Source organism: Camellia sinensis, chromosome 5, assembly GCF_055761805.1.
Source record: "Camellia sinensis isolate YWXY chromosome 5, ASM5576180v1, whole genome shotgun sequence".
NCBI classification, from domain to species: domain Eukaryota; kingdom Viridiplantae; phylum Streptophyta; class Magnoliopsida; order Ericales; family Theaceae; genus Camellia; species Camellia sinensis.
Window position 1 is genome coordinate 16155804 of NC_138965.1, and position 144179 is coordinate 16299982.

Consider the following 144179-nt stretch of genomic DNA (forward strand, 5'->3'; position numbering starts at 1 on the left):
TAGCTCACAAAAAACGAAATATCCACCTCGAGTCAAGAGGGTTTTTATCCTACTTTATATGCCTTTGTCAAAGGCTCTAGAGATCTTACTCCGGAAGGGATATCTGAAACCATCGGAACAACGACCTTTACCTGATCATATCCCTCCAAAGCATGACCACACTAAATACTGTGCCTACCATCAACAAACCAGTCATGACACTGACAGTTGCTTCCGTCTTCGCCATGATGTACAAGATCTGTTTGACAACAAGGTCATCGCCGCACCAGCTCAGCAAAGTCTATCGGCACTTGATCAATGAACTTGTGGGGGATAATGTGACATGATCAGGGGATGAACCACCTGCGGACGGTGCTTAGTTTACTCCAGATGTGGCGTATGGCACGCACTGTTTTGAGCATTTATGAATGCTAGTTTTTGTACTTTATGACTTGGGTATTGGGTCAGTTTTGTTGTTTTGTGCATAGTTAGTCTTTTTGTACTAAGTCAGTTGGGCCTCTCTTGTGGTATCGAGTCAGTCCTGTTGCGTTGGAGTCAAGTGATTCCGGGGGTGTTACCTCGGGCATCACTATTTTGTTTTGTGTTTGTCTTTTTACTTTATTTTGAGTCTATTTCTGCCTTGGAGCCAGTAATGCCAACAAATTTGAATGAACAGCAGTGATTTTCACACCCTTGTGTTTACTTCTGCCTTGTGCCAGTTGTGCCAAAAAGTTTGAATGAAACGGCAGTACTTTTTGCCTACTTTTCTGTGCCTCGAACTCATTGCATGGACCTAAGTTTTTCAAAACTTTTTGAACATTGTGATGAAAACAAAGAGGAAGGAATTCCTCGGGATTTGCAAAAAATTTGATCAATTGAGAGAAAAAGAGGCGTGCCAAGCCCTTAATGAATGAGATCATGCTTATTAGTGTGAGTACTGGGAAGGATCCTGGCTTGATCCAGATTGGTTCTACACTGTCTTCAGCGCGAGCGATTTGTCGCTTTCTTAAAAGATTTCAAAAAATGTTTTGCGCGGTCCTGCGAAGACCTGTGTGGAATTGCTCTTGAGATTGTGCAGCCTAGGATCGCTCTCAGCCTCGAGGCTCAACCCCTCACTTTCAAACCTTGAACTTGGATTCAGAATGTTCAGCGGTCAACCACCATGTAAAGCCTGTGTGGCTGGATCAGAAGCAGCCCTCGAACTAGGGGCAAGTCAGATCAAGAAGATCAGATGTCGTCAAAAGAAGCTTGCAAAGCTAGATCAGAAGCACCCCTCGAACTAGGGGCAATAGATGTCAGATTGTGCTCGAAGAGCCGAAGATGGATCATTCTGCAAACCAATGAAGATCGGCAAGAATGCCAAATCCCAAAAAGGGGGAAAGAAGAAAGTATTCTTGAAGGACAACCAAGTTCCTATCCACAACACTTGGGGCAAATTCACCCTCCATTGGATGGACTTCTACATCATCAGCGAATAGCAGCCATTCTCTTGGATTCAAATGGCTCCAAGATCTCAAACCATTCAACATGGACAAAGCTAAACTTTTACCCTTGAGAGGCTCGCAGGGCCGAAAACCTAGAAGGGCGACCCAAGCAAAAGTTAGAGCAAGAAAAAGAAGAAAAAGAACAAAAAAAAAAAGAAAAATGCAAAGAATAAAAAAAAAGAAGAAAAATGAAGAAATTGAAAAGAAAAAATGAAAAAGAGAAAAGAAGAAAAGAATTGAAAAGAAAAGAAGAACATAGCTCGCAAGGTTGAAAACCCGGAAGGGAGGCCTTAGCAAAAGTTAGAGCGTAAAATCTGAGGGTTAATACACGAGTGTACTTACTCCGAACTACGCAAGGCTTGATTCTCATCTTTGGGATACGTAGGCAACTTCATTCTGAAGTCCAGCCGTAAAACACTTCAAATTCGATTGTGTCCATGTGATGGTTCTGGTCATCTTTGTCTTCTCTGTATCTGAGGATTTGGTTGTGTTCGTTACTCTGAGGACTGACTACAATGCACTGCGGTGCCATTCAAATAAGGGGCAACTTTCCGTTGCCATTCAACGCGCTGCGGTGCTATTCAAATAGGGGGCAACTCTTCGTTACCATGCAGCTCTCTTCAAGCAAGGGCAATTTTCCTTCGGATCTGAGGTTGTGCATCTCGAGAGTAGGTTTCGTGCTCGTTGAGCAGTGGCCGTTTGCAAAAATAATTTTGAGAATTTTTACTAAGGTTGACTAATTCTCTCGAAAATTATTCCACTTTTCCAAAACTGGACCATTTCTTGGACCCAAAAAAGAAAATTTTCAGTGCTCATAACCTAACTTGCATGATTTTAAATCAGAAAATCGAACAAGCATGTTAATCTAACTCTCATGTTGGTCAAAATTGTTTTAGTAGAACGTCAAAAACAAAAAATGGTCAAAATAATGAACTAGGGGCACAGATGAGTCAGGCTTCCTATCTTTCCCCCGTTGTCAATGCATTTGCTAGAAAGGACACCATACTTGCCGGAAAGGGTACCCTATTCGCCAAGAAGGGAACAACTGAAGTTAACAACAAAGGGCTGAAAGCTCTCTCATCCTCCAAGCAGCGAGGTATCAAGCCGAGTGTGAAGCACGAATTGGAATGGATCAAGATACTCCACTCCTTCATCTGGGGCATCGACTAAATGTCACCGAAGGAAATAGCCGTGAGCTGATAACGTTGGGCATTAACCTACAACTTCTTGTTTATCCATCAACCACCTAGGGGAGGGATAAAAAATGAGAGATTGAAGAATAGAGAGATGTGCGCCGAGAGAAAAAGTGAGGAAAAAAGCTTTTTCAGAGAAAAAAAAAAAAAAAGAGCCTGAGGGCCGAGTGATGTGAGAATCACAAATGAGAAAGGATGGGAAACAATACCCAGAGAAACAGGCTCCCTGTGCACGTCTGAGCGTCGTGTCTTTTTTGTTTTTATCTCGATTCTTGTTTTGAGTCGTTTCGAGTGTTACTCGATGTGTTTAGGTTGTTTACCTTTTGTTTTCCGTTGTTGAGTCGTAGTGCGTTGTGTTCAGTCGTAGGCTTAATACCCCGGGCAAAAACCCATCTCTTAATTTCAAAAATAAAATCGTTTTGTGCTCCGAGTGCCGTGCCGTTCTCTACATCTGTGCAAAACAAGATTCGTTCTTTCAAAAAACCTCAGGGTTCAACCCAGGTCATGCGCAAACAGTAAAACCAGGACCTATCTGAAGCTATATAGGTTCCAGACTGCAAAGCAAGAGAAAAGAGGAAATGTCGAGCATCTGAGTTTGTTTTAACTTTAGTAAGTTCCGAGATTGCATTCCGTGTGTACCTCTTCAGGTCTTGTCGATGCTCCGAAGTATGAGTGTGCCTCTACCTCAAGCTCAAGATCAAGTCTGCTTCAAGCCAGAATGGTGATCAAAAGTGCTCTCCCTGAGTACCATTCCCTGCTAGAGGCATCTTGGATGTGTTCGCGATGAGTTCCTAGGAGACCAACTGCGATGGTGGAAACTAGAGTTCGAATGGTTGTTGCCTAGAACACAAAGGTTCGGGATTTCTGAGACTAAAGTCTGGTTTAAATACCCAGAGGCGTGTCCTCGGCTTGAAATCTTTATGGAAGCCCCATAGGTTGAGATAGCGTGTATGCACCTCAATTCTGGATACTGAACCAACCTAGTCTGTCACCCCGTTGGAGAATAGGGAAAGTTGTGAATATGATCAGGAAGAAAGGCAGCATCCAGAGTGTTCTACGTGAAGAACCCTTGTCAGTATTTCAGAGCCTTTGTACTGTGAGTTGAAGGTAAGTGTTCGAAGAGCACGAAGGGAGATTCTCGTCAGAGCAGAGCGGTTCATCGCCACTCACCCCATAAGGTGCTTTCTAAAGCGCCGCTAGGTTTGTTTATTGCATTCCTTAAACATCATGCATTGTATTGCATTGTACCTATCAAGTTTCTTTCTCATTCATGCACGATATTGTATGTACGGTTACATTTGAAACTGGTGCAACCAGGCGATATTGTATGTACAGTTCATTCAAAGAGGTTTCGTTTAAGATCATTCACTTAGTGTATCAATCACACTTCATTCAGTTAGTGTATCAATCGCACTTCATTTATTTAGTGTATCAATCACACCTCATTCACCCTTAGTGTGTCTATCACACTTTCTTCATTCGTTTAGTGTATCAATCACACTTCATTTATTTAGTGTATCAATCATACTTCTTTCATTTTCTGTATCTATCACACACATTCTCATTTTCTGTACCTATTACACATATTCTCATTTTCTGTATCTATCACACATATCCTCATTTTCTGTATCTATCATGCACATATTCACTTCATTTATTTAGTGTATCCATCACACTTCATTACCTTTTGTGTATCCATCACACCTGTTCACTTAGTGCATCTATCACACTTTGTGTTCACCTTTAGTGTATCCATCACACTTCATTTACTTTTGTGTATCCATCACACCTGTTCACATAGTGCATCTATCATACTTTGTGTTCATTTTTAGTGTATCTATCATACTCTGTTCACATAGTGCATCTATCACACTTTGTGTTCACCTTTGGTATATCTATCATACTCTGTTCACATAGTGAATCTATCACACTTTGTGTTCACTTTTAGTGTATCTATCATACTCTGCTCACATAGTGCATCTATCACACTTTGTGTTCACTTTTAGTGCATCCATCACACTTGTTCACGTAGTGCATCTATCACAATTCGTGTTCACCTTTGTGTATCCATCACACTTGTTCACTTAGTGCATCTATCACACTTCGTGTTCATCTTTTGTGTATCCATCACACTTGTTCACTTAGTGCATCTATCACACTTTGTGTTCACCTTTTGTGTATCCATCACACTTTGTTCACTAAGTGCATCTATCACACTTTGTGTTCACCCTTTGTGTATCTATCACACGCTCGCTTTGTGTATCCATCACACGTTTACTTTGTGTATCCATCACACGTTCGCTTTGTGTATCCATCACACACACGCTTTGTGTATCCATCACATGTTCACTTTAGTGTATCTATCGCTATACTCGCTTTGTATGTCTATCGCACATGCTTACTCACTCTGTGTGTCTATCACACCTCGTCCACTTTTGTGTATCTATCGCACATGCTCGCTAAGATTGCATAATCTTTTTATATCCTTTTTGCATGTAATGTAGTTTGGTTTTTATTCGCTTGCTTAAATTGTTACATTTATTGTGTATATGTGCTTCATTACAGCTTCCTTTGCATGATCATAAGTTATGTTCGGCTTTGTGCATGTCCCTTGCATTTTGCCCATGCCTGCTAGCGCATCTCTTTTATCTTGCCTGTTTGTCAAAGTCTTCGGCCTTGTCAAAAATGGGTCGTCTCTAGGCTTTGACATTCACTCCCGTCACTTATGACTTCCGAGTTTTGTCAAAGAGGGGCAACTGTAGACACCCCATTTTTGACTGACCTTAAGACTCAGACGTCACCGATTGAGCGCTCGATGATGATGCATATTGTGCTCGTTCTGAGGTTGCGGAGTCTCGACTAAAAGCCTTGCCTCCGGACTTCGGGACTCTTTTGTGCTTTGTCTCGGTTTACGAACCAAGTCCTATTTTCTCTATTTTCTCTTCCCGGAGGGAGGGATAGGTCTTGAAGACCATCTCTCAGTGGCCATAGGCTACGTTTTGTGGTCGTAGGCCACTATTCCCGTTTGGAGACCAGTTTTCGATTTTTTGAGCCGTCGGCCGTGCGCCTCGGTTCGGGACCGTTTAACTTTCTCCGTTTGCTTCGATTTTTTTTTGGCACACACCTTGTTCCCTCTCCCTAGAGGGACATTGTGGGCCGAGAGACCACCTTTGTGGTAGCACGCCACCTCCGGCGCTTAACAGTCAGTTTTCGGGGCCCCCAGCTGCGCATTTTGGCCCCCGAACACTCGTTTTGCATCGGTTAGGGTTCATTTTTGGCATGGACCCTAGTTTCATTGTTAGAAAGGTGGTAGTATGGTAAGCGACCACCTTTTCTTCTTGGAGACCATTTTTCTTTTCGCCGTCCGATTTTCTTGTTAGAGAGGTGGTCTCCCTCACTTTTGGGCCATAATTTCTGGTCTCCCACACCACCATTGTGTTGCATTCATCTGGGAGGCCACCTATTTGGTATGGCCGACCACCTTTGGTGCTTGACCCTTTTGACCCCTTGGTCTCCCTCACTTTTGAGCCATATTTTCTGGTCTCCCATACCACCACTGTGTTGCATTCACCTGGGAGGCCACCTTTTTGGCATGGCCGACCACCTTTTCTTGTTGACCCTTTTGACCCCTGGTCAGCTGACCAGGGGAAGTGGTCGGCCGACCACTTGAACTGGTCGGCCAGCCATCTCCTTTTTGGCCTTCTTGAGTTGCATACAGCTATGCCAGCTGGGAGGCATTTGCCCCATCCTTTAAGATTTAACCCTTTTGTTTGTCTTCTTAAGGAAGCTTTGGCCCTTTTTGCTTAGCTTCTAAGAGAAGCTTGACCTTTTGTCAAGCTTCTTGAGGAAGCTTGACCCCTTTGGTCTAGCTTCCTCAAGAAGCTTGACCCTTTTGGTTTAGCTTCTTTTAGAAGCTTGGTCCCTTTGCTTGAGGCTTCTCAAAGAAGCCTTGGACCTCTTCTTCTATAAGAGAGGCTCTCCTCTCCATTTGCAAGGGTTAAACATTTTTGGCTGAGGCATACATATACTCTCCCTCTATATCTCTACATCCAAGCTCCATAGCTTCATGGTTCTTGGCCATTTGCACTACACCTCCAAGCACAATACCTCCACTACCATCCTAAGTACCTTGGAGCTATTTTTCAGAGGTTGAGGGCTCACTTTCTTGGTCCAGAGCTTGCTGCATTGCTGTGCTACAAGGGTAAGTCACCATTTCCCTCTTTGTAGCTTTATTTTGCTTCATTCTTTAGCCTTATTTGCAAGCATTTCTGGGTTTTGTCATAAACTGAAAAAAAAAAAAAATTGAGCTTATAAACATGTTTGTTTAAGAAATTTTTTCTGTTTGGGGTCATCTTCCCCTTTGCATGCTTCATTTCCTCATGTTTAGGGCTATGCATTAGAGCATTTGTATTGGCCTTGGTTTGGCCTTTTAGCCACTGAAATCCAGCGGATTTTCAGTGGCTGACATGTGTTTTTGAGCCCTAAAATCAGAGAGGGGTGACCCTCTCACCCCTTGATTTGTTTACTAGCTTTGTTGGCTTTCCAAAGGGGCTCCTACTTGCATGTTTCAAAGCCATATTTCAGGCCCTATTTGGTGAGTTTTAAGGTCTGCATAGGCTCTTTTCAGAGCCCATTTTTCCATATAAAGTGTCTATTATGCATGTGTAGAACAATCCTATTCAAGGCCTTTCAAAGGGGCTTTCACTTGCATGCTTCCTAGACTAATTTCAGGACCTTTTTGGTGGGTTTTAGGACCCTCATAACCTCTTTCCAGAGGTGGCTTTGCCATTTTGTGTGTCTATCATACATGTGTAGAATAATCCCTTGCATGGCCTTCCAAAGGAGCCTATCATTCTTGCATGCATTGATTGAGTTTCAGTGGATTTTTGGGCCTATTTTGGCATGGCATACTTCTTTTTTTGGCTGGTTTGGTGAGCTCTCATATGCTTCATATAGTTGTAGTACAACTCATGGTTCACTAGCTTTCTTTGCATGCTTTGTGGGCCCTTGATTTTAGCATTTTTTGGCCATGCCTTAAACTGATTTTGTGCATATTTTGGACTGCCTTAGCTCTGTTTTTGGGTCTCATGGTCGAATGATGCTTGTTTTGCATGATTGTAGTTCAATGTCCATGCTTAGCTTTGAGTTTTTAGGTCCACTACATGCATATACTGAGATGTTTTCTTATTTTGGGGCCATTATACATCATATTTTAGAGCTTATGCGAATGTCATATTCCTACGTTTTGTACTCTTTAAATGCGTTTGAGAGTCGGGCTTGTATGCCTCATTTACTGACCATTGAATGAGCTCCATTTCTTTGCATTCCGAGCCATCATTTTAGGCTATTTCCCCACTGTTTCAGACCTGCCTAGGGTCTGTTTAGGGTTGGTTTTTCCATTGGTGCATTGCTTTGTGTACCTCTAGTGTAACCCGCTTCACTAGTTTCGGTACCCGGTCCATCTAGCATGCATTGTGTGACATATTCGCATGTTTCGGGATCATCTTTTATACCTTTTCAGAGCTGTGTCACGTGTGTTTGTATGCCATACTTCATCCCTTGCCATGCTTTGGTAGAGTGGCATTTGATGCCTTAGGATCGGTCATTTGCATTCGTGCACGTCTGCATGTATTTCGGTTGTCTCATTTTCATCGTATGGCCACTGATTTGAGTGTGACTGAGGTCCACTCATATTGGTGTAAGTCCATCGTGCATTGTGTATGCCATTTTAGTCCATTGCATTGCGTATGCTAGGTTGCATGTTAGTCGCATTGTGTATGCCATCTCATTGCATTGTGTTTGGCATAGGAGTTAGCCTAAACACGGGAAACGAGGGACGTTTCATACTCAAAGTGATGAAACGTGTCTCAATTCCCGGTCGCCGACACTCTGGATTACCCATGATGGAGTTTAGGTCTTGTTGTGTTTTCATGTGCATTCATTTCACATCGAGTCGTGCAATTCAACTCCTCGGCCATCATGCATCGAGATGCGTGATTGGTGACACAAGGATCGAGGTGTGCATACATATGTGAAAATACTTTGCCATGCCCCTTTCTTGCTCTCTGTTGCAGCAAACCAGAAATCAGCAGCCTTCTAGAGCTTTGCACAGCATTCCGGGATTAATTGCAAACAGAGGCAAATCGGGGCATCGCCAGGAATTTTCTGACGAGGCGACGCGAGCATGCATGCATCTTTCATCATTCGGAAAAGAGCTGAGGCGATCCATGGATTTGCATACTAGTTTATTTTGCTTTCCTAGTTAATTTGTTAATTAATTAGGATTTTGTAATATTTAATTAGCTAGAGTAGTTAATTATTTATTTGGACTGTATTATTTATTTGGATTGTATTATTTTTTCGGACCCTCCGAGCGAGGACACAATTGTAATAAGTGTGCGTGCGTGTGATGTATGTCTTCCAACCCCACGTCTTTCTCCCTTTTATTTACCAGCTTATGATGGTTAGATTAGGGCATGTTTCAATTAGCATATTTATGCTCGCATGATTGCATTTATTCATTTGTTTTGCATGCACAGGCTCGGTGCATCATACTAACTGCATTGTATTTCAATCCCGAGTTGAATACTTGTTAGTTGTAGCATTTCACATGCCATCTTTAGAATAGCCGAGCCTATTGTAGTTGCATTCTTGCATGTGTTGCATTAGGCATTTCAGCATAGTTAGGATCATGCATGGATTTCTAACATAGCTTCTGTTTTGGCTTGGAGTACTCGGTAAGTGTTTATGCTTTAGCATCCTTGTATGTGTGTGAGTGACTGCCATGATAGCATACTTACTATGAGGCTATGCGCTTATGTGATATACCTGCCTGAATGCTTGTGGGTGAAGGTTGGATTATTTGAATTGGAATAATGCATTGACTGTAAGTTTTAAGCCCACTTGAGAGTGACAAACTATCACGTTTTCTAAACCCACCCGAGGGTGGCAAATCCACGTCTTAGCCTACTTGCGGGTAGCACCATCAAACCATTTTCAAAATAAACAAACATGAGATGTGTTGTTCTAATTCAGGTGATCCAGTCTATACTTGTATGCTGTGCGCATCACGTAGTAAATCTAGGCTAATAACCGGAATAAGAATGCATAATGTTTTCAAAACTCGATATCATGGTTAGTAGAGGCCGATCTTTGATCGGGCGAGCGGGGGTGCTCACAAAGTGACCTTCCCCAATCGTACCCAAGTTCCCCAGCTGAGGTAACTTTGGTGATGACGGACACGTGACCTTTGGCACGAGTCAGGATTTCCTAAATTTCCCAAAACTAAAATATTTAGGTGGCGACTCTGTATCTGGCAAAGCAGTACATGTTTGGCACTTCTTTCTAAAAATCTGTTTTCCAAAATGATTTGCCAGATTTGGACTCTTTGATGATTCATCGGTCTTGCATTGCACTCTGCGAGATTAGATACAGGACCGTGACTTTTGAGTCCGAACTGTAGTGAGCCCAACGAACAAAACGGGGGGATTTCCCTCCCGGGACATTCGGGGACGTCTACAACTGCATAGAATATGCAAGTGGTTGTCAGGCATGCCAAAAGCATGGCACAATAAGGCACGTGCCCATAACTGACTTGCATGCAGTTGTGAAGCCTTGGCCATTTAGAAAATGGGCTATAGACATGATGGGAAAAATGCACCCACCCTCTTCGAAGCATCATTGTTTCATCTTAGTGGCCATTGATTACTTCACTAAGTGGGTCGAAGCTAAGCCATACAAGGCTGTAGACCAGATTAAAGTCATTGGATTCATTAAGGATTTAATCCATAGATTTGGCATCCCACAGACTATAACTGTTGATAATGGAACTGTATTTGATGGGAAAATGGTGAAGTCTTTTGTGGCAGAATTTGGAATTAGCCTTGTTAATTCCACCCCCTATTATGCACAAGCCAATGGTCAAACTGAATCATCCAATAAGTCTTTAAAAAAGAGAATACAAAAAGTTATGGAAGACAATCCAAGGGATTGGCATAACTTATTGTTGGATGTTTTGTGGGCTTATAAAACTTCTCCAAGGTCAAGCACAGGAGTCACTCCTTATGCCTTAGTATATGGGCATGATGCAGTGTTACTTGTGGAAATTAATGTTAAGTCCTTGAGGGTAAGATGCCAAGACCAGTTAAATCTTGAGCAATACCATCAGAGTATGTGCTTGGAGTTAGAAAGTATAGATGAAGCTAGAATTCTGGCATTAAATAGCATTCTTTTCCAAAAGAAGAAAGCAACCAAAAACTATAATAAGAAAGTCAAATACATTGGCTTTGATGAGGGTGATTTGGTATAGAAAATAATACTCTCGATAGGGATTAAGAGCCATAAGTTTGGTAAATGGTCACCTAATTGGAAAGGACCATATCAAGTTCATAGAGTCCTGCCTTTTGGAGCATACCATTTGAGAAATTTGAATGGATATGCACATCCCAAAAAGATTAATGGCAGATACTTGAAGCCTTATTTTCCAACCATATGGAAAACATAAGGAATCGAATAAGTGTTAAGTAAAAGAACATAAGAATATTCAAATGATGAATAAGAATTTGCTTTTCATAAAGAGTTGAATACATTCTTTTCATAAAGAGTTGAATACATTCTACCATAAATTGGCCCAAAAAGCAGTACAATGTCTCAGTTGTTCTTTTATAATGGATGTTCTATTCTTCAATGATGAGAACAATTGGATGGCTGTGGTCATTTCCTGCTTTCGGTCGGCCAGTCCTTGATTGGTAATCTGTAACTTGGTGTTAATTCGGATTAAGGCCTGGTTAACTGCGGATAGCTCCTCCTCAAGTTGAGCTTTCTTCTCCAGTAGTTGAGTTCGAAAGTGGGAGACAGAGGAATGTTGTTCCTTTAGCTCTGATATTTTAGTATGTACTTTGGAAACAAAGCTCTGATCTCTAACCAATTTCTCTTCTGCAGCCTTGGTAGCATAGCAAATGTTGATGTAAAAGTCAATAGTGGCTGCTGCCTGAAATAAATGACTTGAGATAGTCATGCCGGATTGCTCAACGATTTTGCAGCACTGAAGGAAGCCATTTCTTATTATAGGCCTCTGTAAGGCCTCATAAGGGATCTTTAAAAAGGATGTCAACAGCTCCAGACAACTGTCCAAGGTTATCAGAGGCAAAGAAGTCTTACTTCTGGGCAAAGAAGTCTTACTTCTGGTGAAAGAGCTTTCAAAAATTTCTAGCAAGGAATCAGCCAGAACTAGTGGCTCAGTCTCATCATTAGCTATTGGAGAGGTGGAAGATATGTCGAAGAGACTAGCTAGTCTAGCTTTGAAGATGTCTACCTCATCCGTGGACATGAAGGGTGCAGAAAGAGCTTTGGTGCAAGGCACAAAGGACTGCACAGGGATAAGAGAAATGGGTAGAGCATCTTCAGCAGCTTCTATAGTTCTAGCCACCAGTAGGTCAAGAGAAGAGGGGTTGGAACTAGGCAAAGATAATAGACTATGAGTTGGAGAGCTGCCAGCACCCTCTATAGGGGAATCAACTATCATTAGAGATGGAGCAGCAACTGGAAGTCCCTTAGGAAGAAGAAGAAAAACAAGGCTCGAAAGAGAATTAAATTGAGATAAATCAAAAGTCAAATGAAGAAGATATGTAATTAAGCCAGAAGGGAAAGGAGCAGGAATACTTGGCCTCAAGGAGGGTATAGAGAATGTAGGCCTAGGAAGTGAGACTATTATCTGAATAGACTTCACATGTTGCAATCGATCAACTTCAACCGAAACTGAGGGAGTCCTTATTAGAAGAATAGGCTCAGTAGTTGTTGCTGCAAAAGAAGAAGTACAAAGTAATGTCAAGTCTCAATACCAAGAATTTGACAAGTAAAGAATAGAGGCATGAAAGAAATTACTTGTTTCAGAAGTGATAGCAATGACGGGAGAGCTACGAAGGGAATAGTGCTCAGTAATGTGTTGCCTTTTTGCAGTTTCCCCTTGGATTGCATTAGCAGCAGCAGCTTCATCTCTTAATAGTTGCTGCTGCCACCTCATCTTAGCTCTTTGAAAAATAATTATTTCTCTGGAATGTTCCTCCTCTACTACTTTGGCAGCCGCCTCATAAGTAGGGTCTTCAACCAAATCAGAAGGAGAGACAGTCATCTTATTTCTCTTTCTTCTCGATAATGGTATGTCCTGTTCTTTCTCAGTGTCTCTCTCTCTTCAATCTGGAATTCAGGCTCTTCAGGAGTAAGTTCCTTTTCTACTACCTTGGCAGCTGTCTTATAAGTAAGGTCTTTGACCAAATTAGAAGAAAAGACAACCATCTTTTTTCTCTTTGTTCTCTGTAATGGTATTTCTTGTTCTTTCTCAATCTCTCTCTTCAGTCCGAGATTCAGATTCTTCAGGAGTGAGTATTAGCTTCCTTTTCTTTTTCTGTTGTTGCTTGTCTTTGAGAGCAGCTAGAGTTTCAGCTCTTTTAGGAGATCCTTCTTGTGGAGACCCTGCACCAAGAGGTATGAGTGTAAAGGAAACAAACAAAAGAGTCTAAAAGAAAAAGAACTTGAAAATACTTACCCTTTTTCAAAGCAACTCTGGTAACTCTAGCTGGAGAGAGTGAGGCTACAAGAACAGTTTGGGCAGCTGTGGAAAGGGAGGGAATGTTCTCAACTGTTGCTGGTTTAGGCTTAGAAGGTACTCTTAGCGCTATCAGCAAATCATTAGGGTGTACTAATAGGCGCACTTCCATATTGGCTGTCCACTAGTTTTGAAATCTTTTCAAAGCCAAGCCAGAGGGAAGAAAGGGGACAAATTTGAACTCACTTAATTCTTTCAACAGTTTAAATGTTGCCGCCTCTAGTTTTGATTTGGGTATTCTCAGGTCTCTGGCCGTAAGATGGACATTCGAGAGGCTGCAAAGTGGAATGGGAATCCCCTGAGTAAACCCAAATTGTCTGGCAAACTGAGAAGGGCAGTATACCTCAGATATACACTTATAAGCTCGAGGGTTTAGAGTACCAATGAACAGCTCCCTCGGTAACAAAATAGAAGCCCACATATCTTTGTGTGGTGGGGTGGAGCACTCTTTATCAGCCAAAAATGTTTGCAGCCAAGTAGGTCCATTGTTGGCATCAAAAGGGCAAAAGAAGGAGGCGAATGGAGAAATATGAAGCTGATGAAAAAAAGTGAGGTAGTAGGCAAAGGAGGCAGGATAAAGAACAATTGTAGCATATTTTTTCCCATAAGTGCCAAGATCCTGAATAAGGAATTTCAAGCATTTGGGATGCAAATCAGTGAAGTAAGCAAAGAGCCAGAGTTGGAGCACCCACAGGGGACCTCCTTGGTTGATGTCAAGAGGTTTCTCACAAAATTGGAAGCAAGCTCTATAAATATGGCCTAAGAGATATGGGGCCAAGGCTATGCGTTTCTTCCAGACAAGGGCCTTCGCAAGTGGGGCGAATTCAGGCATAATCCATTGAGATGATGTACAAAAGAGAAATTTACATAACCAGTATAAAATAAAGGAAAAAAGTTCTCTATCTCTCATAGGGCCTACCCTTTTGTTTTCAGCCTTTACAAAGTCGCTATAGGAGGAATTTAAGGGTGGAAGGGAAAACTTAACAGAAAGGTCCGGGTAGCTAGGTGTAAAAGGAGTACCAAGGGGTGAAAGCCCTAGGAGATGGTAGATATCAAGAACGGTGGGGGCCATCATGCCATACCGAAACTGAAAAAAATTAAAAGCCATGTTCCAAAAGCAAAGAGCAGTAGGAATCAAAAAAGGGTCTTCAGGAATGATAAACCTGGAAAGACGAAGGGCGTTGAGAATACAGAGCTCTTGCAGGTCATCTTCTCTTGCAGAAACAACTCTATCATACCATTCCTCCCACTCAGCTCTCAATGTCGGCCAGCAACGGTGAGGACGGGTCATTCTCTAATTCCCCCAGTCGAGCCCCCCTTTATAGAGAAGAAAGTGGTCCTCCAAGCGAGGGTATAAAGGTGGAAGTTGAGCAGGAGCTTCTCGAAAGATGGGACCTAGGACATATTCTTGTTTATCGCTATGGCGAGGAACAAAGAGGCGTCCGTCTGTGGAACTTGACCCATCAACTGTAAGCTTGGCAATCTCTTCCTCAATACATCTCTTCAAAGCCATTGTCGGGCTTGCACGATCGCTAGTTGGTACTTTCAGAGAAGAAGAATCCATTAATGGCAAGTAGCAAGGGAGAGAAGGTTAATAGAGGGGAAGGGTTTGTGTGTTGAGCAAACGAGTGATTTCAGAATACGAAATAAAAGGGTTCTAAAAACCGTTGTGTTTGGGAAATATATCGTGTAATTCGTAGAGAAGTACTAAAAATACAGATACGAAGAGTTTCCTTCAATATTGATACTTTTGGAGGGAAAAAACACACCCCAAATGTTACTGTCAACTTCGAAATAAAATATTTGGCTTCGAAGCCAGTTTTTAGTGCCAGAGTGAAATGACAAACGGCTTCGAATGTCGAAAGCCTGCTTCGAAGCACATTCCACACCTAAGGATGTAAAAATGTTCAAGTATATGTTTACTTCGAAGGGGTTTAAATACCTGTTTAGGTTTCTTAGTCAGAGTAGTATCTTTCGAAGCAAAACTTGAGATCCCTTAAGGATGGGAATTGTTGTTCGAAGTATCAAAACTAAGAGTTGGTTTGATAGTATGAAGAAAAGATTGTTTCTTAGATTAAAACAATGCAGCCTTTGAGAGGAGCTTCCATATTTTTGAAAGTATGAACTGTTGTTTGAAGCAAAAAAGGGTCAATTTAAAACTGATTGATCGTGCTAACCATATGACCATATATTGGACATGATTAAAACAAGCTTTAAAGGGCATGGTTGTTAAAATTCGAAGCACTGATCCTAAACAGAAATCAGCAAAAGTTGTCAACCGTATTCTATAAATTGGAAAATTCATGTTGGTTTTTTAGTGTTTTATTGAACCCAAATTCGAAGGATGAGATTGGTTAGTTTGAAGCCCTAAATTTGCTTATGAAGGCAAACAGAGATAAATTCAAACCATGCCAAACAAAGAGAAAAGACTTAGATGTATTAAAATAAAAGCAATCACATTAAAAGTTCCTCTTTGGGTACAAATTCCAGTTCATAAAAGTAAGGAATAGAATAAATAACAAGATCATGGAATTTAGTCCGGCTATGGTCAATAAATTTCTGTTCTTTTTTTATTCTATCCTCTATTTGTTCCAAGCTTGGTTGCTGGAGTTGATGTGCTCTCATTTGATAAAAGTGTTCTTCAGCTTTTATTTCAAACACTGTCTCTTTTAGCCCTTGTTCCAGCTCGTTCATATCCAAGTCATCCCAGTACGCAGAGTCTTTATTCTTGAAATCGTTGTATTCCTCAACGAGGTTCTCTACTTCGTACTGAGTATGAACTCGGAGGGATGAAAGCTGGTCCAAAGATTGGGTAGTGGTCAAAGAAGTCCGGTGCCAATGAAGAAGCAATGAGAGTTGGTCCAAAAACATGCGGAGTTTTGCTTGGGCGATGGGGTTGAGAATATGACCCCGAGTCAGAATATCACAAGCCCATCGAAGGTTCTTGAGAGGAACATCGTCCTTAAGAACATTAAAAGGCAAGTGAGAAAAGGCCGCAAGTAGAAGTTGGGCTTGCTTTTGTTGAGCTAGAGTAGGAGGAGGTGGAGGCTTGTAAGGAGATAAAACCTTCTCCGCAGAGAGGGTAAGATGCAATCTCTCTATCTATGAAGGTTTTTGCGGAGGAGGAGGTATAGAGACTTCCATTTCGAAGGAAGGAGGGAACCGAGGGACATTAACACAATCAAGCCAGTCAGAAGGATGAAGCTTCGTTTTCTTGGCTAAAAATGATGGGTTATACCCCTGTGCTTCTTCTAGGCGAAGGGTAGCTCGTAATATCTTTGTAGGCATGGATGATGTGTACCATGCTACAAGTAGCTTGTCCTCTAAACTACGGCGGCGATCGATGGGCACATAAGGATAGACCACCGAGCTTCGCGCATAGGAAGGGAACTCTAAAGGATCAGTGAACTCAACAAAGTGGTAATTAACTCGTTCCCTCAATTCACACACCTCAGGCTCCGACCAGCTTCTCCAACCAGAAACCCCAGAAGAAGAAGAAGCCACGGCCTCGTCCCATGCAAAAGATTGTGAATTAGAAGAAGAGCTTCCCATGTCCATATGTGCAAATTTCTGAATCAAGGGATTATGGACAGTATGTTCGTAATCTAAAGGTCGATAATTTGCGAAAGCTTCCATGACTTGAATATAGGAAGGTGGGTAAAAGTGGCTAATCAACGCATGAATATTCTTTAGAGGACGAACGGTTTTTTCAAACAACTCTTCATATGCTTGATCGAGATAAGAAAAGGTCTGTTCTCCATTGAATTGGACTTTTCGAATACTGAGATAGTGGGCATGTTTAAGGGATCAAAGAGGAGTTAATGCAAATGATCATCAATGAATGACGGTAGTGTTTCTAAAAATATAAAGCCCATGCACGTTCTAAAACGTGGATGAAAAACCTCGATCCACTAATATCACCAAGTATTGGGTATATTAGTGCGGAGGGTAATGTTGGCTACATATTTTGTATAAGCCAATTACAATTCAACGCGTGGCAGATTGAGAGTAAAACGGGAAGACAACTCAAATCTTCGATCGTGATCATATACGTGGCAGTTAATATTGGTTTGCATAAGATCTGCGTAGTACTGAATCAACAAAGAGATGCAAAGTGATGTGGCTTCAACGGTTACTCACATTTGAATTCAAAATTAGGAGGGAAGCCTAACTGCAAGTGATGGCATAGTGGAGCTAATTATAAGGCAACATGATCAGCAATCATGGAGGAGCAATTCAACGGTTGAAAGTGCAGTTCGATGGTCATCCTTGAGAAGTATAAACAGCAGAGAAGGCACCAGAAAAAATTCCAGACTCAGATCATGCTCTTTACATTTCTGTACTTTAATTCCTACATTGCACTTCGTTCATAGAAGCAGTTTCAAGTAGATTGTTACTGTAAACTTCTACGAGGTTGAATTGGATTATTGTAAGTTTTCATTTCAATGAAATGCTTTAATAGCTCTTCATTTGATTGTCATCTGCTTAATTCTCCTAAATCAAGCCACCAGTAAAAGTCCTCTTCGTTGAGGCTGAAAAAACTAAAACACAATCGTCTGATAATTGGTTGGCAATTAATTTTCTGTAAGGATTGATTGATCCTTACTGACACGCTCATAATTACAATAATCACCTTCGAAAGCCAAAAAGCCAACAACATAGTAACATTCACATTAATGGTGTGAACATTCACATCACGGAACAATCACACTATAAATGTGAATATTATTAGGGGTATTTTGGTAACTATGTCACCCATAAGACTTATTAGAACATAAAAAAATAATGTGGACTAAAAAAAACATAAGTAAGTGAAAAGGAATTCATGAAAAAATGCTCCTTAATTTTATCAAAATTAAAGATACAGTAATTATTTTACTTTTAACCCTTAAAACCTAACATTTTCACTTAAAAAATTACTCTAGAAAATCCTAACTCCTTTTACTTTGCCTTTCGACCCCTTCCCTCCCCACTTGCCAATCATGCCCTCCCTCACCCAACCCTACCATCTCTAGCCCCATTGTCCCACCCGATATTGTCCCCCTCCCATCCCATCTCACCACTGCAACACCCAATTACAACCATGACCAACTCTCCTCACTCAATCTCTCCAATTAAATTTACACAGTAAACATTACATAATTTTATTATAAAAACTTATCTCATCAAGTTTTTTTTTTTTTTTTTTTTCAAATAATATATTTAAGTTATGCCACATCATTTTATATTTAATTTTCCTAAATGTGTAATTTTTTATACCATTTCTAACCGTTATTCATTTTTTATGAAAATTTGGGTAAGAAGATTGCTTTGATATGGATCATTCTAATCTTCATTATTTTTATCAAAAATAAAAAAAATAATATAACAATCTCTAGCATAAGTAGGCCTAAGTTGTTTGATTCTTCACTAGATTCGTTTTTTTTTTCTCCCCCTCTTATAATAAATTCTTTTATCCGTAAGAAAATGGAGTGTAGAAGCTCCTTTAGAGATAGGCTTTTAGGCTCTCTTTTTTTTTTTTTTTTAAATTATTCTAATACAAGTTTTTGGGTAGACTTTATGGGCCAGGTTTTGCATAGCTCGTAGGGTCAGACTGCGGATCTTAACCCTCGGCCCAAGCCCAACTCATATATTTTCAAATCGGGTCAAATCCAGTCCACTCGAGACTACGCAGACCGGCATCTGGATGTGTTTCTGAGGAGACTTATGTGAAGACATGGTGGACAGTGGGATGAAATTATGGAAAAACTATGGGAGTTATGGCCTTTTATTAATATATTTTTTGTTCTTTTCTTATCTTATATTCTCTTTTATTTTTTTTATACAAAAAATTATTTATCCTATTAAAAATTATTTTTATATGTATATATATAATTTATATATCATATTGTATATATATGTATATTTTTGTGTGTATATATATATATGATGAACAAAATATTATTTGTCTTTTGACTCTCTCCTTCAATGAAATTTTAATTCCATCCCTAATATTGGCATTCATACAATCATAACAACTGGCTATCTGTGAAGGGAAATTCTGATTACCATGGGCTCCTTTTAGGGGTGAGCAGCGGATATACCGATCCGCCAAAACCGACCGAACCGAACCGATCCGCCGCAATGTGGACGGATGCGTGACGACGAGCGGACGGTTGCGGATTGATTTTCTCCAATCCGCCAATTTGGCGGACGGATAGCAGATTTGAGATTTTTTGGCCGCAACCGAACCGCCAAACCGCCAAATCGCGAGCACCCCTAGTACTTTATAAGACTTTGTATTTTCAATTTGTTTAAATATTATGTTTGTGTTTTCAATTAAAAAAGAATTTAAATATTCTATTGAAAAAAAGTTTTCAACTTGAATATATTTTTTGAATTGAAAAAAATAAACGCATTATTCATCTATATTTTTTAGTTTTTAAATCTAACTCTAAAAATAATAAATAGAAAATATGATATATGCTGGTTGGTTTTTGTTTTCAAAAACATATGTAGATGTAACAATACAGAGACATTCAATCTCTACTACTGCTCTGTTCATGGTTTTGGTGGTTTGAATTGTTATTATATTTTAAGAATCACGGATTGTAATACTTTATGGGGATGAATCATGTTGTGATTGTAATATGTGGATGAGGCATGCAGTGATCATGATATTCTAAAATTTCAAACTTTCTTTCTTTGGATAAGGCATACAGTGATTGTAATACTTTTTTAAGTCATTGACTGTAATACTTTCTTTTCTTTTTTTTGAGGAAGTACACAAGTTGAATTATGTTGAAAATTTATAAAATTTTAAACCGCCAAACCGATTCGCATCCATCCGCCAAACCGCCAATCCGCTCAATCCACATCCGCCGGATTGGCGGACGGATGCGGATTGATTTTCTTCAATCCGCCAATCTGGCGGGCGGATGGCGGATTGGAGGTTCCGTGGCCGCAACCGACCCGCGCCCACCCCTAGCTCCTTTGACAACTTGTCTATTTTATTAATTTAGTTTGGTTAAAAAAATTGTGTTTGGGATGATAGTTAATTTTTTATTTTTATTTTTATTTTTTTGTGTAATTGATTTGATGATTGTATGAGAAAAATTTGAATGTGACATTTTACTTTATTAACTTTTTTGTTTTTATTGGCTATTTTAGCTCCAAACTTGCATCCCAAATTATGTCTTTTGTAACATTTAATTATTATTTAGTTATGATTCATTATGATATTGGTTATGATTTCTTGTGGTTATGATCCATTATGGTATTGATTATGACTTAATTATGGCTGTTAGTTTAGTTAGGACCGAAAATATCTTTGGCTATGCCTTAAGTGGATTTAGTTATGACTTTTGATTATGATATATTGTAGGTAGCGCTGCAAACGAGCCGAGCCGAACTTTAGTGTGTTTGAGCTTGTTTATTAAGATTTTAACTCGAGCTCAATAAAAATTTAACGAATCGAGCTCGAGCCGAGTTGGCTTAGGCTCGACTCGAGCTCGAGCCTGTTCACGAACCTTAACGAGTCAAAAAATTTATAAATTCATACTTGCATGTGAGACTAAAGTTACAATTAAAACTTTGATTATACAATTATATATACAATATAGACTAAAAAAAAGTCCATATTTTACTAAAATAATAATATCTACTATCACTATTATATAAATATAGTATCTATAGTTAAGTATTATTTACATTTATATTTTTTAAATATATAAATAGCATATTTCTCTTATTTTTATACATAATTTTATATTATTTAATATATAAATAATAAATATTAAACGAGCCAGCTAACGAGCCGAGTTTACGAGCCGAGCTTTAGAGTGTTTGGGTTTGTTTATTAAAAATTTAACGAGCTCAAGCTCGAGCTCGAACGGCAAAAAGAATTAACAAACCGAGTTCGAACGAGTTCTTACCGAGCTGAGCTCGAGCTTGTTCATGAACGGTTCTGTTCATTTGCAGCCCTAACTGTAGGGTTGGTTATGATTCAATTATGACCTATTATTGTTAAAATTTTAATTATGATCAAATAAATTTTTAATTTATAATCCATTAAATTATAAATAAAAAAAAAATAGTTACCACATAAATTCCCATAACTTATATACGTTACACAAATTTTTTGAGAGGTGTATTGTAACATCAGCCATTTTTAAAAGGGTCATGCTTCGGAGCTCTAATTAGAGCTGCAAAAGGACAGCTCTAATGAGCTGTCAATCAATAAAAAAAAAAAAAAAACAGTGAAGTAAAAGACAAAAAAAAAAAGAAGAAAAAGACAAATTAATACTCTATTAAAGCTCTTCTTGTAGAGGTCTAAATCATTTTTGTTTTTAAAATAGGTACGGGGTAGACACTATAAAGGCTCACTTTGGGAACACATCAAAAAGTTGCGTTTTGGCTGCCATAAAGAATGCCTAGGCGTTTTTGGCCACAAATGATTTGGGCTTGTGGCTACAAGCTGAAGGGAAATTACGAAACTACCCTCCATGGGTGGAAAATGAGTTACATGGCTGAATGTGTATTTTCTAAATTGGGTGGGGGATATTTTGGTCAACTCACATTAAAGCATGATGATGTGATAACATAAATAAATTTTAAGCCAAAAAGTAATATTTTATCACCTTCTCAAATAATTTTATGAAAAAATCAAAAAAATTAGTCAAAAGCCAAAAATAATAATTTTTTACCATCTTTCTAAAACACTCCTAAAATATTATTTCAACTTGGACTAGCAGACATTTAAAACTAATCTATAAATATTTTTGAGAAACTGTTTTGCCCTGCTATTTTAGTGTTCAACAGCCTTGTAATTAAGGGATATAGGGTGGGTACTAATCCTATATGCAATTTATATTATTTGTGAGTTTAATCATTACAGATGACATAACTCAATATTATGAGAATCATAACTTAAAAAAATTAAATTATAACTAAATATCATATAAGATATAATTAAATAACTCTTGAATTATAATTAAAATTTATCATAAAATTAACATTATAATTTGTCATAACTAACAACACAATATGTCATAATTATTGATTCAAAAATCGTAACCGAAAGTGCATAGAATTTTCAATGTGTCTGGAATATTGCTTTAAGGCTTTGCATTCGGATTCTCTAGAATACTCTTTCCTAAATTATTCTTAAAGTAGTCTCAAAATGAAGTCATTTTGGTTAGTAGATATTAAAAAACAAAAAAGCACAAAGACAAAATGTACGCATGGTAAGAACATCAAGGAAAATGACCCCGCTACGTAGCTCGAAAGAGTTTGGCTCGACACCAAAACGACATCGTTTTGGTGTCTTTTTTTTTTTTCCTATGTTTTTGTTGAAAAGGAAGAAGAAGAAGAAGGGTGGAGAAGAAGAGAATGAAAAGAGAAGGAAGGAGGAGGAGGACTGGAGGGTGCATAATCACAGGGAGAGGAGGAGGCAGATGCGGGGCCGGAGGCGACGGCGGTGGTGCTGCGACGATCGGCAGTGGTACTGCGACGATCTCCTCTCCTCCTCTTTCTTTCTCCCTCTCTCCTCCTCTTTCTCTTCTCCTCTCTTCTTCCTCTCTTCTCTCCCTCTTTCTTCTCTGTCTCTGTTTTCGAATTCGAATTCGAGCCAAAATCAGGCCACTTTTTTCGAGCTACCAGTCATTTTCGCAAGGAAAATTAGAAAATGCACGGCAAAGAAAGAGAGAAAGAGAGTCAGAAAACATATTTTAAAATTGTTTAAATTTTTATATTAAATTAAAAAAATTTAATATTCAGTTCAACTCAGCTCATTTACTACTTTAAAGTTGGCTCCCTCCCATGAGTTTATCCATACTGTTTGTCTTGAATTTTTGATTTGATAAGGGACACAAATTTTGTGGGGTTGGAGTTAAAAGTACTAGTAACATGAAAGATCTTAGAAAGTTGCATATATAAGGACAAGAAGGCCATTGTTGTCTGAAACTTGTATGGTTGTACAAAAACTACAAAATACAACCTTTGCTATCCATACATTTATTAGCCTTATTTCTCTTGCAGTTTCGTTACAGGGCCCGAAAGACACAGGCTCGACTGCCCGAATTTTTTTTTTTTTTTTCCTTTTCTTCTCTTCTTCCTTCAGTCTCTTCTTCTTTCCCCTCTCTGTTGTGCTGTTCTGGAGCTCACTTAAAACTCAGCAAACAAACAAACTCAAAAAAAAAAAATCAAAAATCAAACCCACACAGCAACAGCAACAAACAGACCCAAATCAAAAATCAAAACTCAAAAAGTCTCACAAATCACCAAATCTACACAAATCAAAAAAATCAAATTCAAAATAAAAAAAAAATGAGGGGAAGAGAGAAGAACAGAGAAAGAAGGAGAGGAGGAAGAAGGAGGAAGGAGAGGAGGAAGAAGGAGGAGCTCTCCACACACATAGATCTCTCTCGCCATCACGCCGTTGCCATCGCTGCTCTCCGTCGCCCATCGCCATCACACCCGTCGCCTCTGTTTCTCTCTCTCACCTCTGTGTTCAAAATGAAGAAAAAGAAAAAAAAAAGAAAGAAAAGGAAGAAAAAGAAAGAAGAAAAAAAATGAAACCCAAAACGACGTCGTTTTGAGCGAAATTCGAGCCGTTGATTTTGGGCCCTCAAACAATTTTCTTTCTCTTGGTGTAAGACACTTGAGAGCTCTCTTTCAAAGCCCACCAAAGCAAAGTGTCAAGAGTGTGATATATGGAATCTATCTCCAACTCAAAAATTCTCTGATCTCTTTATATTCCACGGTATCCATCTGCTACATATATAATATTTCAAAAATTATTTTATATCACCTCAATATCCCAAATTTATCTTAACTATCGATTTGTATAGTGTATAGAACTCATACAGATCAATCACTACAAGAAAACATAGCAAAAAACACGGATTTTTAGCGACGCTGCGCCCCCCGTCGCAAAAAACGGTTTTTTGCGACGGTAACTGCACTTGTCGCAAATAATACCCCTTTAGCGACGGTACTGACCCGTCGGTAATGAAACCAAGCGGAGGGGTCGGAAATGCGGAAGTATTAGCGACGGTAAATAAAACCGTCGCAAAAAATCTTTTTTTGGAGACGGCATATATCATTTGCGACGGAAATTTGCCGTCGCAAAAAATGATTAATTCAAACGGCGCCGTTTTGCCTTCTATTTGCGACGGTCTACATCATACCGTCGCAAAAAGTCCAAAAAAAAAAACCCCTTCTTTTTCCTCTTGGCTGCCGCTCGATCCTCCTCCCAAATCCCTAACTTCACCCCCAAATTCCCCAAACGGCCTACGAGGAAGACATCGGTGGTGCGGCGGCGACGGCTCCGGCGACAAGAGTGGTGCTCCGGCGACGACTCTCTCTCCCTCTGCGTATGCTCTCTCTCTCTCTCTCTCTCTCTCTGTGTGTATATATATATAAATCTGTGTATATATATATATATATGCAATGTATATAAATCTATATATATATATATATAAATCTGAAATCTGTCTATATATATATATATATAAATCTGTTTATCCGAAATCTATATATATAAATCTGTCTATATATATATATATAAATCTGTCTATATATATATATATATAAATCTGTTTATTAATAACATACTTTAATTAAGAACATACTTTAATTAATAAATTTGTCTATATATATGTATATAAATCTGAAATCTGTCTATATATAACAGATTTGTCTCATGGTTATTAATAAATCTGTCTATATATATGTATATATATATATAAATCTGTTTATTTTTTAATTATTATCAACATTTATCAATTATTATCAATTAGTGTTTTTAATTTTTTTAATTATTTTTATGGTTGTTTTCATTTATATCTCTTCAACTATTATCATTTTTTTTTTCTATTTCATCCATAAATTATCAATTTTACCATTCAATCCTTCAAGTTTTTTATTTTTTTATTTTTTCCAAATCATATGCTCTAATTAGAAATAGTTTGTCAAAATCAATAACAGTAGCAACCTAACATAATGTGAAAAATTTTAATCTTATTATTTAGACAACCACATCATCCGGCCAAACAACTATTTTCTTATTCATATTATATTAGAGCATCTCTATCAAAATAGTTATTTTTATTTTTTTAATTAAAACAGTGATTAAATCACTAAATTTCAACTCCATTGAATTAATAACTATCAAGTTAGCTATTTTAGTTTTCGTAGTTTTGGCTCAGTAAATGCAGTTAGTAGTTTCAGCTAGTCAAACATTAAAAATATATTATTTTTGGTATTTTTTAGTTACTTGTGTTGAGTTTACGAACTTAAGAACGAAATAAATTAAACTAATACTTTAATTGTTTAAATCGTCTCAAATTATATTGGTGTGTAAGAAGATTCAATTACAAATAACCATGAGACAAACTCAATTATAAAGTTAATTTGAGACGATTAAAAAACCATGAGACAAACTCAATTACAAATAACCATGAGACAAACTCAATTATAAAGTTAATTTAAGAAGGTTTAATTAATTTAAACCTTAAATAGGAATTTTAGACATTTCGTTAATTTGCCAAATAGGATGTCGAGTGAATATTTATGTGTAGGTATTATATTTAGAGTTACTTTGGTGAGATATTCTTGTGGATGTGTACAGATGATGGATAAGAGTTGGATTGATTTACCAAATAGGATGTCGAGTGAATACATTAATGGGATTGATGAATTCCTTGTGTTTGCCTACACCAATAGGATTGAAGGTTCGATGATCAGTTGTCCGTGTAGGAAGTGTGAGAATCGATACTATTTTGTACGAGATGGTGTACGGGAGCATCTGATTTTGAATGGTTTTTTTAAAAAATACAAACATTGGATTAATCATGGGGAATCTTACATATCTCTGCATAGTAATCGAGAGAATGAAACATTAGCTAATTTAGACATTGGAGATGATATGATTGGAATGATACAAGGGGCTATGGGAAATCCACATGCCAGTACAAGTGTTGAGGGTGATGAACCACAGGGGCCTGATCCCCGTGCATCTGAACCCCAGCTCGGTCCAAATGCAGAGACTGCAAAGTATTTCAAACTTCTTCAAGATGCACAAAGTGAATTGTATCCGGGTTGTCAGAAGTTCACATCTTTGTCATTCATTGTTCGACTTCTACATTTGAAGGTGCTTAATCAGTGGACGGACAAGTCTGTTGACATGTTGCTTGAGTTATTGAATGAGGCGTTTCCGTTGGGTGTGAAACTCCCGGACTCATATTATAAAGCTCAAAAGGTCACAACAGATTTGGGCTTCACGTATGAGACGTGGGATGCATGTCCCAACAGTTGCATGTTGTTTCGAAACGAGGACGCCAATCTTGATAAATGTGTCATATGCAACAGTTCTAGATGGAAATCAAATGGTGATGGTGGTTCAAATGGTCCTAACACAGGTGGCAAACAAGTAGCTGCAAAACAGATGAGGTATTTTCCTTTAAAGTCAAGGTTGCAGAGGTTGTTTATGTCATCCAAGACGGCCAAGTTAATGAGATGGCATGCAGAGGAATGAACTGATGATGGTGTCTTCAGGCATCCTGCGGACTCCCTTGCATGGAAAGATTTTGACCGTCGGAATATTGACTTTAGTAATGATTGCCGAAGTGTAAGGCTTGGCTTAGCATCTGATGGTTTTAACCCATTCAGAACAATGAACATAGTTCATAGCACTTGGCCTGTTGTGCTCATTCCATACAACTTGCCGCCATGGATGTGCATGAAGCAACCATTTCTAATTTTATCGGTGCTTACTGACGGCCCGAAAGGACCTGGTGACAAGATTGATGTTTATATGCAACCGTTGATTGAGGAGTTGAAAGAACTATGGAATGAGGGTGTGTCAACATTTGATGCATCAACAAATCAAATGTTTCAAATGTTTCAAACAACTTCCTTAAGAAACTTGAATTTGAGGAGTTAACGCCCCAAAATCACCAAACGGCGTCGGTTTAGCACGAAACTTGGCACACACGACCGCCTAGGAACGAGAGACTTGTGGGAGAAGACGGGACTCGAATCGGGTTCCCGGTTTGGGAGTTAGAGTCGGATTTCACTTTAGGCAAACTACTTCTTTAAGAAACTTGAATTCGAGGCGTTAACGCCCCAAAATCACCAAACGGCGTCGGTTTAGCACGAAACTTGGCACACACGACCGCCTAGGCACGAGAGACTTGTGGGAGAAGACGGGGCTCGAATCGGGTTCCCGGTTTGGGAGTTAGAGTCGGATTTCACTTTAGGCAAACAACTTCCTTAAGAAACTTGAATTTGAGGAGTTAACGCCCCAAAATCACCAAACGGCGTCGGTTTAGCACGAAACTTGGCACACACGACCGCCTAGGCACGAGAGACTTGTGGGAGAAGACGGGGCTCGAATCAGGTTCCCGGTTTGGGAGTTAGAGTCGGATTTCACTTTAGGCAAACTACTTCTTTAAGAAACTTGAATTCGAGGCGTTAACGCCCCAAAATCACCAAACGGCGTCGGTTTAGCACGAAACTTGGCACACACGTCCGCCTAGGCACGAGAGACTTGTGGGAGAAGACGGGGCTCGAATCGGGTTCCCGGTTTGGGAGTTAGAGCCGGATTTCGGTCCAGTCAACATTATTTACTAAACTATCTTTCTAATTATATAGTAGTCAATTTTTTTTTTATATTTTTCTATAATTAAAATATTAACACATTATATGGTTTTTAATTATTTTTATCTTGTTTTTTTCAGATATTTCCTGAGTAGCAGTTGGCTTTTTCTGGAATGCGGGCGTATCAAGATTATGACTAATTTTTGTTTTTGTAACCCACGAACGAATGAAGACGAAAACTTTTGATTTTGATTTTGATTTTGATTTTGATTTATGTTATTTAAATTTGGGAGCAACATTATGTATGTATTATGCGACGTTATGTAGTGGCATAATTTTTATTGTTCTGAATTTTTATTTATGTATTGCTATGAATTGAACAATATTATTAATTTTCATTATTTGTCAATTTTAGTTTATGTACGTATTTATATTATTCTGTAATTTTTCAATTTTTTATACTTATTTTTTATCTAATACAGGTTATTTTAATTTTTTTAATAATTTATCGGCAGGGTTTTTTTTTATTTTTTTATTTTTTGAGACGGGAGAAGAACCCGTCGCAAAAACCATTAATAGGCTTTTGCGACGGTACCAACACAGTCGCAAAAGCTGGCTTATTGAATGTACAGGACACCTTTAGCGACGGTAAACCGTGCCGTCGCCAATACTTATAAGATGCCAGAGCCTTTAACGACGGTAATGTTCCCATCTCAAAAACTCACTTTTAGCGACGGAAATTACGTGCCGTCGCGAAAAGTGATTTTCCCACCATTATTTGCGACGGGAAAAATGCCGTCGCAAAAAACTTGGCTTACCGTCGCAGAAACTAATGGCGACGGTACTTACCGTCGCGAAAGGTCTTTTGCAACCCCGTCTGTCGCGACCCCCCCTTACCGTCGCAAAAAGCCACATTACCGTCGCAAAAGACATTAGCGACGGCTTTTGGGGCATTTGCGACGGCCGTGTACCGTCGCAAAAAACAAATTTTTTTGTAGTGAATAATTAAGATAATTTGCGATATAATCACATCATTGCCATGGATGACGGATAAGTTTGGATTAAAGATGTATGTACTTGGGGTGAGTTTTGGAATCAGAATGGAAAGGTCATATTTTTTTCTTTTCTTTTCTTCTTTTCTTTTATGTATTTTTTTTTTTCATATAAAATTTGTGTTAAATTTTTTTGTTTTTCATTCAATAGTCTTGGAAGCCTTAGGTGGTATTATTTATGTGAAGTTTCAAATCAATAAGTACCAAAAAAATCTCACAGGTGGGACTTTTTGTTAGGTAGTTGAAAGGTAAATAATAATTTGTTTAATCACATAAATAATGTTACACAATGCTCTAAAAGTAGAGTCCAGATTTGTTAAAGTTAAAGATCTCAACTTCATGGTAAGATTGACCTATTATCGAACAAATTTGAACTCAACTTTGTGATCTAAACTGTTCATCTTATACAACTAACTAAAAAAACTATCCATATAAAAAATCAAATTAATTCAACATCAATTATCATACTATTAGATAATTTTTATCTATAAGGCTTACTTGTTTTTAAGAATAGACTATTCATATATTATATAATATATATGTGATTTGATCATGTAATTACTTATGTTTGATCAACTTAATTTTTTACATGCATATTCTTCTTAACTTGTCATATGAGATGAACGATTTATATCATTAAAATGGATACAAATTAATCCCACAATACGCTAACTTCACCAGTAAGTTGAAATCATTAACTTTAACAAATCCAAACTCCTAAAAGTAAATAATTTCCTCTAATTGATAAGTGATGATGAGAGTTTAACTCTACCTGCATTTCTCCGTAAAATGGCAATGTTAAATTAAAGTTTAAAATGTTAAAATGTTTATGATGTAAATGTCATTTTTTTATGACAAAGTAGGTTTAGGGTTGTTTTAGAAATTGATATTTTCAGTGATTTTTTTACTTTTGTTTTTATAAAAAAAATTCAAAAAAAACAAAAAAACAAAAACAAAAAACAAAAAACAAAAACAAAGAGGATAGTTAGCTTTTTTATAATAATTTTTTGAATTTTTGACTAAAAAATTAACTTTCCAAAATAGCTTTCAGCAGTACTACATACCACTAAAAGTAATGCTCCAAGGCACCACTAATGAGTTGGCATCCATTTAAAAAAAAAAAAAAAAAAACAACAACAACAACACTATGTCAGTGGGTGGGACCCATTGCCACGTCATTAGTGATACTATTAATTAGTGGTCTCAAACATTTTTGAATAGCTTTAGATTGATAGGGTGTGTTTTATTATGATATTAGGCATGAGATGGTAAAATTGTGGAGGAGAATGAGAGGACAAAATTGACAATTGTTAAACTTTGTTTAATAATATTTTAATGAGTTTGGCTTCTTTTATGTTGGGGATCCAATTTGAGAGAATATTTTGGGCTTAGTGGGTCTATTGTAAATTCATTCTCAATGATTTAAATTGCTAACTTTTTAAAATTCATTGAAAAGAATATTTATGTAAAAAATTAAGATGATTAGATTTCAGTAACTATATGTTCAAATCATATTTATCTTTAAAAGATGGGCAATTATTCTTGAAATTATACTTGTCGTCCATTTTTTTAAAGATAAATATAATTCAAACATATAATTATCGAAATCCAATCATCTTAATTTTTTATATAAATATTTTTCTCAACGAACATTAAAAAGTGAACCATTTAGATAACTGAGATTGGACTAACAATGAGCCTACTAAATTCAAATTAGTCTTTCAAATTAGATGGTAAATATAAGAGAAGGCATGCCCATTTGTAATTTAAGTTAGAGAGTTTTTTGTTTTATTTAGGTGTGTTTTTGATTTGTTTTGTTTTTTTGACAAGTTATGTATTTGGGCAACGACATGTTACCGTGTCACTAGAATGAAGGCTTGGTTTAGCAATATAAATTATTTATTGATTTATTTAGATAATAATATTTTTTTTTATTTTTTTGAATGTCTTTTTGTAATAAATAAAAAAATTAATTTATAAAAGACCAAGTGCTTGTGTCTCATGATCTTCCCCTTAGACTTAATTTAATTCCTCCAAGAGAGAATTGAATGCATGACCTCCTTTTTAAATCTAAATTTTTAAGTGAATCATTATGATTAAATTAGACTTGGTTAACGAAATCTCTTTTATTAAGAGAGGGTTTTATAATTTTGAGAAATTTTATTATATTTCTTGTGATATATGCACACGTAATTTCTTGTTATTACAAACTATCCTTACACTGCTATGAACGATATCACACAAATAATTAAAAATAATATTAATATTAAATAGTAATTAAAAATACTTTATAATGTAGAGATAAAAGAGATTTAAAATCAAAATAAATTTTAATTATTTTCATAATATTTACAATGGTAAATTACACTAACAGTCCCTATAGTTTAAGGCGCGTGTCACTTTGGTCCTTGACTTTTCAATTGTGACACATTTGATCATAAATTTTGAATTTGTTCCAAATAAGGACAATTGAAGATATCATTACTCAATTTCAAGGGCAAAATCGTCAATTTGATAAAATATAAACTAATTTGACAAAAATAAATATCAAAAAAATATTTTTGAATTTTTAAAAATTATTTATATCCACCAAAAATAAAATTATATAAAATTGATAAATCTTTTACGCATCTATTTATTTATTTATTTTACCAAATTAATTTTTATTATATGTTTGGATAATGATCATGTAATGTGTGGTCGTTAGACTTTTAATGTGTAATCAATATATTTAATACATGAAATATTTTTAGTTTTGGATTTTTTTGATTTAATGGATTGATTTAATAATGATATAAAAGTTGTCGCCACATTTGAGTTTTGGAAAAATAGAAAACTAATTTAATGAAAAGAAAACCAACCATCTATTACATGATTATCATCCAAACACACAATAAAAATTAATTTGGTAAAAAAATAAATATGTAAAAGATTTATTAATTCTACATAATTTTATCTTTGATGGATAAAAACAATTTTAAAAAAATTAAAATATTTTTTTGACATTTATTTTGGGAAAATTAGTCTAGGGTCCCTCTCACACTTTTCGTAATGGAACAGATTCACAAAAATAATTTTTGATGTCTAAGGTCCCTAAACATATCACAGAGAAATTTGACCTTACCAAACCCTACCCAATAACAGTCACACCCCAGAAGTCGAAAAAATCCTCAATGAAGACCCACTTCTTGAAAAGAAGGAAAACCCAACTCCATAAGAGGTTGAAGAGAACAAGAAATGATGGGAAGAGTTTGAGAGCAGTCCGGTGATTCAGTTTGTCAGAAGGTCTGAAGAGATTGCTAGTAATGAAGACCCACTTCTTGAAAAGAAGGAAAACCCAACTCCATAAGAGGTTGAAGAGAACAAGAAATGATGGGAAGAGTTTGAGAGCAGTCTGGTGATTCAGTTTGTCAGAAGGTCTGAAGAGATTGCTGATAAGATCAATGAATTGGAGCTGAAAGAGAATGAGAGTCCGTATAGGAGTGAGGACGCTAAGCTGTGGAAAGCAAGCTTCGTGATCTTAGTCGTCTCGACCTCATTGCAACTCGAATCAACGTTGAGATCCAACATCTCGCCACAACCTCAGCAGCGTCTGGTTCGAAACTGAGCTTTTTAACACAAGCATCGTCAATCGATACTAATTTCGATGGATTAAGTGTTGATGTGAATCACGAAGTTGATGATATTGTAATTGAACCAAGAGATTCCAAGTTGATGATATTATAATTGAATCGAGAGATTCGAAGGTTTTTTTATAGCAATGGAGGTATTGGTGGATTTGAATTGAAAAAGTCCTTTGAGAAAATGCACAGAATAATATGCTTCTCTTTCTCTTACTCTCTTTAGAAGTTTTACCCTTGAAGTGAAGGTGAAGGAGAGTGGAGACTCACGTTGGTTAGATGTGAGATCAACTTCCGTGTCTTCCTCATCTCTCTACAAATATATATATATATATATATACATAGAAAATCAGAGAAATTCTCTGAAAATATTTGTTTGGAAATTTTCTCTGGGTTATGGAGTCCAGAGAAATTCTTTGGGTGAGAGAATATTTGGGAATGTTTGTCAGAGAATTTCTCTGTAGAGAGAGCTTTGTGACTTCACCAGCCAAATTCTTCAACTCAACGGCAGTAACAGAGGCCAGTTCCTTTGCATAAGAAGCTTCTTCGGACAATTTTTTATTATGTACATGTAAACCACTGTTCTCCTCTAAAATATGAACATGTTCTAACATTAGTTTCTCATTCTCAATTTCCTGCACAAAGAAACAAAACCATCTATGTAAGGTCCATTATGCAAAAAAAAAGTATAAAACCCACATCAGTTCTTGCTTTCAGTTACAAAAACAAAGTGGAAGATTTGAAAACACAGCTTCAAATTCAAGACTTTAATAATTGTACCAACAGTAAGAAGATGAAGATGGAAATGACAGAACCACTGACGCTAGGTATATATCTTTGGTTGTTCAAATTTCTCCTATGGACCAAACCAGAGAATTTCTCTGGACCAATCCAGAGAAAGTTCGACCAGATTGAATTTCTCTGAATTGAATTTTCTCTGATCGAATTTTCTCTGGATCGAATTTTCTCTGGATTGATGTTGAGGGACCTTAGACATTATAAAAATATTGAGTGTCCTTTATGCTATAAAATCATAATACCAGGGACCTTAAAAAAAATCCCATTTATTTTTGTCAAATTAATTTATATTTTATCAAATTGACGACTTTGCCATTAAAATTGAGAAACAGTATCTTTAATTATCCTTATTTGGAATAAACTTCAAAATTCAAGATAAAATTTATCAAAATTGAAAAATCAAGGACCAAAGTGACACAAGCCCCAAACTATATGGACCGTTAATATAATTTGCCTTATTTACAATTATTGTTATTTTAGTCTTGTCATCAATGGTATGTTCTACCTATTAAAAACAAAAATGTGTTATAATATAAATAGTAAAACATAAAGGTAAAAATAAATATAACAAATTATAAAAATTTGAACTTATGGTAAAACATAAATAAATTATGTCATGAAATTTTGTAATTGTAATTTATCTTATGTTCATTCAATAATATAGCACATCAAATGCGTCAATTAAGTTTTACCCTTTTGTCATCTTTATAAAACTCAATAAAAAGCGTTAGGATCCTCTAGAGTGAGATGGTAGAGTGATCTTCTAGAGTGAATTTATGAGGGCATGACACCTGTCCCACTAATGAAACAAAGGGTGGAGATCAATCCCTCACCAAAATGGCGTCGTTTTGGTGGGAAAAATTAAAAAAAAAAAAAAAAAACCGTGAAAAGAAAAACGAAAAGAGAGATAAAGGACGCTCTGCTCTACCATTTTACTCTCAGACCTCGTGTGACCCTCCAAGGATCTACCACAGGGAAACTCTTCTTACACAATTTGCACACATGTTTAAGCTCTTGATCTTCTTCCATTGATTAGAAATAGAGAAACAAATCAGAAGAAGTAAAAGAAAGTTCAAATCTGAAATCTAATTTTCTTTTTCTTTTTTTTTGAAATTTTTCTGAGATACCCATCTCAAATTTCACTGAAAATTTAAGATTTGAGGTAGAGATTGGAGAAGAAGCAAAGAGAGAGAGAGGAGTAGTGAAGATGCTGAGTGACTTTGTTTTGTATTTCTCTTTCTCACTCACTGCTAGTAGCTGTTGGGTTGTTGAAATTTGAAGAAACAAACTGTAGCATAGAAACAAAACAAAGCATGGTCCTTCAAATCTGTGAGGAAGATAACTCTTTGAAATCTGTTAGAAAAAGCTATTTGAAAAAACATTGGGTCAGGAAAAAAGAAAAGAAAAAAAACGGAGTGTTAGTTTGAAGAAAAAAAAAATAGAGCATGGTCCACGATATATATTATTCATTTGAGTGAAGAAGAAAAAAAACCCAAATCAGGTTTAGAACAGGAAATAAAAATAAGCCCCCCCAAAAAAAACCCAAATCAGGTTTAGAATAGGAAATAAAAACAGAGCATTGTATATTTGAAGCATTCATTTGGTTTTAAGGTTTAGAACATGAAATAAACAATAAACATTGATCATATCAGGAAATAAACATTGATTATAACAGGAAATAAACAATATACTATTCATTTGAGTGAAAAGAAAAAAAAAAAAAACCAAATCAAGTTTTGAACATGAAATAAAAACAGAGCATTGTATATCTGAAGCTTTCATTTCGTTTTAAGGTTTAGAACAGGAAACAAAAAATAAACATTGATCATATCAAAAACCCAAATAAGCTTGAATAAGAAATAAAAAAATGCACATAGAATAGGAAATAAAAATAAGCCCCAAATCAGCCTGAAGACCTTCTCAATTCAAAAACCCAATAAACATTGATCATATCAAAAACCTAACGAACGTTGATTATACCAGAGATAGAAAACCCCAATATCAAAGGACACATAGCCACCGGAGTTCTTCTCCATTTCCGACGTACTCTCCCTCCCTCCCGGCAACCCCACCCCAACCTACCCTTTCCCTTCTCATCTCTTCTTCTCCTTCTTATGTTGCCAAGCCAGAGAAGAAGACCTATCTCTTTAGGTTTTTTTTTTTTTAAATTTGCCCTACCAAAACGACGTCGTTTTGGTGAGGGATTGATCTCAACCCTTGATTCTATTAGTGGGACAGGTGTCGCACCCTTATAAATTCACTCTAGGAGATCACTCTACCATCTCACTCTAGAGGATCTTAACGCCAATGAAAATAGTTAACATTCAAACTAATTTATAGAATAAAATAGCAAAGAGAACAAAAGGAATAGTCCCTTTCTCAGTTACTCCTCAAATTAATTTCCACCTTGTTAAGTATAATCACAAATGATCCTAAAATCTCTAAAATTATGCCACACGGTACACTAGTGTGTATATTAATTAGTGCATATAACATTATTCATAATCATAAGGTCCCTCCTCAAATAGATCAATTAAATCAAACATTAAAAATAAAAATTAAAGTTCAAACTTCAGTTAGTTTAGGGGTTGTTTGGGGTGTCCTAAATAATTGCACTTTTTGTGTTTTTGGACTAAAAAATTGAGGAAAAAATATAGATGTTTGGGTTAGCTTTTTGACTTTTTATGGAAAAATATGTATTAAAAAATTGTATAAATTAGTGTGTAAGGAAAAACTAGAATTGAGAGTTGTACAGCCGTAATTTTTGACTTTTGGTGAATAGTGATAACTTTTTAACTTTTTGAAGTGTTGTTTGGCAAGTTGGTTTGTGGCTAAAATAGCCACAAAAGACAAAATAGGCTATTTTAGCCACAACAAACAAAACATCACATCTAACCCATAATTATTACACTCTTCTCTCACAAAAAAAGTCAAAAAAGTCAAAAAGCCAAAAAACCCTTCCCAAACCAAGCTTTTTAGCCAAGGCTAAAATAGTCAAAAAAGCTAAAAAATCAAAAAAGTCAAAAAACCAAAAAGCCAACCCACTTCGCAAACAGAGACTGAGTAATTTTTTAACTTTTTGACAACTTACCAAACTTAACCTTCGTCTAGCACTTAGCCCACCTCCAAAGTCCATTCTCTTGGTCTGACTCTACTATTAAGAACAATATTTTTTTAATTTTAAAATTAATATATATACATATATGTATGTATATTTAGTTTTCATGTTATAAAAAATTAATTATACTAATCCCATAAAATAATTTTTCTTAGTGAAAACAATTCTCATTATTTGAATTATATGCCACTTTTAAAATTAATCTATTAAATAAATAAATATAACATATTTACATACAAAATAATATAAATGAGTTAACCCACAAATTTAGGCTACGCTTGATTAATTAGTTTTGAAATTGTGATTCTCTTTTTAAAGTTGTGATTTGAGTGTGGAATTGTGAGTTGAGTTTTGAAAAGAAAAAATTTGTTTGATTATAAGTTTTGAAAAGAGTTTTTGAATTTTGAAAAGGTTTTGAGTTTTGAATTGTATTTTGAGTTTTGAATTTTTGAATTTTGAGTTATATTTTGAATTTTTTTGATTTATTTTTTTAAAATATTAGAAAATATTTTAGAAAATTTTATTTTTATTTTAAATATTTTATTTTATTTTTAAATATTTTTATTTTTAATTTTAATATTTTAAACTCAAAACACAACTCCACATTCAAATTGTAACCAAACACATAACTTAAAACTCAATTTAAAAATTAATTTCAAAACTCATAACTAAACATATAACTTGAAACTCCATACCATTTTTAAAACTCTACACTCAAATCATTACTAACGCATAACAAAAAAATTAAACTATTTAAAATATATTTATAAAATAAAATAAAAATATTTAAAATAAAAATTATATATTTAAAATAATTTTTTTAAAAAAAATTTTAATATTAAAAAAATACAGCATATAAATTTATGCAATATAGTGCACATTAAAATAAATATTTATCCTAACAAAAAAATAAATCCGAAAATTTTTAAAATACAATTCAAAACTCAAAATACAACTCAAAACTCTTTTCAAAACTCATAACTAAAAAAATTTTCTTTTTTCAAAACTCATAACTTAAAATACGACTCCACACTCAAGTCATGATTCTAAAAAACAAAATAAAAAAATATTTTTTTGAATGTTTTCTTTTAAAATGGAGTTTTGAAAACAAAATGGTGTTGAGTTTTGAATTAAGTTTCAAGTTGCGTGCTTAGTTTTGAGTTTGAAATTAATTTTTAAATTGAGTTTTGAGTAATTTTGAGTTGTGTGTTTAGTTATAAATTTTGCCTTCGTTTGGCATGTTAGGCTTTTTGGCATTTTTAGCCACAAAAAGACAAAATAGGTTTTTTAACCCAATAAAACAAAATATCATATCCAACCTACAATAATTCCATTTTTTCTCTCACAAAAGTAAAAAAAATAAAAAAACCTATCTCAAACGAAGTTTTTTAGCCATATACTAAAATAACCAAAAAGTCAACCAACATCCCAAAGGAACCCTTTGAAAAGTAATTTGAAAATTATACCTTTGGAATCATTATTCCAGGGGCAAACCAAACATAGTCTAATTGAACCATTTTAGGGTTCGTTTGAGAGGTGGGTTGATTTTTTGACTTTTTTAGTCTGGAGTTAAAAAGTCTCGTTTTGAAAGAGTTTTTTTGGTTTTTTTGACTTTTTGTGAAAAAAATAATGTAATGATTATAGATTGTATGTGATATTTTGTCTTATTAAGTTAAAAAACTCATTTTGTCATTTTGTGATTAAAATAGTCCCAAACCCAATCCAACCCTTTTTCCCAAATGAAGTCTTAGTGTGTAAAGCCTAACCTATTGATAAAAACTCTAGTCTAGTTTTTTTTTATTTTATTAGACCAAATTATTTAGACTACATAGGTTATTCAACCACAGATAACATTAGATGACGAAGTATATTATGATTTATCTTAAGGATAGTTTTCACATTTCGTCTATAAATTTTTAAAAGGAGTAATATTATGCGCTATATTTTGATATTAAATTTTGGTATTGTTTATTATAATACCTCACATCATTTAATGGCATCACATGACACATATAATTATTGTTTTTATGACATTACATAATACTACTAAATATGATCATCATAACATTATTAGAAATTGTTTGGAATGTGCTATATAAGTATACTTTTTAACTTTTTGGCTAAAAAAATTGAGGAAAAAAAATGTATGCTTGGAATAACTTTTTAATTTTTTATAGAAAAATATGTAATAAAATATTATAGTAAAATCAAAGTGACCATTCTATCATGTTTTCTTTTGAGTAGTTAAATTCAAAGGGCTTCCTTCACAAACTTTTCCCAAACAATATATATTTTTAGATTTTTTTAATAATTTTTTGACTTTTTAATTTTTTATACTTATTCCAAATCAAGCTTAAATTTTATATTTAAAATTTAAATATTCTGAACTTTCAAATTTCAAATGAGGCGTGACTTATAAAATTTGGTTCTGAACTTGCCATTTAAATGAGTATAATGTTAGGTGTATCAAATTTTTTTATCAAATATTTTAAAGTGTTTTGAGAAGTAAGTTAAAAATTAATTCTTAATTTTTAATTTATTTTTCTTTTTCACAAAAAAAAATTTAAAAATAACTGACTTCTATAAATACTTTTTTTATTAAATATCTGACATAAAATAGGTCAACATAAATATTTAAACATCTCACGTAAGATAGATCACACATAAATATGGGATTTACATCATATTTAAGGGTTATTTGAAATGACTTAGATAAGTATATTTTTTATCTTTTTATAAAAAGTTATACAAAAAAAATTAAAAAAATAACGTGATAAAAAAAATAAAAAAATAAAAAAAATGCACTTAATTAGAATAGTCAAACTCCACCTTAATAAAAACCTTTCTCGAAAAGATCTAAAATTTGATATATGGATTGACTTGCCAATAATTTTAGAGTCCGGATCCTCTAGAGTAACTCTCTAGAGTGATCTTCTAAAGTGGATGATCGGACGGTTCAGAATAGTCCTCACCAAAACGACGTCGTTTTGGTGAGGATTTTCCAAAAAAAAAAAAAAAAAAACAACACCATCTCATTGTTGCTCGCCAAAACCATCGAATTCAATCCACTCTCGCTTGTCCCAACATCCTCAGCTGTGAATTCTGCAAATTCATGAAACCCAGTGAACCCTTTCACATACTCAATCATCGGAGCTAGCTCCGGATCATTCCCAACCGCATGATCAAGCCTTCGGATACCAAAATCCACCGGAAAAACTGATCCTTCATCCATCGATTCAAACCCAGGCAAAAACCAAGAATCAGGATGATTAGTGTTTTCAGGAGGGTTAGGATTTTTGTAGCTGATGTAGCGCAGAACCACATCGCTGTAGAGCTGGACTTCGGCGATGACAGCACGATCATCGAGGTTGATCGGCGGAGACGAGGGTTTTGCGCCGTGAGCGACGCTGGTGGAGAAGGCGAGTTCGGCGTCTTCGACTTCGATGGCAATGGAGCGGACGGCGAGGCCGTGGGCGGCAGAGAAGGAGCGGCAGGCGGAGGAGTTGAAGGTGGGGATGGCGGCGGAGGTTAGGTTTTCGGCGAAATCCATTTTTGAAATTCCTCACCAAAACGACGTCGTTTTGGTGAGGAGTATTCTCAGCCGTCCGATCCGCTCACTTTAGGAGATCACTCTAGAGGGTTACTCTAGAGGATCCGCTACGATAATTTTATGTCGAGTATATTTCTTATTGGCTATTCATCATAGTCCACACCCAATCTCTCTCTCTCTCTCTCACTCTCTCTCTCTGCTTCTGCTTCTGCTTCTGCTTCAGAGCTCAGCCATGGCTGCCACCAACACAACCAATCTCTCCCCTCTCTCTTCCTCCCTCAACAAACCCTACTCTCTCTCCAAACCAAAACCCTCCTCTCTCTTCCCCAAACCCCTCCCCCACCCCTCCCACTCCAAAACCTACAAAACTCTCTTCTCAACCTCCTCTAAAAACCCCGTCTCCGACCTTATCTCCACTCACAAACCAAACCCAGATCCCCATTCACTCACATTCGACAACGATGACAAGCCCCGCGAAGAATGCGGCGTTGTGGGCATCTACGGCGACCCAGAAGCCTCTCGCCTCTGCTACCTCTCTCTCCATGCTCTCCAACACCGCGGCCAAGAAGGCGCCGGAATCGTCTCCGTCCACCAAAACATCCTCAAATCCATCACCGGCGTCGGACTCGTCTCCGAAGTCTTCACTCAATCCAAACTCAATCAACTTCCCGGCGATTCAGCCATTGGTCACGTTCGCTACTCAACTGCTGGCTCTTCAATGCTCAAAAATGTCCAACCCTTCGTCGCCGGCTATCGATTCGGCTCTGTTGGGGTTGCCCACAATGGGAATTTAGTGAATTACCAAACCCTTAGAGCCAATCTTGAAGATAATGGGTCAATTTTCAATACTAGTTCTGATACAGAGGTGGTTCTTCACCTCATCGCGACATCCAAAGCCAGACCCTTTTTTTTGAGGATTGTTGAGGCCTGTGAGAAGCTTGAAGGGGCTTATTCAATGGTTTTTTTGACTGAAGATAAATTGGTTGCGGTTCGAGACCCCTATGGGTTTCGACCATTGGTGATGGGTAGGAGAAGAAATGGGGCTGTTGTGTTTGCCTCTGAGACTTGTGCTTTGGATTTAATTGAGGCTACTTATGAGAGAGAGGTTTATCCTGGTGAAGTATTGGTGGTGGATAAAGATGGTGTTCGATCACTCTGTTTAATGCCTCACCCTGAACCCAAAGCTTGTGTCTTTGAACATATATACTTTGCTTTGCCTAATTCTGTTGTTTTTGGGAGGTCTGTGTATGAATCGCGCCAGGCATTTGGTGAAATACTTGCTACTGAAGCCCCCGTTGATTGTGATGTTGTGATTGCTGTCCCTGATTCTGGGGTTGTTGCTGCTCTTGGCTATGCTGCCAAAGCAGGGGTGCCCTTTCAACAAGGGTTGATAAGGTCACACTATGTGGGTAGGACTTTTATTGAGCCATCTCAGAAGATTAGGGACTTTGGTGTGAAGCTCAAGCTCTCACCGGTCCGGGCTGTGTTGGAAGGGAAAAGGGTTGTGGTTGTGGATGATTCGATTGTGCGAGGAACCACCTCGTCAAAGATTGTTAGGTTGATAAAGGAGGCAGGGGCTAAGGAAGTTCACTTGAGGATTGCTAGTCCTCCAATTATAGGGTCTTGTTACTATGGAGTGGACACTCCTAGTTCTGAGGAGTTGATTTCGAATAGGATGAATGTGGAGGAGATTAGGGAGTTTATAGGGTCGGATTCGCTTGCTTTTTTGTCAGTTGATAGCTTGAAGAAGATGTTGGGAAGTGATTCTCCTAACTTCTGTTATGCTTGCTTTTCTGGGAACTACCCGGTTTTGCCAACGGGGAAAGTGAAACGGGTTGGCGATTTTGTGGATGATGGGTTGAATGGAAGTATAGAATCAATTGATGGGGGTTGGATTCGAGGAACTAAAATTCAGAATGAGGGGGAGAGAGATTCAAACCAGAAACTTCAGGAGGAAACAATTCCTCTATAGTGGTCATATTGCTCAGGGTATTCCCAATTTACTATATTAATTGCCTTTTTTGTGACGACAACAGAAAAATTTGGGGACTCAACGATTTTAGTACAATTTTTGTTGTGTTTCTTTGGTTAAATTGCAGGAGGGGAAGCTAAAATCCGTATTCTGATATTGAATTGGTCTAACTTCTCATTATCACAGATAGCTGTGGATTGTTCTTGAACTTGAGCATTTGAATGCATAACTTTTCTTGAATGTAAGGCATGGTGTTTTCAGACAACGGAAGAGGCATTCTGATTTCTTGATTCTTATCTAAGGATGAAATCTTACATAAGTTGTGGTAAGATTTGGTAGGTGACTATTGAATCTTACGCAAGACTTATGGGGCGCATGGTTTTTTTGCATCTTATGATTAGAAAGGAATGCCCGGATTTTTTAGGAGAAATTTGAAGACTTTGAAAGCATTTGGGAGCAAGAAGATTTATTTCTTGGCGCCTTTTTGGGTTTCAGTGGCTCCCTCTGTAATTAATATTTTTTTCTATTTTAATTTATTATATTTTTGTTGCTGATCAAATTAAAAACAAAAAGATTTGGTGGGCTACTACTGTTTTCGATCATTGCTTTCTAGGAATTCAATTGTAGTCATTTTGATAGTTATGTTGGTAATTAAGTGTTTTGATACGTGAGAAGCTAAAGATGGCGGTATCCAATGGAGGAGAAAACGAGGGAAAATCACTTGTTATGTTTGGTCGAGAGATTTGAAAAGGAAAATAAAAAAAAATAGTTGAAATATAAATAAAACATATCTTTTTATTTTTTCTCCCCAAATCCTCCTATTTGGGAAGGAATTTGGAAAGGGTAAAAAAAAATGTGTGTATATTTTATTTACATTTTATTTATTTATTTATTTATTTATTTTTCTTTTCAAATCTCTCGACCGAACATAACATAAAAAAAGTTTGATTTTGTTCAACGAAGACCCATGAATATGTTAGTAAGTTTAGCATTATTTGATTCAAGTTCAACATTTTGGGATTGGTTTTAGTTTCAAGTTCAACCCTGATGGAATTGTGTACTTGGTAGGCTGGAACAAAATAATCTTCGGTTCTGAAAACAGTTTACTTAACTTGAGGTTTGGATTGTCATGCTTTGATCTTTGTTCCACTCGATCAAATTTCTTGGATCATTGTCCAGGTCGATTTTTTTGACATATCAAAAATTGTTTGATCTGTAAAGAAAATTGAGATTCAGGCCAAATTATGTTTGTCTTTGATCTTGAAAGTATCACTTGATCTTCAAGGCAAGAAAACCAGGGTGGAAGAAATAAATGTCATCCCCTTCCCCTTTTCTTTGAGGCAAGGAACAAGGGAAATTTTCACCTACTCTTTTATTTTTGTGCACATCACATCTGAGATAACACACTTAATGAATTTGAACATAATCCTTTATACCAAAAATACCCTCTTCTTTATCCTTCCATCACTAACCTTAATCTCTAGCTCTAACTAGTCACTATTGCCACATTCACCATAGCTGTCGTCGTAGTTTGTTTCAAAATACTATGATGCACTGTTTCCAAACTTTTTATTGCTTATACAACTAGAGAGGTCACATTTGTATTGCACCTTAATTGATATAATTTATTTTGAAAAGAAAATGTACAAACTTGATATACCTAACTTTATCTCTCTAGATAAGTTTTTTAAATGGTTTCTAACCATTGATTACACTTGTTTCTTTTCTATATTAAAGTGGCTCACCTCTCTATATCTATGTGGAAACATGTTATCATCAACAATGCTTGATCTGCTACCACACAAATAGAGTTGTTGCTCGTAACCTAATATTGATTTCATACCCTACTGAGGTGGTCAAGAGAGGAGGCCGACAGTGGTGCAGCAACTGGTTAGGGTTAAATTTTTTTGAGTGGCTTGGACACTAGAATTTTGAATGTGGAAGATGAAAGGATATTTTGATATTTTTATTTTTAAATAAAAATATAATTAATTTTTTTTTTTTTCATTAAGTATATGGAGTGAGAATTTTATATGTGGAAATAAAATTTCCCAAGAGACACAAATAAAGTACGGGCAGCAAATTACCCCAACACCCCTCCCGTCAACCCAATATACCCACAAGGACGAAACACCACAAACTTGGTCCCACTCCACTCTACCGTGTTGCCATTCCTACATGCAAACAAGTAATTATACAAGATCGAGACAGTAATCCTATGTATCGGTCCCGAAGCATAAATCTCAGCAATAAGTTCATCTGAATAACAGTTCTTTGCTTTCATTTTCTACCAATGGCATCTTCCTGAACAAATAAGCATAAATTTCAACAATAATTTCATCTGAATACAGTAGTTTGTTTTCATTCTCAATGAATAGCATCTCCGTGATTTTTTATATTTAAAAACCGCTTGTCCACAAAGCCTCAATTCGCACTACAATGTCAATGTTATTGTAACAAACTCGCTCATTTTCATCGCTCCATGAACATAATCAAGCAGCATGCATGCCCAGCCCCAGGTCCAATATCAGCATCCACATAAACGCCATAGTGAGCTGAGAGTGCAAGAACCATTTCGGTGAAACAAGAACTAGTATCATGTTCACCACAACCACCACATGTGACACACAAAATCAGCCATTTTCTGCTCTGTCATAAGAATTAGATTTATGCTTCGGTGTAAATGTAAAGCCATCAGGAACCTTGCCAAGTAACATCTCAGATATCCTAATCTGCATAAGAAATATAACAAGTGAATATTAACATAACAAGAGCAACAAAAATCATTAAACCACTGACTAATAAGGTAATTGCATACCCAATCAGCTGCAGACTCTGAAGCCATTAGAGTCTCGAGATCATCACGACCAAAGTACGAGGGTGGCCGCCAATTCAGTCGTTGTGGGATAACATCCAAAAGATTAACGGGGATGTACCTGTGTGTGTAACTAAGCCATTCCAACAAGAAGTACCGAGTTGTCTCCACACCTGCAGTTACAATACGGATATCAGGGTTACCCACATAACCATGTTCCACACAAGGCACGTCAAAAGGTTTTGGACAAATGCTTTGGTTTGCATCTGACTATTGACAAAATATAAAAATAAAAAGGGAGAAAGAAAGAAAATGGACACGATATGTGTACTAATTAAAACAAGAATAATGTGTTTTGAATGAGAACTGAATTGTTTTAGAAGGCATCATATATTCATCCTCGTACTTTTGTTACTGTCATGAAAGGGGTCACTAATTCTAGATTCTAGAGCATAGGCCTTCAAACTCTAACCCTATAGTCCAAATCTCAGTGGCCAAGCATTTCGCTTCAAATGCCACATGAGTCTCATGTCCCATATCCACTAAAAGATCAAAACTGTCCACTACGCCGTAGGCGTGAGGAGTCAATATTGGCAAAAACCAATCATGCTCTCATGTGTCATCAAACAAATTCCACAAACATTGTGGCCAGAAAACATGGATATTTTATGTTGGTTATGCCATCTGGTATTCTAATATTTGAATTGTTAATACTGTATATACTGAACCAACACTTGGGAACCCTTTCCTCAAACAATTAAATTTAGCCAAAGGATAAGAAAAAAGGTTCAGCACCACCCACCGATGAAGGAAACAGCAATGCTAGAGAGACACTATTCTTTATGCAGCTGATTTTAGGACAAAAAAAAAATTGATGCAACAAGAAAGAGTTACCCCATGCACAGTGAGAGGCCAACATGGCCTAGAAATTATTTATGCAAAAACAAAAATTGTCCTTGGCTGTCTCTTGGAAATAAATAGTTAAAAATGACCTCAAATGAATCAGGTGGCTCAACATACTACAGATTGAATCTCTTTAAGCTTAAACATGGTTGTCCCAGCTGTAAGACTAGGTGCATAAAGAACAATGTATGCTTGTCAAATGGTAATAATAGTAATATTACTATGTTATATACCATACGCCATTTAAACTAAGGTGTCTTAGGTGATGTACCAGTTAAGTGCTCAAGCACCATAAATAACTTCATATTGACTGTCAATATAAGGGTGATATAGAAGCCATATTTCCCAGGCATCATTTAAGCTTGAGAAGCAAGTGATACCACCCAATAAATCAACCAAATTGACCTCCTTTGAATCAGCTTGACGAGTTGCCCAAATGGGGCCACTCCTTGGTTGCATCAATACCATCTGGTTCTGTTATGGGTTGGTCTGGTCCGAATCATTTACATTTTTCTTAACTGGATACAAATGTAATTAGCATTATCCAATAACAAATGGAAATAATCATATAGTATATCACACACCTTTAGCATCAGAGCCCCAATGTTCTAGCCCAAAACGTATGTAATCCTTTAAAATATTTAAACGTTCTCCAGAACTGATGTCCCAAGTTCTCTGCTCCTTCATTTCAGTAAATATCCAAGGCTGCAAACAAGAGCTGATAATATTCATGTTTCATAAATTACAGACCTCAAATAGTAGAGTTCAAAAGTGCACACAAATAAATTATTTGGAAAAACAATCAATAAAAATCAAGGCAATTCAAAGCTATAAATGCAAACCTTAATTAATGCACCTCGAGCAATCATACATGTAGAAAGTTCAGGGCAACTGGACTTGTTCTGATTCCAGTCTAAATATGAAAAGACATCACCGTTCCCCAGGACTTGCAAAGTATCAGGGGCCTTTCTTGCACACTGGTAGATGTATTCCCAATCAGCAAGCTTGCTATACCGTTGCTGACGCGATCGCCCGTGTATCGTTACTGCACTGGCTCCCCATTGTCCAATATCTTCAATTAACGAATCAATGCGTCTTCTTCCCTCAAAATAACCTGTTCGTACCTAGAGCATCATGATGCATATCAGACAAGCTCACTGAAGAAAGAACAACGTTAGTTTAAATCACAAAGATAAAAGATAAGTTGAGGATTGAAAATTGAAAAACATCTAAATTATTATTAGCTATATAAAGTTGCCATTCATTTTAGCTTAATTTAAATGTTATTAAGTACCTTAACAGTAATAGGTCTGTCAACTGTAGTAGAAGCTGCTTGTATAATGCTTTTCATCCGCATTGGTTTTGTAAGAAGAGCTGATCCAGCACCCTTGTTAACAACAATATCAATTGGGCAACCCATATTGATATCAATGAAGTCCACTGTACATTCCTGATTAACAAGTTCAACAGCTCGTGTAACAGTATCAGGATATGCCCCACATATCTGAACCCCAAACAAATCCTCAGATGAATGACGTCTAAGCAGCGCCCATTCTGAAGCCTGACCCTGTTTTTACAAACAACAGTAAATTATGACACATTGAACTCAAAAAATTTTGCATAGGAAACATAAGTGAATAATACAGAGAACACTTCCACGGAGATTGAGAGTAGAATGACTAAATCATCATTTCATGGTAGCACCCATATATTATCCGCTAACGAAATGGCCTTTGATAAAGCCGCGTGAAGAAGAAAGATTCATGTTGCCGACCCTATTTGATGGGACTTAAGACTTGATTTGGTTTGGTTTACCTATATATTATCCGCATTAAAATACAATGTGTTGCTCACCAAGATTGGGGACAGAACATTTCCATGTCAAAATGTAGACTAGATCAGATGCATTGTATATAACAGTAACACCAAAATACATAAATTTCTATATAGGCTCAAAAACAGTATATACATACAATTATACAAACATACATCCCCCGGTGTGTGTGGATCCAAAATGTAATGTCTACCTACGAAATATAATATTTCTTAAATTTCAAGTTGACTAAGTTCCAAAAGGACTGCACTCACTATCCAGAAAGAAAAGTATAAAACAAATACCAAAGAGAAGTTGGAACAATTTATGAAAGAGATGGCGCAGGGAAAAATTAAAATAACTAATTCAATTCATAAATACAAAATATTCTGAAATCCAGGACAGCTAATATTAAAACATCAAGAACCAAAAAGTTGGCATCAAATGTGAAGAGAAGCCCTGTATTCAATAAGAAATTTGGTTGCAAAAACAGATTATGAACCTGCAAGAGATTTGTGCACATTGCCATCTCACCACATGTTACATCAGCTCCTAACACCTTGCAAACCCTTCGGAAAGGAAGATTCCCAACTGTGGTCAAGGGTGCAAGATATAGCTTTTCTCTGAAATCAATAAGCTTCTTCTCACGTGGGTGTAATTTTAGGCTTCCATCAGTTTCTGCCGGAATACAGTCAGTTGTAGTTCCTGATTCCGCTTGAGGGCAGCTTTCCTCAACATCTTTCGCCAGGACACTGTCACCTGTCCAGTATCACATATGTAAGTAGTGTATCTGTTAGATGAACATATTAGATGTACAAAATAACACATTCCATTGAAATTGAACAAACCATTATTTAATTCATTAGAACTATGATTTTCATCTGCTGAAGATTTTGCTTTTTTCAGTGGTCTAAGTTCATCAGAAGCAAATGTACCATCTGCACAATCATCTTTCTCTGGCAGTTGTGGAGGGTTATCCACATTATTATTTGAGTTACCGGCCACTTCACAACTGTTAACTTCAGTAGCAGGAGACCCATTTGAAGTAGTTTGATCACTTTCCTCCTTATCTGATAACTTTTCGTGTTTTGAGTTCATCTTGACCTGCACTTGGAATACTAAATCATTAACGAACTCAAATGGAATTGGTAGAGAGGGAACACTTAAGGATCCTTGCTTGCCAAAACGAAACGCCAGCATAATCAAATTTAATTATTAAAGTACCAGAATATAAAAGCACAAAAACTACCAATGAACTGCAAAAGAGATTGCTAATGAAAATAAGAAACAAAAAAGAGACCATTACATAAGGAGATTCCAAGTAGATATAGATTCAATCCATCACCCTCAACAGGGTCTAAAATGAGTCCTTTGTGTTCCTTCTATCTACTAAACAAATTTATTTGTTAGACCCAACCTTTTATATCAAAATGATTTTGGTTAATCACATAATACTAATCAACATTTCTTGAAATGCTATGACAAAAACAATGGATTGATTCAATATGGCACCTACAAGAACACCCTAGACCTTATAAAATGCAGAAACAGGGGAGAAGGGGAGGAAAGGGTGGGGAAAATTGAGAAGAAATATATAATACTGTCTGCTCATACCAGAAGGCCAAGAAGTTTTAGTTGAGCATCAGCCTTGGGAAACTTCATTTTGTTTTTCCACAGAAGCTTCTGGACATCTTTGTTCAAACCATTCATCTCGGAGCTCTTCTTCTGACCATTCAAAGCTTCAGCAGTAAAATCATCTTTATGTGTACTTGAAAATCTACATGCCATACCATAAGGACATGGTCCTTCAGTGCTCAAGAAAGGACAGTCTCCCTGTATATCAGCTGGTTTCTGCATTCAAAACATCAATTTCATTATGAGAGTTAAATGAGATAATACACACAAAACGATCATTCAGCAAATACAAATTGTCTAGGGAATCGTTGTTTCTTTACCAGAGCCTTGAAGGCTTCTACATCGTGGCTGAAGCGGCACTTATCACTGTAAGGGCATGAAGTAACATCTCCACTTCTTGCAACCTCGGGACAGAGATGTAGCGCAGATTTCTTTTCCTGTGAGAGATTTCAGAGTACCTTATTTGACTATGCAATAATTGAAAATTGAATTTCTACCCAAAAATATATATATATATATATATATATATATATATATGCATAATTGATGAGCAAAATCGTAACTTTGAAGCTCAATTTCAAAATACACAATAAACCCATTACAAGCACCACTGCAACGCCGTCATAAACATATGATATGGTATTATTACACCACCCAGCTTGCATACAAAATTAGCATATTACCAAATCACAACATGAAAATGAAGGTCCATTAGCAGCGTAGCTAAATACGCCTGCTACAATGGCATTCGTACAACAAAGTAACTAGGGCTGCAAGATGAAGCAAGCTGCCCTAGCTCGGCTCATTAAAAACTTGTTCAAAATCGACTCATTAGGTAAACAAACTAAATTTGAACAAATTATAAAACTCGTTTAAGTTTTCAGGCAAAGCTTGAACAACCACTACTCGGCTTGATAAGCATATATACACTATATAAATAAATATAAAAAAACAAACTACCATAGCTCAACTCATTTTTGGCTCATTAATACGTCTTTTAAGTTTTTTAATGACCAATTAATCGGCTATACTCGGCTTGTTTGCACCCTAAAACTAATGACTCTTAATAAATTAAAAATAATAATAATCAACCAATAAATTTAACAAAATGCCTGCATCTCATTCCTGTGTATAGTCCTAAACTTAACATTCGCTATGACAGAGAGAGAGTGGAGGGACCTGAAGGCGCTCTCTTTTGAGTTGTCTTTTAGATTTCTTCTCCTTGAGAAGGTTTGAGTTTGAGTTTGAATTTGAATTTGAAGCGACAGCGTTGGTGAGGTGGTTACTGGTGGAAGGTCTGATGGGCGGAGGACGAAGAAACTCCTTCTTCACGGGGGCAATGGCTTTCGCCACCAGCTCTTCTGCTGTTTTCTCAGCCACTACGCCGCCGTCTGATGGAGCTTCCTCCGCAGTGGAAAGGTCCATTCCGGTTGAGGAGGCTTCTCTTCTGTGTAGGGTTTCTTCTGTAGAGAGCAATAGAGGAGTAGCTGATATGTGTTTCATCCAACACTACCACAAAATATTATTAATTATAAATTTTTAACCATGATTTAAAAATTTTGTAATAAAAAATAGAATAATGCTTGGGACCCCTTTTGGAGGTCACCCCGTCACCTCCTTTTGTCACGTGGCGGGTGCTGATTGGAGGAGTAGGAAAAAAAAGAAAAAGAAAAAGAAAATGTAACCAATGAGAGAGAGAGGGGGTCAAAGGGGGTGGGAAAAAAAGGGGATGAATCATTGTTGTAAAAAATATTATTAATTATAAATTTTAGTGATAATTTTTAAAAAAAATATTATAAAAAAAGTTATTAATTTTTAACTTTTAATAGTAATTTGAAAATTATCATAGAAAAATGTCACTAATTATAAATTTTAGTGACAATTTATAAAAATCGTGATAAAAAAAATCATTAATTATTAATTTTTAGTGAAATATGTAAAAAATTGTCATATGTAATTATTTTTAACGACGATTTTATGAAGAATTATTTTTAATAGGATTTAATAAAAATTAAACCTAATTAGTAAGATCGATTAGTAGTTTATTGGCCTTGTACCATGATTTTGCTTGGGTCACGATCGAAGGGGGGTCATCACAATGTGAAATTTGTGGAGAAAATGCACTGTTCATCGAAAAACAATTTCAACAATGATTCATGAGAGGGGAGATTTGCACCATTAGTACGGCCGAGCTACGACAGTGCCGGTCGTGACAAACTTCGCGGCGCCGCGCTATTTCCTCTACTGAGACGGCCGGTGGATCTGTTTTGCTCGGTCAAGAAGATCAGCAGACCAGGCGTGAACTACGCCCGGCCGAGCTGTGACTTGTAGACATTTGGCAGGGCACGCAGTCGAGTGGCGAGACTGGGCTACGGGTAGCTCGGGCTAAACCAAGGACGAGGCGAAGGCCGACATGCCTTTGAACGGTTAGCCGAGATGGACAGATCCCAGATAACCTCGGATGAAGGTAGAACGGATGGAGGCCGGCATGCCTCGGAACTGGTAAGCCACAATAAACCTGTCAATATCAGCCCGGTCATGAGCATCACCCCTCGGCCCCTTTGCCAAAGGGGCAGGCTGGCGACACATAGCTCGGTTGCGTGCATGTGGTGACAGTTCTCCACAAGGGATAGGCCGGTTGTGGTACTCCAGTTAGGTGTGCCACCTGGGCCAATGGCGTGAGGGAGAGGACATCTGCTCCACGCACGCATCAATACCGTTGGACAGTTCTGCGCGTACTGGTAAGAGGACTAAGCCTTTACACGCGTAAGGTGGTGAGAGGCGAGCACTGTCACCTGTCCAGGGAAGAACAGCAGAGATAGTGCGCGCACAGTCTTGAGGCTGCACGGCCAGCCTAGAAATAGAAGGAAAGAGGAACGTTAGAGGTATGAAAAATTCACTCTATCACTAACACTCTCTCTCTCTCTGATAGCCTTCTTCTTCCTCCAGTGGTTTGACTTGATCGTCGGAGGGTTTATCCGGCACACCACCACCGGGCAGCTCACCATTTCTGTGTTGCAGAGATAGACGCCATCACGAGAAGCTTGACGTCCAAGGAGTACGGAAAGCAGAGGATATTTCGCCTCCGTACAATTGGCGCCGTCTGTGGGAAGTCTTTGGTACTCAACCCTTGTTCTTTGAGCTTCTTCGACCATTTCCATGGCCAACAACGACGAAGCCCCACTGTCCGTTGTCGATGGTGTCACACCGGAGTATGTCCGCTTGAGAGAAGGCCCCCCGAATATTCCAGCCATGGCGGGCTTAGAGACTTCTTCGCGAGGTGCGCGAGACAAACGCGGAAGGAGTACTGATCGCTCGCAGAGTCCAGAGGGCCGCCGACGCCGGGGGGAGTCCCATGCGCAGCGCCTGGAGCACAAACTCAAGGACCAAGACGCCCTCATTCGTAGGATGGCGGCGAAGATGGAGCTGCTGAAACGCCAGATTAAAGGGCAGGGTGTTGCTGGAGAGGGCAACCTTAGTGAGCGCACCCCGTCCCCTCGTTGTAGCAGTCGCCGCCAGGGAAGGACTCACTCTCTCTCCATCACCAGGAACTATGGGGTTGGAGATTCCGACCAAAGAGAGAGCAGGTCCCTCTCTCGCGACAACACTTACCGCCCCTCACGCCCGACGCCGACTTCGCGATCCTCTTTCTCCACACGTTCCAGAGACTTGAGGGATGTATTGGAGGAGAGGGCACGCCGTCGGGAGGCTCGGAGAGTGCCGGCATTGCAGAGGTTGAGCGCTCCAGTTCATGGTAGTGAGGAAGTGGCGATGCCAGCCCCCAAAGCGATGGCCCCTGCGCTGGTGGACAAAGAGCTGGCGCGACTTACAGCCACGCCGCTGTCTCCAGAGATTGAGAGTACACCACTCCCCGCCAGATTCCACCAGCCAAAGTTCACTTTGTACGACGGCAAGACGGATCCGTACATGCATGTGAGCCATTACCGGCAAGTAATGGCTGGCCACCGGCGCAACTACGCCTTGATGTGCCTCATATTCCCAGCAAGCTTGGGAGAGCTGGGTTTGAACTGGTTCAAAAGGCTCCCAAATGGGAGTATTGAGGGGTGACAGCAACTAGCGGAAGCCTTCGTCACCAGATTCAAAACCAACACACGAACGCCGAAGGAGATCGACCATCTCCTGGGCGTTAAGATGGAGTCTGGATGTTCATTGAAGGCATACAATGCGAAATACTGGGAAACTTACAATGAGATCCTCGACTGCTCCACCAATCTGGCAATCACTCAATACAAACGGGGTCTCCCAGTCGGACATAGGCTGCGAGATTCACTCACGATGCATCAACCCACAACCATGGAGTCATTGATGCAGCGGGTCAATGAGCACATTCGCGTGGAGGATGATGCCGCCTCCGCGACCGAGAAGGCTAATCCGGTCGCGGGGGACAGAAGGGTGGCGGGGAAAGTTCACTCGGTTGGGCAGGAGGATAACCGCCCAAACAACCGGTCAAAAGATCAACGCCATGGTTCAAACCGTGATGACAGAAACAAGGGCCGCCGAAATAACCGGGCTGACACTCCCCGTGATGCAGCGAAGGATGCCAAAAGAAAATTGAAGGCACGGACTGGAATCACCACGGTCTTTAAAATCCCCATTTATCGCATTTTGGGCGAGATTCGAGGTGAACCCTTCGTCCGTTGGCCGGCCAAGTTGGGGAGTGCGCAGAGGGGCTTCAATTCAAAATATCGCTGCACCTTCCATGAAGAACGGGGCCACCGAACGGAGGACTGCTTGCCGCTCAAACAACACTTGGATGAGTTGGTGGCGGCTGACATCTTGACCAATACATAGACGGGGAAATGAAGGCCGCACCATCAGGGCAAGCCGAGCCAAACGGCCTAGCCACCCTGGATGCGGCCTCGCAAGGTGTAATCAACGTTATCCATGGTATCATTGAACCAACCAGGGTCTGCAAGCTGAGAGGGATGACCAAGAAGGCCGAGCATATGAGGGAAGTGCTCTCTGTTCAGCCCACTGTGAAGAGGGGGAAAATCGAGCCAAAATACGTCATTACCTTTACAAGCAAGGATTTAGAAAGGATCCAGGTGCCCCACAATGATGCCTTAGTGGTAACTCTTCGCGTCAAAGGCTTTGACATTAAAAGAATCTTGATCGACCAAGGGAGTTCGGTCGAAATTATGTATTATGATGCTTTTAAGCAAATGAAGCTGGAGGACAAAGACTTGGCTCCCGCGATGTCCCCCTTGGTTGGTTTCAACTCTCAACCAGAGTGACCAATCGGAAAGATCATTTTGCCGGTCAGAGCGGGTTCTGTAGTAAAGCATGTGGAATTTTGGGTGCTAAAAGTTTCATCCACATACAACTTAATTTTGGGCATGGGGTGGTTGCACGCCATGCAAGCAGTTGCGTCTACCTTCCATCAAGTTATGCGCTTTCCGGCACCCACCGGGCAAATTGAAGAGGTTTGGGGAGACCAGGTGATGGCAAAACAATGTTTCATTGCGGTAAATGGCAGCCGAGCAGCCAAAGGGTTTGTCCAGATGATTGAGGGGCCCAAGGGGAAGGAGGTCCTTGAAGACGTAGGAAGGAAGGCCGAGGAAAAATCGGTAGAGGATTTGGTTGAAGTGCGCATCGACGAGGACGACCCGACTAAGTTCTTCCTCTTGGGATCATCTTTGTCAAGCGCCGAGCGGTTAGATTACGTCAAATTCTTGACTTCTAATTTGGAGGCCTTTGCGTGGACACCTTACGATATGCCTGGCGTTGACCCAAGCTTCATTTGCCATCAGTTGAATGTCTACCCTGATGCACGGCCCGTCATCCAAAGGACACGCCGCTCTGCCTTGCACCATGCTGAGGTGGTAGCGGAAGAAGTGAAGAACCTGTTGGAAGCTGGGGCCATAGAAGAAGTGCAATACCCTCGATGGATATCCAACACGGTGGTGGTTCCAAAGAAGAACGGCAAGTGGCGGGTCTACGTTGACTACAAGGCTGTCAATCGTGCTTGCCCAAAGGATAGCTTTCCCCTCCCTCGAATTGACCAGCTGGTGGACTTAACCGCTGGCCATCAGAGGTTTAGCTTCCTGGACGCATATCGCGGCTACCACCAAATATAGACCGGATCGAGAGATCACATCGTTCACCACTCATAGGGGCTTATATTGTTACAAAGTCATGCCGTTCGGACTGAAGAACGCCGGGGCAACTTTTCAGAGGATGGTAACAAAGATGTTCGCTCCTCTTTTGGGCCGAACAATGGAGGCCTATATCGACGACATGGTGGTGAAGAGTAGGGAGAAGTCTCAACACCTCGCCGACCTAGCAGAAATGTTTGCCATCCTAAAGCATCACAAGCTTCGTCTGAACGCCTCCAAATGCGCTTTCAGAGTTGGCACTGGGAAGTTCTTGGGTTTTCTAGTTACAAACCGGGGAATCGAAGCCGACCCATCACAAATCAAGGCAATACAAGAGCTAGAACGTCCTAACTCTACGAAGGACGTGCAACATCTTGCCGGGATGGCAGCCGCGTTGAACAGATTTATCAGCCGGTCTTCGGATCGTTGCAGGCCCTTCTTTAAAACTTTGAAGTCCAAGTTCTTCTGGGATGATGAGTGCGACCGCGCACTAGCAGACCTGAAAGCATATCTTTCCTCAGCCTCTATTTTGATCACACCTCAGCCGGGCGAAGAGTTGTACCTCTACTTGGCTGTCTCTCAACACGCGGTCAGCGCGGTATTGGTCCGTGCTGAAGGCATCCAGCACCTACCGATCTTCTATGTAAGCAAGACTCTGCTCCCAGCCGAAACGAGATATCTTCCCTTGGAAAAATTGGCGCTGGCCCTAATGATGGCGTCAAGAAAACTGGCACACTATTTTCATGCCGATACAATAGTTATGTTAATCGAGTTCCCGCTCAAGGTGCTTTTTGAAAAGGCAGACTTCACTGGGAGAATTTTGAAATGGGCCGTGGAATTAGGGCAATATGACATCAAGTTCCGACCGCGCACCGCAATCAAGGCTCAAGCACTTGCTGACTTTGTGGCGGAATTTGCCCCTGGGATGCATCCAGTCTGCCCGATTGATTTGGTTGGTGCGGATTTAGCACAACCCATGGTTCTGGCAACAAAAACAAGTGTTGGCTCGCAAGTAGGAGAAGGGCAAAGCACAACCGAACTAACAAAGTCCGGCAAAGATGAACCCAACCAAGACAAGGAAAAAGACCAGAATAGGCCGACCAAAGACTTGGAACTGAGAACCTCTCAAAACCCGTCTGACTGTTGGAAGCTGTTCATTGGCGAGATGTGGAAGCTCTTCGTCGATGGGGCATCCAACAGGCATGGGGCCGGGCTGGGCATCGTGCTGACCTCACCGGATGGGCTGATCATCGAGCAAGCAATTACACTCGGCTTCCCGGCATCCAACAACGAGGCTGAGTATGAAGCCCTCCTTGTCAGACTAAGAAGCGCGCTGAGAATGAAAGCCACAACCCTTATGGTATTCAGTGATTCCAAGTTGGTGGTCAATCAGGTCTCAGGGGAGTATGAAGCAAGGGATGAAAGAATGGCCAAGTATCAGGCGCTGGTACGCGCAGAGATCAAGAAGTTCGCCGCCATAAGGATGGAACAAATCAACCGCGAAGAAAACAACACGGCTGACAAATTGGCTAGACTCGCTTCCACTCAAATAGCTTTTCCCAACCCCTTAATGATAGAATTTTTACCCCGGCCAAGCATTGTGGAACCAGAATCAACCAAGGTACTCTGCACCGACTTGGGTCCTTCCTGGATGGATCCCATCATCGCCTTCCTGAGAGATAAAGTTCTGCCTGAAGAAAAGAAGACGACCAACAAGGTCTGAGCCAAGTCAGAGTGGTTTTGGCTCTCCCCTTCCGGAGCCTTATATAAGAAGTCTTTTGCCGGGCCATACTTGAAATGTGTTCACCCCTCTAAGGTGGAAGCCTTCCTCTATGAGATCCATGAAGGCATCTGCGGCAGCCATACTGGGGGCAGATCTTTGGCCTACCGAGCGATTTCTCAGGGCTACCGGTGGCCATGCATGCAAGCGGACGCGCAGAAGTACGTTCGCCGGTGTGAAAAATGTCAGAAGTTTACTCATCAGATCCATCAGCCAGCAAGAGAACTGCTTCCCCTTACAAGTCCTTGGCCGTTCGCACTCTGGGGATTGGACATAGTGGGGCCACTCCCAGCGGCCCCGGGCAATCGGAAGTTCTTCATCGTCGCTACTGACTGCTTCACGAAGTGGGTTGAGGCCGAGCCATTGGCGACCATAAAGGAAAAGGATGTGAAGAAGTTTGTATGGCAAAGTGTCATCACCCGTTTCGGTATACCCAAGGCCCTCATCTCGGATAACGGCACTCAATTCGATGGAAAACTCTTTCGCGGATTTTGCGAAGAGTTGAAGATCGAGTTTTACAATTCAACGCCGGCCTATCCTCAGTCAAATGGTCAAGCAGAAACCTCAAACAAGACCATCCTGGACGGGCTGAAGAAGCGGCTTGAGAAGGCCAAGGGCAAGTGGGCTGAAGAACTCCCTAATGTGCTCTGGGCATACCGCACTACGCCAAGGCGGTCGACCGGGGAAACACCATTTGCTTTAGCCTATGGCATGGAGGCCGTCATCCCGTTGGAAATTGGCATGCCAACCATCCGCTCTGAAAGTTTCCAGCCAGATCTGAATAATGAAGCAGTGGCATTGGAGCTGGACCTTGCTGAAGAAAGGAGGGAGCGAGCATTGATCCATATAGCGGCTTATCAACAAGAACTCTCCAAAAAGTACAACAAGGCCGTGCATCCCAGGCTGTTCAAGATTGGGGACTGGGTATTAAGAAAGGTGCTTGGCAACACGGTGGTCCCTGGCGAAGGAAAGCTCGGTGCAAATTGGGAAGGACCATACAAGGTGATTGGTCTTGCCGGCAAAGGGGCATACCATTTGGAAGATTCGGACGGCAAGGCTGTCCCCCGACCTTGGAACGCAGCCAATCTTAAGGTCTTTTACTTTTAAGATGTAATCGCTTTTGTTGTTTAGATTTATGTAACTTTGAGCCTCTTGGCATTTTGATGTAAGAGATTGCACGGTATTTTATAATGAAAAATAGCCCTCTCGTTGTCTGGTATTACATCTCTGTATAATGACATCGCAAGGATACAAGACAATTATGGGTGCCAGGGGCAAGGAGACCGACCTGAATGGGACCGGACTAATCTCCTCTCGCCGGAATGGAAATAGACCGCACAAACAGTTGGTGCATTGTCCAAAGAAATGATTGGCGAATGAACCAATTCACATAAGGGCCGAGCTGGGTTTTGCTCGGCCAACTGGAATGTTGGCGACATGACCAACTTAAATGAAACATTGGTGTTTTGCCCAATGTAGCGGCCGGGCTGACTTTGCTCGGCCCAATTTGGCATGTTGGTGTTTTGTCCAACTAATGAGAAGCCGAGCTGAAATTGCTCGACAGAAGTGAAATGTTGGCGATCTACCCAACTGCAAGGGCGAGCTGGTTTTTGCTCGGTCACATTGGAGTACTGGAATTTTATAAAGTTTGAGAACCCGTCAAGGCCGAGCTGATTTTGCTCGGCCCCATACATGAGCCCTCAATTTAGAGCCGAGCAGATTTTGCTCGGCAAATTAAAAAGGTGCATTTGAAATATCAATGGAGCCGAGCTGCTAGTTGAAGTTTGAACACGTTTAAGGAAATTTTGCACGTCGAAGCCAAAAAGCAATAGAAGTTAAACGAGCAAAAGGTTCAAAAATTTCATTCACTGAGAAAGTTGCAGTACATAAGGGAGGACATAGCCCGGTTACATTCCAAAACCAAGCAAAAAGAAACAAAAACAAAGCAAAGAAAATAGAAAGAGGCACGATTTAATCCAACTCTAATTCGACTGTTTGTTCGGCGACTTGCGCAGTCTGCTCGGCCTCCTCCACATCGTGCTCGGGCAAGTTTTCCTCGGCTTCATCATCAACATCTTCCACCACGGCAACATCCCGATCAGCCACTTCATCTTCTGCATCTTGAGATGCTTCGGGAGGATTCTGCTCGGCTTTTTACGCAGCGGCAGCTTCTTCCTCGGCCTCTTTTCTTGCCTCTACAATGAGCCGGTTCTAAGTGGCACTGGCATACGCCTGCATATAGTGCGGTATAAAGACAGCAGGTGGATTTATGAACATGTCAGCATCCTGACCAAGGCCAACTTTCTCCACAGCAGCTTTCCAGCCGCACTGGAAAAAGATGTCCTTGGTCGCCTGCACTTGCCGTTCATACGTTTTTTCGCCTTGAGCATAGCCCCTGTTCTCGGCATCATCCACGGCCTTGTCTTTCTCTACTTTGTGCGCATCGCGTAGTTTCCTCAGCTCGGCGAGCTACCTGGCCTTTGTCGACATCACGGCCCATTGTTTGTCCACATCAGCTCGGTCGACTTTTTGACTCAGGATATCTCGCTCCGCCGCAATTGCCTCTTGCGCGGCCTTGAGTTTGGCTATCTCGGCCTTTTGGGCCTTGTTCTCCGTAATGGCGTCGCGCAGACTCTGCCGCACGGCGATCATGCGCTCGTGGGCGAGATAGTTCTTTTGCGCGGCCTGCAAGCAAATGCAAGATTGTCAGTATTCCGACAACCGAGCAATAACCGAACAATAACTTGAAAAAAAAAGAGACTAACGACTTACCAAAACTATGGATTTTGCCGCCGAGCGAAGGACCTTTAGGTCGGAAAGCTCGTCATGTTTTTTCATGTCGGCGGGCAAGATCAACCCCTTGGTCATGTTAAAACCAAGCGAGTGGTCCTTGTCGGCGTAGACCGAGTCGGTGGCAGTGACAGCCCGGCCCTGGTATTTGTACTCGGGTGCCCAGACCGGGGGGGTAGCTGGGCTCTGGGATGACCCTGGTAGTTGTTGATCGGTCTGATCACCCAGCTCGGTTGAGACGTGTTCGGCCGAGTCTTCATCAACCAATTGTTGGCCTAATCGGTCCTTCCTCTGCCTCTTCTTTGACTGGCCAGCCGCCTGCTCGCTGGCTAATGCCAGCACAGCTCATTCTGTTTGCCCGACTGGGGTGGAGGATGTTCCCCCGGTTGCTTCTGGTGGTTGGGACGCACCTTTCTCTCCGGTGATCATGGACTTGATTGCCCAGATCTTCGCCATTTCTTGCTCGGCGGTGAGAGGAACAAGTCTGATCGGTGGTAGGTTTGGATCAGGTTCTGGGGATAGCGTACGTAGAAAGTCGGTAACCCGGCTCTTGCGCGGTGCAGTGTAGTGGTAGGTCTGTTCGAAGCCGAAGAGTTTCGATGACTCCCGTTCCTCGGCCGGATGGCGCAACAAGGTTCCGATGGCCTCCTGATTAGCGCGGTAGTAATCTGCTGCTAAGTGCTTATCTACAAAAGAAGACGAGTGTTAGACCGATGAAAAATAATATTAAAAAAAAAATGCAGAAAGAATATAGTGTGGTCAGCCGGACTACTCACTGGCACTGCCAAAATCTTTCCTAATATACAATCCCGGTACGGGTGCCTCGGTGTCTTCATATCGACCAGACACCCACAAGAAGTCATCGTCATTGGCCTCTTTGTCCGGGTTGCCCTCGATGAGTTTTGCTCGGCCCTTCTTCACTTTGAGGTACCAACAAAACCCACCTTTATTCTTACTGAGGCTATATTGGTAGAAAATTTTAGCCAGACCGAGATTGAGACCGAGCCTCCGGTTTAGCTCGGCGACCCCATTTATTATCTTGTACGTATTGTTGGAGACTTGGGTCGGGCAAAGCCTTATCTGCCTCAAAAATTCGCAGATCAAGGGTTGGACCGGGAAGCGAAGTCCACCTTCAACTATTAAAACTACCGTGAACGGGCACCGGTCTAGATCTCCCCAAGGGGTGTCTCCCTTTTTGGCGAGCTCTAAGACGACATCGTCAGGAATGTTGTACTCCCTACGAAACTCTGCCATCGCGCCGGGCGAGCTAACCATATATCGGTACTTCCCCATCTATCTCGGTCTTATTGGGTTTTGTATCTCAGTCAAAAATGTTGGTGTTTTTGCTTGGTCTTTGAGCTCCACCAGTGATATTGCTCTCCTGGTCGGTCCTAGTTTGTTCTGCATTGTTAAGAAATAATCCCAAGGGTTAGCACGGCATAAATTGCATGGCTCCTATTGGAAATTGCTCAGTGAAAGGATTTTTGGGTATCTGGCCGGTCTAACTTCTACCTCGGCTAAACGACATGGCTGATTTAGCCTTCCTGATTTGGTTCTCGTTTCGGCTCGGTCAAGGCAGGTTTTAGCTCGGTTCAAATCTATTGACAGATCTAATCGAGCTTTCAGCTCGGTCAAGGCACCAAGTAAAGATTTCAGGCTTTCGGCCCGGTTCAGTCTATTTACTGACCTAATTGTGTTCGGCTCGGTTACGGCCTCAGCGAGAGGCCACAAACAGTTTTTGCTCGGCTATAGCTCTACCTACGGATCTAAATGAGCATTTAGCTCGGTTCAGTCCATATCCGAACTGTTCATATCAAGTTCAGAGGTTTGGCTTTGAGGCTTGGTGAATCAAGGGGCACGAAGGCCCCCTCCACTCCACCAGTTCCAGTTTTTCTAAGGTGTGGCATTATTGGGACTAAAAAGGAAGAGCCTTAAAGGTCCCAAGCAGAGGACACGGAGCACAGTGGCACGAAAATAAAGAACAGGTACAACAAATTCGAGAAATGAAAATAGAAAATGCGAGGAAGGCTAATGGAACTTACCAGTGGCAGATGCGAGGGTGGATGCAACCTCGAGAGCCTGATTGTAGCCTGCGGAAGGAACTGAAACGGAGGGTGAAGCACAAAGACAGTAATGGCAGAAGAGGTTAGAGGATTCTGGGAGCTAGGGCTTTCGGCTCAAGAAGAAGGACAGTGAAGAGTTCGAATGACTCTTGGGTTGTGCATAAAGAGGGGGGAAAAAGGCCAAAACGGCTACGCCGTTTGAATTCCAGCGCATGCAAGACAGCTGGTTGTACGGACTAATGGCGTGAGGCCACGTGGCACTGGGAACGCGGCTGTCAGTATGGCTGTACGACCATTGATAAGACTGTTGAAGTAATTGCCGATCAAATGGGATTGCTCGGCGACGCCGTTTGACCCCAATCATGCTCAGTTCACAAATGATGCAATCATGCTCGGTTCGGAAATGGTTCAATCATGCTCGGCTTGCTCGGTTTGGAAATGACGCAATCATGCTCGGCTTGGAAGTGATGCCGTCATGCTCAACTCAGGAATAGTGCAAATCACGGACCGTTTGCTCGGTCACTGGGATAAACCCAATCACGATTAGCTCGGATGGGATTAAGGGGCAATTGAGAGGGGAGATTTGCACCGTTAGTACGGCCGAGCTACGACAGTGCCAGTCGTGACAAACTTCACGGCGCCGCGCTATTTCCTCTACTGAGACGGCCGGTGGATCTATTTTGCTCGGTCAAGGAGATCGGCAGACCAGGCGTGAACTACGCCCGGCCGAGCTGTGACTTGTAGACATTTGGCAGGGCACGCAGTCGAGTGGCGAGACCGGGCTACGGGTAGCTCGGGCTAAACCGAGGACGAGGCGAAGGCCGGCATGCCTTTGAACGGTTAGCCGAGATGGACAGATCCCAGATAACCTCGGATGAAGGTAGAACGGATGGAGGCCGGCATGCCTCGGAACTGGTAAGCCACAATAAACCGGTCAATATCAGCCCGGTCATGAGCATCACCCCTCGGCCTCTTTGCCAAAGGAGCAGGCCGGCGACACATAGCTCGGTTACGTGCATGTGGTGACAGTTCTCCACAAGGGATAGGCCGGTCGTGGTACTCCGGTTAGGTGTGCCACCTGGGCCAATGGCGTGAGGGAGAGGATATCTGCTCCACGCACGCATCAATACCGTTGGACAGTTCTGCGCGTACTGGTAGGAGGACTAAGCCTTTACACACGTAAGGTGGTGAGCGGCGAGCACTGTCACCTGTCCAGGGAAGGACAACAGAGATAGTACGCGCACAATCTTGAGACTGCATGGCCAGCCTAGAAATAGAAGGAAAGAGGAACTTTAGAGGTATGAAAAATTCACTCTATCACTAACACTCTCTCTCTCTCTGATAGCCTTCTTCTTCCTCCAATGGTCTGACTTGATCGTCGGAGGGTCTATCCGGCAGACCACCGCCGGGCAGCTCACAATTTCTGTGTTGCAGAGATAGACGCCGTCACGAGAAGCTTGACGTCCAAGGAGTACGGAAAGCAGAGGATATTTCGCTCCCGTACAATTCATATCATTAAAAAAAGTATTATTAATAGCACTAATGCATCGAGAATGTAAAAAAAAAAAAAAAAACAAGACGCCTATTGCCACATCATTAGTACTCCCAACCATTTTTCATTGAACTAACTGGCTTAAGATAAAATTCATCTCCTGTGGTACCCAAGTTGTTATACACTCTGTGGTGTTTGGAGAAGTTGGTAAAAAGCTGGGTTGTTTTGGATAAAAAAATTGACTTTTTTTGCTAAAAAAGCTGACTTTTTACCATTATTTCCAAAAGACCCCTCTAATATCAAAATGGAAGCAGGAATTAAGACATCTCTCTCTCTCTCAAGTGCTTCTTTAATAAACTCTGGGATCTGTCATTGCATTGTGGAATTCTTTCCTTGTATTAACTTTTGATACTCGGGAGCTAGTGTAGAATTTATTCCAGACTGAAGCCTGGAGAAACAACCAAGTCCCATGAGAACGTGGACATAACAAATTACATATTGACAACATAATGCATGTACTGTATTGTTTTGTGTGTGAGATACTAAGCATATTTTATGACATGAATGCATTTAGCATTCGCTGTAATACTAATGCCATCAAAAACTTGCCTACTGTACTGGTTAATTGTCTATTTGGTTTTATAGATCAGTTTGTTGGGTTGGGTGCATAAATTTCCTTTTATCTTCTGATTGATTGCAGACTCCATTGAAGCTAAACCTGCTGCCTACGGAAGCACGCACACGTATTGGTTGATGTACGACCAGCACACCACTTTAAAATCGTCTCTCTTCCCACTGTCGAGTTTGGAGGCAAGATTGCCTAAAATATCTTCAGCCCTGAATAGAGAGGAAGAGCACTGAAAAACTGATGCTGTTTCAGCTGCTTCTCTAATGTAGTATGTAGAAGAGGTAACGATTCACAGAGGGCCGTTCATTACCTGTTGAGTTTGATGTATAATTACCACATAAAAGAAATAGATCTCCCCTCTGCATTGCAGGAGCCATTGCGGTATCTATTTTGAAATTTTTACAACAAAATGGGAACAAAAAGGCTTACAAATTTAAGGGAACAAAATAAGATGAAGCTCCTAATATGAAAATCATCATTTGAGACACTTGAAACGCTGTACTCCTTTGAATTTCTTGACATAATAACGATGAACCATCATTAGAGAAATTTGAACTGAATAAATTATTCAGCGGTATTACTCTTAACAGCACCTAAAACCACACAAATGTGAGACCCATCATTATGCACGTGTTGGGACAATAATATCAATAAAAATACTGAATAATTTGACTTATGCAGCAGTGAGATGAATTGTGAGATCGATCCGCTGAGGTCTTGAATCAAGACTTCAACTCTACCAAACAAAATCAAATATGCACTACTGAAAACCAAATCATGTAAGTCAATTTTTTGAGGTCATGGGTCAAGACTTTCATATGACAGCAGAGTATATTTTCAGTTCCAAGTTTTTGTAATCCTTTTAATGACTTAAAAATCAATTGAGGAATCAGTCTTCAAAGAGAACCAGAAACAAAATTAGTCATTTGCAGTCCGAATATCCTTAAAACCAGACTACATACATACAGCATGCCTTGGTGATAACCTGTTAGGTTAACCAAACCACTGAAAACTTGAAGTGAATAATTCATGCAATACTTGGAATAACCTTAGATTTGGTAATCAATTACTGACGAGAAAAAAGAAAGGCAAAAAGCATCTTGTCCGAACATGAGCAGCGAGAAATAATAATCAAGATTTGTTTGCAGAGAGAAATGAAGCAGAGTGACAGATCTATTGGAAAAAGCAGCATGCAGTAGGAGAGGGTTGATCTAAATCTCAGAAGATCTCCTAAACAAAGCTAGATAACAATATCATAGCAACTGAACATGGCAACACAGATGAACAGTACAGAGTGTCCCTGTTTTCCACCACATTTCCTTCTTTTTGCTTTCCTCATAACCAAAAAGAATAAAAATAAATTTAAAAAAATCCACTGCCACGTGGCTTAATTACTGCCCTGGGTTCCTATAAATTGTTAAGAATATGAAACTTCTCAAATTGAAAATCAATTAAGAAACAAGTCAAAAAGATTTTGTTTATATGCGTTCAAGTATGTAACAATGTTATCAATAATAGTAGAGCAATGCTACACACACAGAGGATGGAACACAGAAACCAAACACAGAAACTGTTCACCGGACACTGCCCGGACAACCGGAAGACACCATGACAGCTGCAATCGACAAGCTCTGGCCAGTCGTCCGGGCGGTTGTCCAGCCAACCGGATGCACAGTTTCTGTGCTCTAATCTGTGTTCCATCCTCTTTGCTCCTAGACTTTTTGATAATAATAATAATACAGGTACAAAAATAACCTGTGAAACTAAGAGAGAGACCATGGGGCTACAATTGATGTAGCACTAAATAATTTCATTTAGCTAACTACTAAACACAGCAAATCAAAGCGTAATCATCATTCAACTGCAAGTGTACCCTCTTGATTCATCAAAATAAAAAATATTTCTGAAAATAAAACCAGCAATCAGCTGATTAAACAGATGAACAGATGTGTCCCCGAGTACCCAGCAGCTTATCAAATATATAAATAAGAAAAATTATTAATGGCTAATCCCAAATATGAAAATAAAGGAATCTAACAGTGCACCCCAACCATTTTAAAAGAAGTTATTTTCCTTTATTTTCCTCTTCCTTCTGTTCATAACGCCGCTTAAACTTGGCAATCTGCCCAACACTTTGAGCCATCTGCCGCCTTGCTCTAAAGTGATAAACTTTACCAACTTGGTGTATCTTGGTCATCATAACATGCATCAATCGGCCACTCTGGGTAACATAGGATATCCATTGCATCTGAGGGTGCACTCCTTTCTTCATTTTCTAATTACTGGCAATGCAAGAGAACTTTGTTAAACAGAGCTATAGGAACTTGCGAGCAGGGCTGGCCCTAAGTTATTGGGAGCCCTAGGCGAGCTCTTAATTCACACAAAAAAAGTTTGATTGTAACATTATAAATGCCCATAAAATTTTATTTACTAGTACCCACACGACAAAATTTGTTTGAGTCGTACCTGTCACTTTTGACAATCAGGATTTATTCAATCCAATGGCTAGAAGCTCAGTTTTGGAATCTTGAAAAAGACATTTGTCCTACCTATCACTTTTGACAATCTGGATTTATTCAATCCTATGGCTAGAAATATATTTTGAGTCAACGGCTTGGATTGCTTGGATTAGTTCTATTCTAGATCCAAAGGTCCATTTTGTCAAACACTCTTACTATCTGCCTTCAGATACAATTTTGAGTTTCAAATTTTGAAATCCAGGTACACGAATCATCTTCTTCATCTCAGATTCTCTCTTCCTCCCCCTCCCAATACCCATCATCACGCTCACACTTTCTCAAAGTAAAACCCTAAAATTAGTGATGAATACCACAAAAACGTAATGCGCCATTTAGTTAATAGAAATGAGATGGAATGGAATGGAATGATTATTCCGTAGGCTCTCTTATAGAATGATCATTCTCTTACAATGGTGAATGACGATTCTATTTATAAATGTATTTTTCATTAATTTTTTAGTCAACCAAACATGGAAATAGACAATTTGATTGAATGATCATTCCATTCCACTTCATTCCATTGAACCAAACATTACATAAGAGGATGAAGATGATGTGACATTGGCAAAGAGGACCGCCATTCTGGCATATTCTTCATCCTCAAAATTGCGTGCATCAACTCCAGCACAACCTCTCCAAGCAAAATATTATGTTTTGATCTTAGATTCTGTTTTGAATCATTAAGGCCACTAAAGCCTTAATAGAGCTTCATTTTCAACCACCTAATGGAGCATGAACTGTAGAAAGGAATCTCTATCTCTATCCTAGAACAATGAAGGTTGTTAAAATCCACCTACTCTCCACCTACTTCACCCACTTAAACCTACTCCACTAAACCTCTCCACCTACTTCACCCACTTAAACCTACTCCACTAAACCTAACCCACTACACCACTACCACCTCACCTACTCCACTAAACCTAACCCACTACACCACTACCACCTCCACTTCACCTACTCCTTACCTACTACACACTCACCCTCTTCTATATATAGGAATCATGAATCATTGTAATAGATATCAATATAAATCAATCAATAATACAATTCTCTATTTCTCTTTATACATTAAATTTCTACATGGTATCAGAGCAAGGTTAAGCACTTAGTATTTTTCGTTTCACCGGCGGGCGGCAACCTCGCCTTGGCCGCCCGCCGGACCTCAACCTATTCCGCTCATTTTCTACACATACCTTCCCATCACTGCCTAAATCCTCTCTCTTGAGGCCAATGTGAATTCCTCTTCTTCATAATCTGCACTAACTGTGGCATCTTTTCCTGGGGCAAACTCAGCAACCCAACACTCAATCTATGCTTCTCCTCCATGCTCATTTGCCTCTTGTTAGGATCCTTCGCCTTCGGCTTTGGTTTGGGCTTCGCCACAGCCTTGAGCTTCACTGCAGCTTTCAGCTTCACGGCAGCCTTCGGTTTCACAGCAGCTTTTGGCTTCGCAGCTGGCTTGGCCTTTGCCGCTGGCTTGGGCTTCACAGCGGCCTTAGCTTTTGGCGCAGCAGCTTTTGGCGCAGCCGGAGCCTTCTTTTCCTTTTTCGCTTTTACAGCCTTCGGCTTTGCAGCAGCCTTCGGCTTTGCTTCCCTCTGGTGGCTCCCCAGGTTCCACCTGAGCTGCATGATTCATTTATAGCTGCAATTGATAAGGGAAGTATTAGAACAATGCCCAATAGAAGTATGCCAGCTGCTCCTTACCCTACTCCTGGAGCACTATTAATAGGTGATGCTTTCAACATGCGTCATCCTTTAACTGGTGGAGGAATGACTGGAGCCTTGTATAAGGTGTTTTGTGCATCTCCTGATCAAGCAAGGAAGGAAATGCGTGAAGCATGTTTTGATTATTTGAGCCTTGGAGGTGTGTGTTCAACAGGACCAGTGGCTTTACTCTCTGGTCTAAATCCTAGCCCATTGAGCTTGATACTCCATTTCTTTGCTATAGCCATATATGGTGTTGGCCGTCTCTTGCTACCATTTCCTTCCCCTAAGCGCCTGTGGATAGCAGCTAGATTTTTTGGGTGCATCGGCTATCATTTTTCCCCTCTTTCTCTCACATAGGCTTGTCCCCTCTCTCTCCTCCGTTTGATTTCAAAATCCATTATTTTTATTTATTTTCTCCAAACCACTTTCCTTATTTCCCCCATCTTTCATTTTGATTTCAAATATATTTTTATTATTTCTTTCTTTATTTTTCTTTCACATTATTTTTTAATCTTTTTCAAATTCCATTCATACCATATAACTTTGCACACCAAACCATCTTTTATTCATCTCAGGGATCAACCCCGATCACAATTTTACAAAAAAAAAAAAAAAAAAAAAAAAAAACCACAACACCACAAGATTTGTTTTCTTTTCTGCAGACGGCCACCCACCGACCTCACTTTTTCACCTATTCCACCGGTCTTTTCTTCTTGCCTCCGTCCTGGGCGGCCCTTGACGGTGTTGCCTCCGTGTTTCCCACTCCACTGGGTACGATCACTCCACCCTGCTCCTCCACTACAGCATATGGCGGACTTCCAAATCGGAACATAACGGTGGCCTTCCGCTTCAGCTCCTTATTTTCCGCCTTTAGCACACTTATCTCTGCTCTCGCATCCTTATACATGCGTTGGAGCAGAGCCAGTTGGGCGTTTAACTGCTGCACCTCATTTGTCCTACTCTGCAGCCGGTGCGACAAGTTTGTGACCGCAGTCATAGTTTCAACACAGGACTTCAATGTATACTGATTAGCTTCAATATCCGTTTGCACTGCCATTTTTTGCTCCACCGACCGCATCGGAAAGTTCAACGGAGCAAAACCAGAGGTGTTTGGTTGAGGTTCACAGGCCACCGCACCAGTTATCTCTCTTGTTGACTCGTTGAGGTCGGGAAAGAGAGTGAGCAGACCACGGGAAGAAGAGGCTATGTTCTGGGTAGCTGAACGGGAAGAAGAAGCCATGTTTTTGGGTTGCTGAGTGTTTCAGAGAAGGGTTGGTTACAGAATGTTACAGAGAACGAAGAGGTTTCAACTGGTTTGTTATGCTTCCAAGCCTCAGACTTCGCTTTGGTTTATAAAGACAGAGACGACGAGGCCGACACGCGCTCTGTCAATCACGTGCATCGCCGCGTGTCAGGCGCCCCTTTTGATGGCTCGACGCTTTCTGTCGGGCACGTCTTTTGATGAAGTGGGCGCGCCTTTTGATGGCACGCCTTTTGATGGCACGCATTTTTATGGATTGGACACGCCTTTTGATGGCACGCCTTTTGAAAGATTGGGCACACCTTTTGAGGGTGCGGCTTTTTAAGGGTCCGACAAGACTCTGTAAACTGTCCCGACATTGATTCCGGTTAGCTCCTTCATGGGTCCGACAAGACTCTGTAAACTGTCCCGACATTGATTCCGGTTAGCTCCTTCATGGGTCCGACAAGACTCTGTAAACTGTCCCGACATTGATTCCGGTTAGTTTCTACAAGGGTCCAGCAAGACTCCGTAAACTGTCACCACAACTGTCACAACATTGTCTGCTACAACGGTCCGACATGACCCCATAAACTGTCTTCTACATCGGTCTGACACCGCCATCCAGTGTCCTCTACACCGTTATGACACCACCATACAGTGTCCTCTACATGGTTATGACACCCCCATACAGTGTCCTCTACAACGTTATGACACCACCATCCAGTGTCTTCACCAATGGTCTGACACGACCATACAGTGTCTCTTATCCTCTTTTATTTTTATGTATTTTCTTGTTTTGTTACTCTCTCCAAACTCAAGTTGGTTAGTTCCTATCCCCCTTGAGTTTGCGGGGGGCTGTTAAAATCCACCTACTCTCCACCTACTTCACCCACTTAAACCTACTCCACTAAACCTCTCCACCTACTTCACCCACTTAAACCTACTCCACTAAACCTAACCCACTACACCACTACCACCTCACCTACTCCACTAAACCTAACCCACTACACCACTACCACCTCCACTTCACCTACTCCTTACCTACTACACACTCACCCTCTTCTATATATAGGAATCATGAATCATTGTAATAGATATCAATATAAATCAATCAATAATACAATTCTCTATTTCTCTTTATACATTAAATTTCTACAAAGGTATATTAACTCTGTTTATAATTCTTGGTAAAAAAAAAAATAGACCTATGTCTATGCCCATTATATTTAATTTAATTTTTCAAGAAAAGGGTTTTCCCCCATATTTACCCAAACAATTGTGCTCTAAGTTGTGATCGATTGTTTATTTTTTTGCCTTACAGTTTATTTTCTTGGTATTTATTTGTTTGCTATCATTTGAATAACCATGTATTTACTTTATGTGAATTTGCTTGCATCATCAGTTGATAAAGAAAAGCTCTCAAGGAATACTTGAAGCTCAATCCTACTGCCTATTAGTCTCAGAAGTTCCTCTCCTCTCATTTTGGATTTCCCTGTTTCTTTGCTTCTTTTTTTTTTTTCTTGGTTTATTTTCACTCACATACACCAACACAAAAACAAACTTTTGATAATTTTGTGGTGAGTTGATTTTTCTTTCAATTTATTTTTTCATTTACTTTTTAATGTAAATTTCATACTATTTATTGATTCTTTTGCTTATTATTCAATTTTTTTTTTTTTTTTTAAGCCCAGGTCATAGATGAGCAACCTAGGAAGCATGGATACGGGATACGGGATACGGGTACGATACGATACGGATACGGCGATACGACAAAATTTGAAAAACTAGGATACGGGTACGGCAGAGATACGTTCATACAAAATATTATTTTTACAATTTTCAGTAATGTAGCATACATAAAAATAAAACTTAAAGCAAAAATTCAACAATATAGCATCACCCATAACAACCATAATGTAATTCAAATTAAGGGGGGGGGGGAATTTACAAAGTTCATTTATTTATTAATAAGTTTATTTATTTAAAAAAAAAATGTGTCCAGTCCAGACAGATCGAAAGGGACTGGACTGGTTCAAAAAAAAAAAGGGCAAATTACAAACACCCCCTCAAGCTTTGGTAAAAATACAGATTCCCCCTGAGGTTTGAGAAATTACAAATTGCCCCCTGAAGGTCAAATTTTCATAACAAATTAGGAAAAATTAGGGGGGAATCTGTATGAAAATAAAAACCTCAGGGGGCAATTTGTTATGAAAATATAAACCTCAGGGGGCGGGATGTAATTTTTCAAACCTCAGGGGGGAATCTATATTTTCACCAAACCTCGAGGGGGGTGTTTGTAATTTGTCCAAAAAAAAAAGACAGATCGAAAGGGAGAGCGAGAGAGGATAGAGGGAGAGGGAGAGATCGACCGACAGGGAAAGAGAGAGAGAGTGAGATTGAGCGAGAGCAAGAGGGAAAGGGAGAGGGAGAAGAGAGAGTGTGAGATCGAGCGAAAGGGAGAGAGAGAGAGAGGGGGACGAACCTGATCATCGATGAGCTGCTGTTCGCGAACCTGATCGACGCTCCTTGCTGGTTGTTGGTTGATAGAGACTCCTCCTCCTCCTTTCCTCCTTTGCTACTGCTATCGTGACCTAGGTAGGGTTTGGTTGATTGATTTTTTTTTTGTTTTATTTTACCTTACATTTGTTATTTCATAATTTGACCCCATTATAAGTTTAAAATTAATTTTTTGCCCCACCGTATCCCGAAAGTATCCTAACCGTATCTCTAAAGTATCCTCGCGTATTCCAAACGCATCCGAAATTAAAAAATTTAAAAAAAAAATTGGATACTTCTTTGCCGTATCTGATACGTATCCCGCCGTATCGGGCGCGTATCCGTATCCGATACGTATCCGATACACGTACGGGAGCCATTTCGGAGTATCCGTGCTTTATAGTGAGCAACCTATGTTATCAGAAAACGCTAATACCCTAGCGAATTATGTATTGATACGCATGTTTCGAAACATGGTACACTTTCATTCCAAAACTGTAAATTTAGTGATCTGAAGTGATCTCAAAAAAATTTTCCCATATATTTCTTTAAATGTTACCTTAGGAAGAAAAAAATCAAATATATGAACTAAAATCTAAGGTGATTTAAGTTTTGATAAGACAAAAATATAAAAAATAGGTCATAATTTCATTTGTAGGTAGGATAAAGTCGTGGATGCTAATGTTAAAACCTGTTCTTGGTTCTCGTAGCATGCAAATTGATCATTGAGAAGCAGCATATTGTTGTCCCAACTTTAAAGTCAAGTTTTTTTTTTTTTTTTGTATCATGCTACTAAAGTGCTTACTTTCTGTTGCAAATTACAGGTGGGTTGGAAAAGGAAAAGACTACAGTAGCAAATGTTTGGTGATATGGACTATGTGATATAGTCTTTGTTTGTCATTTATTACAAAAGAAGAAGAAGAAGAAGAAGAAGAAGATGATGATATAGTCTCTGTTTGTTTATTATTAATTTTCAACTATTCTTTTGTTTCTATTGAATTTTGTTCTTCTTTACTTGCATTTATATGAGTTAAAAAAAAAAAGGAATTGCGTCATCACCATTTTCAGGTTTTCTTGATGAACTTGCAGCAACTTCATAGTACCCATCACATCACCTCCACCACTACTAATCACGGACACCACCATTTTTGGCCACTTAAATTTCTTTTTGAGAAAATTTAGCAAAGTAAGTTGCCTTTGTTTATACACCCCTACCTCCCCCCCCCCTCTCTCTCTCTCTCTCTCTCTCTCTAAAAGGTGCTAGATTTGCAGGGGGTGGTTGCCGCAAGTTTCTTAATTCCACAAGTTATTTCAAATGATTACAACATGTAGAATTTACATAAAACATTTGGATTTGTTTCTTTATACTTCTATGGTTTGTTTTTGGTAATTTTAATGTTATTTATTCACACTGTTTTGGAGCTTAATAAGTAGTTTTCTTCAAACGCATTCTTGGACGTTTAAGAACTTAAGACTACACATACATTTATATGTACGCATACACATGATGTCAAAGTTTATGCAATATTTGCTGTATAAATATCTCAAAATAGAATGACTATATGGAGGATCAATAGATGTATTCCATTCCACTACATGGTTTTCTGTGAGTTGAAGAGGCATTTGAGTGCAGCAAGATGAAAAAAATAGAAGAAGAGAGAATGTTATAGTGCTATTCTTATATACAAGATACATTACCTTTCTTGGTAAAAAGTGTCATTGTCCACATGAAATTACTCTAATATTTTGGGCACTAAAAAATTACTCTAATGTAAAAAGTGTCATTGTCCATCATGCATGAGAAATGTGTTTGGGGCTTTAAGAATATATTTTTTGCATTTGTGTATTAGTGGCTTCTTAGTTTGCCATGGTGGTTGACCGCGATCACTCTTCAAAATAGGCAATGGCTTTTTCTTGTTCTTTTTTTTAAAAAAACTAATTTGAAATTGATTATTTTATTGTGTACAATTTTTTTTAGTTACTCATCTAAATTTGATTGTTTTATTTTTAGTTTAATAGTGGTTACAAAAAATTTATGTTTGTTTCATCTGCGATGGTCCTAAAACAATTTGTGATCAATGTATCTTTTGATTTGAATTCTTTGTTGTGTATATATATATATATATATTTTTCTTTCTATCTTGAACCAATCAAAAGTTTCATGTAGTGGTCTTTCTATAGTTTCTTGATATACTTTTTAGGACTATATTTGTTTGAATATATGCTACATGATTTCACCTAAAAGTTTTACAAAAATCATCTAGCCTTTGTTGGTCAATTGATCGATCCTAAACATTTTTGGTTGTTTGACCACAATTTTGAGACACTTTTCATAAAACATTTTTATGGTCGTTAACATTTTTGCAACACATAGATTGTAATATAAGAATTTTATTAGATAGTGCCTCTAGGCTAGTTATAATATATGAAGAAATTCAATACAAGAACTGAAAAAAAAAAAATTAAAAATTTGGTCACAAAATCAAAATCTATAATACCAAGAACAATACGAATTAAACAGAAATTAACTAGAAGCTATGAAATGCTTAGAAGTAGGGCAAAACTTGAACCTATGCAACAACACTTAAAAGTAGGACAATTCAAAGCAGGTAAATTAGAAACTAGAAACCGATTCATCAAATCACTATGCATGTTTCCATAACCCTTAGTTCAATTTTTTCACAAATAAAATTGAGCCTATATCTATATGTTATTATATCAACCCTTTGTTCAATTGATGAAGATTCAATTTCTTCAATCACCAAATCTTCATCAATTGAACCGGAAATCTCTGTTTCTCTCTTGCCACCAAAAAGACTTATCAAGAGCTAAAAAGCAAAACCCAAAACCAATTAGACAAAAAATTTGAGTAAATTATCAATATGTTCTAATAGTTTGACTTTAATTATCATCAAATCCTATTAAAATTATGTCCTAATAAAATTGTCACTAAAAATCATTTTTTGTGACATTTTTTGCATGTCGCTAAAAATTAATAAGGAATGATTTTTTCTTTTGTCACGGTTTTATAAATTGTTGCTAAAATTTACAATTACTAATGTTTTTTATGACGAATTTTTCAAATTGTAGTTGAAAATTGAAAATTATGGACGCTTTTTGTGACGATTTTTTTAAAATGTCGCTAAAACTTACAATTAATGACATTTTTTGTGATGAAATTTTTAACTGAAAATTAACAATTAGTGTTCGATGAAAAACGCCATTAATTATCCTAGGACATATCTATTAGGACCTACACGTAAATCTCAAAAAATTAAGGCATACAATGAACCAAAACCTAAAACCAATTGATGCAGTAGCAAATACAGAAATTAGGGCAAAGTTTCTTCCATCAAAATGCGCTAAAAAAGAGATAGAGAGATAGGACTCACCGGACGTCGATGCTTGGTCGGCGTCGATGCTGCTTGTTGCGGCTCACATTCGAAGGGGATCGGAGAAGAAGACTTTAAGAAAGGTTCGAGTGGTCGCTGCTACTCTCGTTGCTGCTGGAAAATGATTAAAACTTTTTTTTTTTTTTTTTTGCACTCACAACCTGACGTTGATGTTTATTACACTTCCCTATACATTTTAGAAATTACATCTCTTTTAAAAGGTTTAAAGTTTCATTATAAATTCTCACTTTAACAATTTAATTTTTTTAAATACCAATTTTATCCTCACTGGATAAATTATATTGACAACCCTTATATTTTAGAAATTACAATCCCCTCCCTAAGATTTATAGTAGCATTAACCATTGCCCCCTCAGTTAGTATTAGTTGAAAAAAAAATTATTTGAAAAAAAATTTTGTTAGTAAAATTTTTAAATTTCTGTTTAAAAACCAATGTAAGAACATTTTTTGAATTTACGTTTTTTTTCTCAAATTTATAAATTGAGACAATCATAAACCAAAAAAAATTATTAAATAAGTTTTTATGATAGTTTTTTTTAAATTTTTGTAAATATCAATTGAAAACTGAAAACGAAATGGTTACCAAACAGACTTCAGATAGTAAAAATATCATAAAATTAACAAATAATTAAATAAGTTACCAACGTAAGAAATGACTTATCAAAAGATTCTAAGGCTATTTATGGTTTGACTTTTAGAATTTTTTTTAAAAAAATTAAAAATTAATTTGGTTAAGAAATAAAAAATAAAAAATAATTATCATTTTCATATTATTTTTATCTTTCGAGTGGTTAAAAATAATTTTTTATAAATTAAATTGAAACAGTCATGCGTATGTATATAACTTGCCCAAAAGTTAAAATGATAATTATTTTTTACCCTTAAATGATAATTATTTTTTATTTTTTATTTCTTAACCAAATTAATTTTTAATTTTTAAAAAAAATTTCTAAAAATCAAACCATACATAACCTAAGAATCTTTTGATTAGTCATTTCTTGCGTTGGTAACTTATTTAATTATTTATTAATTTTACGACATTTTTACCATTTAAGGCCTGTTTGGTAACTATTTTGTTTCAGTTTCAATTTATTTTTACAAAAATTTTAAAAACTGTCATAAAAATTTGTTTGATAATTTTTTTGGTTTATAAATTGTTGTCTCAGTTTGTAAATTTGAGGAAAAAACGTAAGTTTAAAAAATGAGTTTATGTTGGTTTTTAAGCAAAAATTAAAAAATTTTACTAACAATTTTTTTTTTCAACTAATACTAACCGAGGGGGCAATTGATAATACTACTTTAAACCTTAGGGGGGATTGTAATTTTTAAAATGTGAGGGGTGTCAATGTAATTAACCCAGTGAGGGCAAAGTTGGTATTTAAAAAAATTAAATTGCTGAGGGAAAATTTGTAATAAAACTTTAAACCTCAGAGGGAGATGTAATTTTCAAAAGGCGAGAGGGGAAATTGTAATAAACATAAACCTCAGGGGGTGTCAGTGTAATTTACCCTTCTTTTTTTTTTTCAATTTCCACCCTACATCTTACCTAATTTAAAATTAAACCCCGAATTTTTTTAATATTTGTTAGGTTCTGGTTTTCAGAAAACTATTTAAAAAAATTTTCTTTTTTTATTTTTCCTATTTTAATGTTTTTAATGAATTTTTAAAAATATTTTAAGCAAAGTTTTTTTGATTTTTAGACACACCTATCATAAATACACTTAAAAAGTATAATATTTGTGAATTATTTTTTAAAAAATACACTAAATATCAAAAATTACAAAAATTCAGTACATTTTTCATATTTTTGTATATTTATTAATTTTTAAAATATTTTTTCACAAATATTTTATTATTTAAATACATTTAAGTAAGGTGTATCTAAAAAAGTAAAAAAATTATTTCAAATTTGAAAAATATTCACCAAAAAAAAATAATAATAAAGGCAAAAAACTCAATTTTCAAAAAACTAAATTCAAAAAACTGAAACCAAACACACAAATTATTATTAGTGGACTACCCTAATTAATTCATTTATTTTTATACTACTACACTTAAGTGGCTCTCCGTGGGAAAGCAAACCAACTTTGCTTCAAAAATATTGCAAGATTCCGATTTTGATTCCCCTTTTCGGTTATTTTAGGTGCCAACGTCATTACAATAGTTTGCATTATCAAAATGAATCCATGATGAACTCTACGAATCTTGTAAATTATCTCAAATTCAAATCTCAACCCTTTAAAAAAATACATTAATGGAGTGAAATATTCCTGATTTAATTTGAAAGGTATTTTTACTCATCCATAGTAATTTATCAGCATGATTATGGTAAGTGTGCAATTTTTATAAACAAATTTACTCGTACTAAATGTTGTTTATCTTATTTATTTACTTATCTTTTTGAACCATATGTATTTACTTATCGACCTCTAGAGCTTGACACAAAATGATTGAACTTTTGTGAAAATGAAGTTCCACTTTTGTGTTTGATCTATTACGTAGTGGGGGATTGAGAATAGAGTCCTCTTCATGGCATGGTGTGGCAACTGAAAAATATTATTATTTTTTGAACTTTTTATATAAAAATAATTTATCAGAATGATGTGTTAATGATAATTTTTTTTTTTATTACAAGAACTCCGTCGGGGTTGTTAACAATTCCGCCGGTCCCAAGCCCGGGTTAAGGAGGAGGGTTGTGTGTTAGGTAGTCGACAGCCAGCACGTAAAAAAGCCGCTCGGATCCCTTATGAAAATGAATCCTACTTTGAATCGTTTAAATACTAGGTCGTTCCTCTCAAGTGACGCGTTGCGCCTGCCTCCGGGTGTTTCGAAAAGTGAGCAAAGGGCGCCGCATCGATGCCTGGGTGCGGTGAAAAATGGGCAAAGGTTTTCGCGTTTTTCTGGACGAGCGCGGGTAAAGAAGCTAGTCGAAGACTATAGGTTTAGGATAGCCACTTGGAATATAGGAACCTTAACTGGTAGGACGATAGAATTGATAGATGTTATGATTAGGAGGAGAGTTAGTATAGCTTGCATACAAGAAATTAAGTGGACGGTAGAGAAAGCTAGGGAAATTGAGGATACTGGTTTTAAACTTTATTATAGTGGTAAGGATAGACGCAGGAATGAGGTAGGAATCATAATTGCCAAGGGTCTTGTGGAAAGTGTGGTGGCAGTCACTAGGAAAGGAGATAGGATTATGCTAGTTAAACTAGTTATTGGAGGGAATATAGTGAACATTATTAGCGCTTACGCCCCTCAAGTAGGGTTAGATGATCAGACTAAGAGGGATTTTTGGGAGCAAATGGATGAGATCTTACAGGAGATACCCGTAGAAGAGAACCTGGTTATAGGTGGAGATTTTAATGGCCATGTGGGCATAGACAAAGTAGGTTATGAAATGGTGCATGGTGTATACGGTTTTGGTGACAGAAATGAGGCTGGAGAGAGAATCTTAGATTTTGTGTTGGCTTCTGACCTGGTGGTGGCCAATACTATGTATAAAAAGAGGGAGGAGTATTTGACAACCTTTAAGAGTGGATTAGTTAAGAGCCAAATAGATAATTTCTTAGTGAGAAAAGTGGGCTGTCTAAAATGCAATGATTGTAAGGTGATTCCTGGAGAGAGTCTGGTCTCTCAACATAGGATTTTGGTACTAGATTTATGTTTTAGAGGGCAATACCAAGCTAGGAAGGATGGTGGGCGTCGTAGGACGAGATGGTGGGACTTAAAAGGGGATAAACTAGAAATATTTAAGAATCGAATGGATAAGGAAAGTATTTGGGACTTAGAAGGTGATGCTAACACTATGTGGAATTCAATGGCCAATTGTATGAGGAGAATCTCAAGGGAAGTGCTTAGAGAGTCGAAAAGGAACGGGACCCAGCTCTAGGGAAACTTAGTGGTGGAGGGAAGAGGTCCAAGCGGTAGTTAAGGCAAAAAAAGAGTGCTTTAAAAAGTGGCAGAAGGAGAGAACTGAGAAAAACCTTAAGAGCTATAGATTGGCTAATAAGGAGGTCAAGAAAGTAGTGAGAGAGACTAAGTTGAAAGTTTATGATACCTATACACTAGACTAGATAGTAAGGAGGGAGAGAAGAGGGTATACAAACTTGCTAAGATACGGGAGAGGAAAACAAGAGATTTTAATCAAGTAAAGTGCATCAAGAGTAAGGATTCTAAGGTGTTGGTGAAGAATGATGAGATTAAGGAAAGATGGAAGAATTATTTTGAGAAACTGTTAAATGAGGAACATGGAAGTACGACAATAGGGGAAGAAATAATCAATAATACGATAAATCAAGACTATAGGTTCTATCGTAGGATTAGGAACTTTGAAGTGGAGATTGCACTTAAGAAGATGAAATCAAATAAGGCTTTAGAACCTGATGACATCCCTATTGAAGCTTGGAAGTGTTTTGGTAAAAAGGGAGTTCCTTGGTTGAATAGGTTGTTTAGCAAAATTTTGTTGACTAGGAACATGCCAGATGAGTGGAGGAAGAGTATTTTAGTGACAATCTATAATAATAAAGGTGATGTCCAAAATTGTAACAACTATAGAGGAATTAAGCTAATGTGTCATATAATGAAAGTGTGGGAGAGGGTGATGGAACGCCGATTACGAGACATAACAGAGGTGTCAGAGAATCAATTTGGGTTTATGCCTGGTAGGTCAACAATGGAAGCGATCTATCTTTTGAAGAGAGTAATAGAAAAGTATAAAGAAAAGAAAAGAGACATTCATATGGTGTTTATCGACCTTGAGAAAGCATATGACAGAGTGCTCCGAGATATAATATGGTGGACGTTAGAGAAGAAAGGGGTGACAAAAGGCTACATTGACATGATTAGGGACATGTATGAAGGGGTGGTGACCACTATTAGATCGCCAGCTGGAGAAACAAATAAATTTCCTATCACTGTAGGGTTACACCAAGGATCTACCTTAAGTCCTTATCTTTTTGCTTTAGTTATGGACGAGTTGACGATAAATATTCAGGATGACGTGCCATGGTGTATACTTTTTGCAGACGATATTGTGTTAGTGGATGAGACTAGAGAAGGAGTTAACACAAAGTTAGAGTTTTGGAGAAAAGCTCTTGAATCTAAAGGATTTCGGATAAGCAGAACTAAGACAGAGTACATGGAGAGTAAATTTAGTAACAATAACAATGAAAGCAGAGGAGAAATGAAGATTGAGAACCAAGAACTGCCTAAGAGTGAACATTTTCGTTATTTAGGGTCGATTATCACAACAACGGGAGAGGTTGATGCATATGTGGCCCATAGGATTAAGGCGGGATGGTGTAAGTGGAGAAGTGCGTCTAGGGTATTGTGCGATAAACGAATACCCACTAGACTAAAAGGTAAGTTTTATAGAACGGCTATTAGACCAGCTATGTTGTATGGGACGGAGTGTTGGGCAACCAAGAAACAACATGTAGATAAGATGAGTGTGGCTGAGATGAGGATGCTAAGGTGGATGTGTGGTAAGACTAGACATGACAGGATTAGGAATGAGTGTATTCGGGAATGGGTAGGAGTAGCATCGATAGAAGATAAGTTGAGAGAGAATCGTTTGAGATGGTTTGGTCATATTCAACGGAGACCAACAGAGGCAGTAGTGAAGAGATGCGATGCTGTAATGGTAGATGGAAGTGTTAGGGGACAGGGTAGGCCTAGATTAACGTTGACTAGCGTTATAAATAGATATATGAATCTACTTAATTTGACTAATGAAATGGCCTTTGATAGGGCCGAGTAGAGAAAAAGGATTCATGTAGCTGATCCCATTTGATGGGACTTAAGGCTTGGTTTGATTTGGTTTGGTACAAGAACAACTTAATTAGTTTTTTATTTTAGTTTTAACGTGATAGATTTATTATATTGCATATTTTTTATATATAATTTTTATTTGTATTTCATTATTTTTTGCAACAAATTTTTAATGTCAAGATGACGAGATGAAGCAACAACATATGTAGGTGATAAAGCGTGTACAAAATGTGTATACATGACATAAATTCATTTGATTATTTATTTAAATATTTAATTGTACATGAAAATCATATGCCTGTTTAAAAGTTACTGGAGTCAAAATGTATAAATTGATACTGTGAATATAAATTGTTAGGCTATTTTATTTAATTTCATAATCATGACCACGGACGAAAGCATTTTAAGATTGGAGTTAGTCTACTTTATCTAATTTTATAATCACGGTCATAGACCAAAGCATTTTCAGGTTGGACCTTTTTAAGAAAATAGTAATATAGAAATCTTAATTAATGTCATGATCAAATTATAAAATACAAATTAATTTGTAATCTAATTTATTGTTATCTAAAGTCTGCTAGCAAGATAAGATTCGAACCTTTGATTCTTTCCTCCTCGAAAATCTGTAATAATGGATAAAAATATTAAAAATGAGCTCGTGTTCAAGATTTCCGCCAAAAACATAAATAAAATAAATGTAATGTTTAAGAGCTTGATATATTTTTATTGTTTGGTATGTGTGACCTTTTTATGTGCTCTATGTCAATCAACATTGCCAAAAAAAAAAAAAAGAAAAAAAAACAGACAATATAGATGTATTTGCTTTTTGAAGCATTAGTGCATGCTATTTTATAATTACATTTTTTGATTAAATTAAAACACAACTTTAGATCTCACCATTTCAAACAAACAACCCATCAAGGCAACTTATAATTTCCAAAATGCCTATATTATTGAGAGGGTAATTTTTGGTAAAAATTGGGCCGAGCTACAGAGATGGACTTTATGACCCAAAGTATAAAGGACTGGATAGAAAGGCCCAATGGAAATGTAAAAGTTACTCCGGTCCAAGAGTAAGAAAGTTACTCCGGTTCAGGAATGGTAAAGTTACTTCGGCCCAGAAGAGATGTTGAGTTACTTCGGTCCGTACAACTTTTCTAGTAAGGCCGGTCTCGGAGATAGTCCGGCCATGATGTATTCTGGGTAGGTCGGTCGGAATGTTGCTACTCTGTAGATCGGTCCAAACACACCATGGTTCGTGTATGAGAGAACCGAGATATGGCGCAGCAAGAGGAAGAACCGAACTACTGTTAGTACGGCCTACTCTGTGGCTCAGTATAACCAGGTTTATCTCGGTCGTATGGTAGTTCGGCCGTGGTGAAAACCATCCCACTTGGTTTAAGCAGTGGGGGGTGTAAAAGGATAAGCATTATCCTTTAGGAGTATGAATCCTAGGAGGATTCTGCATGGAGAAATAAAAGTCCTACTAGGATTGTACCACTCGAAACCTATAAAAGCTCACAAGCATCACCTTGGAGGAGGTAACAGAACACAACACAATTTTGTTTTCTGAAAACATAGAGCTTTGTCTATTTGTCAAGTTTACTGACTTAGGCATCGGAGAGGTTTCCGGCACACACTCGCCGGCTAGCTCACGTTTGTGTTTTCAGGTGATAAAGCGACGTCGTACGGAGGAGCGTGGACTTGGTCAACAGGATTATACGAGAAGGAGAATTATTTCTTCCCCGCATAATTGGCGCCGTCTGTGGGAAGAAACAGACAGAACGAAACCTCTTGACTAAGCTTCTCCTTTTCTCATTCAATGGCACACATTGAAGAATTGCCGCAGTCCGCCGTCGACGGACTAACTCCAGAAGGGGGCGCAAGGGGTGAAGGATTACCTTCTGTCCCTCCCATTGCGGACTTGGAGCCCCAATGACATACCTCCAGGAGGGATGCTAGGGGAAGGCGGAATAACAGCCCCCATCGCTCTCATTCACAAAGTCCAGACAGGCAAAGACGGAGGATTGACCCTCAAGCTCTGGAAGACCGCGTGAAAGAACAAGATGAATTGATAAGAAAGATGGCGGCTTACATGGAGGCCTTGAAACGCCAGATGAAGAAAAAAGAAGTGGCGACAGGAGAGGGGCGCAAAAACAAGACGCCCCCTCGCCACTCAGAAAATCATAGTAGGAATACTACACCCTCGCAAGGAGAGAGCAAAAGCCTCAGGACAGGCGACACTCAATCCTGGTCTTCCAGAACTCGTCACTCCAGGTCTGAGAGGACGAGATCTGAAAGGTTATACACTGAAGGAAGCACATATTGGCCCTCACATTCGCACCAAACCAGGTCTAAACAGACGGAATTACCCAGATCATCCGACTTACGAACCGTGCTCGAAGAGAAAGCACGATGCAAGGAGGATGCTAGGGCAAGGGATCCACATAGAGTTTCAGCCTTGCAGCGGTTGGCTCCTCGGACGCATGGAAGCGTCGAGGTGGGAATGCCAATACCGCGCCCTGCCTATGAACCGACGGACAAGGCATTAGCAAGACTGCAGACTTCACCGTTTGTTCCAGCGGTCGAAAACGCGCCCCTACCATCAGGCTTCCTTCAGCCGAAATTCACCACATATGAAGGGAAGACGGACCCGTACTCACACTTGAGCCACTTTCGCCAAGTCATGGCTGTATACAGGCGAAACGAGGCCTTGATGTGCATACTCTTCCCATCAAGTCTTGGCGACCTAGGCTTGACTTGGTTCGAGAAACTTCCTGAGGGCAGTATAGCCTCTTGGGCACAATTAACAGAAGCGTTCGTAACAAGGTTCCGAACGAACACTAAAACCCCAATGGAGATCGACCAGCTTCTCTCCATCGACATGGGCGAAAAAGAGACCCTCAGATCTTACAACAGTCGCTACTGGGAGACATTCAATCAGATAGGGGACTGCCCCACCAATCTCGCCATTGCACAATATAAAAGAGGCCTTCCAGTTGGGAACAGACTGAGGGACTCGATTACCATGACGCCACCCCTCACTATGGAAGCCCTGATGGAAAGAGTGCATCAGCACATCAGGGTAGAAGAGGATAGCGCACGTGCCAAAGCAAAATCTAGTGCGACCGTAGTACCGGAAAAGAAGACCTCAGCGAAGGTCAATACAGTAGATCATCAAAGCAAAAACGGGCGTGGCAGACGAGATAACGGAGAAGACCCAGATAAAAGATGGTTGAGAATCCGCACTGCCATAACCACAGTGTTCAAGAAACCGATATATCGGATTCTTAGCGAAATAAGAGATGAGCCTTTCGTCAAGTGGCCAGCCAAGCTAGGAGAAGCCTAGAAGGACTATGACGAAAAATCGCGGTGCACCTTCCACAAAGAAAAGGGACACCGCACGGAGAATTGCACGCCATTGAGACAACACTTGGAAGAGTTGGTGGCAGCAGGCCACTTGGACAAATATATTGAAGGAGGGACGCAACCAGCCCCCCAAGATCACAATAACCCCAACGGAATGCCAATCGACGCCCCACCTCAAGGCATTATCAATGTAATACATGGAGTCTTTGAACCTGAGCGTGCATGCGAGCTCAAGGGATCAATCAAGAAGGCTGAGCACTTTAGAGAAGTGTTAAGTGCACAACCTGCCATCAAGAAGGGGAAGACAGAGGCAACAAATGTTATGTCTTTTTCGGATAAAGACTTGGATCGAATATACTGTCCTCACAATGATGCCCTAGTCGTCACTCTCTGAGTCAAGGATTTTGACGTCAAGCGGATTCTGGTTGACCAGGGTAGTTCATGTGAAATCATGTACTACGACACATTTAAACAACTGAAGCTACAAGACAAAGACTTGGCGCCTGCAGTCTCTCCCCTAATTGAATTCAACTCCATGCCAGAGTGGCCCGTCGGCAAAATAATTCTTCCAGTCAGAGCAGGAAGCATAACAAAACAAGTGGAGTTCTGGGTATTAAAGATCCCCTCCACTTACAACATCATCTTGGGCAGAACATGGCTGCACGCCATGCGTTCGGTAGCGTCATCCTACCATCAGGTAATGCGGTTCCCCAACGACACCGGTATAATTGAAGAAGTATATGGAGATCAGATCATGTCAAAACAATGTTTCGCCACGGTAAATGGCAGCCGCGCTGCCAAAGGATACGTTCATTCGGTAGAGGAACCTGAAAGTAATGAACTATTCGCGGACGTCGGTAAAGAGGCTAATCAGAAAGCGGTGGAGGACTTGGTGGAGGTAAAAATAGATGAGAAGAACCCGGATAAGTTCTTCTTGCTTGGCTCATCGTTGTCCAGCGCTGAGAGATTAGAGGTCTTGGAATTCTTGACCTCTAACATCGAAGTGTTTGCCTGGACGCCCTACGACATGCCAGGCATTGATCCAAACTTCATCAGTCATCAACTCAATGTCCACCCATCCGCCAGACCAGTCATTCAACGCACACGCAGATCGGCACTCCACCACGCCGAAATAGTGGCAGAAGAAGTAGGCAATCTGCTGAAGGCAGGAGCAATTAGAGAAGTGCGCTACCCAAGATGGATCTCCAACACAGTCGTAGTACCAAAGAAAAATGGCAAATGGCGAGTCTGCGTCGACTACAAAACAGTCAACAAGGTGTGCCCAAAAGACAGTTTTCCTCTACCCCGGATAGATCAACTAGTGGACCTGACGGCAGGGCACAACCGACTTAGCTTTCTGGATGCATACAGAGGCTATCACCAAATCGCCATGCATGAACCAAACTAGGAGGTCACATCTTTTACAACTCCAAGAGGACTATACTGTTACAAGGTCATGCCCTTTGGCCTGAAGAACGTAGGGGCGACATTCCAACGGATGGTCACCAAGATGTTTGAAACATTGTTAGGCAGAACAATGGAGGCTTACATCGACGACATGGTGGTCAAAAGCAAGAATGAGAATGACCATCTCAAGGACTTAGGAGAGATGTTTGAAGTCTTAAAGAAGCACAAGTTACGCCTCAATGCATCCAAGTGCGCATTCGGAGTAGGATCTGGAAAATTCTTGGGCTTCCTTGTGACCAACCGGGGTATAGAAGCAGACCCCTCCCAGATCAAAGCAATCCAGGAGTTGGAGAGACCAAACTCAGTCAAAGAAGTGCAGCATCTTACCGGCATGGCGGCTGCGCTCGATCGGTTCATAAGTAGGTCGTCGGACAGACTACGACCATTCTTCCAAGCTTTAAAAGCCAAGTTTGAGTGGGATGAAGAATGCGACCGAGCTCTGGAAAGCTTGAAGGAATATATGTCTTCCCCACCATTGCTTGTTACCCCAGTACCTGGTGAAGAACTCTTCTTGTACCTTGCAGTCTCTCAGCACGCAGTTAGCGCAGTGTTGGTTCGTGCAGAAGGAATACAACACTTGCCCATTTTTTATGTCAGCAAGACATTGTTGGGAGCCGAAACAAGGTACTTGCCCTTGGAAAAATTAGCATTGGCCTTAATGATGGCCTCCAGGAAATTAGCACACTACTTTCATGCCCACACCATAGTCGTCCTCACAGCCTTTCCACTAAAAGCTTTGTTTGAAAGGGCGAACTTTTCTGGGCGAATTTTGAAGTGGGCAGTAGAGTTGGGACAATTCGACATCAAGTTCCAACCCAAGACCGCAATAAAAGCCCAATCTTTGGCAGACTTCGTCGCAGAGTTTACTCCTGGAAGTCATCATATCTGCCCAGTCGACCTAACTGACACAGCCGAGCTAGGGACGGAAGTTGACGCCGGAATAGCGCAACCCCTAGTAGAAGGTACTCAATCAAACTCCAAGGCAGACCAGGCTAAGGACAACAAGGAAGAAACAAACAAAGGCTCACCAACAGTACAATCAGATAACAAAGGGCAGACAGCAAACATGGACCTTGAAGAAAACACCATCCTTGACCCCACGACATCATCTGACCCCTCCACGTGCTGGAAGTTGTTCGTTGGGGAGATGTGGAAGCTCTTTGTAGATGGAGCATCCAACCGGCATGGTGCAGGGCTTGACATAGTCCTCATCTCCCCAGACGGCCTGGTTGTAGAGCAAGCAATCAACCTTGGTTTCCCAGCATCAAACAACGAAGCGGAGTATGAAGCGCTTCCCGCAGGACTCAAATCAGCATGCTACATGAAGGCCACCGAACTAATGGTTTATAGCGACTCACAACTGGTGGTAAATCAAATTTCTGGCGACTATGAAGCGAGGGATGATAGGATGGCCAAGTACCAAGAGTTGGTCAGAACAGAGATCAAGAAATTTGAAGTAGTAAGGATAGAGCAAATCGGTAGGGAGGAAAACAGCAGAGCAGACGAACTAGCAGGTTTCGCCTCCATGGCAGATACCTCCATACCCCATCCACTACTGATCGACTACTTACCAAGACCAAGCATAGAAGACCCCGAAGCAGAAGAAGTATGTTGCGCAGAATTAGGCCCCTCTTGGATGGATCCCATCATCCTGTTCCTAAAAGACGGCATCCTACCAGAAGAGAAAAAAGAAGCCAACAGAATAAGGGCGAAGTCGCAGCGATTTTGGCTATCTCCATCTTTGGCACTTTACAAGAAATCATTCTTAGGGCCTTACCTAAAATGCGTTCATCCTAGCAAAGTGGAAGCATTCTTGTTCGAAATACACGAAGGGGTGTGCGGAAGCCATCAAGGGGGAAGATCGCTAGCTTACAGGGCCATTTCGCAAGGATATTGGTGGCCATATATGCAGGCAGACTCAGAGAAATATGTGAAAAAGTGTGAGAAATGCCAAAAATTCGCGCACCAAATACATCAACCAGCTAGAGAACTCCTACCATTGACTAGCCCATGGCCTTTCGCAATGTGGGGCTTAGATATAGTAGGACCACTTCCAACAGCACCCGCGGTAGGAAGTTCTTTCTCGCGGCAACAGACTACTTCACAAAGTGGGTTGAAGCAGAAGCATTGGCATCAATCAAGGAAAAAGATGTGAAGAAGTTCGTCTGGCAAAACATCATCACTCGATTTGGCATACCAAAGGCCCTAATCTCAGACAATGGCACTCAATTCGACGGCAGAATCTTCAGAAGCTTTTGTGAAGAGTACAAGATAGAGTTCTACAATTCTACACCGGCATATCCTCAAACGAATGGCCAAGTAGAAGCATCAAATAAAGTCATCTTGGATGGACTTAAGAAAAGACTAGAGAAGGCAAAAGGCAAGTGGGCGAACGAACTTCCTCATGTTTTATGGGCTTACCGCACCACACCTCGACGATCAACAGGAGAGACACCATTCTCCTTAGCCTATGGAATAGAAGCAGTAATCCCACTGGAAGTTGGCCTCCCCACAATTCGAAGCGAAAACTTTGATCCAGGCTTAAATGGAGAAGCCATAACATTGGAACTCGACCTTGCAGAAGAAAGAAGAGAAAAAGCACTGGTTCACATTGCTTCATACCAACAAGAGTTGATTAGAAAATACAACAAAAAGGTGCATCCAAAACAATTCAAGATCGGTGATTGGGTACTGCGCAAGGTCATGGGAAACACCTTAGTACTAGGAGATGGCAAATTAGGGCCGAACTGGGAAGGTCCTTACAAAGTGGTTGGGTTAGCAGGCAAAGGGGCATACCACCTAGAAGACAAGGACGGCAAAGCAATCCCTAGGCCATGGAATACAACCAATCTCAAGTTGTTTTATTTTTGGCTTTTTCTCTTTCAAACATATGTAATTTTCTCTTTCCTCAATAAAACAATCAATTCTTTTTCAGCATGAGTTGTTCTTTGTAAAAGTTAGTTTTAGTGAAGATAGGAATATTACAAACCTTTTATTCTAAGTTAGCTGGAAAAAACTAACTTAGAGGTTGGCTGGAATAAACCAACACCCTTCCTAAGCCCAGGATAAGGATCCAGGCTGCAGGACGTTTGGTCGAAATAACCAAACATTGTTCTAAGTTAGCTGGAAAAAACTAACTTAGAGGTTGGCTGGAATAAACCAACTCTCGGTACTCCTCAGTCGAAGTATGAGTACGGCTGAAGAGTGGTTGGCTGGAATAAACCAACTCTTAGTACTCTTCAGCCGAAGTATGAGTACGGCTGAAGAGTGGTTAGCTGGAATAAACCAACTCTTGGTACTCTTCAGCCGAAGTAAGGATATGGCTGAAGAGTGGTTGGCTGGAATAAACCAACTCTTAGTACTCTTCAGCCGAAGTATGAGTACGGCTGAAGAGTGGTTGGCTGGAATAAACCAACTCTTGATACTCTTCAGCCGAAGTGAGGGTATGGCTGAAGAGTGGTTGGCTGGAATAAACCAACTCTTAGTACTCTTCAGTCGAAGTATGAGTACGGCTGAAGAGTGGTTGGCTGGAATAAACCAACTCTTAGTACTCTTCAGCCGAAGTATGAGTACGGCTGAAGAGTGGTTGGCTGAAATAAACCAACTCTTGTTACTCTTCAGTCGAAGCAAGGGTATGGCTGAAGAGTGGTTGGCTGGATTAAACAAACTCTGTATACTCTTCAGCCGAAGTAAATATATCGGCTAAGGAGTGGTTGGCTGGTAAGCATAGTTTAACCAGCTAAAACCGGAATAAGAGTTCAAATAGAAATTTCATTTAAGACATTACAAATGCAAGCATACGAATCAAAACCGGAATAAGAGTTCAAGCAAAATTTTTCATTCATTGAAAAGCCATTACAAAGAAGGGGCATAGCCCGGTTACAAGAACAAACAATAACGAAAGGAAAAAATACATAATCAAGAGAAAAGTTCTTCAATTTCGGCATCAAAAGCTGCATCACCATCAACTCGAAGACCGGTTTCAAGAGGAAGTTCGCTCTCGGTTGCCAGGATGGTTTCGGTTAGAACCACGGTTTCACCTGGCGGTTCAATAGTCAGGTCTTCTACCATGGGCTCCGACCGAACTGATGGGTCCGCACTGACAACCGGAGTATCTTCAGAAGCAGAGGAGTTGCCGGAATCTGAGTCTTCTAGAAATTGCTGCTGCAGGGCATTAGCATACTCCGTAAGGGAATTCGGTATGAAGTAGGCTGGAGGGTTGAAGACTTCGGTCTGTTGATCATGACCGAGCTTCTCAACAGCCGCCCTCCAGCCACACTTGAAGAATAGCTCCTTGGCAACATTGCATTGCTTGGCATAAGCATCCTCTGCCTTCTTGAAGCCTTGTTTGCCGGCTTCCTTTGCGCTCTCCTTTATTTCGGCATCTTTCTTTCTTTCGAGCTTCACAAGCTCGCGCAAGTACTTGTCCTTCAGAGCTATGGCAGCCTTCTGCCTTTCTGCTTCGGCCGAACTAACCAATCCGGTCAGCCTGCTGTTCTCAGCTTGTAGCTCGGCCATTTGCTTCTTGATGTCTTCTACCTCGGCCGACTTCACTTCGGCTTCTGCCACAGCTTGCCTTGTAGTTTTTCTGAGTTCCAGCACTTTCTTGTGAGTGTTGTAGTTTTTTTGAATTGCCTGGCAAAACAAAGACTTCCCATGAGCCGAAGTAAAAGTTTAAAAAACTAGACAGAAAAATGGACAGAGCTACATACCAGGATCATGGACTTTGTGGCAGACCGGATGGACTTTAGTTCGGTGTTTAACTGCTTCTGGTGGTGCTCCATATCCTTGGGGAGGCACACACTCTTGGCCAGGCTAAAGGCCAACTGGTGATCTTTTTCAGCGACAACCGAATCAGCATCAAGGATATCTCGGTCGTTGAAGCTAAGCTTTGGTGCCCAGCTGGTGATAGTTCGGTCGGCAGGCTGCGGTTGGGGGCTCGGTGGCAGAATCGGTGGAATAGCAGTCTCATCTTCTACCGGTTCAGATTCGGTGGTTCGGGCGCGTTTGGTTCGACGCGACGAAGATGGCTGTTGTGAGGGGAGGGCCACAACGACAGGCTGCGTTTGGCTTGGTAACGGTACTTCGGGCCTGCTTGTCTCGGTCAGAAGCGCCCTTAGTCTGTTCTTCTTGGCCATTTCCTCTTCAGCAGTTAATGGAATTAATCTTATTTGTGGCAAGGTTGGGTCCGGCTCTGGGGCGTCTTCGAGAAGAAAATCAGTTACTCTGGCTTTACGACGACCACTGTATCGGTAGGTCGGCTCGAATTTCAGCAATTTGGCCCAACTACGTTCAAGATATCGTAGTGCGGCTCACAAAATTGCAAGGTTTGGATAGCTGTATAAGGAATGGAGGTGGGCGGAATCTGCGAAAGAAGAACTATTAGTTCGGTTGATAGACTAACAAACCGAAATAAAACATGAAATATATGCAAGAAAGAAGACCGAAGTTAAAATTACCGGGCTCTCCTTTTTTCCAATTGATAGGTCGGCCAGGAATTTGGGCTTGAAAATCCTCAAAGTTCCCAGAGACCCAGAAAAAATCATCGTTGTTTAAGTCTTTGTCTGGTGTATATTTAATTATCTTCTCTCGGCGGCGATGTATTCTAAGATAATAAACCCACCCATCTTCTTTTGAGCCAATGGAATATTGGTGGAAGATTTCGGCCAGGCCAAGGTTTAGTCCGGCTTGTTGGTTCAGTGCGGCTATTCCCATAATGATGCGGTATGAATTAGTGGACAGTTGGGTAGGGCATAGTCTAGTCTGCCTAAGAAATTCACAGATCAATGGTTGGACTGGAAACCGTAGTCCGGTTTTTATAATGGATAAAAGGGTGAAGGGGACAAAGCCTTCGTTATCCCAGGGAATGACATCTCTTTCGGCTAATGTCAGGTGGACATCATCAGGTATGTTATAGTCCTTCATGAATTCGGCTAAGCCGTCTGGAGTGTTTACTAGGTACCTATACTTACCCATCTATGGTATAAATTAAGAATAAATTAGTTCGGTCGGAAGATTGGGCTCAGTAGCTCGGTTGAGCGCACGAAGATGTGCTTGGGCAACCTAAGTTTGCAAAGTAGAAAACAAAGGGGTTAAGCACTGATCATTGGACCGTGCTACAAATTAAAAGCAAGGTATAAGAGCCCTACTTCGGCCTCATGAACTGGTTCTACCTCGGTTCGTCAAAAGGTTTGGTAGCTTGGTTTGAGCAGGTTGCTCGTTAGACCGGTTCATCGTCTAGGGGCAGCTTTCTGAGTTCGGTCTAAAAAACTAAGAAAGCTGGTTTAGCCCCAAAGGCCTAAATCGGTTGAAGTATGAATAAAGTTACTTCGGTTGAGCCTCTAGGGGCAGCTTTCTGAGTTCGGTTTAGAAACTAAGAAAGCTGGCTTAGCCCCAAAAGCTTAGTTCGGTTGAAAACCGAGGTTCCTAGTTTAATATGTTCAAACCTCGGTGATCTTATTTCGGCTAAAGTGAATCAGGCGTTGGTGACTCATTGAAACTTTTGTTATTTATTCAAGTTCTAGTTCGGTTATTGACTAAAGTGATCTACCTATATAGGACAAACAGTATCCTAGTTCGATTGCTACATAATTTTGGATCTAAGACTAGTTTTCTACAGAAGTTCATACACGCATGGGTTCTGCTGATGCTTTTTCATAAAAGTATAGAAGCGAACCAGAAATGGACAAAATGTTTGCAAAAAACATACAAAACAAAATATACAGATGAACAGAGCAAGAAGGATAGGCTTGCTTACCAGATTGAAGAAGATCTAGATGGAAGCGGCAACAGTAAAGGAGGCACACATGAAGTATACTTTACAGTTGCAAGAAAAATGAAGAACTCGAAGAGAAGGAAGGAAGTGAATGGCAAAAGTGAAGGGACCTAGCCTCAGGGATTGTTTTTGTTAGAAAGCCCAAAATTTGGGCGGGACTGTTCAAAATTCGCGAAGTACGAAAGACGGCGTGACAGCCGTCCTCAATCAATCAGAGCGTGCCACGTGTGAATAGAATGGGAAGCGTTACAGTCACTGTGATTGAAGAGACGTTTCGGTCAGACAAGCAGAGCCTGGAGTAAGATAAGTTCGGCCGAGAGGCTAAAGGAAATTTTAGTTCGGCTGGAAATACTTACAAAACTTCGGTTCGGCTGGAAGACAGGTAATTCCAATCATGTTGTACAGATGGAATTACGGGGCAATTGAGAGGGTAATTTTTGGTAAAAATTGGGCCGAGTTACAGAGATGGACTTTATGACCCAAAGTATAAAGGACTGGATAGAAAGGCCCAATGGAAATGTAAAAGTTACTCCGGTCCAAGAGTAAGAAAGTTACTTCGGTTCAGGAATGGTAAAGTTACTTCGGCCCAGAAGAGATGTTGAGTTACTTCGGTCCGTACAACTTTTCTAGTAAGGCCGGTCTCGGAGATAGTCCGACCATGATGTATTCTGGGTAGGTCGGTCGGAATGTTGCTACTCGGTAGATCGGTCCAAACACACCATGGTTCGTGTATGAGAGAACCGAGATATGGCGCAGCAAGAGGAAGAACCGAACTACTGTTAGTACGGCCTACTCTGTGGCTCAGTATAGCCAGGTTTATCCCGGTCGTATGGCAGTTCGGCCGTGGTGAAAACCATCCCACTTGGTTTAAGCAGTGGGGGGTGTAAAAGGATAAACATTATCCTTTAGGAGTATGAATCTTAGGAGGATTCTGCATGGAGAAATAAAAGTCCTACTAGGATTGTGCCACTCGAAACCTATAAAAGCTCACAAGCATCACCTTGGAGGAGGTAACAGAACACAACACAATTTTGTTTTCTGAAAACATAGAGCTTTGTCTATTTGTTAAGTTTACTGACTTAGGCATCGGAGAGGTTTCCGGCACACACCCGCCGGCTAGCTCACGTTTGTGTTTTCAGGTGATAAAGCGACGTCGTACGGAGGAGCGTGGACTTGGTCAACAGGATTATACGAGAAGGAGAATTATTTCTTCCCCGCACAATTATATATCATTATAGTTGCAATTTTGTTTTAGATGGTCTTAAAGCAACCAACTTTAATTACTTTATTGAATACAGGATCACCAAAAAAAAAAATATCAGGGAAAAATACACACAAAAAAAAAAAAAAAAATCCTAAGGTTTTACTTCATTAACAAATTAAACCCACAGTTCTTAATTTTATCACTTTAAACTATAATTTTTTAATTTTAGAATTCACTTTGATTTTTTTTTTTCTTTTTTTTCTTCATATTATGAGAAAACAAACAAGTAAGAATCAATCCATTCTAAAACGTAGTGTCTCCATTCACAAAAACAATGAAGCATTTGGATATCTTTAATGGCATTCATGTATATATATGTGTCAAAATCTTTAGACAAACAAAGTACAAAATTCAAATTTCCGAAACAGAATGAAAATCCATCCCTCACCACTTTCAGAAGCATACAAACTTGATAACAACCGGTCCATATTTATCTTCAAAGCACATGCACATGATTATATGTTTATATATATAAGAACCGCTTAGCTGCTTAAGCTTACTTTGATATTTTGGCCATGCCTTTGGAAAAGTTGTTTGACTTCTAACCTTGCCTTTCTATACTATTTCAATTGAATTACTGATCAAGCCTGGCCTGTGCTAGTTACGGTTGGAAGTATTTTGTTGTTGCTGATTATTCTGTGTATTGCGTAAACTATATTTTTAGTGCATACTTAGGCCTGTGACAAGGTGAGAGACAGGGGACATGCAGCTTGATCACTTGAGCAAATGGGGTAAAAAAATGAACCTGTGTTTCTTTGAAGACTTGGTACAGCAACATTGCATTTCCTTACTCTCATGTCATCTTTTAACATCCAATATTGATGATTTGAACTTGGTTTAAGGGTTTGACTCTCAAATTAATAGTGTCATACCTAGGCTTTATTTTGAAGCCATTTCTCATTCTTACTGGTTCTGATTTTTTGCTTCCTTGCCTATAAAGAAATTAGTAAACCATGGAGTACCTTTACAGATTTCAACTTAAGTAATTCTGTATGATGTTTTAGTGTAAGTTTGGATGACAGCTGTTAACTAGTTATTGATTCTAATATTTTTCGTTCCTTAACAGGCTACCCCCCGTTTGGGAGAGCTGCAAATGTTCAGGTTGCAGCAGGAGAGCAAAAGTATTGGCACAATGGCAAATCAGAGAGAGACCTCGTCAAAGAAAATTGCACGTGAAAAGGGAAAGCAGGGACCCAACATAGCTGATGAACAGTGAACAACAAAACGGAAAAAAGATACAGATACAAACATAACGAAAGCACGTGGAGTGGATAAAGCTGAGGAGAAAAACTCTCTTCAAAAAAATGAAGGTGAAAATGTCCAAGTCCATGAAGGCAAAACTAGTAATGCACATGGAAAAGGAAAAAAAGATTTTATCCCTGAAAAGCCCAAATACAATGACCAATGCACTGCCTTTGTATCAAACCTTAGCCTTCAGGCAAGTTGTTTGCTACCAATTCATCTTCTTTTGAGCCGCACACTCTTATGCACCCACATGCACAAATGATCATGAGAATCAATTGTCGTTTATATCATAATTAATTCATCTAATGATAACTTGTACGGGCAATTTACGAGGATCTACGAGCTTTTTTCAGTGATGTGGGTGGAGCAGTTGCTATTCGCATATTAAAGGAAGGACAAGTACACTGGAAAATCAAGGGTACAAGTTTCTCTCTCTCTCTCTACACATACATCCAAAGGCCTTAATTTTATCTTCCTCTGCCCTATCCATGTGTTGTGTGTATTCTCAAATGTTAAATGAGAGAACTGGCAATCTCCAAGTTCGCTATCAGTAGCAATTTGTTCTGATATTTCAAGTTGGTAGTTTCATATTCAAACCTCATAACAGAGATTTAGATTAGAGACAGGAGTCTTGACAAATATTTTTTGTGTGGGACATAATGAGCATGCAGTTTTTGTGAGGTTCTTCCATGGCCAAAATGCAGCAAAATGATGCCTGCTGACAAATGCAATCCAGTGTATGTTGTAGTTATAGTTGTGAGTTTCTAAAAGGAGCATACTTCATCCATGTTTTGTTATCTTGCATATATTAATTTTGGTGGATCTGATTTTTGGACTCAAAATAAGATTTTAACTTTCCAAATTATTTGCTGCAATGCCCTAGGCCCTAGAATGGACTAGGGCTTTGGGGATAGAATTGCAGGGAGAGGTTGCAGTGGAGATGAGTCCATCTACAAAGTTGCATTGGCCTCGACCCTAGATTGGTTACATAGCTGGTTCTCAGCTTAAAGCCCCCCTGTGCTTGGCACTTCTCTTCTTCTGAAAGGCTAACTTCAAAAAAAGCTCTATTGTCATGTGTTCTGACTGGTTGGTGAAAACACTACACATCAGGAACTATGACCTAGTAGGAGTTACTAGTGTAACTGTTTTGGCACTTCAAATGTTCCTCTTATTTTAGCAGGTAACTGGTAATGTTCTCTAGTCTTTTCAGTGTCCTTTACTTGGGAGTTGTTGGGGGTTAGTTCAAGGGCATTGAGGTTTCAAGTCACTCCTTAAAAAGTCAATTAATTAAAAAACTGGAAATTTTAATTTTACTTCGTAACTGTTTTTGCAAAGATGCATTTCTTTTCTTTTGTTTATGCTCATCCACCTTCCTCTCCATTGTTATTTGTCTACACTTTCGGTAAAGCACACATGAAGCATTTGTAGGCACTCCTTATCACCTTCATTCTACACCCTTGTGTTGGTTTAATGCCTTTATTTGCTACCATACTATAAGTCCCATCTCATAGTACTGCTATCGTTCCGCAAAGCATTAAATACAAGCATTATCTTAGATGTGCAGCCTGGTTCTTTATGTTATCCTGGAAGTCCTGCTCCAAATGAATTAAACCAGGTTCTTTCTGTTAGTTGGAATAGTTGATCTGAAGTTTTTAATTCCTTGTTTGGCCACGGGTGAGAATGACATCCAATTTTCAGTTGGATGCTGGTTAATGAAATCCAGGCATATTGGTTATCCAGCAAAAAAATTTATTTTTCATTTAATATTTTATTTTTGAAATATGGCATTAATTGTTATCATAGAGGGTTTAGTCTCTGCATGATTCATGTTTTGCATGTCTGAGTGAGATGTCATATTGATGATTTTGTCAATTTTATAATATCACTGGTACTGTGGTTAATCCTTGTGATGAAAAAGTCAAAAAAAGGTCACCATACTCGTGTTTTGTGGCAAAGTTCTGAATTCCGTGCATCTTTATGTGAATATTAATTTTGAAGGAGTAGTAGTTTAATGCATTCAAATTAGTTCTAATCTTGTTTTCTCAATTCTGTAGGGATTGGCTTATGTGGATTTCTCCGATGATGTACACCTTACTGCAGTGCAGCTATGGCAAAGAACAAGCGAATGTTTCTCGATAAGAAATTGAGTATTGCACGGTCAGATCAGAAGCAGCGGAGAATGAGAGAATCTGTTGGACGTAACACCCCAATGGAACATGGTATGCTTGTCTTTTATTCTTCCTTTTATTTTCTTTTAATAAATGTTCTCTCCTCCACTCAGTGTTGCCGTGTGCCTATGCACATTGCTTGCCAAACAATTGGGTTAGGAAGAAATTTTTTAGCAGGGTTGAGGCATGTGTATATGGAAGATTTGAAAACTATTTGCTGTATATGTTTTAAAAATTTGAGGGGGAAAAAAAAAAGAAAAGTAAAATGGGAATATTCGAAACAATCAAAATGAGAAAGAGCTATGATTATATGTAGCCAAAACCATTTCTCAACCTGCTCATGTCAAGTAGCAAGGCAATCTCATAATTCCAATCATGTTCAGTCTCTCAATCCTTCAACTAGTGGATTTAGAATATAATAGTGTGTAATACATGCCATTCTATAGGGTAGGCGCCATATAATGAAGGTTTCCTAGACAAGAAGTTAGTTTTATTTTGCTTCTTTAGTAAGAAATCTGACTTAGATTTGAAATTGTATAATTAATTTTCTGAAGTGCCTATTGGTGAGAGATGGTCCTACTCTATACTGTTGGACCTAACGAATTATGTTTTGTATTAAAGAAATCCGTTAGATATGCTAATTATTGCAATTTATTATCAAGTCTAAAGTTCCAGAAAGCTTACTCATGTCTGTTTTGGCTATCACATTGTCTTTCATCTCCATTTTTTTTTTTTTTTTGTAGTTTTTCTTACAAAGGTTCTCCCTTTGGTCATACAAACCAATGATGAACATGTTTTATTCTCAAATTTAGGTTAAGAGTTTTTAAAGGCGACGATTGAATTATAGGCATTGTTGTCTAATCGTGAGTGTCATCCTAAATCAAATCCTAGAATTTTATTGTGTACTATATCAACATTCAAATATCTCAGCAAATTCAGAAACAAAGAAATGTAAGCAAAATATGAAATGGCAGTCAAAGGTAAACTGTAGATAATATAAAAAATGGTGAATGAGGAAAATAAAATAAATAAAAAGAGAAAAAGGTAACTGTAGAAAAAAAAAAAGAATTAAGAACGGAAAAGAAATAATTGGGAACATATACAAACTGCTGAGTTATGTGGTACCTTCATTTACATTTAATGATTGATTGATTTTGGGTTTTTAGATTTTTGCCTCTAGTAGCAAGTTTCTGCGTGCCTTCCAAATTTTTTGGAAAAAAGAGTATAATAATACTATAGAGTACAACCCAGTGGGCGCAACGCAGTTGGTTAGGAGAGGGGGCCTCAAGTTGCTACCAACATAGCACTTGGCGTGGATTCGATTCTCCCCCATTGCATAAGCCTTGACTTAAGCAGAGCTTGTATTGAGAGGTCGGTGTAAACTCCCAGGTTATAATCTATAGTCCGGAACGAACAACAGGACACCTTGGTAATCTCGACACGGGCACTACCTCGGACCTACGGGAGGATGTGAGGATTTTCTGGATTTTCTTGTACCCCCCCAAAAAAAAAACTAGAATACATCTTTCTTAAAATTAGAGAGGATTAACATCTGAAAGGATTTTCATTGGAAATATCCTTAACATTTATTTTTCTTACAAATACCGAAAAGCAACCAAAGTTTTTTTCCCCATGTATTTTGGTTTGATCATGAGATGTACTTTAGTTGGGATCATATCAGGTATACCTATCGATTACCTCTGATGCATATGGTTTATCATATTTTCAGATGCTGACAAGTGACTAATACCATTGGAAGTTAAATTTCATAAGTGTGTTCATTGGTCCTGTCATTCTTAACGGAGTCTTCTCTTGTTGTTCAGCTATATGTTATTTTATTTTTGGGTGTTTTCTTCTTTTCTTTGTTATGGTGGTTCATCTTGCCCTTTCAACCACACTTTTAATTCTTCTTCGCTTTGGAAGGTGAAATGTCGGGGCATACAAATGGACAAACAAATACAGTTGGCGAATCTGAGTCTAAAGATTCATCTGATGTATATAATGCGACCTTGGCGGCTCAGCCACAGTCTGCTTATCGAGGAAGCTCCGGACAGGGAAGACCAGACGCCAAAATCCAATGATGAGTTCAGAAAGATGTTCCTCATAAGTTAATTCTATTAAGAAAGACTATACTATATCTGCCTCCCACACAAGGCTTGTATAGAGTTTCCCAACTGTAAGTTTGCAGATGTCTTACATATGCATATACAGTAATTGCAAATGATAGCAGAATACTTTTATCACAGGTTGCCCTTTACATGTTCTATTTTCCATGATGGGATTTTGACCAATGAAGCTTGTTTTATCGTGTTCAAAATTTTATTTTATTTTCCCATATCATTTAATCCAATTTGTTGTCACTGATTACTTCAACGATTAGATTTAGAAGTCTCCGAATCCATCCTTTCAGATTAGTTGTAGATATTGGGGATGATAGTGTCGGGGGTGGCTAGGACAGGATGATCTGGGAGGATGGTAGGTGTTCAGTTGGCAAAGGGGACTATCAGAGGCAGCGGAGAAAGCCAAAGGCAGTCTCTAAGATAGAGAAGATAGCAGTTGAAAGGTCAAGGAGACTAGCTGTTCACAAGGTTTGATCCATATCACTTGTTGATAATCTTGGGAAGGTCCATGGTGATAACCATTTTGGAGATTAGGCAATCGCTTGCTTGGGGAGATTTTGGCCAAGCCAAGTGAGGCAATCTTGATTTTTAGTCCTTGGCGTTTTACAGGTGGGTATATTTGGGGGACATGTTACAATGTGCACCTTCAAAAAGGTGCATATAGTATGTCTTTCATAATTTTTTTACAGAATTTCATAAGTTAAATCTAAAATGTCATAATTTTTTCACTACAAAAGTCCTAACTTTTTTTTTATTGAAAAATTTCATAACAATATCTCAAAGTGTTATAACAAAAATCACAAAATATCATAACATTATCATTTCTAACTTTAGAATGCACATCGTAAATTTGCTATTTATAACTTTACTACAAAATGTCACACATTACAAACAATCATAACATTCATCATAAAAAATCATAACTTTTTTATAATGTGCATCATTTAAAAGGATGCATATTGTAAATTTCTCCTATATTTGGAGAGATGTAGGGATGTAAAAAAAACTAATAAAATCGAGCCAACAGATTGAAACCGATCAAAATTTTAATTTTCGGTTTGTTTTTTATAACATACCATTTGTTTTGATTTTGAAACTTTTTATAAAATGCAAACCGAACCGATCTCTTTTTTAAAAAATATTTTTATATTATAATTTGTCGAACATTATATGAGAAGTAACTAATATAATACACTTTTTTGATAAAAATTAGGGAGAAAATTATTTATAGAGCAATTTTCATTTATTTTCAATGTAAAATTCTATAATCTATTATAAAACTTTTTAAAACTTAATATTAATTTCTCTTCTACATCAAATTGACAAAACTGATAAAATCGAACCGTAGCATACGGTCTGTATCGGTTTTTCAATCATAAAAATCGAAAGGATTGGTTTGGTACTAAATATACTCTTAACACGGACCGAATCGAACCGTTTACACACCTAGAGATATGTTATTCACCTATATGTTACCTAACGATATTGACACAACATGACATATCACTAATTAAGAGACATTGATGTGGAGATGATGTGGCCGTCCATATAGGAAAAGTGAATGTTAGTATCCACAGATGTCAAGATTTTGTTAGGTTAATTATATTGATCAGTAGTCATGCTGCCTTTTGTGATATATTTGTCGGCATTTTATATGAAACATGAACCGACTTGTAAAAGCATCACTGAATATCATTCTGCACCCTCTTTTTCGTGGAAAGCTGGAAGTTGCATATCAATTTATCCAAAATGGTTGGAATATACAGAGGCTTTGTTGAGTGTAGGAGAGGGTTCAAGAAAGGAGTTGGAAAATTCGAAGATCGAATTCTCTAGAATATGATGAGAGGCTTAGATTCTTCAATAATCTTAACTTAGGAACACAACAACAAAGGAGATGATGGAGATAAGAGATTGGGTGAAAAAGAAGGCAAAATGGCTAGAGAATAGAATAATGGCAAGGCTCTCCCATTGATCTCCCACTTTCACTCTCAAGGTTGATAATGGAGAAGGGAAATTAGTTCTTTCCCGAGAGTTAAAAATCTCCAAAATCCATCCCTTGTAAAGCTATGGGTGGGTGCTATTTATAGGCACCTCATGATGTAGGATGGAGCCCATGTGCAAGGCACATGGGAGATATTCTCTCTAACCACCTTGTCCGAGGAGGTGACCTCTCCGAGGAGGTGACTTCTCCGAGGATGAGAAAACCCCGAAGAGGAGATCAATCCCTCGGCGAACCCTTCTTCTTAGCCACACCTAACCAATGATCCCCAATCATCCCAAAGGGTCAGGGGTAGTCCCAGAGGACGTCCTGCCGCAAAATATTGCCGAGTCTCATGGACCCCCCGGGGTCGTGCCACCTCGACCCGGGTATAGGCTAGTTTAACCGAAGAGTGAATTTATCTCCACTCACCGTCCTCGGGATCGGGTCCTTTGTTCGAACTCCATTACGCCCATGGTTCTGGTGCGTAGATCCCGGAAAGCTCCGAGCCCGCAAGTGTTCTGGGACTCATTAACGGAGCGACTTCTAGATTGCGTCTGAATCCGTTCGAAGCCAAGTACTTCAGATCTCTAGATTCGTGGATCCGAATCCTTTCGAGTCCGAGTGCCTCGGATCTCTAGGCTTGCTTAATACCCTTTCGAGTCCGGGCCCGAGTAAGTCTCTAGGTTCGTGGATCCGAACCCTTTCGAGGCTTAGAGCCATTCAGCCCGTTTGACGGCGATAAATCCAAGCCCACCAATCTTGGACTTGCGATAAATTCGGGCCCACTAATCTTGGGCTATTGGGCCTAAATAATTTAGTGGGCTTAAATTAGCTCCTCTTACATTTGCCCCTTGCGTGTGCGAGAAATTGTAATTTTCTCGGACATGCATACTGTCATTTCTTCGACCCTGCTTCGCATCACGTTTCCCAAAAAAAAAAAAAAACATGTTGTCACGACAGAGCCTATGGATAAAGTTGATGACGCACTTCAATTTACAAAAAAAATTGACAAGTAATTTTTTTTTTTTTTTTTTTTTTTTTTTTTTTTTTTTACAGAACATCTCAATATATATATATATATTTCATTCCAAGCAAATAAAGCACACCGACCATCATTTTTTATTTTAGAAGGATAAGGCCTATTATTTATTTTTATAGGACCATAAATTTTTGACCTAGTCTCTTTTTATCAAACCCTATACTCAGCCGCCCCTCTCTCTAAAACAGAGACCAACCCAGGCTTTTTGTTCTTCAACAAATCTGAGGCTAACGCCATTTGCATGCTGGTCGGCGCAGCTCCAAGCAACACCATCGAAGACCCACGCCACTGCCACGGTTGGCCAGTACTGGAACCAGCTCGCCATGGTAGCTGCTTGCTCATGCTGCTAACGTCCTGCAACCTCGCCACTACCTTCAGCCATGATTTGATCAACGCTAACCACCGTTAACAGCCACAGCTTCGGCTAACACTGGTTCACGTCAACGTCTGCTGCAACTCCCGGTGACGGCGTCGTCCTTATCACCGACCCGACCTACCGCTGGCCCTCTCTTTGCCTCTTTGCTTCCGGCCCCGATTGTCCGACGCTGACCACGCATGTTGCCCGTTCAACGCGACATGCGTTGTCTTGCCCAGCGCTATTTAGCTCATCACCGGTCCTCCCTCTCAGCTTATCAACACTTTTCAGAGTTCCGAACCCCCAGATCTTGGCCTTGATTTCACACCCACTGAAATTCATCGCCCTTGGTTCCAGCCGTGATTAATCAACACCAACCACACCGCCGACTCAGCGCGGTGCCGGTTTGCCCAGTTGCCCAATGCCCGCGCTGTCATTCTCGGTTTGTGAGCAAATGTTGCTGAAACCCCATTCTTGAATATTTTTTTTTTGATTTTTCTGATACATAAATATGTATATATGTATTTTTTTTTTTGTTGCTCATGAACCTGGGCTTGAAAAGAATAAATTTGGGATTTGTGTTCTTGACTTCTAAATAGCTAGTGCTTGGTCATGGAGAGAAAAGAAATGCTCCGATATTGAATTTTGCTAATCTTTGTTTTATAGAGTAGCTGAATCACCGAGTTTGAACATAAATATCTGTTGATAATGCTTGATAAAATACATTTTGAATCCTCACTTGGGATCTGAACTATACTGCTGAGACTTGTTAAATCCGAGAATGATGAAATTTTACTGCTCACTTATGTGTTTGAACCACTGTTACCAAATCTTGAACTCATGTTGACAAATCTAACATAAATAGAATATTTGATGCTTGCATTGAAATATTGATGTCAAGGGTGGAGATGTGATAGGAATGATGTCACGCTTGATGCCTTGCGCCAAGACCAAACCAGCCTACCATCGGCCTCTCTTTGCTGAAACTCTTCCTCCGGCTTCGACGGTCCAATGCAAACCACACACGTTCGCCCTCTCAACGCAACGTGTGTGGTTGCTGACTCTTCTGTGGTACCAGCGTTGATTCCGGCTTCAACTTGTCTGACGCCGACCACGCACGTTCGCCCACTCAACGCAACGTGCGTGGTCTTGCCCAGCCTAGCTCAGTCCTGTTGATTACAGTCTATAAAACCTTTCTGATTTCAACTTGAATTCCAACATCGGCTTCGGACTTCACCCCTCTAACAGTCCCAAATTTGTGAGTATGAAATTCAGCTCCCTCTTCCTCTTGTTGAATATAAATTTTGTTATCGAATGATTGATTGTTGCAACCCCGAGAATATTAGATATCATGCTCGAACTCCTGATGTAGAACTCATCGTAGGACTTGTTGATATGATGAAATACCTCGTTGAATAATAAAGATGATATATTGTTGTTTGTTTAACTTGTGGATGCTTGAGAAATACATAGCTGATGCCAAAATTTTGTGTGACCGTTGTAGTTTTACGTCGGCTTGAGAGGAACTAGCCCGGAGAGACAAAAACTTGATTGTTGCATTTTCATGAACTTGCTCAGAGTAATAAAATTGTTGTAGCTTAAATAGATAATTATTATTTGTTGATGTTGCCCCATTCTGATAATGCCTGAATCATGATATGAAATTAATATTGTTTGTCTCAGTTGTCGGCTTTGCTATTTCAGGCAAATGAATTCTTGATTGAAATCCACGACCTCGGGGCCCTTGGAACCCGAACTAATGAGAGCAAGGGCTGTTCCTCGGAAGTCTGAACAGAAGCAAGACTGTCCCTCGGGAGTCCGAAAGTAGCACACACCCTACTTTGGCAAGAAAGATTCCTTTGGAAGATAACCGAGTCTTCCAAGCTTGCACCAACAGAAATAAAGATTGTCTCCCAGAAGTCCGAGCAGAAGCAAGGCTGTCCCTCTGAAGTTCGAGCAGAAACAAGGCTCTCCCTCAGAAGTCCGAGTAGAAATAAGGCTGTCCCTCGGAAGTCCGAGTGGATGTGCACTTCTACTTTGGCAGCTAATGGAAGCAAAGGCTATCTCTCGGGAGTTCGAGTAAGAGTCCACTCTACTTTGAAAAGAAAGATCCTCGGAACTCGTATTGATGAAATCAAGGGCTGTTCTTCAGACCCGCACTAATGAGAGCAAGAGTTGTCCCTCGGAAGGCTCTCCCTCAGAAGTCCGAGCAGAAACAAGGCTGTCTCCCGGAAGTCCGAGTGGATGCGCACTTCTACTTCGGCAGCTAATGGAAGCAAAGGCTATTCTTCAAAGCTCGCACTGGCGGAAGCAAGATCTGTTCTTCGAAAGTCTGAGGCGGAGAACACACTCTACTTTAGCAAGACAGATCCTCGAAGCTCACGCTGATGGAAACAAGATCTGTTCTTCGAAAGTCTGAGTGGGAGCACACGCTCTACTTCAGCAAGAAAGATCCTTGAGACTCGCACTGATAGAAGCGAGGGCTGCTCTTCGGAAGTCCGAGTGGGAACACACACTCTGCCTCAATAAGAAAGACCCTCAAAGCTTACATTGATGGAAGCAATAGCTGCTCTTCGGAGGTCCGAGTGGGAGTATACTTCTACTACGTCAAGAAAGGTCTCTTCAGGTTGGTAACCGAGTCTACCATTCCTTTTTCTTCTTTGAGGGGCAACAAAAAATTGAAAACTGTTTCAAGCAACATAACACAATGAAGATATACAATGTAGAGAAAATAACTTTTAATGGAGATACATAATATAGAGGAAATAAATTTCTTCATAACATAAGAAAGATAGAACTTCATGCACAATGCAGTAAATGCAAACTGTAAATGTCATAGGTAGACTTCTTTCACGGAATGTTGAAATTTGCCCCTAGAGTTGCAAGATCATTCGGAAAGCTTTCACCAGCTGCTCGGGTTGTGGCCATCATGCACCATCATAGCTATGTCTTTGGATCTTTCTGTACAGACTGATATCCACATCCCCGCAAGACTTTTCATGGATCTGTTGTAGTCGGAAACTTGTTTCTTGTTGGCCAACACACCAGGCTAGGAATCCGGTACCTCCTCGAAAATAAAGTTCACCTTGAATAATTATGAATTGGGCAAGCTTGGCCATAGTCAATTTTCCAACTTTGCTTCTGAGTTGTTCGAGGACTTCTCCTCTCCAGTCCTCCGGAAGGCCTTTGTCTTCAGGTATTATCGAAGGCTCTATTCTCTTCTTGATAATAATTGTCGCCTCCTCCTCTGGGATATCAACTCTTGCCCCTAATGTTGAGAGGGCATCTGAAAACTTGTTGTCGGAGCGAGGCACATGCTCTATTTCGACCTTCTGAAATTTGTCAAGAAGCTTTTGGACTGCTGTTCGATATGTGGCCAAGGCAGGTTCCTTTAAGACGAATTGTCCTGAAACTTGCTTCACTATCAGCTTTGAGTCCCTCCGGATCCGAATCTGATGTGCTAAGAAGTAATGTCTGAGCTTTTGGGCGGTAAATACCCAAGCTAAGCAATGTCTCTCTATCGGAGTATATTGGACTTCTGCTCCTCGAATCTTCTGGCTGATATAATACACCGGACGTTCTGCTCCATCTACATCTTGGACCAATAATGCCCCTATGGACTTGGGGGTTGAAGTTAAGTACAACATTAGAGGCACCCCGGGCTGCGGGGCTATCATGGTCTGAGGCGAGGTCAAGGCTGCCTTGATTCTCTCGAAGGCCTTTTGGTGCTCCTGGTTCCACTCGAACTTGGCATCTCCTTTTAATAAAGAGCCGAAAGGTGCAGAGATCTCTGCCAGTGCTGGGATAAACCTCCGAATATAAGACACCTTCCCGAGGAACTTCTTTAACTCCTTCTGAGAATGTGGGGGAGGCATTGCTTTGATAGACTTGACCTTGTCTTCATCTGTCTCGATACCATGCCTATGTACAAGAAACCCGAGGAACTTCCCGGCCGTCACCCCGAAAGCACATTTGAGAGGATTCATCCTCAATTCGAATTTCTGGCACCTCTTGAATACCTTCTCAAGGTCTCGGAGATGGTCATCTTCTTTCTTGGGTTTCACCACTAGATCATCGACATAATCTTCCACCTCATGATGGATCATGTCATGAAAGATTGCAGTCATAGCCCTTTGGTAAGTTGCACCGGCATTCTTGAGTCCGAAAGGCATGACTGTATAGAAGAAGTTTCCGAGAGGTGTTCTAAAAGCAGTCTTTTCTGCGTCCTCTTCAGCCATCTTAATCTGATTGTATCCACTGAATCCATCCATGAATGAGAACATCTGGTGTCCCGAGGTAGTATCCACGAGGGTGTCGATGTGAGGAAGAGGGAATTCATCCTTCGGGCAAGATTTGTTCATATCTCGAAAGTCTACACATACTCTGATTTGGCCATTCTTCTTCTTTACTGGCACGATGTTTGCTAACCACGTGGGGTACTGTATTGGCCGGATGAAACCAGCCTGTTGAAGTTTTTCAATCTCCTCCTTAATCTTCTCTTCGAGATCTGGATGATATTTTCGAGCAGCTTGCTTAATTGGCTTGGAGTTTGGGAACACATCAAGATAGTGGGAGACTAGGTCAGGATCTAGTCCGGGCATTTCCTTATATGACCAAGCAAACACATCTGAGTATCGGCTTATCAACTTTAACAACTGTTCCCGCTTCTCTGGGCTAAGGCTCGAACTTACGAATACCGGCCTCGGTGCATCTTGTCCATCACTCAGATCTATTTCAATAAGTTGTTCGGGCTGAGGCTTCGGCCCATCTTGCATACATTCTGGAGCCACTTCAAGCTTTATTACTATATCATTGTCAGGAGGCTCTTCTTTTGACTCGGAGTCGGTGACTGAAGAAACCGACTCCCCGCACCTTCATAAATAGTACACCATCTTGCCTCCTTCTCGAACTTTCATCACCTTCCGAGGAATAGGCGGACTTTCTGGTCTAGACATCGCCCGCTTACTTGATTCTGCCATCGACTCCTTGTCATCTTTGATATCCTCCCAACAAGGAATTTTGACCCCTCGAGGCTTAGAGGTGGTGGGAACTTCTTCGACAGCCAGTTCGGTGAAGTAGATGGCATCAGAATAATGAGCTTCATGGATCTCGAAAGGCCTTTCTGTAGCCTGAATTGTCACCGTCTTCTTTCCCCATTTAGCCTTAACACACTGATGATAACTTGATGGTACAGCCCCATATCTATGCATCCAGGTCCTCCCTAGAATGATGTGATAATTTGCCTCAGAATCGATAATATGGAACTTGGTGGCCGAGCGAATCTCTCCAACGGCTAAATCAACAGTTACGCATCCGATAGTAACTCTCCTTTCTCCACCGAAGCCAGTGATGACTATCGGCTGCTTCACAATGCGTTCTTCAGAGATTCCGGCTTTTTCTAGAGTAGCGCGAGTCATAATGTTGATAGAGGCTCCACTATCTAGAAAGGCCCTTTTGAACTCAACCCCGTTAATAAAAACAGTCACATAAAGCGGGCGATTGTGAGAAAAAGGATACTTCCGATCAGCCTCGGAGAAAGTAATGGCACTAGATTGCTCTTTTGCCTTCCTCGGGATAGACCCCTCAGTCGACATGCATTCCTCATGGTGTGCCTCGGCTATATTAATGATAGACTTGGTGATTTCTGTTCTTGCCTCCCTGGAAAGTCCAAGCTGGTCAAAGAACTGCTTGAACTTTACACAGTCTTGCAGGGTTTTGGCATAGTGATCCGGATCTTTTTCCACTCTTGGAGGCTCGTAGTTAACCATCTCCTCGGTCTCCTCAAAATAAGATGCCACATAAACATGGTGTCCTCCTCTTCCATAGCATTCTTCTCCTCCTTCTGGATCAAAGGGATCTTCGCCATGAGTCATAAATGTTCTGCCCTCTGGATCGAGAGCACTTCCATAGTAAACTTGCTCACCCTCTGGCTCGAGGATGTCGTCCAGATAACAATCATCGTCATCGAGATTAGCGATAGCTTCGATCATCGGGCCTTCATAAGCTATCATAGCAACATTCTTGCCCTTGTCTCGGTGTTGAGCATATGGTTGTTCTCGGATGTCTTGAGTCCCTTGCTTTTTGAACCTCAATTCGTCTGCCTCGACTTTATCTCTGAAGATTTTCCTGAGAGTCCAACACTTCTCTGTCGGATGTTTCAATGTACGATGGTAGACACAAAATTCAGGGCTCTCGCGGTCCTTTTTTGAAGGCATTTCTTCGACATAAGGCAATTTTAGCTCTCCGTCAGCCACCCATTCCTTAACTAGAGCTTTCACTTCCTCGATTCCACATGGATAAGAAACATTCCCCTTTTCACCATTATATTGCTTCCTCTTCTGGCCTCTATGACCTCCTCCTTGTGAATTTCGGGTATCCGGGGCAGAGGCAGCAGCAACGATAGCTCCACGAGATGACTTGAAACTAGTCTTGTAACTGGCTTTAAATCCGGACTCCTGAGCCTGAGGAATGCTAATGTTCCGAGCTGCTTCTATTAATGCCGAGAAGGTGGGTAGCTTGTGGTTAACTAGAAACATTTTGTACCTGCTCAATGCCCCTTCTAGACAAATTTGAACCAGATAACTCTCCTCAACTGCTTCATGACAATCCACGGCCTTGTCCTGAAACCTTTTGACGTAATCAAGGATGTCTTCACTTTCTTGTTGCTTCTCTTTACACAATGTAAGTGTGGTCACCTTCTCCGCCACTTGAAAGAACTTGGAGTGGAATTTGTTAACCATTTCCTCCCAACTTCGGACAGAGTTTGGGGCCAAATTAACATACCAAATATATGCTCGGTTGGTGAGGGACTTAGAGAATTCTCTCAGTCGGAGGACGTGGTTTGAACCATGAATACCTAGAGTCTCGATGAATCGCACAACATGTTCTCGGGCATTTCCTTGTTTGCCGTCGAACTTGATGAACTTCGGCACTGTATACCCCTCAGGGTATGGATAGCTCAGCATCTCAATGGGGTAAGGCGGCTTGACGTCTGGATCAGGCAAAGAGGGTAAGGTCCTCTTGCCCCGTTCGAGATCGAACATGGCCTGCACATCGGCGAGAGTGAGAAACTGTTGAGGGAGAGAGTTTGATGGTGGTATTCCCGGAACTTGGCTTATGTACCCGAAGACTAAGCTAGGGGCGTCTTGGCCATTCTGGTGCTGCGAATTCATCATTGGTGAGGACATTTGACGATACTGGCCATCAGCGCCTATAGACAAGCCAGTTGGTGATGGGATATTGAATTGAGGCCCATAGAGTCCACCGCACGGCGCCGCTATACCGGGTTGTGCTTGCAGATTTGTTGTTGGCACCAAAGGAGGCCCGCTTGGTGCTTGGGTAACATTCACTGGTGGCGTAACAAGATTAGGTACGGGCATAGCTCCCTTTTGCGCCATCATGCTCCTTATGTTTTCCTGGACACCAGCAGTCGTTGGAGTGCCGTTCATTACACCAGAAACTCCCCTAGTCACCATTGGATCTTGGCTCGGAACGCCATGGAGCCCGGGCATGGGCAAACTGCTGCCGCCTACTGTGGTTTGAGCATGTGTTACTGTGGCTGTGTTGCCATGAGCCACAGGCTGATTGGGGCCTACTTCTCCTTGGATTTGATTTTGCGTTCTGGCGGGAATAACTCCACCAACAGTTTGATTTCCGTTTGGCGCCGGTGCAAAGTTAGAACTCATCACCATCATGGTGTGAGTGAGATTCTGAAGAGTGGTAAGAATCTCTTGTTGAGTATTTTGAAGTCCTTGAATGGCTTCAAGCAAAAGTGGTTGATCTGGAGCCGTGGTCCTGTCATCACCACCATTAGAGGATCCTTGTTGGTGAACTTCATCTTCTCCCGCCATCCTTGTTGGAGTTGTGTGGATTCCAGATCTCGTTGAGACCATTAACCAATCCGCCTCCCCAGTAGAGTCGCCAAAATGTAGGAGAGGGTTCAAGAAAGGAGTTGGAAAATTCGAAGATCGAATTCTCTAGAATATGATGAGAGGCTTAGATTCTTCAATAATCTTAACTTAGGAACACAACAACAAAGGAGATGATGGAGATAAGAGATTGGGTGAAGAAGAAGGCAAAATGGCTAGAGAATAGAATAATGGCAAGGCTCTCCCATTGATCTCCCACTTTCACTCTCAAGGTTGATAATGGAGAAGGGAAATTAGTTCTTTCCCGAGAGTTAAAAATCTCCAAAATCCATCCCTTGTAAAGCTATGGGTGGGTGCTATTTATAGGCACCTCATGATGTAGGATGGAGCCCATGTGCAAGGCACATGGGAGATATTCTCTCTAACCACCTTGTTCGAGGAGGTGACCTCTCCGAGGAGGTGACTTCTCCGAGGATGAGAAAACCCCGAAGAGGAGATCAATCCCTCGGCGAACCCTTCTTCTTAGCCACACCTAACCAATGATCCCCAATCATCCCAAAGGGTCAGGGGTAGTCCCAGAGGACGTCCTGCCGCAAAATATTGCCGAGTCTCATGGACCCCCCGGGGTCGTGCCACCTCGACCCGGGTATAGGCTAGTTTAACCGAAGAGTGAATTTATCTCCACTCACCGTCCTCGGGATCGGGTCCTTTGTTCGAACTCCATTACGCCCATGGTTCTGGTGCGTAGATCCCGGAAAGCTCCGAGCCCGCAAGTGTTCTGGGACTCATTAACGGAGCGACTTCTAGATTGCGTCTGAATCCGTTCGAAGCCAAGTACTTCAGATCTCTAGATTCGTGGATCCGAATCCTTTCGAGTCCGGGTGCCTCGGATCTCTAGGCTTGCTTAATACCCTTTCGAGTCCGGGCCCGAGTAAGTCTCTAGGTTCGTGGATCCGAACCCTTTCGAGGCTTAGAGCCATTCAGCCCGTTTGACGGCGATAAATCCAAGCCCACCAATCTTGGACTTGCGATAAATTCGGGCCCACTAATCTTGAGCTATTGGGCCTAAATAATTTAGTGGGCTTAAATTAGCTCCTCTTACATTGAGTAATTGATTAATTAGAAGTTGTGACCCTTTTATGTGATTTTCTAGGTACCATTGAAAATTTATCCAGAATTTAAAAGTGAATTTTATGATATAGATTTAAAATGAGTGCGTTGTTAAATACAAAATGAATCTTGTTTATATATTTGAATTCTAGGTAAAATTATGGGTAATTTTTTCTTGGTATCTGACAAGTTGATGATGGAAATATGAGATTATTTTATTTTTACTCTTATACTTTGTCACGATTTTCGATGATCCCCAGACTACTTTTATTTTTACGCGTATCCCTATGCTGTTTAAGTTTCTATCAACTTTGCCCTTGTCGTCAGATTTGAAACAGAAAAAGTTAAAAAAATTACATTTTAGCCCGAAATTTCAAAAGAAATATGCAGACCCACTATTTCCTACCAGCAAACCACCACCAGCAATCACCGCTTCAAGCCCTTCTATCTCCTTTGTCATAACTTCGTTTCATCTCATTTTTACGTCGTTGGATTCAACTCACGGTCTAATTTTCGTATCACATCTCACACGTCTCGTTCTTCCTCTTTTTGCATGTTATCGGAGCTCCGAAAGTTGATAAAAAAATAAAACTTTTATTCTCGTTTTCGACTTTTCTTCGAGCCATCTTTCGGACTTCATATCTTTCTCGATTCTTGACGATTCTACTTCATTCTTTCGCCATTCTCTTCACCTCACTTCCTACTTCGCCCTACACTACCTCGCTTTCTCACTTTTTCGTGTAATGAGCGGTTTTGGTATGCCGAAATTTGTCTGAAAACTAATTTCGAAAATTCCGAAACATTCATCTTTTGTTTCTTTCTCCTCCAGCTTACTCATTCTACTTTTTCTTCTTCACTTATAACATGATATAGAGCATGGTTCTAAGGGGTAACCGACCACCCGAACCACCAACTTCATCAACTTCTCTAACATCAGCTCACGAACCACCAACTTCACCAACATCACCACCCCGAACAAAACACACCAAACGTGACTTTCAATGTACAACCCACCGAAGACTTGTCATCACAAAGATTTGTCGCAAATGAGGACCTAGTTTTTGTTGTGATTGTATTGTATGAAATTGGTATTATTGATTTAAAAGTGATGTAGTAATTGAAAGTCATGTATTTGTATTCAAGCTTTGAGAAAACTATTTTCTCTCCCATCTATATGTAGTAATATATGTTTTTTTTTTACTGTAATTTTTTTTCTAATTTTAAATGGTGATTGACTTGTTCATATATTTATTGACAATAGAGATAGTGATAAATTTTCAGTTGAAATTAGAAAAGATATGACATGTTCCATAGATTTAACCCACACGGGTAGCTCAGTGATTAATAGCGTTGAATGTGGTTTTCTAATAATAGATAATTTCTTGAGGTCTCTTGGTCCAGTTTCATGAGATGCAACGCATTCGAACTTAATCACTGGCTGTATAAGATTTGGAGCACGTTTGGTATGTTGAAAATTAGAATGGAATGCCAATGCCTATTTTAGTCTTGTATTATCTTCTCATCACCATCCGAACTACCAACTTCACTACCACCATGAGCATCACCATCACCACCACCTTTCAACACCAAACCCATCTCTTTTACAAGCAAATTCCATTACTACTACTTTCAAACTCCACGACCACCATCATCGCGAGCGCCGTCGTCGTCGCCATCGCCATACCGCCACCACCACTATCACCAGCTCCGTTACCACCTAGAACCATGTTTGACATCATGTTATAAGTGAAGAAGAAGGAGAAGAAAGAAACAAAAGATGAATGTTTTGAAATTTTTGAAATTAGTTTTCTGACAACTTTCGGATACCAAAACTGCCCATTACACGAAGAAGTGAGAAAACAAAGTAATGTAGGGTGAAGTAGGAAGTGAGGTGAGGAGAATGGCAAAAGAATGAACTAGAACCGTCAAGAATCGAGAAAGATATGAAGTCCGAAAGATGGCTCAAAGAAAAGTCGAAAATGAGAAGAAAAGTCTTTTTTTTTATATCAACTTTCGGAGCTCCGATAGTATGTAAAAAGAGGAAGAACGAGACGTGTGAGATGTGATACGAAAACTAGACCATGAGTTGAATCCAACGGCGTAAAAATGTAGCGAAACAGAGTTATGATGAAGAATATAGAAGGGCTTGAAATGGTGGTTGATAGTGGTGGTTTGCTTGTAAGAAATGGTGGGTTTGCATCTTTATTTTGAAATTTGGGGCAAAAATGTAATTTTTTTAACATCTTCTGTTTCAAATGTGATGGCATGGGCAAAATTGATAATAATTTAAATAGTATGGGGGTACGAGTGAAAATAAGAATAGTCTAGGGAATCATTGAAAATCGTATAAAAATATAAGAGTAAAAATGAAATAATCTCTGAAAATATCAATAGAAGTTGAGGGTACAGATGCCCGAATTTCAGACAGGCCAATTCCTGAAACCACAGCACAAGTCCAGCCCGTGTCACTAGGGGGGATTTGGGCCATAGCCCGGGCTTAGGCCTTGTCAGGCCGATTTCCTACACCCCTGGTCGTGTCAAACCTTCAAAGGCCTTGGCTCAAGCCCAACCTAACTTGCCTTCAAGAGCCTTGGCCCGGACTTACGCCTTGTCAGGCCAATTTCTAAATAAATTGTGTTTTGTTGTTTTACCCATCAATAAGGAGTGCAAGGTTGGGAGAGAACACTGCTAAATGCGGTAATACTACGAATCTAGAAGTTTTATTTTGAATTTTACCTTAAAAACATCAATCAATGACTTAGATTTATCTATATATGAATATACTGTATCGATTCAATCTCCACCAAACAACTATATTACCGAGAAAAATCTACAACATTCTCATGCAAGTGAAGTGAGGAGATGTTATATATAATGTCAAAACGAAAACAAAGTGGAGAGAGAGAGAGAGAGAGAGAGCAGAAAATGCAGCTCTAAATTGGGTTTTCTTACACGGTACAACCATTCTGACATTTATTGCTATATTAGTTTACACAGGTCTATGTAAGGCATGTGTTATTACTACATCTTTAAGTTTTGTATTTTAATAATTTTTTAAAAATTAAAATATTGTTCTATAAAATTGAATAAAATAAATAATTAGATATATGATAAAATTATGTGGCATGATATGTATCATTTTTTAATTTATTATACACACAATGATGTCGACTCCAATTCTGTTACCATATCATTTTGGATGAATTTATAAGTTTTTAACATTTCTTCCAAATTTATAAAAAAAAAAAAAATTATTGTGTGAAGAAACCAGAGGCTTCATGCACCTCTACCATACTCCATTCACTTGTTTATTGGAGTGAAATTCTAACAAAGGTTCTCTCTCTTCCTTCAGTACTCAGTTCAATTTGTGATATGAGAGGAGCCCTAATTTGAGTTTGCAATCTATGCTTAAGAGGCTTGGGTAAGGTTGATTCAACTTATAACATCTCAAATCTGGATTCGACTACTAACATCTCAGATCTAGTTTGTGGCCTTTCAAATTTGGTGTAATTTCACCATTACGAACTCGATTTTGAGTTTTGATTTGGAGTCGACCTTGTAGCTCAAAATTTTGCCTAAGATCTGGATTGATAACTTGACCCTCACCTTTGGTTCGATGTTGCTATTTGATCTTCGACATATGCTGATTAGTTTTTTTGTTTTTGTTTTTGATTTATTTTTGTTGATTTGCCGAGTTCAATCAAGTGTGTGCTCTAATTTTTGTTTGACAGAATGAGAGTAAAATTTTACTCTGGTTTGTGCTTTGTTTTTGCTTGACAGAATGAGAGTAAAATTTTACTCTGGTACGTGCTCTATTTTTGTTTGATAAAATGAGAGTAAACTTTTACTTTGGTGTTATCTGTTCTGTTTTTTATTGTTTTTTTTATACAATGATAGTAAACTTTTACTCTATTATTGTGTACTTCTGTTATTTGTTTTTGGACTCCTAGTGACAGCAAAATTTTACTATCAATTCATTACAGATTTGAATTATATAATGATAGTAAAATTATACTTTCAGAATAAAGTTTTACTCTGGTTAAAAATATGTTGATTTGCTTAACGATATAAAATTTTACTTTAAATCATAGTAAACTTTACTCTGAATCAGAGTAAAGTTTACTATGATTTAAAGTAAAATTTTACTCTGAAATTTTATTATGGTTAAAAACATGTTGATTTGCTTAAAAATATAAAATTTTATTTTGAATCATAGTAAACTTTACTCTGATTCAGAGCTGAATCAGAGTAAAGTTTACTATGATTCAGAATAAAATTTTACTCTAAAATACACTGTGAAAATAGCTTAATAAGAGAGCTGATAGATATGAAGGTGATCTAGTAAAAGAAACAAGTTTTAATATATTATAGGGTTTTGAAAGTACCTATATAATTCTTGTCATTTTGAAAGATAAATTAGACAGTGAGGTATCACCAAATCCCCCATTTTATTAATACATAAATCTACATGACAAATGATCAATTTTGTTAATAAGTAAAATCATTAAGTAAATTAACAGTTTTTAATAATATGAAAAATATTTTTCAATTAACCATTTTGTTAATAAATAAATCATTAAATTAATTAACGATTTTTATTAATATGAGAAATATTTTTTAATAAACAATTTTGATAATTTATTATTACATAAGAGAATAGGTTTTTTTTTTCCTGGAGTATTATGTTCAATTAAAATTTATAACAGATAATAGTTGTAATTTCTAGTATTATAAGACCTAAACAAACTTTATAGGTGTGCTTATAATTTGTTAAAAATTAAAAAAATTATGTTTCATAATTGATCAAAAATATTTACGTAATTACGAAAAAAAACCTATTTCATAATTGACCAACAATGTTTACGTAACTATGAAAAAACCTATTGCATAATTGATCAAAAATATTTACGTAATTACAAAAAAAACTTTCGCTCAACATATAGGCCACCATTAGTAAATTATTCAAAATGAAAGGATAAAATTGAAAAGAAAAGATAAACCTTAAACATCTGAGCGGTTCTTATATATGTGTATATATATATATATATATATGTGGCTGTGTTGTTCTCTTTTTGAATTTTGGCACAAAATAAAGAAAAAATTATAGACGGTGACAATTAAAGGATTATATTGAGAGAAATTAGGAATTGCCAAGGATTATCAAGAAAAATGAAACTTGTAGAGGTAGAGTAAAAAATCAAAGGAACTGATTTTGATAGCCAAAAAGAGCGAAATCAAGAAACATTTGTTCCCTACAAAAACCTGAATACAAATTTGAGAGAGAGAGAGAGAGAGAGAGAGAGAGATGGAATGGATGGCTTTCAGTTAAAAGAGAGGGAGAAGGCGAGGGAGAGGGAGAGGGAGAGTGAGAGGGAGTGAGCAAACTTCATAGAGAGAGCAAGCTATAGTTGCTTGAATCATCAATCAATGTAATAAGTTAAATAGTCTCTCTGAGTAAAAGAGTGGAGATTTTTCAAAAGTTTCTACTAATTTAAATTTTGATATTATGGGTAAAATGTTAGAACAGGTGATGCCCTAATTATGACATTAAAAATTAGGTCAGGTCTGATTGGTACATACATATATCACAATGACATGGGTCTAAAGTGTGTACTTACTACCTCTGTTGGACATCAAGTGAACTAGGATCTGTCTGAACTCTAGCTGAATTGCATCAATTTGAAGATTGCTTCAAACATCAGAAATAAAACAAATTGTCAAACAAAGGAATGAGAAAAAATTCCAATACATAAATATACAAGCCGGTGTTTTTTGATTGAAAAACAGACACTCAACACAACCAACACAATCGGACTACACAGTTGCCACTTTATATTCGATTCGTCTAGTAGTTGAAGGAACCTTTTACACCATCCAGGCTCTCTCCCAATGATAACCTGCCAGATTAGGAGAGACAAGAATTAATGTTTGGTAACATTTATGTTTATTATTTTCTGTTTTTATTTTCAATAGATTTGAAAACTATAAATGAAAACACGTTTGACAGCTCTTTTGAATCCAAAAGAGTGCAAACAATTTCAAGTCTTACAAAATTTTAGGAATAAAACAAATTGTGTTTTCACTTGTTTTGAAAACAGTTTTCATTCTATCCTCTTCCTCCACCCCATCCCGGCCTCCCCCTCCCGCTGGCCACCACCTCCAGCAACCTCCTCCCACTGGCCCACCTGCTCCTGCCAGCCACCCTCTCTGACAACTCACGAAACATGTTTTCTTGTTTATGTTTCTGTATGTTTTGAAAACATACGTTCGTACCAAACAATTTTTTTTGGTTTTTATTTTTAACAAAAATAAACATAAACATGCATTCGTTTTCTGTAAACAAAAAATAAGTACACATTACCAAATGCCAATTTCAAAAAATTTACTAAAAAGGGGGGTAGAAAAACTGAGATATGAAAAATTAAACAAACTATTATATTCACATCTACCAGGAGAATATAAAACAGTTAAAAGGCACAAGTAAGAAAAAGAAGGCAAGGTAACGAGTTTTTCCTCATTCAATACTAGTATAAAGTGACTATCCTAAGTCTCCTCTGTCATGCACAAGTTTCCATCAGCTCAAGTAAAGTCTACAATGCAAGAAGCATATAGCAGCCACACACTTGACCAACCTCCAATTACAATGACGTAGCAGAATAATAACAAAAATAAGTAAATTCACAATTTCCCATTATAACTCGCAAATTATGTCAGTTTGGTAAAGTTTACCCATCATCGACAACTTAAACTCTGAATGAGATTCACATATCACTGTAGAAAAACAATTGAATTCTCCTCTTTGACCAAGCTTTTACAATTATACAAACAAATGCCGTTCCATAAATGTTGACAAAAAGATAAAAGGTTCACCTTCTTGGTTCCTATACCTTACTTCCTAATGCCTAGGGCTACATATGAACAGAGCTGTTCGTGAACAAACTCGAGCTCGACTCGGTAAGTGCTCGTTCGAATTCGGTTCGTTAATTTTTTTTACGTTCGAGCTCGAGCTTATTAAATTTTTAATAAATAAGCCCAAACATTCTAAAACTTGGCTCGTTAGCTGGCTCGTTTAATATTTATTATTTATATATTACATAATGTAAAAATATGTATAAAAAATAAGATAAATATGTTATTTATATATTTAAAAAATATAAATGTAAATAATAGTTAACTATAGATAGTACATTTATATAATAGTGGTAGTAGATATTATTATTTTGGTAAAATATTGACTTTTTTTTAGAATGTTTATATAATTGTATAATCAAAGTTTTAATTGTAACTTTAGTTTCATATGCAAGTATGAATTTATATATTTTTTAGCTCGTTAAGGCTCGTGAATAGGCACGAGCTCGAGCTCGAGTCAAACCTAAGTTAACTCAGCTCGAGCTTGGTTTGGTAAATTTTTATTGAGCTCGAACTCAAGCTCGAGTTCGTTAAAATCTTAATAAACAAGCCCAAACATATTAAAGCTCGGCTTGGCTCGACTCGTTTGCAACCCCACTATTGTCAGTTGATGAACATTTGGCATTGGTGATAATTCCTTTTGCCCCATAAGCACTCATCACATAGAATGTGCTATACCAAAGCCCTTCTTACACCCTACGCTACATTTAAAACTTCGAAACTCTACATTTCCAAGGTTTTTCTTATAGAGGTTTAATGTTACAATGATCGTGCTTTTTGCTTCTTTTTTTGGGGGGGAGGGGGGGGGGGGGGGGTTTGCTTCTTTGAGGCCTCTAATCATACAATTGCACTTTATATTGTAAAAATGATGTGCACATTCACAAGAACATATTACAGAAGAATCAAATAACAAATATATATATTAGAGGTGGCAAACAACCCAAACCCATGAACCCGCCCAAGTATACCCATGTAATGGGCTTAAATGGGTTGCCCATTGTCAACCCAATTAAAATTGGGTTTACATGGATTGGATATGGGTATCCATTTAAGCCTGTCTAAATGGGCACCACTTCTACCACCAATCCACCTCCACCGCCACTTCACCACCGCCGCTGCCATTCCACCACCACTACCACTATCGCTGACACACTACCACCACCACTACCACTCCATCACCACCACCGTCGACACACCACCTCCTCCTCTACTACTGTCAATCCACCACCTCCGCTCCGTCACTTCCATCGTTGTCATCAAAAAAATATTAAAAAAAAAATTAAAAAATAGACGAAGTAAATGGGTTAGTTGAGTTCATTTGTCCAACTCGTATCCAATTCAACCCAATCCGTTTAAGTCCATTTATTAAATGAGCGGGTTTGGGTTGGGTTGCTTTAAATGCATAATCCGTTTTGACCTGCCCATACCCGCCCATTTGCCACCTGTAATATATGTACACACACATACACACTCACACACACACATATATATATATATATATATATATTTATGCACACATGTATAAGAAGAATCAAACGATCTAATAAATACTACTAGCGGGTGGCACACGCAATGCATATGCAATTCAGATAATTAATAATAAAAATAAATAATAAAGAATTTAACATCATAATATGTATGTTGCTTAAGTGATAAGTATGTTCTTAATAAAACCCAAGGTCTTGGGTTCAAAACTTACGCTGTGTATACTATTTTTTTTTTTTTATTATTTTAGCATATATAAAGTTACCACGTGATATGAGGAGAAGAAGGCGTCACTAAACCAATTTATGCATTCACTAAACCAATTTAGGCCTTCACTTAATAATAGTACAGATAGATGTCAAAAATGCATATTTTACTGCCTAAATATCACAACCTAGGAAGCACGGATACAGATACAGGATACAGGATACAGATACAATACGATACGGATACGGCGATACGACAAAATTTGAAAAACTAGGATACGGGTACGGCGGGGATACGTTCGTAAAAAATATTATTTTAACAATTTTTAGTAATGCAGTATGCATAAAAATAAAACCTAAAGCAAAAGACAACTTGATAAAGAAGAAAGATTCCTATAAAACTAAGAGTCTTCAAGGTCAATAGCTTCAACTTGTTCCCCTTCATCATTGAATATCACAAGACCTTAGCTAAAGCCAAAAAACCATTCTTAAATAAAAATTTCAGCAAATATACTTTTTTAAATCATCAATGATAGCCTAGGAAGCACGGATACGAATATGGTAATATGGGGATGTGGATATGGCGATATGTCAAAATTTGAAAAAGTACGATACAGGTACAGCGGGGATACATTCATAATTTTTTTTTTTAATATAATTTTAATAATGTAATATGCATGAAAATAAAACTTAAAGTAAATTAATAAATAAGCAGAGGGATTCCTATTAACCTAAAAGTGCTCAAACATTCATAAAACATCCAAAACTAAAAGCAAAAGCAAAAGCAAATGCAAATGCAAATTCAAATTAAACATCATCCTTACATGCCAACACCAAAAAAAGAATGAGAGCAGAGAGAAGAAACGTGAGAGAGTGAAAAAGCGAGAGAGAAGTGAGAGAGACAACAAGGATACATCAATTTGACAAATTCTATTACTTTAACTCTCACTATATTCCTCTTATCAAAGAACTAAACAAAATATTATAAGTAATATATAACTTCGAGTATCCGATACTTTAAAATTAAGTATCCGATACTTCAAAATTAATAAAAAATTAATTAAGAAGTATCTGATACTTTTAAGAAGTATTCGATACGTATCCGCGAGTATCCGAGGAGTATCGGTATCCGATAAGTATCCGATACGGATACGTCACCCTTTTTGAAGTATCCGTGCTTCATAGATCACAACTACCCTTTAACCTACCATGCTCAAACATTGGAAAATGTTCCACTTCTATTCATACCCTAAAATCTAACTCATGACCCACCTTTAAACTATTGAAGATTCAATACAATGACAAAACAGCATTGAACCAGCAAAAAAATATATATATTTTCAAGATAAAGGAATAACCAGAGTGAAGATAATTATGTTCTACCCTAGGAAACTCAAATACTTCAGCAACGTAGTCATATTCATATTATATTTGTTTTGGATACTTAATCTCCTAGGTTAAACTTGAATAGTTGTTTGACAATTTCAAGTAGGGACGAAGTTAGGGGGGCCGCCAAGGGTGGCCATGGCACCCCCTAACCTTTTCAAAATTATCACTTAGGCCCATGCTTTATGAACACTTCGATATTCTATATGAAATAATTTTGAAAGAAATTTCCTATTAATTCCCTATATAAGTATTCTTACAATGCATATAAGATGACCCCAAACTACTTGCATATTATATAATAGTATCAATCCTATTGATTTCATTATTTTTTAAATTATTCATAAGATAGAATTTGTATTTGTATCAATTAATGAAATGCCTTCAAATGGACAAGATTATATTTATATAGTTCAAAAATTTTATGAAATAACTGGAATATGTATTAAAAAGTGATTGATACAAATTTATTGATTTCTCTTATTAGTTCCCCCCCCCCCCCCCCCCCAAAGCTCATGTCAAAAAATTTCTTTCGATAAAAGATTTTTTTGTTACATTTCATTTTCCCTCCCTTAAAAACAAATTTCTAGCTTTGTCCCTGTTTTCAAGCATATCCATAATTTGGATATATATATTTAGCTTTTAAATACCTAACTGAGAAATCTGAGACAGTCCAAGAAACCTTTAACAGAAGAAAGTGTGTAGTGTTAGTAATAGCAATAGGTTGGAAATTTCATGACTTCTATATGCAAAGCTTACATAGAACCCAAGCCACTACCATGAGGAGAGCACATTATTCCTGTTTTGTACAGCTTATTGGGGTTGCTTACAATTTACTTATTTTTTAAATTTTGGGGATATATACCCAAGTATTTGATGAAACTTCATTTTACAACTTATGAGGTAATCATAGCTTAAATAAACATTATCGAAAGCTGGGTGAGGATTTTTTTATCTTCTCTTTCTAATTATCAACTTTAGCTTACAAAAACTTGCACCAAATGAGACAATTGAATTGTCTACATTACCCTATTAAGTTTGAAATGTTATGGGAGATCTTTATTGACATCATTGGAGTGCTATGAAAGAGCTTCATTGACAGGAAGAAGGCTTTGGAAAAGGTGATGACTTAGGATAGGACAAGCAAAGGCTACACAAGCCTAAATTTCTCAACTTTATCGACCATGCAGCGGAGCGTGGTCGACCAGAGGTAGGCAACAAGGCCAAACCACAGATGACTAACCATCTAAGTCAATGTGGTCAACTATGCTAGCATTTTTTTTTATAAAAAAACAAAACTTCGCTAACTGTTGTTGGGCTAAGGCAATATATATCAAATGCCCTCATTTAGTATCTTTGAATATAAAAATCTATAAGAGTGCATATACACTCTCCAAACCACTTTCCAAAGCGGTTACTCACCTCGTGTAAAAGAGTGAGCTTGAGAGACTTTTACACCTTTGGGTGGAGAATTTGCTCCTCTTGCAGTCATGAAGATATCATAAAAGGCATAAATTATTATCTGTGTTATACACTTTGATTGTATACAGTATTACGATCACACCTCTACACTTAGCCTCACACAGAGACATCCTTGGAACTCCAGGTTAGCCTCCTTGTAAAGTGTTTCTAGGATTGAGTTTTTGCGGTGGTTGGTTTTTTTATTAAATCATTGATCACCAACTCATCTAAAAGCTAAAGCTGCTAGAGATAGGAACAACTTGATTATTTATATTGTATGTGATGTAGTAGAATAAATAGGTTAAGTGTATGTTAAATAGCCTATTAGTTGTAGTCTATAAATACGTGATGTAATACTCATTGTACTCCGCTTTTGATTAAAGAATATACATTATGAATAGAGTTGAGCTTGGTTTCTCTCTCTAGCCCTTAGGGGTTTTACCCCTAATTGGGGCATTTGTGTTCTCTCTCTTGATTCTTGATTTGCATATGGATTGCATTATTTGGTATTAGAACCTAGTGTTTGGATCCTATTCTTCCAGATTTGAGAGCAAAGTATGCACCTGATCGAAACCCTATTTCACTGTTTTGGTCAATTCAAGTTGCAGCAACAGTCGCATGCGATTTCAAATCGCAACCCTCTGAATAGTTGCAATCTAAGTTCTTGAAGGACAACACTGATTCGTGTTCGAATCTACCAAAAACTCCAGAGATGACCCCATTGCAAATCACGACTTGATTCTTCTTCGAAATTCAACTTTGAAACTTGATCGTAGATGAAGTTCGACACCATGGAGCTTCATATACCATGGAACTCATGTACCTGATTTGGGCCTTCGTTGTTGATTGAAAGTCAACTTCATAGATTCTAGATCAAACTTTCAGTTTTGATCGACTTCGCAGAATCGACATCAGACTTGGATTCCATCACAAAATCAACATTAGGCTTCAGATGCTGAGGCGCAACCCTAGATCAACAATCAACTCTGTCTAGCTTCTCTGGGTGTGACGAGTTGACTTCCATTTTGACGAACACAATTATGATTTGATTGCTCTTTGAGAACTAAAGTTGTGAAGTCACAAGGGTTGATTTCGTGATTCGAAGTGGAAGACGATTCGAGTTCGTAACATCTGGGTTCATCGATTTGAGTTTGCGACTTTTCGGGTTCGTGACATTTGGGCTCGCAAAATGATTGGAAGACTGATTTTGCAAGTTGATTGGTCGACTTTGAATTCTGGAATCAGATTGACGAAGTTGCACAGTGCAATCTCGCGTACCTGGACTTCTACTCTAAACTTCGATTCAAAGATCTCTTGCCGCGATCTGTTCGTGCATGGAATTTCTGGCTTGAGGTTTGTGGTAACACTTTATTGTGACCTAAATCTGGTTGAACCAACTTGCGCTCTTGATTCGATTTTGTTTTGGCGACTATTCGAATCAGTTTTGAAGAAGACTGGTTGATCGACTTATGGTATGTTGATTCGATTTTTTTCCTTTCATTGGGACTGTTCTGAATCAATTGCGTAACTGAGTTCATATTGAGTTCTTGAATATTGCTTATATAATTCTTGTTCCTCGAATATTGCTGTGAGTTGATATTGGATTGTTTCTTGATTGTGAAATTGGGTCTGGCTGGGTGGAATTTGGGTCTCTGCTGTTATGGTTCTATTCTTCTTTGGGTTTATCAACAAGTGTCACTGAAATCTGGTTTTGTTGATTGACACTGGTGCACTGTCCTGTGATATTAGCATTTGATTTGTGTGAATAGCTCAACGAGATCGAGGCCGTGGAGTTGGCTATTATAGGGTTTGTGCTTCGAATTTTTGGTGAAGAAACCGAGATCAATTTCTCAATTGGAAGGAGCAATGATGCTACTCTGAATCAATTTCTTCATTGGAAGGAGCAATGATGCCAATCCAAATCAAACTGATAATCAAAGAGATGAGATGAAACAAATGAGTAACAAATTGTGCCTCGAAAGAGGTACAATGGTATTTTTGAAAGCCTATTATTCTTGATTTGCATACGGATTGAATGTGCCCCCTCACTTGTGGTCATGCTCTCCTTTATAAGAAGGCCAAACACGTGCAAGTATTTTTGATTGTCAGGTAGGCAGTGAGGTTCAAACACATGATCTATTGCCTATTTTGATACCATATTAAATTGTTGACCACCAATTCATCTAAAAGCTTAAGCTGTTAGAGAGAGAAACAACTTTATTATTTATATTATATCCTCAACAGCTAATTGATTTTGAGTTAGATGCTTTAACACGTTATCAAAGCTGAGTCTTGGGTGGTCTCTAGTGGGTCAATTCTCCACCGAAGTCTAATCTCTCATCTCTTATCCCTCTGTCACCTCCATATGCTATCTGGGCTGCATGTGTAGGGGAGTGTTAGACTTGTCCCATATGATCTCTCTTTAAGCAACCCAAACTTAGTTAATTTGAGAGGCCGCTCCACTCGTAGCCAATTGGTTTTGAGTAGGATGCTTTAACATAGATGAGCCAAGAAAACCGAGAAAATTTCATTTTTACCCCTATAATTGTCTTGTTGATCAATTACACCCCTAGACTTCAAATAATTTCAAATTTACCCCCAAAGTTTTTGAAATCGTATCAATTTTGCCCCTGCTGTCACATTTGAAACGAAAAAGGTTAAAAAAAATTGCATTTTGGCCCCAAATTTCAAAAGAAAGATGCAAGCACACCCTCTTCTACCCAAACTCATCCTCTCTCCTCTTTCTCTTCCTTGGCTCCTTCTCTTCATCTTCATCTTCAATACAACAACCTCATTGTCTTCTTCATCCTCACCTCTCTCTCTCTCCAAACCCTTCTTTCTCTCTCATCCACCACCACCACCACCACCACCACCACTCCGCCACCTACTTTCTCTCTCTCCTCCTCCAGGCCCTTAGCATCCACCTCTGACACCGACCCAGAAAACCCAAAAACAGAGATCGCCCAATCTCTCTCCTCCGAGCTTCTCAAAGACCCAATTGAAGACTCTCTCTATAACCCGACATCTCAATCTCTGTTTCTCTTCCTCTTCAATAAGCAACCAAGGTTATTGAAAATCCATAACTGCATCATAATCTTAGTTCTATCAAAATTGAGAAATCCTCATCTCTTATTTAGTTGTGCTCACAAATACTTTAGCTCAACAATTATATGTGTACATATCATCTCTTCATTAACTTCTCTCAAACCCCAATTCACTCACTCAATATTCTCTCAAACCCATATCAATTATCAATATATATACATATCATCTCTTCATCAACTTCACTACCTAGAACCATGCTCCACATCATATTATAAGTGAAGAAGAAGAAGAAGAAGAAGAAGAAGAAGAAGAATGAGGAAGATGCTGAAGAAAGAAACAAAAGATGAATGCTTCGGAATTTTGAAAGTTAGTTTTCGGACAACTTTCGACATACCGAAACCGCCCATTACATGAAGAAGTGAGAAAGTGAGGTAGTGTAGGACGAAGTAAGAAGTGAGGTGAAGAGAATAGTGAAAGAATGAAGTAGAACTATCAAGAACAGAGAAAGATATGAAGTCCGAAAGATGGCTCAAAGAAAAATCGAAAATAGGAAGAAAAATTCTTTTTATTATCAACTTTTGGAGTTCCGACGGTATACAAAAAAAGGAAGAACGAGACGTGTGAGAGCTGATAAGCAAATTAGGCAATGAGGTGAATCCAATATGGTAAAAATGAGGCAAAACGGAGTTATGACAAAGGAGATAGAAGGGCTAGAAGTGGTGGTGATGAAAGAGGGTGAGTTCTCATCTTTCTTTTGAAATTTGGGGCCAATGTAATTTTTTTAATGTTTTCCGTTTCAAATGTGACGGTAGGGGTAAAAATGATGCGATTTCAAAAACCTTGGGGATAAAATTAAATTATTCAAAATCTGGGGGTGTAATTGAAAATCAAGGCAAAGTATAAGGGTAAAAATGAAATTTTCTCAAGAAAACCTTATTGTTCCTGGTGTTAAAGTAAAGGTTTTTTCAAGGGTGGCTGTAACGGTTTTAATTAATCTCAAGAAAACCCGTTTGGTTAGTGGATTACACCGCAAAGGGAGGCAGAGAGTGGATGTAGGCACAAAGGTTATGCCAAGCAACCATAGATCTTTGTGTTCATCATCTTTACATTATTTACTCTTTACTTTACATATCTTGAATGCATGCGATGAATGCATGCTAAGTTGGTCATCCTTAATACAATATCTTGATCGACATTATAATTTATAAGGAATTGTTGAGCACAATTATTGGATAATGTTAACATTATTATCTAAACCAGTGTTTTTAAAGGCTCAAGGTGCACTAAGGCGCTGAAGGTCTCTCGGGGCCTAGGCGCAAGACGCAAGACGAGGCGCGGGCTTTATTGAAATAAGGCGCAGAGTCTTAGTAAAAAATAGAAAAATTAACATAAACTAATCATTCATAGTACTAAGACAATTTTTTTAAAAATAAAAAGTAATCAAGATTCAAGACAAAATATAGAATAATTCTCAAAGCCATGAAAATGCATATTACATAACATTTCAAACATCCAAAAACATAAACATAAACACTAAACATCCAAAACATAAATATCCAACAAATACTAATATATGTCTTAACACTTAAAACATCAACACCAAAAGAAATGGTAGGTTAGGTCAGTCAGTCAATCATCATCCTCAACATCAACGGCAAGCAAACTATCATTTTCTTCTCCATCAGTTGATTTGTATCCCTCAACATCTTCCTCCTCTGTGTCATCTGAGCCCGCTTCCTCTTCATCTATTAATTGAAGTGGAGTTAATCTTGATGATTTAGCTATTTATTTTGTATTTATAATGGAAAATATTTATTTTGTATTTATAATGAAAAATATTTAATTAATTAATTTTGTATTTAATTAATGGAAAATTAATTAATATAATGAAGACTGATTAGAGCAGGCGTGTAATTACAATGAAGACTAATACAATTAATTAATTAATACAATGAAGACTAATACAATTAATTAATTAATACAATGAAGACTAATACAATTAATTAATTAATTGTCTAATGTAATGAAAAATTAAAATTAATTAATGTAATGGAAAATTAATTAATTAATATAATAGAAAATTAATGAAAAATATTTTTTTTGTATTTATTTTTTGTATTTATTTAAAAAAATATTTTTTTTGTTAAAATATTTAATTGACAAAGGCATAAATATTTTGTATTTATTTTTTTTTGTTTTAACAGAGACTCAAAAAAGGCATAAATAATTGAGCCAAAAAAAAAAGAAAAAAGAAAAAAGGGCAGAGCAGAAGAGACAACAAAGTCCAAGTCGAAGAAGAGAAAAAAAGGAGAGAAGGAGGAGAAAAATAAAAATAAAATGAAGACGACACAGTCCAGACGATCAAAGTCGAAGGAGGGCGAGAGAGAGACGATCGAAGTCAAAGAAGGTAGAAGGGGAGAGAGAGAGAGAGTGTACCGCACCTGGAAGTTGAAGTCGAAGTCGAAGTCGAAGTCGAAGTCGAAGAAGGAACCCAGTCCAAGTCGAAGTCGAATCGAAGTCGAGAGATGGAGAGCCGAAGAGACGACACAGATTTAGGGCTTCGTTTCAGTCGTATGGGGTTCGTAGTGTATATAAGTTGTAATCCTCTGTGGTTAGAGTCATTCTGAACACACACCACAGCTGTTAGATCAAAGATTAGGGCATAAAAATCAGTCGCGCCTAGGCGCGAGCCTTGCGCCTCTCTCGCCTGCTTCCAGTCGCGCCTAAGGCGCGCGACATCTTCAACGCCCCTCGCCTGGGAGCAGTATGCGCCTTGCGCCTAGGCGCGCTTTTGACAACGCTGATCTAAACTGATTAGAGAAATTGTAAAAAGGATTGAGTAGATTTCCATTGGTCAAAATCTTAGTTATTGCCATAAGAAAGTTTAATTCAGAATCATCAATCACTAAGAAATTGATTAATGGACCGAAAAGACTTAACTTTGATTGAGAACATATTGAATACATAAAGCAAATCAACCAAAAGGTTTAATTTGGGAAGCAAGGACTTGAAAGACAAAAGTAAAACTCAAAGCTTAGGATTGTCCTATTAGGAATAACAGAACAAGGGATTCAATTACTAAGTACTTCTCAAAGAAGAAAAATGGATACATACTAGAGAAAAATTTGTGACTCTTCAACAAAATGAGCTTCTTCGAGATATATATCATGCAAGGTTTAAGGAAAAACACAAGAAGGAATTCAAATTGTTGCAACAGCTTCTCAAATAACAAAAATTGAGAAATAATGAGGATAAATTGGGTCTAAGACAGGCCTTAGGTCCATGTCCACTCAAACAAGTATGCCTACTACGAGTGGAGAAAAAAATTATTGTCTGAACCTAATTAAGCCAAGCTTCAGCCTAATTATGCATGGCTCTTTTAATAGAATGGGATTCTCAAGCTCTTATTATGCACGACTATTTTCACATAATGAGCTTCAAAAGAATCCTGGAGCCCGGTTTAATTGTTTATTGAACAAGCTTGTATGAGCATATAAGTGACCCAATCGCAAGTTGTTCGAACAATTTGGTTCATTTGCAACCTTAACATAATTTTCAACTTCCTTAAGAGAATTTTCAGTATAATAAGTTAAATTTACAATTTCAATAGATTCACCAAAAAAAAAAAAATTAATATGTTTTTCCATGTAATATACTAGGACAAATTTGGTTTAATGATTTCAAAGTACCTATATACATATTGAAACTATAAATTTTGCACACAGCCGCTTTCCTAACACAAAAGCTTCGAACTAAGCTCGCAATAATAAAGCACGAAAAAGGCCACTTAGCATGCTTTTAACCCTCTCCTACAGACTAGGGGCATTGAACCAGTTCTAGGAGAACTTTGATTCGCCCGGCCCGGCCAACAGGCGAATGGTGTGCTTATCTTGTGTGACATTATTAGTCACAATAACCATTATAATAGTTGATGCCACCAATCTAGAACCATAATTTCATAGTTTCAACTTTAAAGCATATGGCACCCCTGCATCCATTGTCAAAGAATCAAGAATTGACTTGAGATAAAGTCCAAATTCTCATGGAATTCTTTCAATTATTAAGTACTATAACTATCATAGAAGTGAAAGAATCCATCCATGAAATCTAAATCCAAAAAAATACTGTATGAAAATTGGCAAAAATAAATATACCAACAAAACTTCCTTGAATCTTTAAAGTCAACAGAAGAAAAGAAAAGAGAAATTAATCAATCTTTGTAAACAAAAAGATCTATTCTTCATAGTCTTTGCCCTTACTTTAATGATGATCATCTTCTCCGGAGTGTTTTCTCTAAACAGCTTCCTAAAGGGACAAGTGTATGATTTACATGCCATTTTTCACAAGTCCAGTCCCCTTGGGCCAAGTATTACCACATTCAAGGAAAATCACATTTTTCCTTGCTAGCCAAAAGGCAACTATGAAAGTAGTGAGTGGCTACCGCTGTAGCTTTGAGAAAGGGTGAATGTTGTTGAATAGCTTAACATCTATGAAGCATGGGTACTTTGACAAACATGGTGTACCCGTACTGAGCACCTACTGGCGTATGGTACATCGTATGGGTACTTCTGCATACGTATCGGGTACACGAAACACGTATCCAAATTTTTTCTTCTTAATTTTTAGCGTACCTAAACATACCTAGTATATACCCAAGTCATACCGTACCTCAGTCGAAACAATATTTTCTTAAATTATAGAGATAAAATTCATTTCACTAGACTTCTTTTTTATTTTTAGTTTTATGCTTTAGTATGATTTAAAATTAAGTTATCATTTGTAAGTTATTTAGGGGTTGTTTGTGATGAACTATATAAGTGTACTTTTGGGATAAAAAAGTAGAGGAAAAAAAGATGATTGTTTGTGGTAACTTTTTACTAAAAAATGAGTATTAAAAAATTGTATAAAATAGCAAAATTACCGTATTACCCCTATGCCCTATGCTACTGACAATGACGGTTGAATAGTGCAGTACAGATTGCTTTGAAATGCGATGGTGCCTTCAGAAGATAATATATATATATATATAAGATGTGGCTTCGCTCTAGTCCTTCATTGGACTGGAGGGTACTGTTGGGTCCGTAAGGGCTCTCCACGAGTCTCGTTTCGATAATCCGAGCCGTTCAATGTGTAGAACTCGTCGAGTACTATATTCCTGTAAAAAATCGCGTTGATCAGATATCGATAGCTATGTGATCAAATCAGTTTTGTATGAAAAAAAATGGACTGTGAAAAATAAATGGCTGACAAAAATCTGATTTGATCACATAGCTATCGATATCCGATCAACGTGATTTTTTTACAAGCATATAGTACTCGACGAGTTTTACACATTGAACGACTCAGATTATCGAAACGGGACTCATGGTGGGCCTCCACGGGCCCAACAGTACCCTCCAGTTCAATAAATATATATATGTTAAAACCTATCACCTACTTCACCCACTTAAACCTACTCCACTAAACCTAACCCACTACACCACTACCACCTCACATACTCCACTAAACCTAACCCACTACACCACTACCACCTCCACTTCACCTACTCCTTACCTACTACACACTCACCCTCTTCTATATATAGGAATCATGAATCATTGTAATAAATATCAATCAATATTACATCAATAATACAATTCTCTATTTCTCTTTATACATTCAATTTCAACATGGTATCAGAGCAGGTTTAGAACCTAATATTTTCGCTTCACCGGCGGGCGGCAACCTCACCTTAGCCGTCCGCCGGACCTCAACCTAGTCTGCTAAAATTTTCTACACGTACCTTGAAATTTCCTTTCTTCAACCTGCTGAGTGCACAAACCACAGACAGCACACCGTATTTTGCTTTTTCTGACTTGGTTGGGTTCAGCGTTTGGTACCTGGTTGAGGAGGGAGGTTGCGCCGCCGTCAATTGGGGGGGACGATGGCGTCCTGTCAGTGTCGCTGTGTGTGTCTAATAGTAATACCAGCTGCAGCTACAAATACGCCTCCGATATTTCCATTGTCGTCGATTCTCGATCTGAGAGGAAGTACAGGAAGAAGAAGGAGATTTTCGGGCATTTCTTCCACAAGCCCTAGCTTTAGCTTCAGGGGAAGACAAAGACAATGCCTCCTCTTCAACAGAAATTCTGAGTCCACTTGTACTACTAGTGGTCCCTTTCATCGATGCAACTCTCAACTGGGCGGAGACCTTGCCCCTGCTACCTCTGCAGCCTACGGAGTGCTTCTCCTTGTTGGTGGTCTTTTTGCCTATACAAGAACAGGAAGCAAAGGATCGCTTCTAGGAGGCCTTACTGGTGGATCTCTAATGGCTGCAGCTTACTTTCTTATGCAAGCATCAGAGATGAAGGAAATAGGGGATGCCCTTGCGTTTGGATCCACCTTCCTCTTTGCGTCTGTATTTGGTATAAGATTGGCAGCTACTCGCAAAATAATGCCCGCAGGGCCTTTGTTAGGTCTTTCCATCTGTGCGTTGGCTGTGCCTCTTAAGGAGCATAAAGAAGAAAAGAGAAAACCAAACAGGGGGGGCTCTCTCTATCTTTCTGATTTTTGGTGAGACCAAACCCACGGTCTCTCTCTCTCAAACAACAAAGTCACACGCTGTTCTTTCTTTTCTTTCTTTATTTATTTCTTTCTTTTCATTCCTTTATTACATCTATACCCACATCCATCATCACACTCTTTATTTATTTCTTTTAATCACCTTTTGCACCTCCCTCACCGACTCCCTCACCACAAAATAGAATTTTTTATTTATTTATCTTATCTTTTTTATGTTCCATTTTTCACAATAAAAATAAAAATAAAAATAAAAATAAAAATAATAATATAGCTTTGCACACCAAACCATATTTTATTCATCTCAGGGATCAACCCCGATCAAAAAAAAAAAAAAAAAAAAAAAAAAAACCACACACAATCAATCAAAACAAAACACCCAAAGATTTGTTTTCTTTTCTGCAGCCGGCCACCCATCGACCACACTTCTTCGCCTATTCCGCCGTTCTTTTCTTCTTGCCTCCGTCCTGGGCGGCCCTTGACGGTGTTGCCTCTATGTTTCCCAATCCATTGGGCACGATCACTCCACCCTGCTCCTCCACTACAGCATATGGCGGACCTCCAAATCGGAACATCACGGTGGCCTTCCGCTTCAGCTCCTTGTTTTCCGCCTTTAGCACACTTATCTCTGCTCGCGCATCCTTATACATGCGCTGGAGCAGAGCCAGTTGGGCGTTTAAATGCTGCACCTCATTTGTCCTACTCTGCAGCCGGTGCGACAGGTTTGTGACCGCAGTCATGGTTTCCACACATGACTTCAATGTATACTGATTGGCTTCAATGTCAGTTTGCACTGCCATTTTTTGCTCTACAGACCGCATAGGAAAGTTCAACGGAGCAAACCCTGGGGCGCTTGGTTGAGGTTCACTGGCCCCCGCACCAGTTATCTCTCTTGTTGACTCGTTAAGGTCTGGAAAGAGAGTGAGCAGACCACGGGAAGACGAAGTCATTTTCTGGACAACAGAGTGTTACAGAGTGTCTCTCTCAGAAATCTCTCTCAGAAAACAGAGTGTTACAGCGTATCTCTCTCAGAAATCTCTCTCAGAAAACAGAGACACCAGAGTGTTACAGAGTATCTCTCTCAGAAATCTCTCTCAGAAAACAGAGTATTACAGAGTATCTCTCTCAGAAATCTCTCTCAGAGAACGAAGAGGTTTCCACTGGTTAGTTATGCTTTCAAGCCTCAGCCTCCGCTTCGGTTTATAAAGACCATGATGAAGAGGCAGACGCGCGCATCGCGCGCCACTTGACGCCAGAAGACAAAACGGGCGCGCAAGCCAATGTGGTCACGTGTCTCGCCATCATGTCCGGCACACCTTTTTATGGAATGGGCGCGCCTTTTGATGGCCCGTCTTTTGATGGCACGCCTTTTGATGGCACGTTTTTTAGATTGGGCACACCTTTTGAGGGTGCGACTTTTTAAGGGTCCGACAAGACTCTGTAAACTGTCCCGACATTGATTCCGGTTAGCTCCTTTATGGGTCCGACAAGACTCTGTAAACTGTCCCGACATTGATTCCGGTTAGCTCCTTCAAGGGTCCGACAAGACTCTGTAAACTGTCCCGACATTGATTCCGGTTAGCTCCTTCAAGGGTCCGACAAGACTCTGTAAACTGTCCCGACATTAATTCCGATTAGCTCCTTCATGGGTCCGACAAGACTCTGTAAACTGTCCTGACATTGATTTCAGTTATTTTTTACAAGGGTTCAGCAAGACTTCGTAAACTGTCACAACAACTATCACAACATTGTCTGCTACAACGGTCCGACATGACCCCATAAACTGTCTTTTACATCGGTCTGACACAACCATCCAGTGTCCTCTACAACGTTATGACACCACCATACAGTGTCTTCACCATCGGTCTGACACGACCATACAGTGTCTCCTATCCTCTTTTCTTTTATGTATTCGTCTATTTTCTTGTTTTGTTACTCTCTCCAAACTCAAGTTGGCTAGTTCCTATCCCCCTTGAGTTTGCGGGGGGCTGTTAAAACCTATCACCTACTTCACCCACTTAAACCTACTCCACTAAACCTAACCCACTACACCACTACCACCTCACCTACTCCACTAAACCTAACCCACTACACCACTACCACCTCCACTTCACCTACTCCTTACCTACTACACACTCACCCTCTTCTATATATAGGAATCATGAATCATTGTAATAAATATCAATCAATATTACATCAATAATACAATTCTCTATTTCTCTTTATACATTCAATTTCAACAATATATCTAATTTTTTCATAAGATATATGAAAAGTACCCCATGGGGCCACACATCAGCTTGTACTGGAGGGAACAATTTTGGCTTGTACTTTTTTTTTTGGTACTTTTTTTGGTAAATAGAGATAACTTTTGGCTTTTTTAGTAACTTTTTGGCTTTTTGTCTTTTATAGACTATGCCAAACAAGCACTTAATATAATAATATTTAATTTTGATTTATACCTTTATTTTTGGTATTAAATGTTAATTGTAGGTTGGATCTTAACAAATTAATCTATTTAATCAATTTTTGCATTACTCCAAATTAAAAATATTTTTTTACAAACGTACCAAAGCCGTACCCGTATCCTACTTTTTTTTAATTTTATCGTATCAACGTACCCGTACCAATACTAGTACTCGTACTCGTACCCGTACTCGTACTCGTGCTTCATAACTTAACATACAATGTTGGGCCTATTTTCTAGCAACCTAAGCTTTTAGGATAGTTGGTGGTGATCTAACATAGTATTAGAGGTTTGGTTCTAGGAAGTCTTGGGTTCAAATATCTTTGTTTGCATTTGGTATGTTTGTTTGTTTGAGGTCTACTTGGTTTTTGTTTCTCTCCATGCGTAAGACGATATTGCATGTGAAAGAGAGTGCTGTATAGCTTGATATACAATGTTGGGAAAATGTATACCAAGAAAAATATTGATAGTGTTTGATTTACTTTTCAAAACTCAACTCTGTTTTTAAATCTTGATTTGAATCAAAACTCATAACCAAATAAAATTTTAAAATACAACTCAAAATTACTTTCAAAACTCCTGTCCTCTCTTCTCTTTTCTTCTCTTTCTTTTTTATTAATTATTAATCAATCAATCAAAATTACTTTTTCTCTCTCATCTCTCCTCTCACATTCTATTGATCAATCAATCAACAAAAAATAAATAAAAAATTACAAATCATCCCAAAACTATTTTCAAAACTCATAGTCAAACAAATTTTCTCTTTTCATTTCAAATCATGATTCAAAAACTCAAAACACAACTCCACACTAAATCATAATTCTAAAATTAAACCAAAGGGACCCAACGTTTTCACATTTTCTTTTACTTGCAAAAGAATATCTAATAGCATCAGAAAGAATTATGTTTTAAACATTTTAAACATCCCTAGACCAAATATAGCCAGAAGGGCTGCAATTTTGGCTCAAAGATGGCTTTCGGCCCTGAAGGTTATACAATAATTCTTGCTCCATGCAAGAGAACTTCACAATGAATCTCTAATGCTTTTTAACCCTGGAGAAGCACTTCCACTTAGGAAAATTGATATTTCCTTAACCAGTTACAATCATCAGTTGCTCACTATGCCTGGGCCCTTTTAAAGAAGGCAATGATTGTCTTGATTATGTAAATACCACATCCACTAGGTCCATGTAATTGAAAACCAACATTTGGCCAACCATGAGAATGGTTGATTTTTGAAGTTGATCATGAAAAGAAAAAGATAAGCTGCAAAAGATGGAAGGCTAGACCATAGATAATTGATATCATCAAGGTCTCCATTCCTCAACACAACAGCTTAGCTACTCATCTTGAAGTGGTCCAAGGGCAGTACAAAATCAAACCAACTATGTCTTGTGTCCTAATCAATTGGAGTCGGCTACATGAATCATTTTCTGACATTCCTCACTAACAAACCAACCTTTGTGTCCCAACCAATGTTGGATAATACCTACCTTGCAATCTTTGTTTGTTATGAAGGGAAACACAACTTTGGAACATTTGATGCCCTGTCTGAATTAGTCACTAGGCTTTACAACTTCAGAATTCATCCTATTAAGAGCAGTCGTTTTCCAAATGCATTTCTCTCGAGAATGCAATGATATGTCCATATTGTAAGTTTTTGAAGAAATAACTTGTATATTTTAATATGTTGTAATACAAAGAGTACATCATCTTATATAAAACTCTAACCCTAAGACTAAAAAAGGAAATACGAATAATGCTTAATTACACATAATATTTACACAATCTCATAATATATGTAATAAATACACTAATATATTCTCACACATATTACATGCCTTTGATTTGCAAATGATGGAAAACCCTTCGATACACCTTGTTACGCATTTTTCGGGTATATGTTGCGCACTTTTGTAGCAAATGTTACACAATCTTCTATAGAGTTACGACAATTTATGGTTCAAAAATGAAGTTAAGCATTTTTGTGGTAATGTTGTGCATTGTTTCATGGAAACATTTTTAATCCAAAATGTGCAATATTACCACAAAAATGAGTAACATTGCAACAAAAATGTGTAGCTTCATATCTAAACCATAAATTTCCATAATGCTACCGGAAGATTACATAACATTTGCCACAAAAGTAACATAACTAGAATAAAGTGCACGAAGGTGCATATTGGTGTGTACCAAAGGGGTTTCCTAAGTTAAAAAGCATTTTATTCAGTCAATCGCCAGTTGCAAGTTAGCTGAAAAAACAAGTCTCAGCTACTAAGGGCCATCTAGACAAATTCTTTCTCACAATGCAGACCATCTCGGGCATATCTTAAAAGAGACTACTTGTAGCAATGTAACTGTAACAAAATCTCAACCACTAACAAACAGAGCTAGACAAATTTTTGCTCACAATTCCAATCCAAGGTATATCTCCTTTACATAACAAGCAATCTTGCCTTTACATATCACAAAAGAGACTGCTTGTAGCAGTGTATCTGTAACAAAATCTCAACCACTAACGACCAAAGTTAGACAAATTTTTGCTCACAATTACAATCCATCTAAGGTGTATCTCCTTTATACAACAAGCAATCTTGCCTTTGCTACCAACCATAACAGTAGATTTTATCACCCCCTTTATGCTTTCATGCCCCCAACTTGGATCAACACTCATTCACTTTTTTGTACATTAACTAGATTTCAACATTCTAGAGTTTAACCTTTATAATCAGCTAAGAAGCACGGACGTGACACGACACAGACACACGGACAAGCAAATTTTCAAAAAATAGGGGACATGAGTACATTTTCAAAATTTTTATTAAGTATTGAAAAGTAATTAAAAAAAAGCAATTTCAAAAAAAGCACTTTACCCAATAAAATAAATTCAGCAATTTCAAGAAATTTATATTTTCATCAAATAAAATTAATTTGTTCTATGCATGTTCAAGAAAAGAGGGCCAATACTAAAAAATAGAGGGGTAGCAAATTTTTGTTCACTTCTCCAGTGGCTGACCTTATAAAAGGGAAAAAAAAATCAAATTTAACAAATATATAATTAAAGAGAAATGAGAGAGAGGGGGGGGGGGAAACCAAGAAACAGAGAAGAGAGAAACAAAAAAAACAGAGAGAAAGCAAAAAAAAGAAAGAAGAAAAAAGCGAAGCAGAGAAGAAGAACGAAGAAAAGAAGAAGAGAGACGAAGAATCTACCTACGATTGCTTCAATAGGGCCCTTCAAATGCTTTGACAGCTTTGCCTAGGGTTTACAGAGTGAGCGACTCTCTCTCTCTCTCTCTCCCTGCAGTGTCCCAAACGTACTGCAAACATGTTCCTCGAGTGTCTGAGCATGTCTGCAAAGTGTCCGGCTGGAAAAAAAAATCAAAAAAAATTCCGGACACCTTAGACAGAGTGTCCACCATGTGTCCCTGTCCTACATGTGTCGGACACCCATACACTGCCTTCAGAGAGGTGTTCATGCTTCATAGATAATCGGGTTTTCATGCATCTTGTTTCCTGTTTGCACTACTTACAATTTCTACAATAGAGTATTTTGGCTCTTATGGTCCATTTGAGAAACTAGGAGAGAGAAAAAAAAAAAAAAAAAAAAAAAAAGATTAGGTAGGAGAGAGAAGTAAAGAGAAGACGAGAAAGAATAGTGGTATCCTTATTGTTTATATAATTTGAGAGAGAAAAGATTGTGCTAAACGTCCCCTCTTGTTTGGGAAAGATCGAGGACGGAAAAGAAAAGAACAAAAAGATTCATTATGTGTGTGTGTGCGTGTGTGTGTGAGAGAGAGAGAGAGAGAGAGAGAGAGAGGGAGGGAGGTAAAAAGAAGAAAGAAATAAGGAACTAGTTGCATCAATGCTCATGTTAGACCTCTAATTTTGTCAACCAAGGATATTAAATGGTTGACTTATCACACTTATGAAATGTCTGGTACACTGAAATGGAGTGCTCATTCTAGCTTCATATTTCCTTTCCTTTGTTTGGTACAATACAACTTACGTAAGTGGGAATACCTACTCCATCCTCAAAGCAAAGAAATAGACATTCTATTCCATCATGAAATCACCCTAAAACATTATATGTTGGCCTTCCAAATGACTGAAGAGTATGAACATACAAAAAATATGTGCTGACAAGATTCAACAGCATCCCCACACAACATATATATGGGATCAATCTCCATTCCCCCCTCTAATAATCTATCTCTGGTAGACAATTTACCATGACAACAAAGCAACAATATAAAGGCATATTTTGGGATGGTTTGGTTGAACCAAACAATCTTGTATAGAGTGTCTTAGACTAGTAGAATACAATCGATTTGACAAGGGCATCCAAACTACTTTGTCCAGAATATCAATCATAGGCTTTATAGAAACTGAAGTATTAAAGAAACATATCGGTTGATAAGACAATAGCAATGACAATTAAAGCAAAATTTTTAATGGAGAGAGTGAGAGAGGGGTGAACTAGTAAGGCTGAAAATTTCACTGTTACTAATGATAAAGGTTGTTGCCCGAGTAAAAAAGAAAGTTCAAAGAATTGGTTATGAAGGTGAAAGAATTGGTTGATGTTAATAAAAAGGTGTACGAGAAGAAAAATGATTGTACAGAGCTTTATGAGACTTGCAAGAGTAAGAAGCAAAAGGGAAAAGAAATTTTTTTCTAGGATGGAAAGGGAATTGAAAAGGATTCCATGTTCAGTTTGTGCAAGGAGAAGGGAAAGGTTGCGTGTTCAGTTGAGCAATCCTATAATGGGGGAATAGTTTTACGCAAGACACTTGTTAGTAATTTTTTTGTTTTCATGGAAGAGTTCACGAGGCAATTCAAGGAGAAGCATTCAAAAATCACTCATGTTGTTGCTGTTGGTTAAGTTGGTGGAGATAAATAGAAATCGATGTTAGAAATAGAGCAAGCACCTAATGTGAAGTTGGTGCAATGTTGTTGCATTTTAGTTGTTGGGTCTGGATGATTTTTGTGTCTTCTATTAAGGATGTTGGATCCCTTTCATTCAAACTTCTTGTCCATTTCCCGTTCACCCCCTTCCCTTCTTTTTCCTTGGCTTTGATTGTCTAAAGGTTGAGTACCCTCAACACATTCTCTCATACATTTTTCTTTGTTCAGATAAAAAGAATGAAAACAATTCTAACGAACAAACTCATGGTTTTAGCCATAGTTGTTAGAATCTTACGATTAATGATTCAATACGAGTTTCACGAAATACAACTCGATTCGTGCAACAAAATCTTAAAAATAAAAATAAAAGATCAACCAATTGTACAATTTAGTTATCTTGATATTTATTTCATTTTAAACACGGTGTATTTTTATATGTATATAAATATAAGTATAAAATTATATATTATGTTAAATAAAATGAATCTAACGATTCATGATTCGATACGATTCATGACTCACTATTTTAGCAAAACGATTCACAATTTGATTTGCGATTTGACAACAATGGTTTTAGCATTATTTGTTTAATTTTCACGATCAAGTTGCAACATGAAAAACACGAGGCAATTTAGGTATATGCACAAAAAGACACCAACATTATATATGTTTGAAGATGTGTAACTTACTTGTGCATACAGTACTTGTACTCCTGGCTTCTGAAATAGTCTTTCTCTCCTTCTTCTAACTGATAACAGAACAGGCAACATTACATGTTGAAGAAAAAACTACATAAGCAACAAATCACCAGGGTCCTAAATGAAATTAAATGTCTCGTACCGGGTCGCCCTCATAAATGAGCTCAAAACAAGTAGGTGAAAGACACCGCAAAGCACAATTCTCCTTTGCTATCATCGAAGACTTGCATTGCCAACCCCACAATCCACTATATTTGATTCAACCAAAAAAAAAAAAAACCATAATCCACCATTTAGAATCAAATTGGTAAAAACATGTAAGAATTACACATAGCAATCTTATATACATATGCTTCTTAACTGAATATTAAATAACAAATAATTAAAAAAAAAAAAAAGAAGCATTTTCATTGTTGTTTGTTAAGAGAATCAAAAATAAAAAAATTCAAATTTCTCAAATTTGCAAAAAAATTGTCGAGAAACATTACAAATACCTCTCGATGTCTTCGTAGCACTGGTTTTTCTTTTCTCTGATCTCATTGTCCTGTGTTTCCGAGAAAAGGGGACAACAACAATACAAAAAAGAATTAAAATACCGAAATAGCACAAACCGTGAATACTGTTTGGATTGATAGAAAAAATAGAGGAAAAAGTACCGAAATTGGGTGGCGGCGAGACTTTGCGAGGGCTTGATTAGGGACGATCGTGAAGAAAACAATTGCCCAAATAGCACACACGCTGAATACTGAAATTAAGGACTTGTGATGAGCCATTGGATGAATCGAAATCTTCTTTTTTTTTTTAATGGAATTTGATGAATTGAATTTACACGCGATTTTATTGCGTATATTATTATTTTGGATAAGGGAAATTCTATTTACAAACCATTAAATTGCTCAGTACACACCAATTTTTTATTTTTTATTTTTTACAATCTTGTTCCTCATTGAAATTACCTAAGGACACTACAATCCAAACCTCTCCATCACCGGCAGTTGTTGCAAATTTTGCCACTGGCACACCGTTGCAAACCTTCTTCGTTTCTCCTTCTTGTTCAACCCTAACCCTAGCCACAACCAATCACCGTGATCAACTGCAAATCTCATCCTTCCGCCGTTGCAAAACCCAAACCTACCCCTTCTACCGCTGTCACCACCAACCTTCTTCATGTTTTACTTCTTTTTTGCCGCCACTAAACCCTAACCCAACCCCCACCCTTGCTGCAACTCCCCTCCCCCGCTATCCTCCTCCTCATCATGAACCCCCTCCCCCATCACGAACCCCCCTCTAGCCCTTCTTCACAAACCCCCTTCTTCACCATTGCTGCTCCATTGCAACCCTTAGATCTAGGGTTTTCAAATCTAGGGTTTGGAAGGAAGAAGAAATATCGTGGGTCGCAAATGTGGAGGTCGTTGAAGGGAGCTGCGATGGCGGTGGTTGCAAGCCTGTGGCATTAGGGTTTGGAGAAGGGGGCTAATGGGGAAGGGAGGTAGCAACGATGAGGGGTGACGGCGACTGTGAAGGGTGGTGGGTGGTGGGTGGCTGGGAGGTAGCGACGGTGAGAGGCGATGGGGCTGGGGAGATAGCGACGGTGAGGGGCAGCGACGGCAGAGATGGTGGTAATGGGTGGTTGTTGAGGGTTAGGGTTAGGGGGAAAAAATGTTGAAGATGAGGGTCTTTTAGGAAATTTGTGGTGTGAATTGAGAAAAATGCAAAAAAATTAAATTGTGTGGTGTGAAGTGAGAAATGGTGTGTAATGAGAGAATTAGTGATGCAAATAGAATCTCTTCAAATAAATTGCACTCACATATGGAGAAAATATAAATAGTCATATAATTTTAAAACAATTACACCAATATCTTTTTAGTAGCATTAAAAAGACAGAAACTAATGTAAATAGTGTAAAATCACAAAGATTAATAAGGAAAAACATACATTTCAGAGTAAAAGATATAAAAATATCATTATTTTACACATACAACTATGAATTATTAATAAAAAAAATGAGTTAAATATTAAATGAATTAAGATCTTAAGGCAATACAATATAATATAATATAATTATGTTAAAATTATATATTTTTAAAAATTTTAATAAAGGTCATAATAATTTATCATATTACTTTCAATGGTCTAATTCTTAAACTGTTTCAACAATATATTATATATACTCCATAATCAAACCGTTCAAGAAGGTAGCACTCAATTACATAACATTTATAGGTGTAAATTTGGCCCGTGGGCCTGCGGCCCACCCAAAGCCCGCCCTCTACTTGGGTGGGCCCGACCCGGCTAAGCCTGGGTCCGAGCCCACCCCCCAGACCCTGGGCCTGTGTGGGATCTCCCGGGGGTACCCTAGCCCGCCCCAACAATTCGGACTCTTGATCTCTTGATCTGATCTCACAAGTGCAATGTGAAATGAAAATGAGTCCAAATCCGGCAACTTTATAGAAAATTCATTTATTGCAAAACATGCCAGAAATAAACTGCATCACTAGATCTCAAAGTCGCCACCTAATTTTTTGGGAAAATAGGGAACCCAGGACTCTTGCCAAATGTCACTGTTCGTCATAACCAAAGATACCTCCGTTCAGAACCTTAGTTATGAGGGGAGAAGGTCATGAATTGAGTACTCCGCTCACCCGATCAAAGGATCGACCTCTACTAAACCATGATATAAGTTTTATAAACAGTATATGCCCATGTTCTGATTTATTAAATAATGCAAAAAATTATGGGAAAAAGAAATTATGTCTTTTTTATGTCAAGTGATTAGATATTTTCTAGATGGACTTTTGAATTTAACTCTAACATCCAAACAATGGTCACTTTTCCAAAAACAAATTCTGAAAATTAACTCAAAAAAGTTGAACTTATAAATTGTAAGATATATTTCAAACCGTATGGACTTCAAGATAGAGAGTAAAGCACAAATAATGAAACTTACAAATTAACAAATCTAAGAGATCATAAATGGTGTATAAATTGATAAATATTACAAACTATACTCACTAATATAAACAGTAATGAAAATTATGAAATTTGTAAGAAGACTAAATATTACAAATTATACTCACTAAAATAAACAATAATGAAAATTATGAAATTGGTAAAAAAGACTCACTTCAATAATATGATAAGTGTCATATAAATATATAAGAAAATTT

General features: G+C 38.8%; 7 protein-coding genes, 1 long non-coding RNA gene, 1 other non-coding gene and 1 pseudogene across 14 annotated transcripts in view; 4 read left to right on the forward strand and 6 right to left on the reverse strand.

Moving 5' to 3' along the window:
- Positions 1–32021: 32021 nt before the first annotated feature.
- LOC145791243 (4-hydroxyphenylpyruvate dioxygenase pseudogene) lies at positions 32022–39977 on the reverse strand (annotated as a pseudogene).
- Positions 39978–40137: 160 nt separating this feature from the next.
- On the forward strand, positions 40138–42535 carry LOC114278562 (amidophosphoribosyltransferase, chloroplastic). Its single transcript, XM_028220638.2, has 2 exons — positions 40138–41966; positions 42077–42535. Exon 1 carries the CDS (start codon positions 40210–40212, stop codon positions 41947–41949), a length of 1740 nt encoding a protein of 579 aa, XP_028076439.2. The 5' UTR covers positions 40138–40209; the 3' UTR covers positions 41950–41966; positions 42077–42535.
- A 1674-nt stretch (positions 42536–44209) lies between these two features.
- Positions 44210–50671, reverse strand: LOC114278563 (tRNA-dihydrouridine(47) synthase [NAD(P)(+)]-like). 3 transcript variants are annotated; one of them, XR_003634959.2, is made up of 10 exons: positions 50295–50633; positions 49436–49552; positions 49095–49331; positions 48329–48584; positions 47983–48239; positions 46962–47234; positions 46510–46791; positions 46252–46385; positions 44768–44937; positions 44210–44681 (listed from the first exon to the last, which is right to left on the reverse strand). XR_003634959.2 is itself a non-coding variant. In XM_028220641.2 (10 exons), exons 1-10 carry the CDS (start codon positions 50616–50618, stop codon positions 44583–44585), a joined length of 2049 nt encoding a protein of 682 aa, XP_028076442.1. In that variant the 5' UTR covers positions 50619–50671; the 3' UTR covers positions 44210–44582. The 3 variants fall into 3 exon arrangements, 2 of the variants coding, with proteins under 2 accessions (XP_028076442.1, XP_028076441.1); XM_028220641.2 differs by having other exon boundaries at positions 46252–46372; positions 48416–48584; positions 50295–50671; XM_028220640.2 differs by having other exon boundaries at positions 46252–46372.
- Positions 50672–54472: 3801 nt separating this feature from the next.
- Positions 54473–55287, forward strand: LOC145791244 (uncharacterized). The gene is made up of 2 exons (XM_082871573.1): positions 54473–55144; positions 55270–55287. The coding sequence occupies exons 1-2, from the start codon at positions 54473–54475 to the stop codon at positions 55285–55287; spliced, it is 690 nt and encodes a 229-aa protein (XP_082727699.1).
- Positions 55288–55373: 86 nt separating this feature from the next.
- On the forward strand, positions 55374–56954 carry LOC145791245 (uncharacterized). The gene has a single exon (XM_082871574.1). The coding sequence runs from the start codon at positions 55374–55376 to the stop codon at positions 56952–56954; it is 1581 nt and encodes a 526-aa protein (XP_082727700.1).
- A 768-nt stretch (positions 56955–57722) lies between these two features.
- On the forward strand, positions 57723–58118 carry LOC145791246 (uncharacterized). Its single transcript, XM_082871575.1, has one exon. The coding sequence runs from the start codon at positions 57723–57725 to the stop codon at positions 58116–58118; it is 396 nt and encodes a 131-aa protein (XP_082727701.1).
- A 5843-nt stretch (positions 58119–63961) lies between these two features.
- On the reverse strand, positions 63962–75530 carry LOC114263598 (uncharacterized). The gene is made up of 3 exons (XR_014329167.1): positions 75342–75530; positions 64414–66266; positions 63962–64294 (listed from the first exon to the last, which is right to left on the reverse strand). It is a non-coding gene; the product is annotated as an uncharacterized LOC114263598 (transcript).
- A 14358-nt stretch (positions 75531–89888) lies between these two features.
- LOC114278547 (uncharacterized) lies at positions 89889–91335 on the reverse strand. Its single transcript, XM_082871576.1, has 3 exons — positions 90683–91335; positions 90248–90605; positions 89889–89923 (listed from the first exon to the last, which is right to left on the reverse strand). Exons 1-3 carry the CDS (start codon positions 91106–91108, stop codon positions 89889–89891), a joined length of 819 nt encoding a protein of 272 aa, XP_082727702.1. The 5' UTR covers positions 91109–91335.
- A 26210-nt stretch (positions 91336–117545) lies between these two features.
- LOC114278564 (uncharacterized) overlaps positions 117546–144179 on the reverse strand; it is a 36173-nt gene continuing 9539 nt past the window's right edge. Inside the window, exons 3-8 of one of the 4 annotated variants that reach the window (XM_028220642.2) lie at positions 141669–141757; positions 141507–141556; positions 141155–141260; positions 141004–141062; positions 138623–138777; positions 117546–117792 (exon numbers count right to left, since the gene is read on the reverse strand). In XM_028220642.2, the coding sequence (XP_028076443.2) occupies positions 138669–138777; positions 141004–141062; positions 141155–141260; positions 141507–141556; positions 141669–141757 (413 nt within the window). In that variant the 3' untranslated portion in view covers positions 117546–117792; positions 138623–138668. Of the gene's footprint in view, positions 117793–127833; positions 128133–131313; positions 131543–138622; positions 138778–141003; positions 141063–141154; positions 141261–141506; positions 141557–141668; positions 141758–144179 lie in introns of those variants that run through there. The other 3 variants (XM_028220643.2, XM_082868290.1, XM_082868289.1) reach the window with 3 other exon arrangements.
- Positions 131996–133503, reverse strand: LOC145790452 (uncharacterized). Its single transcript, XR_014329168.1, has 2 exons — positions 132706–133503; positions 131996–132600 (listed from the first exon to the last, which is right to left on the reverse strand). It is a non-coding gene; the product is annotated as an uncharacterized LOC145790452 (long non-coding RNA).

Coding starts and splice junctions, on each gene's coding strand:
- LOC114278562 (XM_028220638.2), top strand. CDS start 40,210: ATGGCTGCCACCAACACAACCAATCTCTCCCCTCTCTCTTCCTCCCTC.
- LOC114278563 (XM_028220640.2), bottom strand. CDS start 50,618: ATGAAACACATATCAGCTACTCCTCTATTGCTCTCTACAGAAGAAACC. Junction 49,553..50,294: donor TCAAAAGAGAGCGCCTTCAG/GTCCCTCCACTC, acceptor AATCTCTCACAG/GAAAAGAAATCTGCGCTACA. Junction 47,235..47,982: donor TGTGCACAAATCTCTTGCAG/GTTCATAATCTG, acceptor TTGTAAAAACAG/GGTCAGGCTTCAGAATGGGC.
- LOC145791244 (XM_082871573.1), top strand. CDS start 54,473: ATGGGGTGGTTGCACGCCATGCAAGCAGTTGCGTCTACCTTCCATCAA.
- LOC145791245 (XM_082871574.1), top strand. CDS start 55,374: ATGGTGGTGAAGAGTAGGGAGAAGTCTCAACACCTCGCCGACCTAGCA.
- LOC145791246 (XM_082871575.1), top strand. CDS start 57,723: ATGGAGGCCGTCATCCCGTTGGAAATTGGCATGCCAACCATCCGCTCT.
- LOC114278547 (XM_082871576.1), bottom strand. CDS start 91,108: ATGGCCAAGAAGAACAGACTAAGGGCGCTTCTGACCGAGACAAGCAGG. Junction 90,606..90,682: donor CCACAAAGTCCATGATCCTG/GTATGTAGCTCT, acceptor TTGTTTTGCCAG/GCAATTCAAAAAAACTACAA. Junction 89,924..90,247: donor CAAGGAGCTATTCTTCAAGT/GTGGCTGGAGGG, acceptor ATGGTGATGCAG/CTTTTGATGCCGAAATTGAA.